The sequence below is a fragment of the Gordionus sp. m RMFG-2023 genome, chromosome 5 (assembly GCF_954871325.1).
Source record: "Gordionus sp. m RMFG-2023 chromosome 5, tfGorSpeb1-WG-v2, whole genome shotgun sequence".
Taxonomy (NCBI): Eukaryota; Metazoa; Nematomorpha; class Gordioida; order Chordodea; family Parachordodidae; genus Gordionus; species Gordionus sp. m RMFG-2023.
Genome location: NC_088779.1, coordinates 3914740 through 4016059, shown reverse-complemented (window position 1 = coordinate 4016059; position 101320 = coordinate 3914740). Strand labels below are relative to the sequence as shown.

At 27.2% G+C, this 101320-nt stretch overlaps 3 protein-coding genes and 1 long non-coding RNA gene across 8 annotated transcripts; 3 read left to right on the top strand and 1 right to left on the bottom strand.

The window, feature by feature from the left end:
- The first annotated feature begins 4785 nt into the window (after positions 1-4785).
- On the top strand, positions 4786-21411 carry LOC135930465 (protein lifeguard 1-like). Its single transcript, XM_065467265.1, has 11 exons — positions 4786-4943; positions 4995-5084; positions 13193-13278; positions 15259-15323; positions 17120-17173; positions 17284-17374; positions 17620-17657; positions 17768-17855; positions 18540-18629; positions 20327-20374; positions 21081-21411. Exons 1-11 carry the CDS (start codon positions 4880-4882, stop codon positions 21231-21233), a joined length of 867 nt encoding a protein of 288 aa, XP_065323337.1. The 5' UTR covers positions 4786-4879; the 3' UTR covers positions 21234-21411.
- Positions 21412-26935: 5524 nt separating this feature from the next.
- On the bottom strand, positions 26936-42817 carry LOC135929407 (uncharacterized). Of its 3 annotated transcripts, XM_065465968.1 has the most exons (10): positions 42606-42814; positions 41699-41773; positions 39399-39471; positions 38739-38987; positions 34293-34451; positions 33247-33330; positions 30972-31046; positions 30764-30838; positions 27887-28135; positions 26936-27113 (listed from the first exon to the last, which is right to left on the bottom strand). In XM_065465968.1, exons 2-10 carry the CDS (start codon positions 41721-41723, stop codon positions 27008-27010), a joined length of 1095 nt encoding a protein of 364 aa, XP_065322040.1. In that variant the 5' UTR covers positions 41724-41773; positions 42606-42814; the 3' UTR covers positions 26936-27007. The 3 variants fall into 3 exon arrangements, with proteins under 3 accessions (XP_065322040.1, XP_065322039.1, XP_065322041.1); XM_065465967.1 differs by lacking the exon at positions 39399-39471 and having other exon boundaries at positions 42606-42817; XM_065465969.1 differs by lacking the exons at positions 39399-39471; positions 41699-41773; positions 42606-42814 and adding an exon at positions 39076-39360.
- LOC135929991 (uncharacterized) lies at positions 35226-37603 on the top strand. 3 transcript variants are annotated; one of them, XR_010572697.1, is made up of 3 exons: positions 35226-35296; positions 37170-37262; positions 37490-37603. It is a non-coding gene; the product is annotated as an uncharacterized LOC135929991 (long non-coding RNA). The 3 variants fall into 3 exon arrangements; XR_010572695.1 differs by lacking the exon at positions 35226-35296 and adding an exon at positions 36938-37020; XR_010572696.1 differs by lacking the exon at positions 35226-35296 and adding an exon at positions 37027-37092.
- Positions 42818-90477: 47660 nt separating the features above from the next.
- LOC135929834 (uncharacterized) lies at positions 90478-90999 on the top strand. Its single transcript, XM_065466562.1, has one exon. It carries the CDS (start codon positions 90478-90480, stop codon positions 90997-90999), a length of 522 nt encoding a protein of 173 aa, XP_065322634.1.
- Positions 91000-101320: the final 10321 nt, after the last annotated feature.

The window sequence follows — 101320 nt, the reverse complement described above, 5'->3', positions numbered from 1 at the left end:
TTCTATCCTTAGAAAATATTTACAATCAAAATTAATTATTCAACTATTCATTATCTTAGGTGATATTCAATCGAATTGAAAGCAACAAAGGTTACACTCAATATTTTAAATATAATACATTAAGGAAAAAAATTTATTTTTGGATATATATCATTTTATCTCTCTTTTTATCCGTCACAAATTCAGGAAATTACGTAAATGACTATATTGAACTAAAAGAGGGACGGGAAATAAGGAAAATACCCTCGATCAGTCGAATAAGAAAATGAGATGATTCAAACTCACTCCTTTTATTACGACAAATAAGGAGATCAGATAATTTGAAAAATTATTATATATTGGATTTCATATTCACTGAAAAACGATTGCTAATGGTGCCTCTGCAGGTCACTGATATAATTCTCGATCATTCTAAAATTAAGATTTCATCAAAATTTTTTAAAAAACGATTTGTGACAGGGATATGAACTCTTTCAACAACAGGGCCCGTGTCTGGGTTCAAAGATAAAAATTTTAAAAAGGGAGTTCGGTTTCAGGTTTTGGAGTACATAAAGAAATATTTATTCAATATTAATAAAATAATACTAATTTTTTTTTTTTCAATTATTTAAATATTTTTTTTTTCTACGGCATATATATATAATTTACTGGTAAAAAAAAATTTTAAAAAATTAATTTATATTTTAATTTTAAATGTTTTATTCAATCGAGCCAATCATAACATCTTCCGAAATGTCTTCTTTGAAATTTCCACGCCGATCTGACAAGACAATATGTATTTCGAAGAAGAAAAGGCACGTTTTAATAATATCTAGAAAAATTTGATTTTGTTTTACTTTCTTTATTTAAGTTCTTCTTCCAATATTTTACTTTCCAAAGTTATAGGATAAGCAACATATTCCTATTATATTATATTAATAACGTATAAAATTATCATTCATGATAAAATTTTACCTACAAAATGGAAGCAAACTACTGCAAATTTAAAAAAAAAAAATACGAAGAGAATGAAAAATGTTTCAAAAAAAATATCTTTTTATTTATTTTTTCGTGAATATCTTGGAAATTTATAATATTTTTTTTTAGTATATAAACGCTCCATAGGAGCGGGTCCTAAAAAACATCTGGGTTCAGATGGTTAGAGTTCTGACTGTAAAGGAAGTGGATTCCACCAAAATAATTTAATGATACCTTCTGTATTTTTTTAAAAGCATTCATTCTGTGTTTTTGATATGATTTTCTTTTGAACTGATATTTCAGTATGATTCATTCTTTTGTTTATTTGATTTATCTTTTGGTATTGATATTTGATTGAAGAATATTGGAAATAGAAGCCATTTTTTTATTTTTGAGAATATTGGAAATAAAAACCATTTTTATATTACCTTTAACTAGAGTTGTTAAACAGCTCGTTTTTGAGCCGATTTTTAAAAACGGCTTACTCAATATTTTAGCCAGAAAAATATTGCCTATGCCTTGAGATCTCGCTAATAGATGTCCAAACCTTTGTTCCTTTTATAAACAAAATCTTCAGACTTACGTAATACTATTCTGGATGAAATATTGAGTTAGCCGTTTTAAAAATCGGCTCAAAACGAGCCGTTTAACAACACTACCTTTAACTCTATAAAAGCCGTTACTACTTGAAATTGCGAAGGCTTACACGATTTTTTATAATATTTTTTCCCCGTGTTGGACAAGGAGTTTCAGATATGATTCTGTTTATTATATTTTGTCTCATCTAAACATCTATTAACGAAATATTTTAATCATAAGAAATAAAATTATACCTATAAGCAATTTCAATTATAGAGAACAAGAATCACAAATTGCCAAGTTGAATGAGCAGCATTGGGCATATATATACCCATGAAATATTTCCCTTTAATAAGGGCTAGAGCTCATTTTATTGCCCACTTATAGCATGGGTTACACCATATCCTTGTCAAGGTAACCAGGATTCTAATTTTTTTCAATATTGAATCCTTTCTTTGAATAAATTTGAAACCTTAAATATCATTTTTTTTAAAAATAATTTACTTAAGCTTTGAAATGATTCGATGGGGAAGTTTTAAAATGGTAGCTAAATACAACGCCAAAGGGAATTATAAATCTATATTTATACATAGAATAAATTAGTAGCGTATTTTTTTCTGCTCTGTGAATATGCTAAATAAATGTAAATTAAAATATATATTAAAAAAAAAGTTAGTTGATTCTGAAATATATATTAATAATCATAAGACAGTAATAAAAAAATATTTTAGCACCCGGCATCTAAATTTTGACTTTAGGGGTGTGGGGATTTGTCGCCCCCTTGTATACATACCTGATTATGACTATATAACCTATTTTAATGATCAGACCTATTTTTAATATTTGGGTTTCTAAATTATTTAGGATATAAAATAAATCGATAAATATTATATTGCACTATAATTAATTTAGAAATTCAAAAGCATAGTTTAATTTTTTTTGAAATTTATAATTTTGGCGATTTTATATAGCAGCAAACTTTACGGAACTGGTTTTGTTTTTTGCTATTTAACTTAATTTTCAATGATTTTTCAGTCATAATATTATATTTGCAGTATATCTACAATTTATTTCTGAACGTGGGTATCATCTATCCATAATAAACAGGATCTGATAGTCATATTTTACAAGAATAATATTTACTACCCTCCTCTGGAAATTTGCCAGTTCTCTTAAATATCATTTTAATTAAATATATATTATATTCCACCTCTCCCCTTTTCTATTAATACAATGGTTCTGTGATAACGAAACCGCCCTTTTAGATATTATCAAGCTAGGCAAGGTCTACCTTTATAGCCGGACCATTTTCTATACCCATTAATACATAAAATAAGGTTAAAAAAAATTAATTTATAAACTATTTAAACTCAACTCCTCATCTGATAGTTTTCTATCAGGTTCTTGGAAAGAAACCCCGGTATGGAAGTATCAAAGCATAGCCATTATTTATCCATGGTGGGGGGGGGGGGGTTAAACAATTTTTGGGGGGCTTCTCCCTAAACTCCCTTTCTTCAGGGTTTCGACCGGGTACCTAAAAAATATTATATAATATTGATTTTGGTAGTTATCTTTATATCATCTTTGTTAAAGTTGGTTGAACAATTGTAATAATAATTCTAAAATTTGCCAATATTTTTTGCTTTAAGTAACCAGCAAAAATGAAAAAATTAATAAGCATATTCAGAAATTTATATCATTGTTTATTGATCAATTGTAAATTAATTCAATTCCATGTAGAAAGAAGAAAAAAATTTGCCCTCCACCCTCCAAACTTTCCACTTAATTAAATTTTTGCATAACAAAATTTTACACAAATTTCATGATAGATTTTATTTATTAATAAAATACTCTAGTAATAATAACATCCTTTATATGACTATGTATTTATTTTAATAATAATATAAAATAAAATAAATTTCAAAATGTATAAATTTTATTCATATAATTATGTTAAAAATTTATTGTAAATAGCTGTATTTTTAAAAAAAATATAAATATAATGAAATATAAGTAATTCTTGTTGCACATAAGGTTAAATACAAATTATTATATTATCATAATAAATTACTCTGATTGCAAATATACTTTTATTAAAAATAGTATAGTATAAAAAATATATAAATGTAATGACTTTAAATTTACTATAATTTAGTTTTGCATATAAAAATTTAATAACTAAGAAAATATTCATATTGCAATTTTTGAATTCATAAAGAGAGATCTACTTTTCTCTGAGATTTGGCTAATTATCTATAATAAAATTATTATCTAGAATTATATTATTATATCTATTTAATAGGGCTAATCTATTTAAACGGTTTTCACCAATGATACTTCTTAAATAGGTTTTTAACATTTCCAAAGTTGAAAAGGATCTTTCATAAGTGGAGGTACTAAACAGCAAGGTAGCTAAAATAAAAAAACAATGTTTTGATATTAGATTGGGAATCTAAAGTGTAATTACACATGAAAAAAGTCTGAAAAAGCATTTTTTTTTAGTATCAAAAAGTACTCTATTCTGTCAAAAATTCCAGATCACAAAGTAACTTTACGATTCTGATAAATCATCAGAGTAAAACTCTGAGATTTTCTTAATATTCTGTCTCATTTTAAGTGTAATAAACAATTCAGACTCAACCGGCACAAGAAAATAAAAGCTTGCTGTTTATTTTTACCAAATTAAACTATCTTTCTTTAAAAAAATTTTAAACTATCTAATTTGTTTAGCAATATAAATTATATTATTAAATTTATAAATGTTTTCAAAAATTATATTTCGGGATATGGAGATCATATATTTTATACATCCTCGGCTCTACTATTCCAGAAAATATTTTCAATATATCTTTATGCCCCACCCCCTTTATTTCAGTTTATATAATTTTTAATTTTAAACTATGTAATCATAAAATTAAAATTCTTATTTGTTTTTTAAATATATTTCATTGATATAATAAAAAAAATAAATTATTTATTTTACGAGGGTATTGGATTAAGCCCGACCCAACACAGACGTATATAAAAAAAAGCAAATATGGCCTAGCCCATTTACCAGGGCTGTTCTTAGGGCCGAGCCTGAAGATCTCTGATATTGTATATATGTTTAATGTATTGTGCATCCCCCCCTGCCTACGCCGCTGTTTTAAATAATCATTTAAAAAAAACCATAATCGCCATTCTTATATACCATAATTTAACATACATCTATCTTGTATGCATTATTTTTCGTCATAACATGACAACATGTCAATCGTCGAATTATAAGAAAAATCTATTATAAAACATTTTTTAATAACTCGATAATTATTTTAAATAAGAATAATATTAGTTTTTTTAATATATGGCAATACCGCCTACTCAGATTCCCCCAATGCCTCCCCCATTTCACCCGGGGATGGGAGCAGGTATTAATCTTTTATCACAATTTGTAAATCTAATATTCTAATTATTTTAAGGGACCTATCAACCAGGAGGACATGGATATGTGCCTGGATATGCACCAAATTATGGACCATCAATTCCAGTTGGCCAATTTGGAGGCTACAGTAATTTTATATTTGATATATAATTTTTTTTGTATCATAATATCTTATCATTATTTTATTTTCCACACATTTTATCAAGGTTAAGCTATGCCAAACCAAAAATCCTCCTTTTTATATTGATATTTGTATAAAAATTGAGTTTTACATAAATTGTATAATAATTTCATACTATAAGAATTATACAACTCTTTAAATTTTCTTTTTTTTAAAAAATATTGATTAAATTGATATATTATTTTTTTTAGAATCTTTATATTCTGGTGCCATTAGACTAATTTATATAAAATGTATTTAAAATACACGCAATTTGTTTTTATGAAGCTAATTAATAAAACTTTACATTCACCATTTAATTTGATACAACACTACTCAATGTTCATCTTTTATATCTATATAGGAATTGTGAGGGTATGGAGAGGTATGTAAAACATTTAAGAAAAATTAATTTCAATGAAGATAGACCAAATAGGAATAAAAGAAAAGAAAGTGTTTTTTAATCTAAAAACCAACCCATTATTTTTTGACTACAATAAAAAAAGTATGCTTAAATGGCACCAACTTAGTATTTAAAAAAGCAATAAAATTTGTAAAATATTATCCAACTCCTAATTAAATAAAAAGCTCAAAGAGAATTAGGAAGAACATTTCTTTGCCAAATTTATATATTGCTGGCAAAGATAATTATAGCTTTCTATATCCATTTATAAATTTTTATGAAGCATTTTTGAAAAATATTTATTGTATTTTAGATAAAAAATCACATTATTATAATGAAAATAGAGGATTATTATAATTATGTTTTAACATTTTTATTGGACAATATTTAATCTATATTAGCTATTAATTACAATATAGATGCAGGGCTGGTTGGGCCATAACATCATCAATAAAATATAGGCCTATCCTCTATAGCTCAAAAAATATTAATTTTATATTTTTTTTAGTCTTCATTTTTACCTTATTAAATATCACAACAATATTATTTAGTGTTTATCAATTTTTTTTGTTTTCCCATATTATTTAGTGTTTATCAATTTTTTTTGTTTTCCCATTAGTAAGCTTGTTACTATTAACATTGTGGGTAAAGTCTTGATGCATATAATCCCAGATGAGAGATTAACCAAAAGCCCATGGGATAGTTATAATTTATAAGGCCAAAAGGTTTTAGGCCATCACCTGATGAAAGGTTATGGGGTAGATATTGTGGATTGCACAATACATTAAACATATAAATATATTCAATATTTATCAGAGATCTTTAGGCCCGCCCTAAGCCAAGACCAGGTAAATTTTACCTAGGCCATATTTCCTTTTTTTATATACATCTGGGCTTGGCCGGGCTTAAATTAAAAAAAAAAATTACTCGGACCAGGCACTATATTTTAAAACCAAATATTTTAAATCTCCCATATTATATTATGTTAGCGTCAATGTGTTTTTTTCCAGCAATATGTTATTTTTTCAACATTAAATCATTTTTTGAGCACGTTTTTTAAAAAATTTAAAAATCCGATTTTATCGGAAATGTATTCCATCATGTTTGGAATACCTATCCTATGAATTTCAGACAATTTATTCGTAAACTTTTAAACTTAAAATAATTTATATTCGATTTTCCATATATTTTTTTATATAAACTATAAACGACTACTCAAAGGTTAACAGTAAAATTTTCTACAATTCATAAGATAGGCATCTCCAAACATGATAGTAAATATTTCTGGTAAAATCCGAATTTTAAATTTATTAAAACGAGCTCAAAAAATGTTTTAAAAGTTGTAAAAATAAGACATTACCGGAAAAATACAAATTGACGATAACATATATAAAAATTAAAAAAAACATTTAATATATTTTAAAGCCGAAAAAATCCGGGCAGGATCATGCTAAAATATAACTATGCAGGTCTATCATATTTATTCTTTTGCAAAATCGAGTGGGTTATATGTATGTAGTTGATGTATTTTGTTAAATTAATTTAATCTATTTTCAAAGCAGTATTTATGTTTCGTTTATTTTTACGATTCTTAGATTAGGTCGTTGAATCGACTTAACACTTTAAAGATTTTTAGCTTTTTTTTTCCAAATTCCTGATCTCTCATCTTATGATCGGTGTAAACCTAAATAAATCTTAGGAAATGTTTTATTCGCCAATCATATTCCATTTAAGTGCAGTATCCGGTCAGCAGATTAAGTTTATATATAAAAAGGTTTAATACTACAGCAAATCTGCCAACTTTTCTTAGATTCCTGATGTTTAGATTTATCAAAATTCCAAAACTTCTTAGTTCTTCATAGCCACATTGACTATTTTCCACATACTTTATTTATTTATCTTCGAATTCCTTTGCCTGCCAAAATTTTTTTTCTTTTTTAGAAGAAAAAGCAGTTTATTTTTTTTAAAAAATAAAAAGGTTATCGATTATTTTACCTGTGTTATGTGACGTTATAATTATGTCAATAAAAAATAATTGATTTTTTTAATTTTGTTTTTGTTTTTTTGAAAAAAACATTTTTGGCAAATTATTGCTTTTTTTTATATTATTTGCCAAGAGTAGGAAAAGATTCATTTTTAAAACTTTTATAATTAAAATTTCCCCAACCTTCATAATCTAACCCTAACCTCCATTAAGGCCCGGGCTCATTTATACATGAGCATTTTGGATAACCAATCAAAATGCATAATAAAATCTCATATTTTAGGCCCGTAATCATATAAAAAGTTAAAAAGTTGACCTAAAGTTCACGGCAAGGAGAATTTTGTATTCTACGCCTTGTTGGTTACTGGAATGGAATAAGCACATTACACATTAAAAAAAATTTTTAAATAAAAACGCTCCCAAATTTAAGCGATTCAAAGTTAGACGCCTTCAAAAAACGCTAACAATTTTTTTTTTAATATTTGCTTAAGTTACTGAAGAGTGAGTCATAACATTTTTACCTTTTTAAAAAAATATAATTTGTTTATTTTTTATATTGAGTCATACACAATCACTATCATTTTCATTAATTCTCGCTTTTTATCGCTCGGTTGCCTTGACACTAGGGGTTCATGTTTTTTTCTATGTCTTGCACCCCTGATTGGCACATTTAGAGGATCGATTTATAATTCGATTACTATTTACAGGACTTGAACCTGTGCTTTGCGCAATTCCTTTCTTCATTTTCAAGAGATCATCTCTCTCAGAATTGGATGCTTGATCTCAGTCCTCCCTATTCCTGATAATTAGGGGTGTACCGATACCACTTTTTGGAGGCCGATCCGATATTCCCAATATTAAATTGATATCCACCAATTACCGATCCGATATCATATCTAATTTTGTATTCGATACCAATGGTTTAAATTTTTATTATACTTTTTATTAGTATAACATCTATAATATAACTATACCATAACTTATGTCATTTAAATATATTATAATGATCAGTTATAGTTTATATTCAATTCAATAAAATATTTTTATTGTTAAATCAGTTTTATATAATAAGTAATACATTTAATCTATATACATAATAAGTAATAAACAAATATATATGAAATTTTAAAAAAATAATATTTAAATGTATCAAAGATTTCTTTTTAGAAATAACAAAATTTCCAATTTATCAGAGGTCAGCCTGCGGCGATGGTGACTGTCAATATCACCAGCTTCACTAAAAGCTGATTCTGATAAAGAGAATGCCCCAAAAAAAATAACAATATGGCAGAATGTTTATTAATTAATTAATATTAAAAAAATATTACATAAAAATGGATTTCGATTTTATTTATAAAAATAAATGATTTTATAACTTTTTTTAAAAAAAATTTATAACATTTTATTTTTGTTAAAGACGCCATTTTATAACTGATCGGATCGGAAAATTTTATAATATTGGCTGATAACCAATATTTAAAATGGGTGAAATATCGGCCCTATCCGATCCTATAAAAAAATATCGGTACTTCCCTACTGATAATATAAAAATGGAAGATCACATTCGGGAGGGGGGAGGCTTTCCTAGAGGAGATTCCTTCATGGTTGCTAGATTTTTCGTAGCTGAGGGTTGGCTGAAGTTTGTAGGACATGGATATAATTTGAAACGTAAGATAGTTTTTTGGGGGTCATTCGACCCAAAACTAAGAACCCTTTATCTAAGATAAAAAGATTCGAGTTCAGTGAAAAATCTCCGAACCGGGTTCAAGGTTCCGATTTCCGAATACAAAGGAATAAAATATATTTAAAATTACATAAACATCAGCTTTTTTTTTAAATAAAATTTTTTAAAATTTATTTTATTATATTCATTATTCACTTATAAAAATGATTTATCAACATACAATTATATAAATACGTCATTAAATTATTTACCTAAAGAAAAATAATTCAAATATATTTTTAAAGGATGGTTCCACTCGGAAAAATCTATATTGTAAACAAAAGACAAAATCTCGTAATGGAAAGATTTACTATAGAGATTAAAATGATTTTTTTTACAAGAACCAATATTTGTTACACAATAACAACATTCTTATAAAATCAATATTTCTTTGATGAAATAATACCTATTTTAATTACTTTTGATTAATCCCTCAATTCTTGTTATTATATTATATTTTATTATCTAATCTCTCAATCGAATAATTCTTATTCTTATTGATTGATCTAATCATGAGAGAAGGGGATGGGCGGGAGTTAAAAAAAAATAATCGATAAAAATTAATGCGATAGTGTGTTATTTGGGTTAAGGCAGTGAAATCGAATCAATACTTAAAAGAAAAAAAAAGAAGAATGTAAATAAAAAAAATAGTTATTTATAATTTATAATTTATAAACGCGAAAAATTTTGTGCGAATCAATAAAAAATTTTTTTTTTAGAAAATTCTATTTATAATTTAAATTTTGTATTGATCTTTGAAGAATTTTTTGTTCCCCCCATCACATTTGTAAGTGATAATCCATTTTGTCGTCGGGTATCTAATTGGTCGAGATGTTAAATACGGGAAGAATTTGGCGGCCGGATTGATTTATTTTAACTGTAAACTCGGTTAAATACCCGGATGATCGGGTTTTAACCACCCGCTAATCGTTTAATTTTTTTTTAACTCTGTCATGAAGAAAAAATATTCGCGTTATTTTATGCATTATGAATTTTTTTTTAATTAGTATAAGTCCGCCTCGCTCATTCCAGCCAAATGACATATAATAATACCTAGAATGACGATGGCATTCATTAAAAGTGTACATCAATGAAACAGCTGGGGGCGCCATTTTGTTTTGATTACCCATGTCATTATTAATAATTATAAATGAGAGGCCGGCCAATTCATTCCTATGTCTGACGCAAACTTTATTAAAGAATTGCCTGATCATCGAGATAATAAGGAAGCGAGTTATCAATTTAAATAATAGTTTTTAACATGATAATAATTACTATATGGGTTACCAAAATGGCGGGTCCAGCTGATTGGCATTCAACGACGCTTTCAAATGCATTATTATGAATTCGTCAGTCTACGTATTATTATTATTATATGTAATTGTTCCGGCCATTAATATTTTTTAAAATTCACCCTTCCCGCTCAATGTATAATTATTTTTTTTAACCCGCTTGTCTTATAATAACCGGGACAAAACTTGCCGTATTTCAAACGGTATCAGTTCTAATATCCGGGTATTTACTTGTTATATGCCCTAAATGTAGGATTCGTTGATTATTATATCTTTTACTGGGTATTGACAATTTTTACGATTATTAGAGGAATAAGCTATTATTTATTTATTTATTTTAACCAATAATTAGATGTATAAAATTTAAACAAATAATTTAATTTAAAAAAAATATATAAATTTAAATAAAATAGCGTTAAATTTTCTTAAACGCTTAAATGGCCTTTTAAAAATTAATATTATAAAAATGTTCCTTACAATTTTTTTTTAAAAAAAAATAATAATATAATATAATCTTGTAATTATACCGGATAGGCATTTAATAATACGAACTACGCATAAATTATTTAAATAAAATTATTATATATAACATAATTAGTTTTGTGATATATAAAATAACGGAAAAAGGAACGATAAGAGCGCTTGCTTAGGAGCGATTAAAATGTTTACAGCACTGATGCCAGTATATAGGTTTGACTAATTTTACTAAACAGCTGACTGTTTAGCCGGCTATTGAGCTTCGTCTCAAACCGCCTAAAAAGTGCAAATGCCACCAAACTCTTTAAAAAAACAAACCAAAAGTAGGGTGTCCTGTCCCTAGTTCAAAAGCTGTTTTATGCTCTACACTAAACAGCTTTAAATATCAAAATTGTGTCGTACCCTAGTGTTGTTAAAAAGTCCGATTCAAGTCGATTTTAAGATTCTGCGCATAGCTGGCAGAAATGCTTGGACATCTATTGGCCAAATCTCGATGCTTACATAATATTGGTTTTAGCTGAAATCTTAATCGGGGGCCGTTTCGAAAAAACGTCCCAAATCGGACTTTTTAACAACACTTATATCGTACCAGAATAGGGCCTAATAAATTGTTAGAATATTTAACAAAAACGTTAAAAGATTAGTAGAAAATCGCAAAGTTTCTACGGGACACGATTTGAACGCATTGTCACGTAATTTTTTTAAGGGGGTTATAACGCGGTAAAGGTTGGACAATAGCTGACTACAAATTAAGGTTCGCAAAAATCTTAATTTTTTTTTGATTTATTTGATTAAATCGCGATTTTTGATTTAAATCAAATTTTTTATAATTAATAATAATAAATAATTTAAAAAAAAAATATTCCCTTGATGAAATAACTCCCTAGACAATGTTTTTAATGGAATATACATACATTCATTTTGTATATATTACTTATACATCAATTTTATGGATAAACAAGCTCACTTGTTTAAATATTTAAATTTCTCTTGTTAAAAATGTTGCATTATTTTAATTAAATTAATTATCTATTAAACGGATCAGTTATAGCTGGAGTCGGGACCCGCTCATAATTACTTATACCCGGTCCAGTAGAATATATTACGCTGAAATTGTTCGGCTCGGCATGTAATATATATTTTTTTAATGAAAGAAAACTACATAAATTTGCATAGTTTTAGTTTAGCTACGTATTCTCTGGCTTAGCTTAATCCTCGAAACGCGGTCACCATTAATTTAAGCTGTACCAAAAATAATTATGATATTATTATTTATCATGAACCTAGCATTGTTTTTCTGAACCTAAAAACTCAGCTGATATTTGTTACGGTCCCGATCCCGGGTTTAGTTATACCCTAAAGTCCTAGGACCCATTTTGTTCGAAATCTTTGGGAGGGGGGGGGATTAAATTTTTTTAAAAATAAATTATTAAACAAAGTTCTTCATATCTTACGATCCTCTTTTCGGCTGATGAATGGGCCAGAACTAGTGTTGTTAAACGGCTCGTTTTGACCGATTTTTAAAAACGGGCTAACTCAATATTTAATCACAGAAAAATATTACGCCAGAAGCCTGAAGATTCCGGTCATGGATGCCACAGAGGTATGGATGGATATATTAGCGATATTGAGTTAGCCATTTTTAAGAATCGACTCGAATCGAGCCGTTTAACAACGCTACCCGGAACTGTACATTTGACGGGTCTAGGAAAACTTGGAAATGTACGCGGATATTTTAAATAACATAAATAATTTCCTAAGACACCCAATATGGCAAACAATTTACTTAGTAAAACAAACACAAAAAAAAATTTTCAGTAGTATAAAGTGATATCTCACCAGAGGTGTACTTTGAAAATCTTGCTGCCCTCTACAAAAAACAAAATTTTTTTAAAGAGCATTTCCCTTTAGTTTGGGTTATCTTGTAAACTTCGGGCTCCATAAATATTTGGTTTCCCAAACCCCGCGCAGTTTTTTCTTTCTTTCCTTCCTTCCTAAATCGTGCATCTCTGCTAAAATTCCAAGTTCGTTATTTATAGCCGAATTCTAGATTCGCTCATTTTGTAGATTTGTTTTTTTTATTAGGTGATCATTTTAAGTTGTAAAGTTCTACCTCTTGAAAGAATTTTTTTAGTTTAAAAAAATTGAATACTTTTTTTCAATTACTAATATTTATTGTTAAAAAAAAATTTTAAGATGCGGCGAGCCCAGGAGAATACGGGACAGAATGGGCAGGCACCTCCTTTTCCGATAAAGCTATAAGGAAGGCATTCATTCGTAAAGTAAAATTTTACCTATTATATATTTTTTTTTAGAGAAAATAAGGTTGGAAAATTATCCAATCATCGCGCTATTGAAGCGCATGCGCATTAGCAATTTATATAACAAAGAAAATAATTGTGAGTTAAGTTAGAGGTCTGCAATGGGGAGGGCGGGTTAACCCACAAACTCTCCCGCCCATCGTTTTAAAATAAATTTGTTTACTTAAATTTTTGGTGTTGGCGATAATGTGTTTTCCCAACATGCGCAGTTGGTTTTGCATTTTAAATTATTGATTGAGCGCGTTTTATTAAATTTAACGATCAGATTTTGCCGGAAATACATTCCAATATGTGAATACCCCACCTTACAAATTTTTGACAAACCTATGGAAGTAACTTTAATTTATTAATTTTTAATCATTTAAAATGCAAATAATCACGCAATACCCATTAAACTATCGCCTTATCGTTGAAATTTTTTTTTAACTCAAAAAAATTACGTTTGTAATTGGAATTTCTAGTAGAGGTCGCGGTGGATTGGCACCCTTCCCATAGAATTTGACGGCCCGTCCCGTAAAAATGATTTCGTACAATTAGCCTGACCGAGAATTACATTTCTCCACTCGCGGGCCGAGCTTCTGGACCCCACCCACTTCTAGTTTCTAGTGGACCATAATAGTGCGCACAAATTGAGCGTTTCAAACACTGCGTTGCAAGCGCAAATAATGCATTTCAAATGGCCTCATGTAAATTGATAAAATTACCTTTTGGCGTAAGCAATCATTTTAAAAAAAGCAAATAGTTTTGCTTTTTCATTACTTTTTTTTTACTATACACTTTGTAATATTGTATAAAAATGTAATTTAAATAACTTACTTATATCCTAAAAAAGGAATATTTAGAAATTAAAGAAAGAAGAAGGCAGACGATAATATAATTTTCAAAGACTATTCTTTTTTTTAGAACTTATTTAAAATTTTGAATCGACGATATTAATAAATAGGCAACCTCAATTTAGACAATGGATGCGTTAGTTTTTTTTATTAAAAAATTACGGCAAAACGTAAACACTCAATTTGTGTGCACTATAGAACCATATTTTCTTTTTAAGAAAAAAAGATTAAGTGAGTTATCCTAAAATAATATATAAAACACAGAGACAGCACGATATTAACTAACTTTTTTTTTAAAACAGAAACGTTAAAACAAATGTAAAAATTTATTTTATAATTACCAAAGAAAAATTCAAAAAATAATTCATTATTTTCAAAATATCTTGTTTTTAACTGCTAAAAAATGTTTATTTTGGAGTTTAAGAATAATTATTCTTTAATTTTAAAAATTATCCTGACATTTTAAAAAAAAAATTTTTTATGATAAATGAACGGAAAACTGATGGTCAGAATATGTAATTCTCAAAATGATCGAAATTATCTTCTTTTTTTTTCCGGATATTTTTTGAAAAAAAATATATTTAAATATTTTCTTTTTTTTTCTTTTATAATTTATTATTCATTTTGAGAATTTCGCATATCCTTGGTGGATATTTACGATATTTTCTATCACTTTGTAATATATATTATATATACTATATCAAAGATTTGCAGAGGTACCATTTGAATGGCCCGCCCGGCCCGGTTTTTTTTCCAATTTTTTACGGCCCAGCCCGGGTATTTAAAAAAATTAATATCCGGGCCGGCCTGGGTATATTTTAAAAAAATTAAAATCCGGACCGGGTTTAGAGCCAAGCCTGTAGATCTCTGATATATATATATAGTTAAACTAAAAATAAGACATTTTTCACTTTTTTTTAAAAATGCGGGTAAATAATTGGCTTTCCATTTTAAGTTCTCTCTCACTTCCACAATAAGTTTAAGTATTATCAAGAACTCCACGTTCTGTCTAACGATTTTTTTTATCAAAATATTCTTAGATATAAAATTTGCACAAAATATTTTTTTATTTCTTTATTTGTCCCATCTCCCCTTCCCCTTTGTGAAGGTATATCTTATCCTCCTCTGCCAACTGGCATTAACCGCTGGGATAATCGCCGTTTTCATATTCATGTAAATTTTATACATAATTTATATATTTTACTAAAAAATCGCCAAAATGGCTCATTTTATAGCTAAACTAATTGAGTAGGCACAAGGTGTACCTGTGATCCGCCTATATCCCTTTCACACCTAAAATGAACGCCATAAGATCAAATTTAATATTTCTAGAAACAATATTGTGCATCGCAATTTTAAATCATAACAAGCCTAACAATTAAAATACTTCATTTTATTCGAGGAAATGTTCGATCCCAATTAACGAGATTTACGATGGAAGTTATCAAATCTAAATACAGAGTAGAGTATGTATTTTAGGCGCGGAGAAAAGAATCTCCAAAAGGAATGAAATTCTTAAGCAAGGCTTGTTTTGAATGACACACGTCCCCGCGATTCTGTTACTGGTTTGTCATATTTAGGGCTGGGCCGATCCATACATTTTTCTCCGATCTGATATTTCGATTAATTTTTATTTTACCGTCTTTGGACAAATCCATAAAAAAATGAATATTATATATGCAAAATTAACCATAAATGGGAGGTGGAGGAAGAGGCACTTTAACCGACTCCTCATTAGTGGAATTATTTCTAACAATTCCTAAACCTTTCGTACATACATAAGATGCGAGACTTCAGGTGGCGTGACATCAATCCGAAAATCGAATTTCCCTACTAATCAATTATTTATCAAAGTACCGTTGGCTAAATTTCCTATCGTAAGATCCCGAAAATTCCTGATTTTCAAAATGGGTTTCAAAACCCATAAATTAAGGAACCAACTATATATATCCCCCCCCCCCTTTTTCCTAAATGGGCGTCATCACATATTTTAAAAATGATGGTAAGAGTTAAGAGTCAAAATCACGCAAATGACCTTATCATGGGGACCAAACTAATTTCAAAGAAATTCGAACAACCTTAATATAAAAAATTCGATACGGCTCACGACTTGCGAGAATAAGCTAGCCTCTCCCCCCTTTCTTTCGATGATCCCCACTTATCGCAGATGGGTTCATGGAAGTGGATATATTAAATTTTATGATAATTAATGTCATAATAAACTATCCGTGAGAGAAAAAAAATTCAATATACTTGAAAAAGGTGAATGACGCACTAAGCTATATTTTTTTTAAAAATTAGAATTATCGATGTGCCAGATAGTCCCGAATATATTGTAAAATTTATAACGTTTACCCTCTGACGCAATCGTGGGGTCCTGTGTCTTTTAAAACGAGCCTTACGGATCTCTCTGCCCCTCTAATATATAATTATACCCTGTTATACACTTTAAGAACTCCCTTTCCTTGGGTGCCGTTAACTAGTCGTTCTCCACATTTTACGTAAAAAATTAAGTTTTATCGAAAGCTTTGATTAAAAGACGATGTTAAAGCATTGTACCATATAATTCCCATAAATTTAATATTCTCCCGGCGATTTTTTTCGGCGAAACGACTTCACCCTCGTTACCGAATGAGAATTAGGAGTCGTTCCGCCTCCACACGGTCTTTCGGACTCAGGTTTTGGGAGACGGAACGGTTAAATTTTTTTTAATGATAGTTTTAAGTAGCGTGACTCCTTTCTTAAACATTTCATGTTAAGTTTTTTTGTGAAATTTTTTTACGTATATATAGCATTTTTAACTTCCTTATCGGTAACCTATTGAATTTTACATAGATTCTCTATCTGTTCCTTGACCACCTAGTTAATGATAATGACGGGTAATTACCCCCTGAATGTTCGCATTGTAAGAGATGCCAAATTGTATAATATTGCTAACATATTTTATATATTATTTAATTCATTTATAGCCCCGAGGTAAAGTTTTATGTCATGAGAAACATATGGACATATTACATGGCATTGTAAGTATTTTAAAACTATACCCTTAAATCTTTTACCAAAATATATTTTTTTAAAAAATTTCTTTCTCCATAATTCTTTTTTTTTTCGTTCTTCATTCATTTGATTAAAGTGCCATATTCTTTGGAGTGTATTTAGCCCTCGTGTGTTGCAATGATCTGAGACGCAAAGTTCCTGGAAATTTCATTTGCTTGACCATCTTTGTGAGTCTTTCTATCCTTATGAATAATTTATTTTTATTATGGCGAATAATTAAATAACCACTGTTGAAACAGATAATGCGTATAATTATTTTATCAAGTTTGGATGTAACCCTAAATGGCCAAAAAGTTGATTTTTTAAGGGAATTTCTTAAAATAATAAAAGATTATATATATATATATTCTTCCTCATATATCAATTTTTAATTATATAAAATAATAACCGATCTCAAAACGAAACGCGACAGACAATAGCTATGGCCTATATGATGGGTGTTGTCAGTTCGTAAGCGAATTATTATTTAAACCTATTTTATTTGTTTTTTTTGAATATATAATAAGTGGTAATTTTTTTTTTATATTGGAATTTAACGGAGAGATATTTTTTTTTTACAGATTTAAGAATACCAACATGGTTTTGATGGCTATGGGTATATGCTGTGTAGTATGCTTTGCCGTCATCTTATTTTCCATACAGACAAGGGTAAAAAAAATAATAATTTATTTTCATGATAAGAATTTTAAAAAAATTTTTTATCAGCAGCCAACTTATTTTTAATATTTTTTTTATAGAAAAACATATAGTTTAAAGTGTTTTTAATTTGTGCAATCTTGAGAAATTCGTTCACTGATATTTAAGAAACAAAGGCTTAAAAGGCATGGATTAACAAGAAACACCCCATTTAAAATACAAAAGGGGCAAACCTAACAGGAAAATAATTTTTTTTTAAAATTTGCTATAATTACATTTTCGGATGTTCCAGAGCTCTCGTAAAACCTTCCGAGAACGGTTTCGAATGTGGCGGCATCATAGTAACGCAAACCGACCATTTTTATTCCTTAAAAAATAGAATTGGAAAAATATTTGATAAGCAAATGATTTATTTTCAAAGAAACTTTAATAGCATATCAAAAAAAATTGCCCTTCTTCCCGATTATCTCCGCTGCTTATATTTAAACCATTTTAAAATAAATCGTCTCCAAAAAAATAGATTTTTCATTGACACGTATATAGTTGGTTTTAATTGACACGTGTATACAGTTGGATGTTAGTATCGAGTCGATAAGTTACTGGCCTGCCCCATTCGAGCTTCTCAATATTTTATAAAGTTTCTTCCTCTTCCTCGACGACTTCAAAAATAATAATTTTCATTTATATTTTTTTTAGTTTGATTTCACGAAGCTTGGTGGTATCTTGTTCGTATTCTGTATAATCCTTTTTGTTTTTGGGATCTTAACCATATTCACCCACAACAAGGTAAATATTCTTCACTTTATGATGACTCGCTTATTAGGCCCACCTCGAACTAAAGCGAGTTAAATCTGAATTCGCCTATCAACATAAAAGCCCTAAAACATCAGAGGCGTGACAGACCCGCGTGGCGCAAATTCAGGGATCAAACTAGGGGAAATGACCCTTAAGATCTTATATTCCTAGGTGTGTGTTCCAATATCTTTTTGCGTTACGCCTCTGCCAAATATTTCAATAACATCACGGCTATCGCGAAATACAATTCGCAAAAATGGTGTTCATTTCGCTTAGTTCGAGATAGGCCTGCCATTTATAATTTATAATATGATGCACATTTATTTATTTATTTTTAAAAAACCGAGTAATTGTATATGGTATAAGGTTTGATAAAGGTTTAAATTTAACTTTAGTATTTTTTTTATAAAGGTCCAAAGTGATCAATGGCATATAATAATACCTAGACTGACGAGCATTCATTAAAAGTGTATATCATATCAATGAAAACAGCTGGGGACGCTATTTTGATTACCCATATCATTATTAAAAATTCTAAGCGAGAGGCCAATTTATTCGTATGTCTGACACAAACTTTATTAAAGAATTGTCTGATTCGTCGAGATAATAAGGAAACAAGTTATCAAATTTAATAGTAGTTTTTAACGTGAGAATAATTACTATATGGGTTGCCAAAATGACGGATCCAGCTGATTTGCATTCAACGACGCTTTCAATAATTCTGAATGCATCATCAGTCTAGGTATTATTATATGTCATTGACAGAGATACAAAGACTTCTACTAGTGTTAAATAGCCTCATTTTTAAAAGCGGCATACCCAATATTTTACTCAAGAAAAAAAATTACACCAGCTTCGAGATTTTGTTAATAGATGTCTAAACCATTTTTGCCATCTATGAGCAAACTCTCCAGGCTTGAGTAATATTATTGGCGTGAGTCGTTTTTAAAAATCTAGCAGTTTAGCATCATTAACTTCTACCATTAAAGAGGGAGGGGCATGACGCATGATTAAAATTTTATGCTTGTAACCAGTTATGAAAATAGCATCATTTGAATAAAATTAAAAGGGGGGGGGGTATAAGGAAGGTAGTTTTGATTTTTTTTAGCTGATTTTGATAGGATCGCCCTAGAAGGTCCTTGCGACGGTAGCTCATATTAGAGATCTGCAAAGTGAGGCCCGGCCTGGCCGGCATTGGACCAGGCTCGGGCATAATTCTATTTAAAATAAATGGGTTCGGGTCGGATCGGGCTTAATATTTAAAAAAAAATTCGGACCGGGTCGGACCTTGAGATTTTTTTAAAATATATCTAAATTTATCAAGTTTATATTAAATTTTTTATGTAAAATAAAAATATTTGATTTTATTTATTGAAACTAAACGACATATAACATATGTCTTATATTTTGAGTAATTATAAAAATTAATTTTTATATTTAAATAAATTCGGGCCTGGCCGGGTCGGTAAATTTTTAAAAAAAAAATTTTTGGTTCAAGCCGGGCTGGCAAAACTTTTTTAAAAAATTTCGGGCCAGGCCGGTCTTGAAAAATTAGGCCCGATGCAGATCACTAGCTCATATAAATGATACAATTTTTACAAACCGGGTTTTGCCTAGCTTTAGATTTTTAATTCAATTATTATTTGAACATGATTATGATTATATAATATATTATTATTATATTTTAGATAATGAATACGGTTTATGCCGCTTTTATGGCCTTGCTCTTTATGGGGGTAAATATTGTAATACAATTAAATATATTTATTGTTTAAAATTCATTTGAATGGTATTAGCCTTTTATTTTAAATTAGGATTTTAATCAAAATGATATTGCGCATGCCTCGAGATTTCGCTAATAGATGTCTTCTATACATTTCTGCCATCTTTGAGCAAAACTCCAGGCGTACATAATATTATTTTTGGCCGAAAATATACAAGATTATACTTTTAAAGAAAAAAAAATATGGTTCTTACTTCTTTACCACGGATTTTTCAATCTATAACAATGTTTTTAATTTTTCGAGATTTTTTTTATAATTATTAGATTGTTACCCCATCAATCATTTTCTTTACTTCTAACTATTGTTGTTAAACGGCTCGATTTGAGCCAATTTTAAAATTCCAGTCATTTTTTTCACTACTAATCAATAACCCCTCTCCTTATATCTCTCAAGGAACACATGAGATAACGATATTGATAATAATTTAGTTTTCAAATTTATCAGGTCCATTTAAAAATACATACTATCAGAGACCTGCAGAAGTACCAATTCAACCGCCCAGGCCAGGCTGATGGAGAAAAAAGTTTCTTAGGCCCGTTCCGGGGTTATCTGGGATTTTTTATTAGGTCCAGCCCTTATACCCGAGCTTTGGTCTTACCCTCCATGTCTCTACATACCATTCATTTATATACATTTTTATCATATATTTTTATATCAGTATCTGGCCTACGATACGCAGACTCTGATGGGGAACAAAAAGTACGCTCTAAGTCCAGAAGAATACATATTTGGAGCACTTCAGTTGTACCTTGATATAGTATACATATTCATGGCTATTCTTAGTCTCAGTAGTTTGGGTAGTAGCAACTAATGAAAAGAAGCAAACAAGATTAATGGGGCAACCCTTTTGTATCATTTATCTACCAAATAAATTAGATTTTACATCTTGGCCATTATCTTATTTAAATATAAATACACCACCCATTATCGAATCAACTAGATTAGCTATTTCTAAAATATTTGAATGCGTTTTTTTTTTTGAAAAAAATATTTATAATATTTTAAAATATACTTTTTTTAAAAGTTTTTTTTAAATGAAAATTAGTAATTTTTTTTGTCTGTAAAATTTATTGTATTTAAAAAACTTAAAATATTGTTTCTTTTATTTATGTATTTATAGTTTATATATTTAATTTAAAGAAAGAAATGAATATCAAATTTTAAAATACACATTACGCATCCGTATTAAAGGGAAAACGCGAGCCTATTTATTCTATATTATTAAAGTATATAAAGGTTTATACATTTTAACATTATCTGTCCACTGGCCAGCTAAGGTTTAAAGTTTGGTAGTGTTGTTAAACGGCTCGATTTGAGCCAATTTTTAAAAACGGCTAACTCAACGTTTTATTCAGAAAATTATTAAGCAAGCCTAAAGATTTTGCTCATAGATATCCAGGACATCTATTAGCGAAATCTTTAGGCTTAGGCAATATTTTTCTGGCTAAAATTATTGAGTTAGCCGTTTTTTAAAAATCGGCTCAAAACAAGCCGTTTAACAACACTAGATATTAGTGTTTTTATTTGCCGCCCTTGTGTAAAAAAAAAAATTTGTATACGAATTTTTATTATTTTTTTAGTTTAAAAGCACTTACAATACTTTACGCGTTTTTTGACTTGGGCCTTGTTTATATTTAACCGCGATATCGCTTATGCGTTACGTAATTCATTGTTAAACGATAGTATAGCTGTATAATTTAACATTACTTTATTTCATAAAATTACGCATCGCTGAGCGACATCGCCGGTATTTCACGCTTATTAGCCTGCAAAATCTTATTAATTTCCCGTGTTTCCAGGATATAACAATTTTTTTCTAGCTTTTAAATTTTTTTGACGTTTCCGGTCCATGAGAGACGTTATAACTGTGAGTCGGTATATATATTTATTTTTTTTAAATTCAGATATTTAATCTATATTATTTTGTAATTCGTCATTAAAATTTTTTTTTTTTTAATTTTTATCATTCAAAAATGAAAGTTTTTTTTAAAAAAAAAGAGATAAAAATTATAATGTGTATATAATTATATTTATTATAGGTGTTTCATAAATACTTTTGTTGCGTGAATTGATATAATCGTAAATAATTATTAAGTGGCGTATGGTCAGTATCTACATAAATTAGGAAGGGGACCAAAATTCGTGTTAATCTATATTTTATGGTGTGCTATTCACGAAGATAGAGAATAAAATGGGCTGGTATAGAGTAAATATCGTCTTGTTGTCATCAATTCTTCTAACTTTATAGACCTTGCTTAATGTTGGTACCGAAAGCCATATTTTTTGCTATAAATAAGGGAAGAAAAATGGCACTGAAGAATCCTCCCAAAAAAGGGAACCATTCCTGATAATTGTTTATTCATTTTTTTAAAGAAAGTACTATCGAACCAAAGAATGGTTTAAAAATAAGTCGTTTTAAAAAAAGGCAAAATCATTGAAATTTTATGCAGATAAAATCTGTCAACATGGTCAGAATTCACTGCATATTTGTAGTTATAGTAATAAAATATAGGCCTGGCCCGAGACTCGAAAAATATAAATGTTATATATTTGTTATTTTTCTTGCTTGATTGCAGCGGACCCGGAGTGAACCTTAACGAACCGTTAAACCATTATAAATATCTGAACCGTAACCGAACCGATATAATTATTTTTTGAAGGAGTAAAAAGAACCTTTATAAAAAACGGTTAAACCGGTTCAGTTTTTATATTTTAGAAATGGAAATAATTTGAATATCCAGAATTATATAAACTTGCTCTTATAGTACTGGCGGTTCCCGAAACATAAGTTTCTGTAGAAAGGGCTTTTTCGGTGCTAAAATTTGTGTTATCATCACAACGAACGAAAAGGAATCCATTTATATTAAAAATGAGTTATTTTGAATCATATATTTTTTATATATAATTCATAGATGCTTATAATAAAAATAAATTAAAAGATGGTGTTGCTTCAATAAAAAATTTCTAACCGTAATGAACCTTTATAATTAGCTGAACCGAACCTTTATAAATTTCTTCTTAAGAACCGTAACCATTATAATTTTTTACATACTGAACCGCATCGGGTCCCTGCTTGATTGAATAGCAAAATTATAAAATGAAATCCAAAAAATTAACTAAATATTCATTTTCTTATCATAGTGATAATAAAATTAATAAACATTAAATTATTGAAGGCATTCATTGCTTCAATATAGACATTCTAATGCATAGCATTAAATTAGCATGAAATATATTTCCTGATTAAAAACCGTGTCGAAAAATATATTCTAAACAAGGTAATGTGTGAAGAGCGTCTATATTTTGATCCCAATTAAGGGCAATGCCTTCCATTAAATATTTGCCATCCTCAGACAATTTAGAATTGTTGGGAAACACAATAAAGGCACCTTTAGACTTACAACATGTTTTGTAGGAATCTACAAATCACGGCCTGGGCCCGGTGTCTATTTCTAAAAAAATAATTCAGGATTCGGTCGGACTTAACTTTTTAATTAGGATATCCATTATATTTTGTCAAATAAATAATATATATAGTAAAATTCTTGCAAGAAAAAAGGCGCTAATATTTATGGTCGGCTTTTTAGGACGAATAAAAAAAAATTAATCAAGACAGACAGGAGAGATTTTTTCAAAAAAATTTAGGGCCACTAATGTCATGTAACACTTTTGTAATTAAGTCTATATCTTATAGGTTTACTTTGAAATTAACTACTTAAATGACAACTATATTATCGGTAAAATATGGAAAATAAGAAAAAATTTATACTCACTAACCCACCAGCTGTAATTTAAATTCTTTGTATTAAATTACCAAATGACACATAATTTTCGATAAAACGAGTTTTCTTTTGCAACATATCTGCACGGTTTTTATAAAAAAAAATTGTATAAAAACAGTGCAGAGCAGCTGAGCAACATTAAAAGCCAAATATTTCTTTAGTGAAGATTGGGAATGGAAAGATAGAAAGAAAAACATGCTTAAAGTTGAAACTGATCAATGAGGCTATTTCTTAGTAACGAACATTAAACTTCTCTGGAAATTTATAATGATTGCCTTTTCAAAATTCTTAGACCCTTGTTCCAATTTAATCTTTTTTTTCTTCTCTAAATTTGCCTTAACCCGAACCTGAAAAAAACCCGATCTAAAATTTATTTGGTTTGGATAAAAATAACGATGAAGGGTACAGATTCGGTTCTTATAAAATAATACACCATCGCTTCGAACTTCTAAAAAAAAAACTGGGCCGTTTTTGTTTGCAAACTTACATTAGAATTATATATAGTGCAAAAAAAGCACATCAATTTAAAAAATTTCATTAATATTATAAATTAAATTATATAAAATGTAACAGAGCTCTCTTTTGTATTGCGAACAAATTGAGCACTGCAAGCGCCAATGCCTTTCAAATGGCCTCGTGAAAATTTGTAAAATTACCTTTATGTGTTAACCATTTAAAAAAAACGCAAACAGGTTTGCTTTTTCAATACTTTTATTTATTCTTCGTTTTGTATGTTATATAAAATGTAATAAAAAAATAACTTAATTATATCCTAAAAAGGAATATTTAAGAAATTTCAAAGAAAATAAGAACGCAGACGATAAATATAATTTTCAAAGACAAATCCTTTTTTTTTTACAACTCATTTAAAATTTTGAATAGACGGATATTAATAAAAAGACAACCTCAATTTAAACAAGGGACGCGTTACGTTTTTTTTATTTAAAATTACGGCAAAATGTAAACGCTATGCGTACTATAAAAATTGAATATTTAGAAATATTTCTTCTTCAAAAAGCAGACGATAAAATTCAATAATTAATGATCTTCCCATATATTTAATTAACCGATTGCTTTAAAAAAGATAAAATGATTTTATTGAGATAACACGTGAAAATACAATTTTTTTTAAAATTTTTTATTTTTTAAAAAATGTTAATTTGCCATATATCCTTTCAGCTGTTATATCGGTTATCGCTATCCGATGTCATCATCGATTATATTAGAGGCTGGTAATATTGATTGTGCATTACCATCATTTGCCGCCTTGGATTGAAATATGTCAAATCCGAGTTCTAAAAATATAGAGAGAACCGCATCTTTTTCCAAGAGTCAATAATTTTTCGAACAATCGTTCACTTACAATAGTTATCACGAAACTTCAACTTCGTGGAGTAAATATTCAAACCTGATATTTTTTTTAAATAAAGGGGTTAAAGTATACTTTATAATTTAAATACGAAATATTTCATCCATTTTTGAGATATATTTTCTTTCATTCTGATTGCATTATCTTTTTTTTGACTTGGTTTTAGAAGCTTTTAAATTAGATGTAATTTATGGCAATCAAAAAAATATGTATTTGACTGATGGTGGCCTTAACTTAAAAATTCAATTACGAATATTTTCGTATTAGACAAAAAATTAAAAAAATTTATAAATGATTCGAAATTGACGAATTAAAGAAAATTAACAAATAATTTAAACTTTTTTTTAATTGGATTAGAAATTATTCATATTCGCAACTTCGAAGCAATTTTCGATGAACCCAATTTAATCTTTTAAACTTAATTCATATTACTTAAATATATAATATGTATAAATCAAGACATATAAATCAATTATGTCTACACAATATTTGTTGAACGTTTAATAGATCGTTGTTTGTATAAATTTATTTATAGAGAGGATAATTGCTTTTTCTTGATCATTTTGAATATTTTGGAGTTGACAAAAACCTAAGCATCAGATTCCCTGAAGGAACTTCCAAGATCAACAGTGATAAATCATCTGTTGTCATCCATAATTATTATTATTATTTTTTTCACATATTGTATTTTTGTAATTATAAGTGTTCGATAGAAACTTATAATAAATGTGGAAATAATAAATTAATAATATCAAATGAAATTCGCTGCAATCGATGAGCTGTTAGTTCATCGCAAATAAGCTGCGCTCGATCAGATGTTAATCGGCCCAAATTCATCCTAACTGTGAATGCAGGGTTAGGCTGAATAACAGCGTATTAAATATAAATATGATTGTTAATCAGTATGGGGAACACAATAACCAAATATAGAAATGATAAAAAAGAATATTACTATGTGTTGCCTGAGGTTATTGGGACATACGATGTTGTCACCGAATTTGTAATACCGTCGAAAGTTAACACGGAGTTTGATATTCTAATTTGTTTAAGACATTAATTGCACATTTTATAAAGAATCAAAATTGGAAAAAAAAGAGTAGTATTTATTAAAGCCTTCCCATTTGATCAATAAGAATGGACATTTTCAAAATAAAATAGAAAACTGTAAGATGATTCATATAACCCCATCCAAAAAATGACTAAAAATTGTCTGAAAAAAATCCGGCTAAGATGCTCGGTCCTGAAATTAAAATCTGGGCCTAAGACAAAATATAGATTTCGGTCATTTTAAGATACAGGGTAAACAATGTTTGTATCTTCGGTATAAATAAATTTACGTGTCATTTTTATATGGTTTTTTTAAAAAAAATATATTTCCAACTTTAAATTGGAGGCGCAGGCGCGGACATTTTTAGTCTCAATCTTTGTAAAGTATTATTCTTGGAGGTTAAGGTTAGGACAGGTGCCTGATTTTTCTTGGACTGCGTGGGCATCCATTACGTTGGTGTATATTCCTTTCAACGATTCGTGGGATTTATTTCTAATTTAAAATTATTATTTTTTTATATTATAAAGACATTCATGGTTTACCCATGGTGCACCGTCGTTTCTTAGATACCAATAGTTGATGTTATAAATTTTTTTAAATTATGATTTATTTAGTGTTCCCCTTTCCCCCACTTTCTTTGTAGGGGATAAACACACTAAAAAGTGTATAATAGGTTTTTTAGCACAATTGACTTCTATATTTACTTTTAATTATTTTCAGGAATATGATTTTCATCTCTGGCAGTTATACCCGAAAGTTAGCTGGCATTGACAACTACCATAGTAATTAAAATATTTGGATAAACCTGAAAATCGCCATAAAACGAAGAAGTAGATTTAGTAAAATTTATTATTCACGCATCATAGATGGATGGTGAGATATCTCTGAGAGACAGAGAAAACCTAGTAAGGATTTGTGAGCAAAGATGGGAATAGAAATGGTTGGAGTGGCAATGCGAAGAAATAGACTAAGATGGTTTGAGTATGTGGAACGTAAAAATAAAAGATGACTGGGTAATAAGATGTACATTGATGGAAGTAAGAGGATCAAAACCTAGAGGAAGGCCCAAGATGACGTGAATAAAAGTGATAGCGGCGGATATGAGAGAAAATGAATCTTACTAATATTTATGCTCAGGACCGTGAAAAAATGGGAAAGAAAAATCAGAGAGGAAACTTGCCAACCTGAAAATCACAATTAAACGGAGAAGATATATAACAAATATGATCATTTATAAGTAAACAAAGTCTAAATATTATATTTACACTATGGCTTTCTTGGGATAATTGTGATTATGTATTTGATCAACATCTTGAATGTTAGGCTCGTGGAAATGAGATTTTGTAACCTTAAAAATGCCGCGTTTCAAATTCCCTCTCGCGTTGCAATCCTCGTTTTTGCATTTGAAATATTGAACGTCGCCATATTTATTGTTAAAGCGGTAGATAAAATTGTCCTTAACAATTAAATCCCTGTTTCTTAGAGATTTAGCGGTTCCATGAGATGTCGACACTCTTAAGATAGTTTAATTTTTTTTAAAATTTACTATTAAAAGTCATCTCCCTGCATTAGCAATGCCACTAGAACGGGGGAGGGGGTAGAATTCAGAGATCTTCATATTCTCGGCCTAATATCATATTTTCTAGCGGGTCTGGGCCGGGCTGGGTTTAAATTTTTTTTAATGGGCTTGGGTTGGACTTGGGTTGGACTTGGGCCTTTAAATTTAAATTATTAAAAACAGTTTCTAAAATGAAATATTGCCCTTTTTTCTAATAACAATAAATTTCATTATTGTAAACAAAATGATGCCTAAATATATTTAAATATTGTTTATCATTAAATAAAAAAAAATTAAATTTTTTTATATGGGCTTATTTTTGCGACACTTATTATGGGCTTGGGCCGGACTTGGGAATTTTTTTTAACATTAAATATGGGCCGGGCCGGGCTTGGTCAAAAAATTAAGGCCCATGATGTGCTCTGGTAGGATGCGACAAAGTAGGCAAAATCTTAAAGGGTTGGCATTTAATTAAAAATATTTGACGAAGTTGCATTATCGAGAGATGTCGGAAACATTCACTTTTTAAAAAGAGGCGTTTTACTTTTTATTTTGAAATCTAATTTTAAATACTTTCTTACTTCGAATAATTAATATTTTTTTAAATTTAATATTTTTATTTATATTAAAAAATAGCATAATAAATAAAACTATATTAAAATATTTTGAAAAAAAATATATAACTAATTTTACAAAAACATAGATTTTGGATTTCATATTAGAAACAATAATACCTAGGCAAAAGAAAATAGGGCCTAAAGGATCCTAATGTTGAATTACCTAATCAGAATAACAGGAATTTATATAATGAGAATAGTCAGAAAATCTTTGAAATAATTTAGAGAAGGCAGGCCTATTACAAATAAAAGCATTTTTTTAAAATCAACTTTGCACTGCACAAAACTGAATCAAGAGGAGAATTTCCAATATAAATCCGGGAGAGCAAAAGCTTAGCTACACTTTGACCCCTAACCCAAATTGATAATCGCAAGATAATCTATGCCTTTAATCTTACAACGGTTCATTATTAAATTGGCAGTTAATCTACGAAAAGAACGATTACCGCCCTTATACCATCATCAGACTTCGATAAAGAAATGAGACCCCCCCCCCCACCCCTCCCCAAGAGGATAGGAACTATAGCTGGAAGGGTTTCGTTAACAATTTTATCACGAAATAAGAAATAAATTGTTAATGAAGATACTAAAATTAGGATAATTAAGGGAAGCAATGTTAAAAAATATCAGGGTTGATAGCCATTGAGGCCCAGGCTGAACTCTTATTAAAGGATTTTATTGAATTAATGACTTCTTCACTGGTAAAAGGAAGAGGAGAAGATGACTATTAATGGAATTTGCTAAACATCGCTAAGTGGGAACCTGAGGATAGAACTCGACTAGGGGGAGCCCTGGGAAAGCTGCAAGGGTTTCGTCATTAGATATATACACGAATTTCTTCTTCGTAATTTTCCTTCAGGTGATATGCCTAAAAAATGTGAACTGAATAAAATATTCATGCATGATTAAACCCTTTAATAAATTAAGGCTGATATATAGCACCAGGGCATTGCCGTGACCGTAAAAATTAACAAAAGATATTTCTTTTTAAATTAAAAAATATATGAAATAAAAACTAGATAAAACATTTAAAAACTGAATAACAAAATGGAGGGCGAACACAAAAAAAAATTAAGGGAGGAAGGACTAAACTCTTCTGAGAATCTGAATGACTCCCTAAAATTCAAAGGTGATTTCCTGTAAATAGCTAAACTTTCAGGCCTATAGAACGTAGAAGACCCAGACCCTTAGGGCCAACGTGGCCAAGGGTGATGTCTATAACCGGGTTAAAAAAAATTATTATGTGGTAGATCGAAATATGAATTAATTTTAATTTTGAATGTAGGTAACCTGTATCTTAGGTCACGTTAGTGTTGGGATCTGATCTGACACGATTTAACAGTTGATCGATTTTAAAATCTGTTTATAAGATCAATTTTTCTATTTTAATACTAATCAGAGACCTGCAGGCTGGGTCTAAATTTTTTTTTAAAAAAAAATATACCCAGGTCAGGCCGGGCAGGGCCTAAAAAAAAATTTTAAACCCGGGCCGGGACGTATATTTTAAAACCGTTATTGGCTATAATAATTAAAAATAAATGTAACATATTTTAAAAAAATCCGAGACGGGCGTAAAAGTATAAAACCAGGGCCTGACTAGGCCGCGCAAACGGTACCTCTACAGTTCTCTGTTTATCTTTAATTCAATTCATTATAATAATCTAAGAAATATTGATTTTAATAAAGAAAAATTTGATCCCACAGACAGATTTAAAAAAAAAATCGATCAGCTAATCGTGCTGTATTGGACCCTACCACGAATTCAGTCCTATAGAATGCTTAGTGATAACCGAAGAGTGGGGATCAAAGGAAGGTAAAAAGTTTTAAAATAAAAAGGAAAATCTTTTGAGAGGGGTGAGAGGGAGTATATATATCGTATCAGTAACTAAGGCAAGGGAAATCAATTCTTTATCAGTATCGGGGATCTGTTATCAATATATGAAAATAAATGGATAAAAATACTATACTCTTCACTGACTAGGGTTATTGGAGTATCCATCGTTGATATCGGTATAACGTTAATAGTTAGTGGGTTTGTAATGCTAATTTGTTAAAAATATTATACGTTTATAGAGAATAAATATTAATTTTTTAAAAGAGCTATTTAAGGCCTTCTCCCCTTTTATCAGTATCGGGTAATTGTCAATATGAAAATAGAAGATGCAAATATATTACTCATTGCTTGAGGTAGTTGGAGCATCCAGTATTGATATCGGAATAACGTTAAAAGTTGATGATGGGTTTGTAATGCTAATTTGTTTAAAATATTAAATATTTATAGACAATAAGGATAAAAAGCAGAGTTGTCAAAGTAGCGCGCTATCTTTTTTGGTAGCTATAGCTAATAGCGGCTACTTTTTTAAAATTATTTAATTTTTTAGCGCGCTACTTTAAAAAAATATAATGAATGTATTAATGAGCACGAAAATTTAAATATAATACCATAATTAATTATAATTTTTATGATTTATTATTTAATTTTGAAATTGAAATATATTTTCAATTTGTATTATAAACCTAAATCACCTGTTAATAATTTGAAATGGCATCGCATATGATATCCAAATCGTTGAAAGTGATTCAGATCAGACAATGACATTAATGAAATGGAAGATACCAGGGAAGAAAATAATATTCATAGCAATACTTTCCCATTCCCTAGATTTCAAAAATTTTTCAAGATAAATATTAAAACAAAAACTGGCTTCAAATTTATATGTCTAAAATGTAAAAAAATATTTCCTCAAATCAATCCAGTAGCTATAACCTCATGAAACACCTAAAGGTAAATTATCATTTTTACATAAATTATAATATTTATTTTATGACTGTTCATGCTAATAGTTTTAAGAATATTGAACATTTAAATAAATTTGGCATAGGTGAATCTACATCCAAAAAGACTAATTCCATTCAGACAAAATTAATTAATAATACAAATGCTAATATTACTCAGAAATTAACTGATAAAGTTATTGTGAATTTTATAATTGATATTGTTCAGCCAATGTCCTTGGTTGATAATCTATCATTTACTCTGGTACAACTATTTTATGTCGCCAGACACTTGTGAATAAAATAGCAGATAAGTTTAAAGTGATGAAAGATGCTTTAATAATAGAATTATCAGAGATATCTCATATATGTACCACGGCAGATAGTTGGACACATAACAGAAGGTAAACACTTATTTATATTTATAAATTGATCTGATTAAATATTTTTAGAGCTTATTTGGGAATCACAAGCCATTGGCTAGACCCTAGGACTTTAAAAAGATCAGTAGCATTAGCCCTCAATAGGATAATAGGATGCCAGACATACAATGTACTTGCAAATATAATTATTGACGTTAGGATTCATAATAAAGTTTGCAAGATGGTGACCGATAATGGGTCCAATTAGCTGACGACCTTCAGTATTATAAATTAATTTTTAAAATATTTAGAGTAATAAATTAAATCAAGTAATAGTTAAGTTATTAATTAAATTTTTCAGTATTTATTTAAAAGTTATTTAATATTTCACATTATATATAGAATTTTTATTAACTAAATACATACATATTTTAGTAATATTATATCAAATTATTAAAAAATTAGTGAATTTAACTAATAAAATTTACAACAGAGATGGATTATTTCTTTAGTTTTTATTGCACAGTGTCATTGAGCTTAACAATTAATATGATATGGTTATTGAATATTTCATGGATGATTAGATTTTTACTATATTTATTTCTTATTGATTAATATCCATCAATTTATATACAGTACAGGGAATTCAATGTATTCATTTGATAAAATATTTTTACTTAGTTACATCATAATTTTTGAGGTTTAAAATTTAGAATAGCAACCTAATGATTTTACCACTCCATTTTTAATAAATATCACTACACATTTCTATTAAAAACGGGATGAATAATTTATTCTATTTAATATGAATATAGAATATTTGGTGAGGATAATGCTGAAGGTTAGACACAGAGAGATTATTTAGTAAGGCAAAACTGATACTTTCTGATCGTCGATCTAGACTTGGGGATGATAATATTGAAATGATTTTATTATTAAAATTCAACAAATTACGATAAATATTTAAAATTTATTACATAAATTATTTTATAATCAAAATTAACTATATTTTAGTATTTATAAATGTTGATTTTTATATATTATTTACTATACAATTACATTATATGCAAAATAAAAAAAAAATTGTTTTAAATTTTTTTTTATAAAAAGTAGCCTAAAAGTAGCTAAAGCTACTCTAATAGAGAGCAACTTTTTTTTAACAATTAGCGTAGCGGTAGCGCGCTACTTTTAAATGTAGCGATTAACAACTCTGAAAAAATAATATTTTAAGGCCCTTTTTTTTAAATGTTTATCGGTTATGGGGAACACAAATAACCAAATATAGAAATATAAGATAAAAAATAAAAAATTACTCTGTGTTGCCTGAGTTTATTGGAATATACGATGTTGTCACCGAATTTGTAATAACGTCGAAAGTTAACATGGGGTATGATATGCTAATTTGTTTAGGACATTAATTTATACAATTATAGAGAATCAAAAATAGGAAAAAAAAAAGAAATATTTATTAATACCTACCCATTCGATCAGTAACAGTAGACATTATCAAAATTAAAAGTAATGCATGATATAGCCCCATCCAAGAATAAAATTAAAAATACGCGGAGCTCAGACTAAAAAAATATCAAAAAATTCAGGTTGAGCTAAAATAAATAATGCAAAATTTTCGGATCCGAGCTAAAGTAGGGATAAAAAATTTAATTTATGGCTAAATATGGATTAATTTCTTATTTTTTTGAAAATGTCAGATGTCATATTCCAATTTAAAAAAAAATATATGAAGTAACATAAAATTCGCAAAATCTATCAATTTCAAAAATCATTTCACGATAGCGATTTTTATTTTTAGGAAAATCTGATTTCTATAAGATTGACCATGAACCTTTGAATTTGAACTAAAAAATAATTCTTCCATTTGATTTGCGGAATATTTAATCCAAAAAAAATTTATCAAAAAAATATTTTCTAAAAATGATAAATGTATTATTTAAATTTTTAAAAAGTTGATTTATAGATTGTGGCGAAAAGGGTTTAAAAAAATTACGAAGCTCCGAGAGGAAAGTGTTAGATACTTAAGAAAAATTATGAATATTTATGAAATTTCGAATAATGAATTAAAAAAATTATTCGAAAGATAATATATTTTCCTTATTCTCACTCGATTCGAATATTCGTAATACGAATCAAACAAGACAATAACTATTTTGTTGGAATATTGAACAGGTTATATGAGCATATTTTATGTTAAGAATATTTGTATAAGTGGTAGAGAAGTTTAGATAGAAGCAATTAAGATTGATAAGTAATGGCACAATATGTTAGAAGATTAGAGTCGAATGTAATCGTATAGTAAGTTCAAATGAATTGTATGATAAGTTTAAAAATAAAGTTACGAAACTTCGAAATTGGAGGCGCAGGCGCGGACATTTTTCGTCTCAATCTTTGTAAAGTTTCTTTCTTGGAGTTGAAGGTAGGACAGGTGCCTGGCTTTTCTTGGACTGCGTGCGTATCCATTACGTTTATGTAGACTCTTTTCAACGAATCGTGGGGTTTATTTCTAATTTAAAATTATATTTTTTTTATATTATAAAAGTATTTATGGTTTATACATGGTGCACCGAAAAGAATGATAGGCTTTGGATGGAAAAATTCTATGAGGAATGAAAGATTTAGGATGGAAAATCCTATGTAGTTGGGAAACGTGCACCGTGGTTTCTTTGATATCAACAATAGTTGATATTATAAAAATTTCTTTAAATCTTAATTTACGTGTTCCCCCTTTCCATCTCTTTCTTTGCAAGGTATAGCACACGCAAAAAGCTTATTGTCGGAGAAATGGGGGATTAATATTGGAAATAAATATGTTGGTTTATACGTTAATTGCTTCTCTTTATATTTTTTTTCTTCTCAGTTAATTTATTATAAAAGGAAAAAGTTTGTTATTTTTATTTATCGGAATATTTATTTTCATTTAATTTATTATAAAGGAAAAATAGTTTGTTATTTTGTTTATCGGAATATTTATTTTAATTTATTATTTATTATGGAAATGATATCGCGTAATTTTAATATAAAAATATAATTTTTATTGTAAATTATAGTTTTTTTGTTTTTTTTTTCTTTTTCAAATTTTTTGGAAATTATTCTTGGCTGAAATCAATAGAATAAAAAAAAGAAAAAAAGAAAGTTTTTTTTTTCTTTTTCAAATTTTTTGGAAATTATTCTTGGCTGAAATCAATAGAATAAAAAAAAGAAAAAAAGAAAGTTTTTTTTTTCTTTTTCAAATTTTTTGGAAATTATTCTTGGCTGAAATCAATAGAATAAAAGAAAGTAAAAATAATATAGAAATTTGTTTCAGTAGTAACAATAGGGTTCAGTGATAATAATAAGCCATTTATTAAAGTGCCCGTAAATTCACCTCCTACTTTCAACGCCACTTCCAACTCCCGCAACGCCTCCATGTCCCTAACTTGTTGCTGATTCCCGCTAATTATTGCCTCCTCACTCGGATCTCTGTTGCCCTCATCCTCAGGTAACGGTGGTCCCTCCGGCGACGCTCGTATTTCACTTAACCAAGGTATTCCCGGGGACGAAGGCACTTCTGGTACCGTTGGTATCTCACGCAACGTGGGCATCCCCGGCGACGATGACCTCCCTGGTAACGTTGGCGCTCTATCTATCTCCCCCTTCCTGCTACCCACTATCTCCGCTACTAGCTGCTCCGGCCGATCCGTTCCCCCTATCCTACGAATTACCCCCACCTGTGCGCCTTCCCGGTCTGGTACCTCCCGATTTCGCGGACATTGATATCGTAGATGCCCCACCTCCATACACCGATAGCACCGCCTTCCCTCCATCCTCGACCGTCCGGGAATTCTTCTGGCGATTTCCGATCTTCCCCGGGGACTCCGGTGCCGCATGATTACCTCTCTTTCCAATTCTCCCATACACCAAACGCGGTTCCATTCCATTTGTGGCACCTTCTAATGCATAATATACCACATTGCCATTAGACCTCTTTCAAATATTCTACCTTATCTTATCTTCGAATATTCTTATTCCCCAACCTACGGGTGTATGGGAGAATTGGAAATAGAGGTGATCATGCGGCACCGGAGGCCCCGGGGAAGATGGGAAATCGCCAGAAGAATTCCCGGACGGTCGAGGATGGAGGGAAGGCGGTGCTATCGGTGTATGGAGGTGGGGCATCTACGATATCAATGTCCGCGAAATAGGGAGGTACCAGACCGGGAAGGCGCACAGGTGGGGGTAATACGTAGGATAGGGGGAACGGATCGGCCGGAGCGGCTAGTAGCGGAGATAGTGGGTAGCAGGAAGGGGGAGATAGATAGAGCGCCAACGTTACCAGGGAGGTCATCGTCGCCGGGGATGCCCACGTTGCGTGAGATACCAACGGTACCAGAAGTGCCTTCGTCCCCGGGAATACCTTGGTTAAGTGAAATACGAGAGTCGCCGGAGGGACCACCGTTACCTGAGGATGAGGGCAACAGAGATCCGAGTGAGGAGGCAATAATTAGCGGGAATCAGCAACAAATTAGGGACATGGAGGCGTTGCGGGAGTTGGAAGTGGCGTTGAGAGTAGGTGAATTTACGGGCGAATTAGAGGTGTGGCTGGATATTATGATCAGTGAAACGGAGGTGGGAAGGTGGGGAGGAGAGCCGGAAGAAGATGCTGGAGAGCGGTGTCCGGACGAGGAAGATCCGAGGGGAAACTAACAGCGTCATTCCGTTTGGGATTTGAGCAGTTGGGGCGTGTCGGAGAAATGGGGGATTAATATTGGAAATAAATCGGTTGGTTTATACGTAAATTGCTTTCTCTTTATATTTTTTTTCTTCTCAGTTAATTTATTATAAAAGAAAAAAGTTTGTTATTTTATTTATCGGAATATTTATTTTCATTTAATTTATTATAAAGGAAAAATTATTTTGTTTATCGGAATATTTATTTTAATTTATTATTTATTATGGAAATGATATCGCGTAATTTTAATATAAAAATATAATTCTTATTGTAAATTATAGTTTTTTTGTTTTTTTTCTTTTTAAAATTTTTTGGAAATTATTCTTGGCTTAAATCAATAAAATAAAAGAAAGAAAAAAAGAAAGTAAAAATAATATAGAAATTTGTTTCAGTAGTAACAATAGGGTTCAGTGATAATAAAAAGCCATTTATTAAAGTGAGCCATTTGTTAAACTTATAATATTTTTTTATTAGCACAATTGACTTATATATTTACTTTTATTTATTTGCAAGGAATACGATTCTCATCTCTGGCGGTTATACCCGGAGTTACCTGACATTGGCAACCACCATATTAATTAAGAACAAATATTTAGTAAAAATGAGGTAATTTATCCTTCGCGCAACCTTTTTGGCAGATAAAATTGAAAAAATGGTCATTTTTTCGTTAAAAACATATTATATATCTGTTTAATGAAAAATAGTTTTTATTTCAAAATATAAATTATACTTTAATAAATCTGTCAATTCTAAAATAATTCAGTAAAATTTTATAAATTGAAAAAGGGATAAATTATCAATTCCTGTAAAATTTAATCAAATTCTATCAATAGGTCCAAAAGTTATGCACATTCAAAGCTAAACAAACGAAAACACAATTCGAATTATCCAACATATGAAGTTTTAGATCATACATATTGCAAGTGCCAAAAATCGCTTCAACAAACCAGTAATTAATAATTTAATTTATATGGAGCAATTAAAGACTAGAAAATTTGACGAAAATCACTATGAATCACTTTTCTATAGATACGAATTTGAAATGAATCATGTTAATTCTTCATAATGATAAGTTTTTGGAATACTCAAAATTGGTTAAAAAAAAATAAATATAGATTAAATCTCTTTGGAGAAGGTCGCATACTCATATCAAGAGAACAAAGGAAGAAAGAAAACAATTCCCGTAACTACTCGTTATGCAGAATGAATTGCTTTTCAAGACTGCCACGTCTTAAATTTTATTTTACGTTTTACGATGAGACAGCTGCCATGAATAGTCGCCATCTTAAATTTTAATAAAAGTTAAGGAGCAAATAAAAACTTGATTTTAATTTGAGAATACATTATATCATTCATAAAAATTATATTAAAAACTATACAAAGCCTCTTTGCTATTTTTTTTCTTCTTTAAACAATTAATTAAAATTTAATTAATTTTTTATTCTTCAAATTTTGAACATATCTTTTTAAAAAAAATTTCAGCCCCCCCCCCCCCCCCCCCCAATAGAGAGGCCGTGCCCTAAAAATGATTTATTTTAAATCTGGGCCAGCTTTGAATTTTATTTCCAAAAAAAACCCCAGAAACTTGAAAAAGCGCATTTTTTTTAAAAAAAATATGGAGGCCTATTATTTATAAAATGACAAACATTTCCCGTAAATTATAAACTGGTATACTATTCATTTTAATAAATGAAATAAAAGAAAGAAAGAAAGAAAGAAAGAAAGAGAAGAGGATAAGGTGACCATTTTAAGAAGCGTTATAATATATATGTAAGCGTCAATATGTTTTTTTCTTTAATGTGTTTTTTCAACTTTAAAATCATTTTTTTTAAAGCGCGTTTTTTAAAAATTTAAAAAATCTGATTATAACCGGAAATGCATGCCGCCATGTTTTGGAATATCTACCCTATGAATTTGGGACAATTTTTCCGTGAACTTTTAAACTTTTTTTCTCACAAATTATTTTTTAAATATAAATTAAAAATGAAGTCTAAGGGTTAACAATTAAAATTGTCTTATTCCAAACATGACACCATAATTTATAAATAAAATGTTAAAATAAATTTCTAAATATTAATTTACATCACGGCTTCCTTGAGATAATTGTGAGTAAGTATTTCGTCGACATTCTGAGAGTTGGGTTCGTGGACGTGAGATTTCGTGACCTTAAAAATGCCGCGTTTCAAGTTCCCTCTCGCGTTACAATCCTCGTTTTTGCATTTGAAATATCGAACATCGCCAACTTTATTGTTAAATCGGTAGATAAAGTTGTCCTTGACAATTAAATCCCCGTTTCTTATAGATTTGGCGGTTTCGTGCGATGTCGGCACTCTTAAGATTAATTTTATTTTTTTAAAAAAATTTACTTATTTAAAGCCATCTCCCTAATCATAAGCAATGTCTAGTGTTGTTAAATTACCTAATTTTGACCATCTCTACTGTGGCTTAGTGTTTTAGCCTAAAAAATTAAATTAAGCTTCTAAGGTGAGTCTCAGCTTGATTGATTCTAATATTTTTGGTTAAAAATATGGTCACGCTGTTTTATAGTTGACTAAAGTTAGGTAGTTTAACGACACTACCAATGTCATACCTAGAACGGGGGAGGGGGTAAAGATGCATAAACGTAAATAAAATCTTTGAGGGGTTCGCGGTTATTTTAATTACAAATATTTGACGCAATTGAGATTCATCATAGGAATGTGAGAATAATTTAATTTTTGAAATCTAATGTTAAATAAATACTTCTTCTTTTTTTTTGTTACGAGTAACTTACAAACGAAACATCTTTCTTCGTTGTATTTCCTGAGCGATATGCCTAAAAAAATGTAAACTGAAGAAAGTTTATGCACATGATAAACCCATTAATAAATTAAAGCTGATAAATAGATAAAAAAAACAATTCCATCAATTCAAGCTTCGATTTTGAAGAAATAAAATAATAAATACCAGGTCCCTGACATAACCGTGAAAACCAGGGTTGTTAAAGCATTTAGATACCTAGATACTATATACAGATACAAAAATGTGGTATCCGTATTTAGATACGCTGTTATAAAAAGTATCTTATCTAGATACTATTTTAGAGGTATCTGTGTCTATTTTATATATACATTTTGATATAATTTAATTCTACGTTTTTTAATATTAAAAATGATATAATATTTGATTTAAATTCATTAAATATTATGTCAGAGTTTATTTCATTACAAAAAAGCAAAATATACATTTTATATTTTAAGCAAAACGATATAACAAGGTAAATTTTATATTTCAATTATGAAAATTAATTTAAAAAACATATATCATAATTTTTAGATTAATATTTCTATACAATATCTGAAAGGAAATAAAATAATTTAATATCAGATTTTTTGGGGCACCCCTGAGATGATATAAGGACACTCATCAAATATTGAATAATTTTAAAAAATGTTTGTCAGGATTATAATATAATATATTTAATGGATATCCCAATATATTTTAAATGTAACATAACTCAGCAGTTAAATGGCCTGGAAGACTTTTTAGTGTGTCAAAAAATGTCTTTACAGATAAATGGGAGTGCCTTAAATGATAAAAATTTTGAGAATGTTTTTTTATTATTAAATCGAATAAATATTACTTATAATAATCATATAATTATATATTTTGCATAATTATAAAATATAACAATTACTATTTATCATTTATACATAGATGTGATATCGGCTTGATAATTTTTTTTTAGCCCACTTCAAAATTTGTTTAACTGGGAATTCTAAATTAAACATTATGCAATATTGGTATATAGGTACGTTTTTAGGTGATATATATGTATCTTGATCCATTTTAAAACTATCCTTTAACAACTTTGGTAAAAACTAATAAAATATATTCCTTGTTTTTTTTAATTAAAAAATTCTCTGTTATCTAGAGTAAAATTTTACAAATATGGAATAAAAATTAGATAAAACATTTAAAAAGAAATAAAAATGGAGGAGGAACGATTAAACTCCTCTGAGAATTGGAACACCTGACCTGGTTTTAGGTCAAAAAATTCAAGGTGATTTCCTGTAAAGAGCTAAATTTTAAGGCTTATAGAATGAAGAAATAGACTCTTAGGGCCAATGTAACCAAGGGTGCTGTCTATAACTGGGTTAAAAAATTATTATGTGGTAAATATGTATTAATATTAATAAAATGTAGGTAATCTATATCTTAGACATTTATAATGGGATCTGATTTAACAGCTGACCTATATTAATTTTATCTTTAATTCTATTTGTGATAATATAAAAAATATATATCAATCTATAATAATAAACAGATAATAATTGATCAAATGTTCCATGAATGTGGCTTTACAGAATTTGTTTAGCATTTATAGAAGAATGGGAAATTAAAGGAAGGTAAAAAGTTATAAAAAAAGAAAGGAAAATCTTTTGAGAGGAGTGGGAGGGGTATATTTCGCATCAGTACCTAAGCCAGGGTAAATAACTTTATATCATTATAGGATGGAAATAATATATAAAAGGCCTAATTCTATTTAAAATAATCGAGTTTGGGTCGAGCTGGGCCTAATATTTAAAAGAAAAATTTGGGCCAAGATCGGATAGGACTTTGGAAATTTTTTTCAATAAATTAAATCAAAAATTTTTATTTTACATAAAAAATTCAATATAAAATTGATAAATTTAGATATATTTAATAAAATTTCCAAGGTCCAATCCAATCTGGACCAAAAATTTTTTAAAAATATTAGGCCTGGCTTGGCCCAAACCCGATTATTTTAAATATAATTAGGCCCGAGCCCAGCCCGAACTGGCTTTGGGCCTAGCCAGACTTGGGCCAGGTACTGGCTGGGCCTAACTTTGCAAATCTCTAATGTTAATATACGGAATAATGTTAATAGTTGATGGTGAGTTTGTAATGCTAATTTGTTTAAAAATACGTTTATTGAGAATAAATATTTTTTTTCTAAAAAAGAGGTATTAATGGCCTTTTTCCATTTTATTAGTATTGGGTAATTGTCAATATGAAAATAAAAGATACAAATATATTACTCATTGCTCGAGGCAATTGGAGCATCCAGTGTTGATATCGGAATAATGTTAATAGTGGATTGTGGGTTTGTAATGCTAATTTAAAAAAAAATAATATATGCATATAGAGAATAAATAATAATCTTTTTGTTCTATAAAAAAAGTGCAATATTTAATACTTCCCCTTTTATCGATATTGGGAATCAATTTTCAGTATAAAAATTAAAGATACAAATATTACCCAAATAATTATAATATATAACATTCGGGCTAATGTATACTTTTCTCTTTATAACCTTGAAGTCAGGGTTGCAATTTAAAAACAAATTAAGTATTAGTGGGCATGACTATCATTATCCTCAGTATAGACCAAAAGAGTGGCATCAATGTAGTTAAATTTTTAGTTTCTCTTTGATACAATTTACAAAATACAAGTAAAAATTATTAAAATTTTTTTGTGCTAGTCCATAAAAATGCTAAAAATTTGAGCTTGGTTTTAGAAAAGAAACAAGGGCTACAAGCATAATTACTTTTTGGTGAAAAAATATATATAAAGTCAATAAAAAAAGATAATCTTGAAATACTTGTCACATAAACATTCTAAAATTTTCTTAAAATCAATGTCATAAATTATTTTATCAATTCAAAATGATAAATTCTCTCAGCATGCTGACTGGTCAATTTTAAAAAGGTGTTTATTTTGACTAACATTGTCAATAAAAATCCCAAATTTGATTTTATTCAAGGTTTTAAATTTTTTTAGCTTATTTGCACGAATTGGTCAAAATGTCTCAAAATGTTTTTAGGCACAATTAACTAACCATGTTTAGACTGTGCAATTACAAGGACAGACCACTTCTGGTGATGATTCCATTTTTATTTTATCTTACAACATTTTTCTAAATAGTTAAATATTAATATTAAATACCTTATGGCTTCCTTCGAATTGTGAATATTTATTTCATTGACATCCTGAATATAGACCTTATGGTAATGGGGTTTTGTACAATTCTTGTTCCCACATTCAAAATATTGGAATTCACCAACTTTATTTATTAAATTATTGTTTCTTTTCAATTTAGTGGTTTTGGGCATTGTCAACATTATTCATAATATATATAAATAGATAGTGAATCACAATAAATGTCTGCTACTTTCTACATATATTTATATCAGGAATCTCTCAATATAAAAATTGTTATATCACACAAGAATCTTTAAAAAATTTACTTAAAATACTAGCATAACATTTTTAAGAAAATATATTCTTTTTACATGAGCTTATAAGTATCATTATTAAAATCTGATCTTTAATAAAACAATAGTTTTTTTTTCATTGTCATAAAATTTCAATATAAAAGGATAGAAATTAAAAAAATTTTGAGCTTTCTTTATTTTATGATTTAAATGTTAGATACAAGTACCAAGAATTATCTATCATTAGTTAATTGCAAAGTACTTAATTAAATAGTAATTATAGTGGTAAAATTAGAAGTTAAGTTATTCTAATTTAGGGAAGGGTACAAATTTTCAAATAGCAGAATTTTTTTTTATTGTACTAAGTCCTTGGCTGGGTAACTGAAGTCTTATTTAATATTGTTAAAAATTGTTTTGTGTAGAAGATGAGGTTTTGAAAGAGTTAGATTTTTTTTCACTGAGCCTAGTTATAATTATACAAAACTAAATGACATTATGTATTGACAAAACTATAATTGCAAATAATATTTCCAAAATGATAAATTTAAATATCGTGGGAATAGAGCAATAAATATAAAATAGGATGATATTATGACATTTTGACACACTAGTTAAATGACACATCTCAGTTATATCTTGTTTCGTAGTCATTTTACCTATGTTCAAATTTTATAATGTAAATATTATGATAATAGAAGTGTAATAAATAAAGCTTCAAAAAAAAATATTAAAAAAAAAATAATCACCTAAAAGTACAAAAAAGTGTCAAAAAGTAATAAAAGACTCAATTTAATAGCAAATAAAGTTTAGAATAGAAAATGAGCAAGAGTAATAGCAACTGAGCAAATACCTGTTTCGAATAAATTAAAAAGTGCAAAAAGAAAAATTAAGTAACAAATAAAATAGGCAGATTTAATGTTAAAAAAATAAACATAATAATAAATTAGAAGATTTAATAATAGATAGACCTGTGCCCCAACAGCATTATCGTCGGCGGCGTTTCTTTTTTTAAAACAATTGGCTGGTGGGAGCGAATCGATTTAGACCCTGTTACAAAAATCAGTGGCGCCGCGGCGTCAAATATTTATCTAACTTAAAATTTTAAATTAAAGTTATAAAGTCATTGGAAACACTTTTAAAATAAAATTTTTGCTTTATAATGTTCATACCTATAATTTAACGATTTTATATAAATATCAAGTATAAATATTATTTTATTTAGATTTATAGGACATAATGATGATCTTTTAGAGTTTAAAGTGAGCCCAGCCATGGAAAATACATTCTCGCATGGTGTGCTCGTAGTGGAACGCATAGAACCTTTCTAGCTAATATTGAAAGTTTAGGAAGGTGCAATGCTGTAATCTTCTAAAAATCTAAGTAGTGCCTGACTGATTAGAACAGCGTCTACATGACAGTATATTCATTGGATGCAAACCCCCCTCAAAAATATATATCTACCCCCCTAAAAATACCAAAATGTTATCCATAGATAATTTAAAAATGTAATGGAAAATTTTCTAGATTATTATAGCCTACCCCCCAAAATGCCTACCCCCTACCACCTACCCCCTACCCCTTTATAGATATTAGGATGCAAACTGTTCCTACCCCCCCCCCCCCGCTCATGTAGACACTGGATTAGAAGCTATTAATCAAAGATTAAAGATATTTGGAATATGATCTTGCTAATTGAAGCCTTGTGCCTTTAAGTATGCGGGATGATAGCAAGAAATGACTCATTCGCATGGGATTATAGGCCCCCTTCAGAAATTTATCACTTTTTGTCAATATCATTTTAAGCTAATAAAAAATATCCCCCTTAGTCCTACCCCCACTCTATGACCCCCATAAATGTATGCATCTATCTTAAATATTTTGAAAGAAAAAAATGTAAGAGTTAATATTTTTTAAACTAAAACTATTCATCATGATTTATACATTTTTGGAAAAAAGCATTTATATATAAAAAAGTGAACCAAAAATGTTTTTTAAGAAATGGAATATAAATCAAAAATAAATCTTAACACAAAAGTATTATGTATTATAATTATTAATAATAGATCCATAAAATTACTAAATAATATAATATATCAAATATAATTTTTCATAAAGTGAATATTTTAATTTATTTATCTTAATAAAAGTAAAATATATTATTAAAACTATTGATAAAATTAAATCAAAAATTAAATAAATATTTAAAACACAATACAAATAGTGTAATATTATATGTCGTAGATTTACAGTATCTAATTTTATCAATTATTATTTGACAATCAAATAATTTTTACCATATAGCGAATTTTATATTTTACAGAAAACTTTAATATTATTAAAGACATCAGAAAATATCTTTCAAAGACATTGTGGGATGAATAATATAAAGATTAATTTTTATTATCATTTTTTATTTAAAATAAATAGATGGCGTTAAATAATTAAACGCAAATTGTTGCTAAATTTATTATCAAGAGCATTGATTAGTAAAATTTGTTAAAATATTAACTGTAATATATTCTCTAACTGTTATATATTCTGTAAAAGTGGAATTTTACCTAGTATTTTGTAACCAATTTTATATAATAGAGGAATATTAACTATATTTCTACTTACCTTTTTATAAATAAATTTCTTATACTTGTTTGGAATAAATTATTACCATTTTATATTAATAGTAATTTATTATATAAACTAATAAGAATATATTTCATATTTGTCCAGGCTTATTTTTTTTAATTAAAATAAACTTCCTATTTTGTAAAAAAAATTTATGACTATATATAGAATAAGGTAATCCGGCCGAAGGCCGGGTAAAAGCGGACCGAAGACCCGCCCAAAATGGGGTCTGGGGGTTTTTTTAATTCCCCCCCCCCTCCTTAGGAAAAACTTGTCTACGCCTATGCATGGTATTCAGGATCTGTCACATTTTTAGAGGTATCATACTGAAACAGGAATTAAGGTCGTTGATGAAGGCTACATAATATTGGCCGGATTGAGAATGGTTATAGGGGCTATCAGTTAATTATTAATTAGGTATGGATAAAATAGATAAGAGCTGTCTGGATTGGGGTAATTTAATTCTTCCATTGCTATAGGATAATATGAGGCCAGCTTTCGATATTAGAATTTTGTTCAACAATTGGCAAATATGTCAGGTAACATTAATATGTGATCAATTGAATAAATTGTTTTTTTTTTAATTTTAACTTTTATAAGGTTTTCCATCCCACAATTGAAAATTATGTCAGTGTGTGTATATTCTTAATAACTTAAGTATTTATTTGTAAAACTTTTTGGTGATAAGATTTTTCAGAATGACCTCCATTATCATAATGTATAAGATACACATTATACAAAGCCTTTATTTTTAGAAACATTTTTCTTTATATAATAATTTTTCATTTCTAAATGCTGAAAAGGGCATTACATTTATTATAGAAATAAGGATAGCAATCATTCAATCAGAGTTTGAAGTAAATCTAAGGTTTTTTAAAAGATTTTATTTGCCCATGTTTTAACAAAAAATCTTTGAAATTATAAATAAATAATTGTTTTTATGTAAAAAAATTTTGGGACTAAATCCCATTCGATTTTTTGATCTAATTTTTGTGGTATTTTGAAAATTTTCTTCATTAAAATCCTATGAAATTATATGCATTTGATTTCTTGATCATAATATATATGTTGAAGATTCTTTGTTTAAAAAATCTTCTGTGATTAGATCCCTAAGAAAATAAGGTCAAATAAAATGAATAATAAAAATATAAATTTGTTTAACATTTTTTGGAAATAAGAATTACGCAAACAACCTCTTAAAAGTAAAATAATTTTAAGTTGTCCTGTTCGTTAAAATATTTTAATTTGAATATAACGAAAATAAAAAAGAAAATTTAAATATAAAGAAAAATGTAAGTTAAAAGATATGCTTTCAAATCTAAAAATTTAATAGTAGGAATATATATATAACAAGAATTATATTATATTATATTAAAAGTAAGACCAAAGAAAATGACGAAATCAAAAATGGTAAAATACTTTTAAATATAAGCTACAATGTCCTGCCAGTGAAATTAAATAAATTATGCTTTAAAAAAAAATTTCTCTATCAAATCATTACTAATTTTATAAAGTTGGAAGAACCTATTTTAACTGCTTGTAGATAAATGGCAGAATTTTATTCGAAGATAAACAAATTTTTCTTTCCACTGGACTGTTTAAATAAATTATTTTATTATATTAGTATTTTAATGGAATTCCCTTTTAAAAAAAAATATATTGGTTTAATTTGACATCAAGAAGAGGCCGAAAGTATTTCATTAGAGCTTAAAGAATATATGCCCAAGTGTTGATTGGGGAAATTCTATAAATTTTGTGATTGTTGCAGACGCGTACGATAAAATTCACTGTGGGAAGGGGATAATTAGATTTTTCCAAGAATATTATTCTAGGTGTCATTTTAGAATATCTCGAATTTCATAAAATTTATTAAGATTAGTAACTAGTGTTGTGGAACTGCTCGATTTGAGCCGATTCAAACGAGGAACTCCATATTTTATCCAGAAAACAAAATATTAGAGGTAACTGCCATGACAATTGTCACTCATCAATTCGCCCGAAATTTTAATTTTACCCCTCAAGATCTAGACGCGCCGCCCATTAATAAGAATAGTGGAGTCAGTCTCAAAATTAAAAGATGTATCTATTATATTATCTTTTCCGCCCATAATATTAATATCTATATTTATATATTTATTGATGTCGATCCTAGTTGGCTCTTGGAAGAAAAAATTAACCTAGACCTTGGGTCAGTTAAAAAAAGCGACCCAAACTTTAGGTCGTGTTAAAAAAAATGACACATATTTGGGTCGGGTAAACGAACCGAACCGAACTTTAAGTCTGAGTCAAAAAAAACAACAGAAATTCTGGAAATAAGCCGTTTTTTTCGGCAGTCTACTCAGATCATAATTTATTCAAAATTTGGGTCAGGTTGTTCGCTGACTCATTAAAATGGTTTTGCCAGTCATCATACACTTCTAAAAAATTAAAATTTCATGAAATTCTAAAAACGACAAAATCAAGTTTTTACCCGAATACTATATCCTAAGCCTCATTTATAATTTTATAACTTCACTTTTTGCAAATAAATTTATTTCGAATTTTATAAAATTTACAGATTATTCAAGTTATAGTCACTTATACTATTAATTTTACTAAATTTACGAAGAAAGAAAGAAAGAAAGAAAGAAAGAAAGAAAGAAAGAAAGAAAGAAAGAAAGAAAGAAAGAAAGAAAGAAAGAAAGAAAGAAAGAAAGAAAGAAAGAAATACATTTCAAGATTAAAATTTTATATTTATTTATAAATATTTTTTAAAAAAACAATAGCCCCTCCTCCCTGCTCCTTAAACAAAACAAAATAGAAGTCAAATACTGTGGCTACAGGCTTAGTTTGAGGAGATGGGTCGTGGTCTTAGACATTCTTTTAGAATATTTTCGGATTCAAAGATTTCAACCCTTAAAATATTTTCTTTACAGATTTATGCATATTAACTCTCCTAAATAATGAATTTTTGGATGATATCATAATAATTCGCTTTATAAAATTTTGAAAATACAAGGTAATATTTTTTTTTTTTAATTTAAAATATTTTGTAATTATTATAATTATTATAATTTTATAATTATAATTGTATAAATTATTTTATCAATTCAAAAACACAGACGTTTATTTCTGCAATTTTAAACAAATTTTTTTTTTCATACTCCCAAACCCCTTAACTCGGATGCTTTTTGAGAGAGGAAAGGGTTAGCCCTAAATAATTACAATTTTTTTTTGAATAAAAAAAAAAGAAAAATTTTGTATCCCCGGTATAAAATAACCCAATTTTGATTGATAACATATGAGTAAAAAGATAAATATAAATATTTAAGGAGCAGTTATGAAGACGTAATTACGACTATAATCATTTATTCCCTTATAGAAGTGTTGAGTTAACGATATTTTGTATTCTAGCTTTGGTTTCACATCATGAAAAGTCCAATTAGTCTCTCTTCTCTATATACATATTAAATATATTAAAATAGTTAATATGATTGTAAGAAATTGGTGTTCATTAAGAATTTTCAGATTTAGGATTTAGGATAAAATTTTGACCACTGGCGAACTCAATGTTAAAAAGAGACCTTTCTTGATTTTGTGGGATAATATAAATAAATATTCTCCTTATTATACCTCTTGGTCTATCTAGTTTCAAATCCTCAGTATATATTTTATAAAATACACAATCTTGTCATATACCCATAAAAATACTTCTTGTGTTAAAATTTAGTCCTGGACAGGTGGATACCATTAAAATTTGGTAGCAGATAAAATTTTCCGCATCCATTCTGTCAGTATTCCAAGATACGAGTGTAGCCAATTTGCCTTCCGATTTAACCATTTGCACTTTATATTTCTCAACAGGGAAGCTATCTTTAAGGAGGGTGCAAATGTTATCAAAAATATTTATTTAAAATAAATTTTTTCTATATAAAAACATTATGTTTAGTATTATTTATATTAGAGGTCAGCGCGGCCTGAGGCCGAAGATAAAAATGGTTTCTTAGAGGCAGAACAAATTTATGCACAATATTAATTATTACGGGTAGGGCAGGTTAACTCATACATAGTTTTTTTTACCAGCAGGACCGAAACCCTCTCAAAAATTTTACAGGTGACCCTTTTGGGCCAGTAATCCGCGCGGAACTTATAATTTATATTTGCGGAAAAGCGATTATTGATAGCCAGTTTGAAAAATAAAAAATGTGATTTAAATCAGATTAATATAAATATATTTTATGATTTTATTGAATGCGTCGTACCAATTTTGAGAGATCTCGTTGATTCTTCATCTATAATTGTTTTTTTAAAAACAAAATTATAAAGAAATTAAATTTCCATAATATGGCGAATAAATTAATGCATTCTTTCTTTCTTTCTTTCTTTCTTTCTTTCTTTCTTTCTTTCTTTCTTTCTTTCTTTCTTTCTTTCTTTCTTTCTTTCTTTCTTTCTTTCTTTCTTTCTTTCTTTCTTTCTTTCTTTCTTTCTTTCTTTCTTTCTTTCTTTCTTTCTTTCTTTCTTTCTTTCTTTCTTTCTTTCTTTCTTTCTTTCTTTCTTTCTTTCTTTTGGACATGTTTTTATTTTTACATTAAAGAAAAAAACTTAATTTTTTCGCCTATTTTTTTAATACAAGAGGCTTATATTTATCAAAAAAATATATAACTGACCTTATCATCGAATATATTTATTTCTTTATTTCTGAAAATTTCTCCTTTATAAAGTTATTGTTGTGATATGCAATAAGAAATGAATAAAAAAGGAATTATTCAGATTAGGTAAAGTTCAAGATTATTTAAATTTGAGGTTTAAACACTATGTAAATGCTTTATGAAAAAGGAAGAAAATATGGGTTTTATATAAATTTTTGAATAATGATGTAAAGTTGATTATAATCCGACGAAATTTATTATGTTATAATAATGTTAATTTTATATAAAAGGCACAATTTTGATAATTTAAATAGATTTTGAAACTTTTAATTTTTTTTTACTTTCACTTAATTTTTCGCATATAATTTTTAGTATTTTTTTATTTTTTATTTTTTTTGGTTATGTTTTACCTTTATATTAATTTATATAATTTATAATTAATTTTTGGTATTAGTGTTTAATAAAGGATTCAAACTATAATTTTAGTATATAATTTTATTTCTATTTTATATTTAGGTTCCTAATCTCCCAATCCATGGAGTAAAGATCTAGGTGGTTTCATTTAATTTAATATTAGATGCCAATATTTATCACCAAAATTATTTAAATAGAGAATAAGTCATAGAGTTATAATAACTATATAGAAACTTTTTTTTGATGATTAAAATAGAATAACTAACTAATATATACCTTAAGAAATCATTTTTTTTTCTCACTTAAAAATCTAATATATAAACAAATGAATGTACAATAATAATATTTACATTTGAATGTGTGGATAGAAGAAAATTGATTAGTTGTACCATTTCTGAGTTGGAAGAACATTTTGAGGTAATATTTCGAGCTTTGATTCAGATTTTCAATTGTAAATCGGTAACTTTTCTATTTTATTTGAAAGAGAAGGAAAAAAAAGTAAAAAAAAATAATTATCGTTTTATATAATAAAAGTGATTTCCTAGATATAAGATTCTATATTTAAATTTATATTAAAAAAAAAGAAAAGATGAAGAATAAACCTGCACGGATTTTCATTCGACAGATCTATTTAGAATAACTTGGCTGAGATTCATACCGGCATCCACGTATTGTAATGTATAAATGAAATGTTTTATAGAATATTTACGGATTAACCGTTTAGGAACCGCGAAATTTGCTTTTACATTATACTTGTCGATACTAATATTTTCTACTAGATCAAATCTAACCTTTCTTGGACCATAAATTGATTCGTTTCTCGCATTTTACAACAGCTATTAGGTTTGAATACTATGTTGTTTTTTTTTTATTTAGAAGTAGATTATGCGTAAAGATTTTTTAAATTCAAAATATGTAATATTTGGTAGTGTTCAATGGCTCGTTTTGAGCCGTGTTTTTATAAAACGGCTAACTCAATACGTAGATGGCACATCGGTTTAGGCATATCCATTCGCAAAATCTCTAGGCATGACCGTTTAACAACACTAATAAGGCATTTATATTATAACGTTATATTAAATAAAATATACAATCTCATTTGCGTTATTTTTCAAGATAAATTAGACCGATAAAATAAAATGTCACCTTTATTTATTAATAAAATTTCCTATATTATTTCAAGTAAATAATAGCATAATATGATATTAATCCTTACTTATTAATTCTCCATTGTTTAGATCCATCACAACAAAGCAAATCAAGCTTAGGAATAAGGTGGAAAAGCAATTTTTGATAGCATAGTCTCGAAAAATCAAATTTAAATTTAAATTGTAATAAAAATGAAAAATTTTAATAAAATTTTTTTTCTTATATATAATCACAAAAAAATAAGCATTTTCTAGGTATTATTTTAGCATAATTATTTCTTAGAAGTGAGTCAGATACATGCGTAATAACAGAGGATATAAATAATTTCAAAAATATTTACTTAGGATGTGCGTAATAAAATGTTTAGTCTACAGATAATTTCAAAATATTTACTTCCGGATATATGTAAAAAGAAATATATTAATCAAGAAAAAAACAATTTTTTTCAAAAAATATTTATTTCTTCGGGCCTGCCGAGATAGCCTATATTACATGACCCCACCCGAATTTGATTAAATATCCTTTCACACTAAGCCCGGCATTTTTTCATGGCCCTAACCGGATATACTATTGATCATCTTACAACTTAGGCCCGAAATTTTCAAATTTTGTTATATTGAATCATTTTGTCCATATATTTTTCAATCAATTGGATCTAACTGATTAATGGATATTATACATTTCGTTTTTGAAATGTTGGCCTGGCCGCGCTTAGGCACAACCCCTTAATGGCAGCAGCAGAAATGGGCAGTTAACGAAATACAATTTGTGTAGATGAAATTTTGATAATTACAAATACATTTTAGGAGGTAAGTTACTGTAACCAAATTTATTACGGCACATAACCTTATTATCCTATAGTCATTTTTAATCGATCTATCCCCCCCCCCCCCCAAGAAAAAAATTACTAAGCTCACGTGAAGCATCATATCCCGGTTCGTCCGAAACTATTATATCATGAATAAATAGGACGTTGAATATTTTATACTTAAATTGTTATACCATTAATATCCTTATCAGATCTTGATAGGGGGGGGGCAGTCTATCTGTATTTACACTTTATGTAATGGGTGAATATTGAGTATAAGGCGTAGATTGGGTTGCGATACTATGAGGGAGTGATGATTTGGAAAAGCTAAAACTTGGAGGTACTAGGTACTTGGTAGTGTTGAAGGGAATGGTAAGGTAACTGATTAGAACGGTAAGAAGAAGGCGTTGTTTGTCAAGTTAATTGATGAGTTATTTGGTTAAGATGAAATTTCTTTCTAACAATAAAAAATTGGTATAGTGAGATATCCAAATTTTTATCTGCTCCTTAGGTTCCTGTAATCATTTTTTTATCATGACTGAGTTTAAAATATTTATCCTTCTTGAAGAAGGTAAAAATATTTCTATAGTTTGAAGACTTTTTTATGTGTCATTTGTATTGAAAAAGTTACTTATTTCCGTGGCCCGATTCTCGAGATATTTCCTCTTATCTCTTCGAATTTCGTTGACTAATATCATCTAGAAAGTACTTTGCTCTATTCATCTTGTAGGGGCCTGTCTCCACGAGGCAAACTTCTGAAAAAAAATTGATTGTAAAAAAAATATTCCCCTAAAAAAGTATAAAAAAGTGTCAAAAAGCTCAAAATGAGTGATAAATTAGGTAGGAGAATAGAAAATGGACATGAGTAAAAGAAAATTAACTAATACCCGTTTTTGCAAAAAAGCGTCAAAAAGTGCAAAAAGAAAAAATTTAATAACAAATAGGCAATTTAATATTAAATTTGCAAATATAATTAAAATATTTAATAATAGATAAGTAAATGTAATAGTAGATTAATAATAACTGAGCAAAAGTAATATCAAAATAACCTTTTCACTTAAAAGTGTCAAAGCATCAATTTATATTGCAAATGGTCACAATCAATCATGGCATGATTATTGGCTGTTGCAAATACATTTTTTTGGTATTTTAGCATGTATATTATATTTTCTGCTTCTACCTCAACGATGGCAAAATTTTAAGAATCATATCAACAGTTTTACATTATCTGAAACTCAATAAAAGTTTAAAACGAGCTTTGGAAGCGCAACTCTTAAATTTATAACAATAATTAGAGAGTAGAGTATTCTTAGTAAGTAGTGTGATAATTATTAATGGCACTCAAAATTTAATTAGCTTACATTTGGTACTCTTTTAGGAATACTATTTAGAATAAAAATAAAGCATGAGTATAAGGTCATTCTCCCTGTATTGTAGGATGGACACACAATTAGAGGGCATTTTAGGTAGTTATTTATGACTAGCAGTAAATTATGACTTAAACAAAAATGTATATTTGGGTCGGGCCTAGAAAATTTTTTTTAAAAAAACCCCGGCCGTCCGTATATTTTAGATAACTATTATTATCTTTAAAAATTAAAAAAAAATAAATTATTTTTTAAAACTGAAAATTTAAAAATGGGGACCGGACCAGAAATTTTTTTTTAAAAAAAATCAGCTTCAGGATTACTTTTTTTTAATCCAGGCTGGGCTGTGAAAACGGTAGAAAAAAGAAAGAAAGAAAGAAAGAAAGAAAGAAAGAAAGAAAGAAAGAAAGAAAGAAAGAAAGAAAGAAAGAAAGAAAGAAAGAAAGAAAGAAAGAAAGAAAGAAAGAAAGAAAGAAAGAAAGAAAGAAAGAAAGAAAGAAAGAAAGAAAGAAAGAAAGAAAGAAAGAAAGAAAGAAAGAAAGAAAGAAAGAAAGAAAGAAAGAAAGAAAGAAAGAAAGAAAGAAAGAAGGAAATTGATTAAAAAAAAAATATTTTCTTAAATTAATGTAATTTCAGTTACGGTATATCATGATTAGGTGAAAATTATTCATTATTTCACCCCTTCCCCTCCATAATTAATAATTTATATTTAATCGGTCACTGGCCTATTCCCTATCATCTTACTCACCGTGGGTGTTTTAGGTAAGTTTATTGCCTCGTGCCACAGGTAACTGCAGCCTGCCTAAAAAATGTGAATGAGCTTCTTTCATATATTATCCCCATGTTCTTATCTCAATTAGTTAGGAATGAGAGAGTCCAAGCGTAGCTCTGTTGGTTCACTATGACATATGGCGTACAATTAAATAATATATAATGATATTTATCTTAGACATATTTATTGCGTGATTTATTGGACCTGAAGTATGAAGTGATGTAGCGGACAGTTAAAATTATTTAATTTATCTTTAATTTTAAAAATATCATTTTTAAGTCATAATTTTTAACAACTAATCGACATATATATATATGTATATTATGGTCTGCATAGAGCCTTAATTTTTCAATCCCGGCCCGAAATTTTTTAAATATATAGAAATTAATTTTTATAATTACTCAAAATAAAAAGATACACGTTATGTGGCGTCTAGTTTCTATAAATAAAATCAAAATATTTTTATTTTACATTAAAAATTCAGTATAAAATTGATAAATTTAAGATATATTTAAAAAAAATTTCCAAGGCCCGACCCGACCCAGCCCGGACCCGATTTTATTTTAAAAAAATAGGCCCAACCGGGCCTACATTTGCAGATCTCTAATATTATATACACAAAATTTATTAACCATATGATGGGTCCAAATGAAAATATAAATTTGTTAACATTTTTTTGAAAATAAAATAAATGTGAACAATATTAAGGTAATAATTTGAAATTGTCTATTTCGTTAAAATATTTTATTTTAAATAATGAAATTTAAAGAAAATTTTAATATAAAGAAATTTAAGAAATACATACAAATCTAAAAATTGAATAGTAGGGATATATATATATAACAAGAATTATATTATATTATATTAAAAGTATGACCAAAGAAAAGAATGAAATCAAAATGCTAAAATACTTTTAAATGTAAGTGGTAGGTGTCAATTAAATTACTTAAGTTATGTTTTTTAAAAAAAATTCACTATCAAATAATTAATTGTACAGTAAGGGAGTCTATTATAAGTGCTTGTAGATAAATGTCAGAATTATATTCGAAGAGAACCTAATTTTTCTTTCCACCCAATCGACTGTTTAAACAAATTATTTAATTATACTAGTATATATTTAATGCAATCTCTTTCAAAATAAATTATATTGGTTTATTTGAGATCAATAAGATGCCGAAAGTATTTCATTAGAGATTAAAGAATATATGCCAAGTGTTTGATTGGGAATTCAATAAATTTTGTGATTGTTGCAGACGCGTAATATGGAACTCGCTGTGGGAGGGGGGATAACTAGATTTTTTTAAAATAAATATTATTTCTAGGAATTATTTATGAATATCTCGAGTTTCATAAATTTATTAAGATTAGTTACAAGTGTTGCTGAACTGCTCGATTTGCCGAAACTCCATATTTTATGCAGAAAATTATGACACCAGTTTGAAAATTTTGCTCGTAAATGGCACACAAAGGTTTGAACACCTATTAACAAAATTTTGAGGCTTGGGCAATATTTTTCTTGTTTTAAAAAAAATAGGCCCAAATCGAGCCATTTAAGAACACTAATTCTCAGGTATATGTATCTATTCTTGGTAAAGAGAAAATATTCTTTCATTGGTAGAAAAATATATAATAAATTTTATACATTAAGAAAAGGGTCTAATATATGTAATTATGCGAAGTAACTATAACATTCTTTGAAACATTATCAGCCATATTTAACTTTTTATGCCATAATTTGCATTCAGCTAGTAATTATCATGCAAAAATCTGGGAATTTTTGTTTGGTATGTTGCCCGATGGTTTCTTATGTCAATTACTATTTGTCAGGAGTCTTTTACTCCTAGGGGTTTTTTTATCCAGGGGTATTATAAAGTTTATGAGATTTGTTTATTTTTCTATGTTTAACATATTTACAAAATACATTTTTACCATTTTATTCAAAAAAAATGTTAAAAAATAATGATTGTGGACAATAGTCACTCTTCTATGGTTCATCATAACATAAATATTGACTTATCATGTTTGCAATTTTTATATTCACACATTTACTTCAAGAAAATCGAAAAAAGTTTTAAAAAAATAACAACTATGACATTTATCTACTTCTATGGTTTTCATCTTGGCTTAAATTTTAATTTAAAATTGGTTAAAAAAAATAACTATCATGACAATTGCCACTCATCAATTTGCCGAAATTTTAAATTTTATTAAGATTAGTGGAGTCAGCCTTGAAATCAAAAGATACATTAACTTCACCCAACCCATTATATTAATATCTAAAAGTTATTTATTATTATATTTATATATTCAATGGAGTGGACCCTAGTTGACTCGGCCTAGACCTCGGGTCAAGGTGAAAAAAAGCGATACAAACCTTTAAGTTAGTGTTAAAAAAATAGACCCAAATTTTGGGAACGACCCGAACTTGAGACGGATTCATAAAATCACCACCCTGAGAACAATTTATCCTAAAGTTTCGGTCTAGCTGTTTGCCGACTCGTAAAAATGTGACCACAAAAAAATTCGCCCCCCTCCCGGTCTCCAAAGATTTGATCGTCATTGTATTATAAAATAGAGGTTTTTTTGTTATTTTATAAACAAGGTTTTTTTTTATTTGTTTTTCTATAATCCAAGCAAAACCCTTTAAATTCGAGAATATTTTGAAATTATAAAAATATTTATATCCCAGCGTAAAGCGAATAAAAAAAATACATTATAAAATAACCCAATTTTAATTTTTAACATAAGAGTTATACATTATAATCCCAATTTATTAATAAAGAAAATATGAGTATAGAGATTAAATTTTATAAAAAGAATCAGTTATGGAGGCATAATCACTGAAACTAGGTGTTATAAGTTATTGTTACTTATAGGTTTTTTGCATTATCGATATTTTGTTTTCTAGATTCGTTTTCACATTAGAGAAAATATAACTAGCTGTTGTTGGATATTTTCTTGGCTATATATATATTAAATATATTAAAAAAGTTAATATAATGTAAGAAATTGTTGTTCATTAAGAATTTTTTTTTTAAAAAAGAAAATGTTTTATAAAAATTTAAGGATTTTGGATAGAATTACGACCACCGTTAGAGTAATGTTAAAAGAGACCTTTCATGATTTTGGAGATTAATATAAAAATATTATTATGCTTATTATAGCTCTCGATCTATCTAGTTTCAAATCTCTGTATATATTTTATAAATATAAAATTTTGTTATTTACATCTAATAATAACTCTTTTTTTAGAATTATTTCGTGGACCCGTAGATTTCATTGAAATATTGTAGATACCAAATACTCTTCAATACCCATGTTGTTAAACAAAAATACGCGTATAGTTCAAATTTGTCTTCCAATTTAACCATTTGAACATTATATATCTGAAAAGGCAAATCGTCTATAAAGAAGTTGCATATGTTTTTAATTTTATTTATAAAACAAACTTAATGCAAAAAAATTATAATTAGTATTATTTATATTAAGAGGTCAGCACGGCTCAATGCCGGAGAAATGCAAATTATTTTTGCTTACTGATCGGGCCGAATAACTCACGCATATTTAGGTTAACAGCTGGGAAAATTCTTTCAAAATTTTTACAAGGGACCAATTTTGGGCCAGTCCGCCTAAAAACTTCTCTTTTCTATAATAAAAGCCATGTCACAGGAAGATTCTCACATTTTGTGAAAAAGTGCAACAAGTCCACGAGGTGGAATCGAACTCGCAACTAAATACAATATTCAATATTTGTCACAGTCTGGCTTACCGCTTTGCTCATCACGGGCTCCTATGAGTTATATATTTTTTTATTCTATATATTTGACTATTATTAATATAATTTTTAAAAATTTTAGATTATACCATAGGAGAATATAATCGCCAATATTATTTCTATTTTGAAATTTAAGATGGATCTAAATATTGGAAATAATCGGGCATATCGTTAGTAACAAGGTATATCTTATATTCATTTTAATTTTTTATAATTATAATATTTAGTTACTAGGAAAATCAAGAGCAGTGTTTTATTGCTTCAACAATCCTTAAGCAAATATCTTATAGTAATTTTAATTTTTAATCCTAATATTAATAATCGAACAAGGTAGCCTCAGAAGCAATTCTAATTCTTATATTCTTTTAAATTTTTATCAACAGTAAACCTTATAATACTCTTTTCGATTTTATAAAATGATAATTTATTTTATTATTTTTTGATTAGTAAATTAATATTAATCAAACTGGGAATCAAACTGGGTAGCCTCAATAGTAAATCTTATATTCTTATTAATTTTTACATTCTATTTCATCCGTTTCAATAATTTTTTACCCTTGTCAAAATTTTAGAGACATATTCTTGGATCAAAGATGATAGCAAAATCATCATCCCGATCAAATATAAGGCAAGACATCTTACATTATCAATTACAGTAAATTCTATTTCATGCTTTCAATTTCTTTTCGCCCGTATTAAAATTTTAGATGTGACATATTTGGGGCGAAGAAATGACAATATCATCATCATCAAATAAAGAGTAACATCTTTATCATCCGTAACAGTAAATTCTATTTTATACTTTCAATTTTCACACTATTTCAGATAATTTATTAAAAAAGACAATATCTTTATCATTAAATAAATGGCAAAATGGTAATTTATGACAATGTTTGGGCGTAAGGTAAAAACTATCATATCATAACATTTACTATATTATCTTCTCTTTTTATATGGCTACAAATGCATGTTAAGACCTCGTATAATCTTAAAGTATGAACAATACTTATATTTTCTTATATATTATATCTTTGGCTCTTATTTCTCTTCTAATTATTCCTTCTTTTATTCATTTCTTTTTCTTCTCTTTGCTACCCTAAAATTCATTTTCCAACTTCACAATGAGGGCAACAATAAGCAATGTTGACAAACGGGAACTTTAATGTTAATGATGGGAGAATCATTTTTTTTTCCTTACTCCTTTATTTGATGGTGGATAAATCAGAAATTTCCCTCTTTATTCTTTGATTTATCCATCCAACAAATGAAGGGGATATTAGGATACAACTATCTTCGAATTAAGAATAAAATTCCTGATTCCCCCATCATTCTGGACGGGATTTCTGATCGTAATTTAAATTTATGGGCAAGCTAATGAATATATCATAGATATTCATGGATTACGATTAATTCTATTGTGCTTTTAGCAATTTGGAATAAATTGAATGTGATTTATTTAGCATAAAATAAATATATTATTTGTATTTATTAAAATTGCATACCAATTTCGAGACATCTTGGTGATTTCTGATCTAAAATTATTTTTCAAAAAAAAAATTATAATAGAATAAAAATAAAATTTGCGTGATAATTAATTTTTCATATGAATTTTATAATTTGAAATTCAATAAAAATTGCCCAAAAATGTATTTCTGAAATTTTCAAAACTTTTTCATTTAGGTTTATCTTTTAAAGTTTTAAACTTTTGAAACAGATTAGACCGACGACCTTACTAAAAAAAATATTATTATTATTTTTTATTAGCATTATAATTAAAATGATAGCAACACATATTTTAGGTCTTCATTTACATTTCTAAGCTCAACAAACGCAAAAAGTACAGAAGATAGAAATAAAAAAGTATTACTTATCGAATTCAAAAATGTTTATAAAATAGGATTCTATTAAAACATGAATTTCTAAGTTTAGTATCATTAAAATTTATAAATCAAAAATCTTTAATTCAAATTCTCATTTTTTTTAAAGACAATTAAACCATGTTATATTAAAATAAAATATATAATCCACCCCCCCCCCCCTTCCCAATTCTTTTGGTATCTTCTCACTAGTTCATATTTTTTCTTAATGAAAAATTTCTGAAATTTCCCTTCTAAAATAAATATGAAGATATATGCAAAAATATAAATATATTATTATCATCAAATTACAATCTTTTCCTCTATTTTTGAAATTTCTCCTTTATATAAAAAAAAGCTATATTTGGATGTAAATGCTCGGATGCCATTTTAATTTAATATTAGATGGCAATATTTATCAACTACAAAATTAAAAATTGAGAATGCGCCATAGAGTTATATTAATTATTATAAGGAATTTGTTTATGATTATAAAATAAAATACGAACTAACAAACCCTAAGAACAATTTTGTTTTCACTTAAAACCTATATCTATCTGGACAAGTGAATTTATAATAATATTACATTTGAATGTGTAGGTAGAAGAAAAGCTTATCAATAAATTGTAACATTTCCTTGTTGGAAGAAGATTTTGATGTAATATTTCGAGCTTTGATTCAAATTTATCAATTGTAAATCGGTGATGCTTCTATTATATATGTATGAAAAAGAAAAAAATGTAAAAAGTAAAAATAATTATCGTTTTATATGCAATTCCTGGGATATAAATTCTATATTATTTTTTATATTATAACCAACAAAGAATAAGAAAAAACCTTTCCGGATTTGTATTCCTACAGATATCCGTTAGAATGACTTGGCTAAGATCCCTATATCATTTACTATTGTTTGCAAGGTATAGTTGAAATACACGAAGGGATATTCAGGGATCATCGATTTGAGAGCTAAGAATCCTCACTATCACATTAAACTTGTCCAATGCTATTGCTTTGTACTAGATGAAATGTAATATTTCTTACACCATAAATCGATTCGTTTTTCATTTTACAGTACGTGCTATTATTAGGTTCGAATACTACATTTTCATCTAGAAGTAGATTATAAGTATACGCAAAATATTTTTAAAATCAAAAAATATAATATTAGGTAGTATTGAATTGAAATTTTAGATTTGACATATTTTGGGCAAAAGTTAAAATTTCAGATGATTTATGTGTTTGGGCGAAGAAAAGACAACATCTTCATCATTAAATAAAAGGCAACGTGGTGATATAACTTTAAAAAATATTTCAAACAGGTTAAAATTTTCGATATTAATTAAATTTTATTATTTTCTCTGTTTAGTTTTTAAAAATCAGCTCAAATCGAGTCATCTTAACAGTACTAATAAGGCATTTATATTTTATCGTTATATTAAATATAAGATTCAATTTCATTCACCTTAATTTACAACATAAATTAGACTGATAAAGTAAAATGTCACCATTTATATATATAAATAAAATAAATTCTTACATTCCTATATAATTTCAAGTAAATAATTGAATTATATATTCAAATAATATGATATTAATCCTTACTTATTAATTCTCCATTGTTTAGATCCATCACAACAAAGCAAATCAAGCTTAGGAATAAGGTGGAAAAGCAATTTTTTGATAGCATAGTCTCGAAAAATCAAATTTAAATTTATATTGTAATAAATGAAAAATTATAATAAAATTTTTTTTCTAATATATAATCACAAAAAAATAAGCATTTTCTAGGTATTATTTTAGCATAATTATTTCTTAGAAGTGAGTCAGATACATGCGTAATAACAAAGGATAATAAACAATTTCAAAAATATTTACTTAGGATGTGCATAATAAAATGTTTAGTCTACAGATAATTTCAAAATATTTACTTCCGGATATATGTAAAAAAAACATATCAACTTTTTAAAATATATTTCGTGCCTGCCGAGATAGCCTATATTACATGGCCAGACCCGATTTCGATAAAATATTCGTTCTAACCCGGCCCGGCATTTTTTTCATGGCCCTACCCGGATATACTATTGATCATTTTACGACTAGGCCCGAAATTTTCAAATTTTGTTATATTTGAATTATTATGCCCAATATATTTTTCAATCGTTTTTTTTTTAAAAAAAAAAGAAAATTGGAAATACTCCATTATTTGATCGAAGTGATTAATGGATATTATAAATTTTGTTTTCGAAATATTGGCCTGGCCCCGCTAGGTAGTGGTCTGGATCGAGCCTAATTATTCAAGCCCGGCCCGAGTTTTTTTTAAAAAAGTTTCGACGGTCAAGTCCGAACCCGAAATTTTTTTAAGAAAATTTACCGGCCAGAACTTATTTAAATATAGATTTTAATTTTTTTATTTTTTTAAAATTACTCAAAATAAAAGACATATGTTATATGGCGACTAGTTCTACAAAATAATATCAAATATTTTTTATTAATTTTAAGGCTCGACCCGACCCGGCCCGAATTTTATTTAAAAATATCACGCCCGACCCGGTCTGAATCCGATTTTTTAAAAATAAATTAGGCCCGAGACCGGCCCGAAGCACGTTGGGGCCAGGCCAACTCTTTGCCGATCTCTCCCGCGCTGCACAACCTGTAAATGGCAGCAGCGGAACTTATTATCTTATAGCCATTTTATAAATCATTTCATAGTTTTATGCTTAATCGATCTTCCCTAATAACCAAGTTCTCATGAAGCAATCATATCCCCACTCGTTCGATACTATTATATCATGAATAGATCGGATGTTGAATATTTTTTGCTTAAATTGATTTACCATATATATATCATAAACCCTACAAAGGTACCATTTGCATATCCCGGCCATTTTTTTAAAAATATATTACGTATTTTTTTTTTATATAAACAAAAATTTAAAAAAAATAAAAAAGTAATTTTTTGTAGCTTCAATTTAATAAAATGCTCCTATCTATTTATACGATTAATGATGGAAAATAAACTAAAAGTGAATCAAAAGAGTTTTCATTAGTGAAGAACCCCATGGAGCATGAAAAAGCTATAAGAGACCAAGGAGGCGGAGTTAAACTATATTATTTTTAAGTTAATTTAATTTTAAAGCTAAGTTTTCTATCAATATAATATCCATTGGATTATCAGATCGTCGCGGTATTCTCTGCCAGCCCTCAAAAATGATAAGACTTTAATAATCATTTACTAATCTCCTAAAAAATGTATAAAAATAATGCTAATAAAAAAAAAATCTTTTAAATTTAATTTAGGTTAGCATTAATGGATGAATTTATATTAAAATTCAAAATATAAATTTGGTTTTTTTATTTTGCGTAATTTTTGTTTGCCTGCTATTCAATTGCTTATTTTATTTAAAAATTTTTCATCATTTCCCTTTCTACCATTTTGTAACGATCAGTTCTCTAGATGTCAGATCAACGACTTACATTTTCTTGAATGCATCGACGAAGAAGAAGAACATAAATATTAGTCGGTTTGTGCTGATGATGATATGAAGAAAAACGATTTAGATAATAAAATAAAAGAAATAAATGATAGATTTTATGTTTATAATGACATTTATCAAAAAAAAATTTAATTAATTTTAAGATTAATAAATGGGTCATATTGGTTGCAGCAAATTTTCTGGACATTCTTCCAAAAAGTGTAAATAAATAAATGCAAAAGAATTCCCATAATGTTATTTGTTAAATTCAAAAAGAGAAAAAAAATCAGTTTTTATTAGAACTGTTTAGGTAATGTTCAAATCATTTGAAATAAATTAAGCTATTGTCCCGAAAACAGATATGGTAAATAGTCACATGCATATTATTATTTTTATTATGTAGCTAACCCTATTCTATACGTATATAGTATGTGTTTTATAGGAATCAAATGAATAATATGTGTATTATTTTAAAATAAATTTGAAAAAAATTGCGAAAATTTAAGTACTATACTTTTAAAAGCAAAACCTATGCCCAATATCAGCCCTTCTCTTTATATTTAATATATATTAATATACCAACCTAACCCTCCTACATCGGGCATAGGATTTTATATAGGTTCCTTTTTATTTTAAACCTACTTTATATAACATCATTTTTACATTTGTGACTATTTCCTTTTTGTGACAAAATGTAAAATTTGAATATAAAACAAAAAAAACATTATATTTTCTGTTTCATATTTTTGTCTTACTCTTTAAATCCACTACAACGATTAAAATAAATATGGCGCCCTCAAATTTCATTATTAAAATCATAGAAAGATGAAAAAAAATGAGAAAGATCTCAAGGGAACCCCAAGTGAAGGATTTTTCCTTCGTCAGCTGATTTCCCTGGAAATCTTCCGTTCTAATTTTTTAAAGCATTCACTCTTCTCTAGGGGTGATATGTATACCCTTTTTGTTAATATTTTTTTCTTTCTTACTTCTCTTTTATGTTTTTCTTCATTATTTACAAATATATATATTTTATTAATATTTAGTTTTTTTTGATATATCCTTATTTGCTTCTTTATTTTTAAAAATGTATTTTTAATTCAATAGTGTCTATATAAATGTTTATATTAAAGAAAATTTACTTACCTTCAAACAAAAATATATAGATATACAATGTAAAAAAAAAAAAATTGTTTGTAAAAACTTGTAGTATTTGAGCAAGATTTAAAATTATATAATTGAGCATCTTTAAATAATTAATTTAATAAAATATATATGTCTCTATATATATTCAGAAATCACCATTAAATTATACAGTTTATGTGTATATTTTTTTAAGGAAAATGGTAAATAAATAATTAAATCTTTATTTAATTTTTAAGAAAACTTAAAAGTTTGTATATATTCGGAACTACCATTAAATTTCCAGTTTAATGATGCCTATATATTTTTACTTTCAGAAAAAAGTTAATTAATATTTAATTTTTAAGGAAAACTTATAAATTTATTTTTACTCTTATTCACCATTAAATTTTTAGGTTAATATCCTTTTTTCTATATGCATCTCTACTTTTTTTCTTCAAACAAATAATCAGTTAGAAAAATATTTTTACTTTATATAAATCAGGCATTTCGAGCAATCAAGTAAACACAACTCGATTTCAGATTCGATAAAAAGTTTTATGGGTAGCAAACGGAAATTTTGTTATTTATATCTTTTGATATAATTTAAATTTCCGATACGATAAATTGTATCGCTATAATTGAAACTTTTTAGACAATTACTCTACCGATAAGTGTGTCCTAAATCTTAAAAAATATAAATAAATAAATTTGTTAAATTTTGAAGGAAAAAAAATAATATAAGCTATTTTTAAGGTAAAAATAAAATAGTGTTCTAAATCAATTTTTCGTCATTTACAAAAATTTATATTTTTTTTAAAAAGATATATTTATTTGAGCAATTTTTATGAAAAAAAAACTGGTAAGTAATATTTTTGTTTTTTTCGTTGTTTTTTTTGTAAAGAATAATAATTGGAAGATTTCGGACATGCGAAAATTAATAAATTTTGAGATTTTTTATTTGGAAACATTAATGACCCAGTCTAAGAAAGAACTAATATTTTTCGATAAAGATTTTATTTTCTAATTTATATTAAAAATCATTCAATATATAATTATTTTATAAAAGAAATTATTATTATTTTTATGAAATATATTTCACTGAGAGACAATTTGGTTAAATTAATCGAATTTATGGATATGTTATCCTGTTACATTATAAAAGGATTTTTTTTTTAAAAAATTAATAAAATATTATATTGCTAAAATCTATTTGCGCGATATTCATATTTATTTTTAAAATTTAGATAAATTAAAGCATTTATCTAAGCCAGAAACCTTAAAAAGTAACTGCCCGACCTGGCCCGGATTTTTTTTCAAAAATTTTTTACGGCCCTACCCGGGTTTTATATTTTAAGGCCCGGCCCGGATTTTTTTAAAAATATATTCTATTTATTTTTGATTTTATAGCCAATAAAGATGATTTCAAATATTTGGTTTTACAATATACGGCCCGGCCCGGCCATTTTTTAAAAATGTGGTGCGGCCTGTCCCTAAATCTGGGCCGGACCTGCAAGTCTCTGAACTAAGCTATATATTCTGAGATTCAATATTTAAGTAAAAATATAAGAATCGATTCTAATAATGTAATTCCAATTCTCATATTTATTTAATAACCTTTAATTTTTATTGAGGCACATATACAAAATACATCAATAAATTAAGACAATGATTGATAATTTTTATATTATAAAATTGATCATTATGTCTCAGTTCATATAAAATATATATGATAATAGTTTATAATAAAATTTAGCATAGATAAATGTTTAAATTATAATTTTAAATACTAATATTTTGTATAGAATTTTTAAAGAAAAATCTACTCATCTTAACTGGAAAACCCCTTATCTTTATTTATAGTAATAGAATCCTTTAGTTTAAAGTTATCACCTTTTAAAGAGATTTTGATTTTTTCTAATTGCAGGATGAATAATAAAATGTTTACTTTTTAAATTTATGTATAACTTAATAGATGGCGTTAAATACTTGAATGCTTGTTACTATATTTATTAGAGACCTGCAGGCCCGGCCCTAAACCCGGCCCTATTTTAAATTTTTTAAATATACCCGGGCCGGGCGGGCCGTACCTAAAAAATTTTTTTTTAACATATCCGGGCCAGGCCGGGCCGGGCCTAAGATTGTTAAACCCGGGCCTGGACGGGCCTTAATATTTTTTATAAAAATTTTTACATTATGAGTTAATGGTTATAAAATTATATTATATTATAGTTATGATTAATATAATATTGGGTGATGGTTAACACTACCTAACACCCGCAGATTGATCTAATTATTAATTTTCTGCAAATTTATTCAAAGTATTAATATATTTTTTTATAATTCATATCTAAATTTTTACAACATATTTTACCAAAACAATCAAATAAAGGAATATTTTAAATACGCCCCAATATTCAAGTATTATTAATATATTTTTTTATAATTCATATCTAAATTTTTAGAATATATTTTACCAAAACAATCTAATAAAGGAATATCACTTCTTGAAGTTTGTAATAGCTTTCATAGCGAAAAAGGAGAAATAAAATTGATTTTACTTAATATCAAGCATTTTTTAATTGAAAAATTTTTTATTTCTCTTTTTTTCTGTCCCAAATTCGATCGCAAGATGACGGAAAACTATATAAAAGATTATATTAAATTACAAGAGGCTCAGGAAGTAAATAAAATACCATCGACCAATCAAATTACGACTGTTGTTAAACAAACTGAATCGTTTTATGACAAATGGGGCGATGGTAATTCTGGTAATATGTCAATACCCGATGATGAATATTATAATTACATAAATAAAAAAATAGATGAAACATTTAAGGTGGATAATTTGTTAGAGTGGTGGGCGGCTCATAGAAGCGAATTTCCAATTTGAGCAAAATTGGCAAAACGGGTATTGGCAATTCCTGCTTCAAGTGCAAGCTGTGAGCGGAATTTTTCCACTACATAATTTTAAAAAATTCCGAGCCGGGCCTAAAATTTTTTTTTAAAAAAATATCCGGGCCGGGCTTTATATTTTTAAATCCGGGCCGGGCCGATAAAAAATTTTTTTTTAAAATATCCGGGCCGGGCCTAAAAATATTTAAAACCGGGCCGGGCCGTGCAAATGGTACCTCTGGCAGGCCTCTGATATTTATTATCAAAACCATTTATTAGTAAAATTTATTATAATATTAACTGTAATATATTATATAACTGTCAAATACGTCTATAAAAAGTGGCATTTTATCTAATATTTTATAAACAACTTTATATAATAGAGGATTATAAGTTATATGTCTACTTACTTTTTATAAAGAAATCTCTTATACTTATTTGAGCCTTGAAAATATTTTTAGGAATAGGTATGATAATAAAATTTAAAAATAAATTCTGTGTTAAAAATGGAATATCAATCATTATGTCTAAATTAGAGGTCTGCAAAGGCGAGTTTTTAGCCTACAAGCCCGCCCATAGTTTTTAAGAAAATATATTCGCCCTCTAAAACTCTTTACCAACATCTCCACCCGCCCATTAATCTAAAAAATTTTTACCCGTCTGTCCATTATATAAAAAAATTTAATAACCCATTCCGCCCATGAAATTTTAAAAGCTTGAATTCCTTCAATTTTCTTTTAAAATCTAATTTAAATATAAATTATTTAGTTTCAGCGCTAATTTTTTTTTTATAATTTAAGGAAATTGTTATATTAAGCAAAAAAATAATAATATTCAATTTAAATTACGGGATAAGGAATTGATTTGATTTAAGAAAATATTTATGTAAAAAATATAAATACTAATTATAATGCAAAAATAATAATGAATCCACATTTTCTGGATCCCCGCACCTTCCTTTTTGTTCTATAAACTTTCCGGCAGTGTTAATTCCTCGCTCACAAGAAGCACTGGTTAATCTTGATAGCTTAGATAAAAAATTTTCTTGTGGTTTCTACCAAAGAAGGATATCCGTTTGCTCTACTTAAGCTTAATAATAAATATTAAAAGAGTAATTTAAATTAATTGTTTGCAAATTGCAAACTTAAACTAAACTTAGTAACTCTTGCTAAATTATGCAAAAACTCGCTACTTTAAGATTTAAATATTTTGTTATGGGTAAGGTGCTCTCCTCTCTAAAAGCCACATCTTCCTCTCTGTTGCTGTTTAATTTTTGACGTGGATTCTATCTATTTCAAACATCGCATTTATAATTTAATAACCTTTAATTAATATTCTCTTTGCTTTTGAAGAAACTGGTAAAATGAGATTTTCATCCACGTTGATATTATATTCTTCCCCGCAAATAGATTTTTTTCAATATCAACACATCCTGAGATATCGATTGGTATTAAAAATGTTGAAATTTCTTAGAGCTATTTATAAATAGTATTTACATAAAAGATTTTAAGTAATAAATTAAAGTTTTAAATTTTTTAACCTCAATAGTTTAAATATTTTTCTTAACCCACCCAACCGCCAGCCCGTTTTTCATATAATTTAATCCGTCGCCCGCCAGCCCATCTAGTTTAAATATCAATATAGGATTAAGAATTGAAGTTTAATAGATTTTTTAATATTTAAATTATTTTATAACCCTAATTAAATAAATAAAATCATTTATTAATTGAAAATTTAACATATTTAATATTGTAATTAGCCCAGTTCTCATCCATTTTTTAATTTAATTACCATGCCTCTTCCTAAAAATATTTCCATGGTCTAAACTGTATATTTGAATATCTATATATTTTAAAGGTTACCTTATATATTTTAAAAGGTTACGTTATTTGTAAAATATATTATTATAACTTTCCTACATTTAATTATATCTTATGGAGGTCAATGCAATTGCATATTATTAGAAGTTAAATGACATAATTATAAAATACTATATATATAGGAAACAATTTAAAATAAAGAAACGGATTGTTTTGACTATAAAATAAACAAGTATAAGAAATATATTTATAAATAATAAGTAGACATATATTTGATAATCCTCTATTATATTGAAATGGTTAGAAAATATTAAGTAAAATGCCACTTTTACAGATATATTTAACTGTTATAGAATATATTGAGGTTAATATTTTAATAAATACTAATAAATGCTTTTGATAATAATTATAAGTAACAATTTGCATTCAATTCGTTAACGCCATCTATTTATATTTAATAAAAATTTATTACTAAAAAATTAAACATCTATTCATCCCACAATGAATGTAATCCTTATTAGATATTTTTTTTCCATCTTTTTTTATGTGTTTTCTAGGAAAGCTATTTTTTTTTCTTCATTGAAAAACAGTTTTGAGTTAAATTTTAATACGTTAATATTTTGATATTATTACCTCCATCCACCCAACATACAATTTACTACAATTTACTATAATAATTATTATTTTTTTTTATTATACAGTTTTTTATATAAATTTTAATTTACAAATAGTTTACATGATATTTTTAATATATATTTTTAAATTACTTATATATGTTTTACTTTAACCTTCAATGTATTATTTTAAAATTGTGATATAGTTTCATATAAATCTATAATATCATCTTATAAATAGTAGTAATTTACAACTAGAGGTGTTACCACAATAATATAGAAAATCTTAATTAATTTCATCCTATTATTCCGGTTCTTATTTTCTAGTTATTAAATGATTCATCTCTAATATGACATCCTTACCTAACTCAAGGCTTCAATATATTTGAATAATTATTTCTTCTAAAGATTTTTAGTGTTTTTGTTTTATCAATTTATCTAACATAATAAATTCAGATATAAGTTTACATCGTGAGCTTCATGGCTATGACTGCAAAACCAAAATCTATTATTTGTGTGGCTATTATAATTTAAGATTGTTACTCCTGCTACTGAGAGAATTTTTGCATAATTTATGGTCAACTGTCTAATCGTTTATATATCATTAAAAATGGAAGAAAATCTTTTAGAAATGTAATATCTCATTTTCTCGATTATCAAGCCTCCATAACATCAGAGGACGCTCTAACCACCATATAGTTTGATGATTTGGATTAGTCGTTTACATTCTCTTCTACAAGAATTATTAATTTGGTTAGGCCTACAAATTTTTCTTTATTAGTCCATTCTATAAAACATTTTATAAATGGTAACACAACATTATATTAATTATATGCTAAGAATTATATTGCCATCTTTAGAAATGTTTTTTTATTTGATTTCATTATTTGTATGCATAATAAATGACAAAATATGAAATTCAGAATAATTGCTCAGAGTTTACAATTCAATTTAAAAAAGTAATGTTAATATAAAACCCGACCGTAGGCCGGGTAAAAGCGGGGGCTATGGGGGCGTGTAAATTCTAATGAGCCTCTGCATAACATTTTATCTAATCAATAAGTGAGTTATTTACTTGATTGTTGTAAATTTATATAGTAAAATTATCATATTAAAAATTTGACGGAAATTGTAAATCTATTAATTTCTATGTTTTATTATAAAAAAATTTTATTTTATTATTATTATTTCTGAAAGTGTATTTAAAGTTAAACCTTAAACTGTAAATTTATATATATTTATTAATTAATTAAAGATGCTCAATTATGTGATTTTAATTCTTGTTCAAATAGGCTATAATTTTTTTATAATAAACAAAATTATTATTTATCGTTATATTTTTTGTCAGTTCAAGAGCAAAATAAGAACAGAAAATCCTTTATGTATGGCTAAGAGTCCATTATTCATTCACATAATATAGAAAAAGGTATTTTAAAAATTTCAAGATAATTTTAAAAAATTTATAAATACTTCAAAAAATAAAAAATAAATATAATATTTATATATAAAAAAAAATAAAATATAAATTAACCAATAATAATAACTACCAATCCCTTATTATATAAAATGGGAACGATAGTTAAATTTAAAAAAATATTTAGACTACTCAATTTGATTAGAATCAAAGTTTCCTAGCATCAAATGCCAGTATTTTAATTTTGTGAGCTAAAAAAACCCCCCGAATATCATAAGAGTAAACTGCCCGTTGGTAGAAGTTGCAACTGACGAGAATATAAGTTAAGTTTTTTATATTTGTTAATCTTTTTAAAAATATTCTTTAATAGGGGTTTGGTTAAGGGAAGTAACAATTTGTAACATTATTATTTGTATAAATTAATTTCAAAAATAAATTGGTTCTTGCAAATTTTACCTTATTTTTTATATACTCCAAACCGGAAACTCTAAACTTTTTGAGAGCGAAGGAATAATCCCAATTTTTTTTTGAAATAATAATAAACAAAAATAAATACCTTTTTAATATCCCAGAGTAAAAATACGATTTAATAATAAAATTAGATTATAAAATTAGCCCATGTTTAAATTTATAAAGATAAGAAAAAAATACATTTTTAATCACATATAATATACTAAAATAATATGAAGTATATAAAAATTTAATATTTAAGGAAGAACAGTTATATAGACTTGATGGGTTGTGTAATATTTATAATTATTTGGGTCTAATGAGCATACCGTTACCGATATTCTATATTCGTTCCTTGGTGTCACATTCGTAAAAATGTGAGATGTCACTTCCTAAATAATATATTTAAAAAAAATTGTTTTTCTATTTAGAATTGCCCCAAAAAATAGGTTTTTATAGAAATTTGGACATAATTTTGACAACTGGAAGAGGAATGTTAAAAAGAGAAATTTTATGCTGATTATTATTCCTCTTGAACAACTATCTAGTCTCAAATCTCAGAATTTTATTTTTAAAAAAAATACTATGCTATTTACTATACTAGCTTTTCTTGAAAAATTTGCCGGATAGGTGGATTCCATTGAAACGCAAAATAAAATATTTTCCGTGCCAACAGCAGAATTCCAAAATACTTGTATAGCTAATCCGTCATTTAATTTAATCATCAGTACTTTATATATCGTTGCATCGAGGGAGAAATCACCTTCAAAATGATGCACATGTTATTAATTATTTATGAACAAATTCTATATAAAAAGGAACTGCACCACTAGTATTATTTAATATTAAAGGTATGCGTGCTAAATTATCTGGGTCGGGTCAAAAACCTATTTCAAAATTTTTCACGGGCCGCTCCGGTCCGCACACATCTTTAATTTTTAATATGTGATAAAGCAGATGAATTGATTATCGATGTTCATAGATTGGATAATTATATATTTAATAGCAATTTGTAAAATAAATGTGATTTAGACATATAGTAAATTTTTTTTTTATTAATGCGTACCAATTTTGATATCTCCATATAATTTTACATCTATAATTTAAAAAATAAATTATAATAAAATACCATAATAATTGAAGGAAGAATAATTCTGAAATTTTCAGGACTTTATCAATAGGTTTCCTTAAAGTTTCAAAATATTTGAAACAAGTTTTTTTTTTTATTTTACTAAAAATTTTATTTTATTTTGTTCATAATTACAAAATCTACAAAACAATAAACATCTTCTAGGACTTGTTTATATGAATAAATATCCCATTTATTTTTATTTCTTAAATTCAAAAAAAGGTAAATATTAATGATTCAGAGACCTGCAGATCCGGCCCTAAGCCCGGGTACACGGGTTCGGCCTAAATTATTTTAATTATACCTTAGCCGGACCTGAGATAAAATTTCCAAAAAATTTTTTGGCTCATAATTTTTGGGAAAAAAAAATCCTCTATAGATTGCCCCTATTAGCGTTCAACTTGCTATTTTTTTCTAGAGTAATAGCGTAGCCCCCCCCCCCGCCCCAAATGTTAGGAGTACACCATTGAGTTCAAGATATTTAATAATAAATTTTGAAACGATGTTCAATTTTGCTCTATTAGATATTTTGTCACAATTTTTAATTTCTTGATTTCTCAGGGTCTAGAAAGACAATTCAACACCTAGATAATCTTTTTAAATAGTAAATTAAAATTCTATTAACTGTAGATAGCAAACAGGAAATCGTAGGACAAGTTTTTTAAAAATATTTAATAATAGATCAGAAAAATAATAATATTATTCTTAAGCCCGATTCTGAGACTTTTCTAGGTCCTGCTTGGATATATTTTGGGATACTGTAAAAAAATTTATTTTATTAATACTTACCAAATTCGATACGTCCTTTTGATTCATCTTCAGCTAATATAAAAAATTAAATTGTTTAAAAAAATCATAATAAATTATTTTTTTTAAAAATTTTAATCGAGAAATTCATTAAAATTTGTGAACATCAATAAAAAAAAAATAAGGAAAATTTAACTAATAACATAGTTTTCATTAATCTGTGTATAAGACATCAAAAATATTTAATTCTTTCACTATTTTATTCGAAAAACACAAAATAGATACTTTTTTTACATAGAAAAATAAATAATTATAAGGCCAAAACATATTTCTAAAATCTTCGAACATTTATAGTAAGTATTTGTTTTAAGGTTTTAAATATCAACAAAATTTAGTTTATTCCAGTATTAATAAAGACTAAAAACAATTAGGCCTTATTTGCATAGATAAAGTTATTGTTTCGAGCATAATTAATAGCGTCGGTCTAGAATTGGAGTGCTCCACTCGCTATTTTTAAAATTTCTGAGTTAGAAATGGATAATAACTTGTTCATTCCATATATATATATAAACTAGATTTAAAAAATATAATTTTTGCCCAAAGTTATAGCACTGTCAATTATGCACTATTTGCGTATAAAGGATGTAATTTTAGCTTCATATGCATGGCGCCTATCCTATTATCTTATTTTATCACGTGTTGTATTTCCCTCCTTTTTTAATCTTTTGCTTTTCCATCATATCTATCCTAAATTATTGTAATGTCATGCTTTTCCATCATATCTATCCTAAATTATTGTAATGTCATGGTAAATTTATAATTCATTATTTTGATATTTATTCTTCAATATAATACACAATTTACACTAATACATTCAAACATAAAAAAAATATAGGACATCATAAAGCAATATGCTCCAAACAATTAATAATTTCATATAAGAAATTACTCCTTGTAGTGGATATTTTTGTTTGTTATATTATGTGAATTAATTGATATTATGTTAGAAGTGTGTAAGACCTTTTTAAATTTGCATCATTCTTTGTCATTCAATACACCATATCTAACCTACCTTTAGTCGTATTATACAATGTTAACATTTCAGGCTTACTTGAATCATTTATATCAACATTTCTATTATAGAAGTTGATAGCATTATGACATCCTTTTTTTTCTTTGATATGATAATAAATGATAAAAATAATTTGAAAAATGAGATAATTATAAATAAAATATACCACACTGTATTAATGGGTTAAACATTACTTGCTCATTAAATATAAGGTTTTATTTTTATTTTATCTAACCCTCCACTTTCTAGAGGCAAAGCAAATGACAGAAAAAGATTTAGGGAATATGGTGAAGCTTATATCAATATTAAAGGTGATTTGAAATAGCAAGGATGGTTCAGAATGATCATTCTAATAAATGTACATTTCAATGTCATAAAAAATTTAATGCATATCAGATTAAAATTATTCATGAGGCTTTTTGGAGATGAGTTGATGAAGATAAAGAATCTATCTATAGAAAATTTATTGTTAGTACTCTATGTAAGAGAAGGGTAAAAGATTCTTTAAATTATAAAAACTGTTCATACTTATATTTTTAGAAGTGGAGAATTTTAAAGTTAGATGCATATAATTTTTCTTACAAACACTTGACATAAAGAAAAAACATTTATTTTCTTAAAAATTTATACCAAAATATTGGAACTGATTTATCTGGTAAAAATACTAAAAATGTGATTTCTGATGGAGATAAGGATTTCATTATTGATCATATAAACACCATTCCAAGAGTCTATTCACATTACAGGCATCTTCAAAGAGGGAAGTCTCAATTATAAAATATCTTATGATTTATATTACTAAAAAAAATGTTATGAATTATGACGAATTCCTGTTAAAAATCTTTATTACATAAATAAATTAGAAAAAATTAAGATACAATGTTAATTTAGATGATTTGAAGTTATTATTTTGAATATATTTATAAAATTGTAATAAAAAAATAATGTAAATGGATCATTTTGAACATCAAAAATAAATCATAAAGTGTTATATATGCTTCATTTGCATTTTGATTTTATATTAAAAATTTCTAAGCAAATATTTTTTTAGGCAATAATTAATTAACAATATGATAAATTATCTCTGGAATTTTTAATTAATTGATCAATAAGTTTTTCCAATTAAATGTTGGTTTTTCTCATTTTAAACATTTGCGAAAGTGGAGCACTCCAATTCTAGACCGAAGATATATAACACAATGTGGTTGTGACATTTAATTTTAACCATTTCTTTTGAGTCACATTATAGTTATTATCTTCTGGAATCGTCAATTTAAAAATATCAGGGTATAAATTAGTGCTATTAAGATTTAGCATATCCGATGTTCGGTATATTGTTGTGTGGCATTTTCTCTTTGACGACATTATAAAATTACAAGATTAATGAGACCAATTAGAATAAAAATAATTTTTAAAAGATCCAGGAGCCGGCTTATGCCGCCGTTATGAGCATCGGCGAAGAGCTGGCGTGATTCTTAAACGGCGACGTGTTCGGTGCGATTTAAAATATCTGTAGACAATTCATGCACTGGTTTTAGATACACTAAAGGATATATTGTTCCGAAACAAATTTATTTTAAAATATTATTTTTAGCTGAAGTCTACCAAGATTATTTAATACATGGACCAGATTGGTAAATAAATATTATTCTTAAGCCCTATCTGAAACTTTCCTTGGCTCGATTTATTTTGTGATGAAGTAAAATATAAAAAAGATTTCATTATTATTTACCATCTTGAACTGTAATTTATATTTTAAAAAATTGTTTTAAAATCATTATAAAATATAATTTCCAAAAATAAATTATTTTTAATGAATTTTATCATTGAAATTCATTAAAATTTGTGAACATCAATAAAAAAAAGATAAAGAAAATTTAATTCATCAAACAGTTTTCATTAATTTGTGTGTAAGAATCAAAAATATTTAATTCGAAAACTTTTCGCTTATTTTATCGAAAAACACGAAATAAAATTTTTTTACTTAGAAAAATAAAACAAATATAAGGCCAAAAAATATATTTCTGAATTCTTCCAACATTTATAGTTAGGTTATTTCAAGGTTCTAAAATTTCTGAAAATAGTTTGCACGCAAAGTTATATCATCATATGTAGTTTATTCTAGTATTAATAAAGAATCAAAAAAAATTATTCCTTGTTTACATAAATATTAGTGCTTCTATCGGTAATTATTATTTTTATTAATGTTATGTTTTTTAGGTGTATTTATTTTGTGAAAATATATAAATACTGTTTCTATATATTTCGAAAGAAAAAAAATTTATAATTCTTCTATTAGATATGTAAATTGAAGGTGTGAGATAATGCTATACAAATTTATTTAAAACATTATTAATTAGAATTCTATTAGAGCTCTAGATATGTTTTCGAGTATAATTAATATATTATATCATCTGGTTGGGACATTTAATTCATTGTTATTCTCATCAGGTATTATAACCAATTTGAAAATGGGTAATCAGGATATTGGATCAGTTCTATCAAGATCTTATCCGATGTTCGATATATTGTTTGACGATATTATACAATTACAACAGTAATAGAATAAAAATTATAAATTATTTTTTAAAAGATTTAAGCGCCGGGTGATGCTACCGTTATGAATATCAGCGGGGAGTCAACGTGATTTTAGTCACAAAAAGCCACGTTTTCGGTATGAACCTAAGATTTAGGTAGTCAGCTGACCCGCATGCCTAGATATACTTGGAGGATATATTAGTCCTTAACAAATTAATTTTAAAAATATTATTTTAGCAGAGAGCTGCAAGATTATTTAATACATAGACCAGATTGGAAAAAAAATAAATATTATTCTTAAGCCCGTGAGACTTTCCTCGGTTCTGCCATGATTTATTTAAGGATGAGGTAAAAATGGGAAAAAAAATTTTTTTTATTAATACCAGTTTTGACATCTGCAACTGTTTCTTGAACTGTAATTTATATTTAAAAAAAAAATTGTTTGAAAAATCATAATAAAAATATAATTTCCATAATAAATTATTTAAAATAAATTTTAATCATGAAATCCATTAAAATTTGTGTATTTTTTTCTCGCTGAAAATTTCTTCCTTCCAAATTATTTATAAGATATATTTCAATTTTTTTTTAAATAAAATTTTTATATAGCAAAAAATATAAAAGATTTGCTTCTTATTCTTATCATAAAAAAATACATTTGTAATTATCTCAATTTCCCCTATATAAGATAAGGCTATATCTGGGGTAAAGGCATGGGTTTAATTAAGGGTTAATTAAAATATTAAATATCAGTATTTATCACCATAATAAAAAAAATAGCTTCTCTTCTCAGTCAAAAAGAGTTAATTATAATTATATAATAGGGTTATATATTTATGATTAATGAAAATTACGAACTTGTGTACTCTAAGAATTAGTGCTGTTAAACAAGCAGATTTTTAAAAACGGCTAACTCAAATATTGTCTAAGCCTCGAGATTTTTGTTAATAGTGATATTCAAACCTTTGTGCCACATACTACCAAAATCTTAAGGCTTTCGTTAATAATATTCCTAAAAATTATTGAGTTACCCTTTTTTTAAAAAATCGGCTCAAAATGAGTCGTTTATCAACACTACTATGAATCATTCCATTATCTAAGCAAATGAAAGCATAAGTAAATATTTACATTTGAATGTGCGACTTGAGGAAATGTGATTTATTGTATCATTTTTGTATTTGGTGTAAATATTTATGTGATATATAGAATCGCGTTCCAAATTTTCAAATTCAAATTCGTATTCATCTTGTTTCTATTTTTATATGAATTATATATAAGTGCATTACTAATTATCGTTTGTAATTAACAATTATTGTTTGTATAATAAGAGATATGTATAATTTAATTTCTATATTTAAAAAAAATAAATAAATAAAAAATAATTGTTACGGAATTGTATTTTATAATTTGGGTTTGGGCAATATTTTCGCCAATTCTCTTAAAGTTACACTTGAAAAATTCTATGGTATGTTCCGAGTTAGGAGGTAAGAATCTTACCATCACATCGTAAGTTTCTATGACGCCATATTTACTTAATAATTTGATTGCTAAATGTCTTGGACCATGAGTTGAATCACTTTGGAATACTATATTTTTTATTTAAAAAGTAGATCGTGCCTAAATATTTCTTAAAATCAAAAATGATGTTATATCACGCACATTTCGTTGTTATCTAGTCTCCGATCAAAGAAATCAATATATATAAAACAAATTCATATAAAATCTCATTTTACTTATAAATTCAAATAAATACTCATATTATTTCTAATAAACTATTTGTATTAATATAAGACTCCTTTTTTTTTACTCATTAAACTTTCACGTCCATTTTCCAGATCCTTCCCATCAGAGCCTATGAAATCTGAGAATAGATTGTAGATTCAATATTGATAGCATGAAATCAAATCGTAAATAAATTGAAAATAAAAACGAAAAATTAAATGAGTGATATATAATCTCAAAAAACATTTTTCTAGTGAATTATTTAGACGCTATAGAAATGTTAGCGAATGGGAAATTAAAAAATTTGATTAATGCAAATACATTTAAAAAAATATTTAATTTTTTCGGGATATGTGTTAAAAAAATCAAAAATATTTATTTTTTAATTTATAACAGAGCTTCAGTATATTGTTATTATAATGGCTCGGCCCAGTTTAAATTTTGATAATTTTTAAGACCCGGCAGTAGAATTTCAAAAAAAATTTCATAATTTTTTGAATCATTTTGGCTGTTGTAATAATGCAAGTTTTTTTCATAAGAAATTAAAAAAATGAGCGGGGTCAATGGATATTAAAATGTTCCATTATTTGATTCAATAATTTTTCCACAGGCCGTTTCGATCAAGTTTGGGCATACTTCGAATTTATATTTGCGGAAAAGAGAACGAATAAATAATAGATATTCATAGATTGCTTAAATTATATTAACAAATGTGAAGGTAAAAAAAATATGATTTCGATATATAATATATATATATATAATTGACTTCATTAAATACATACTTTTTTCGATACATTTAGATGATTTCTGATCTGTAATAAATTACAAAAAAAATATATAATTTTCCCATAATTTTTTTTTGAAATTTAATATAAAATTCGTGAATAACAAATTAAATAATAGGAAAAATTTTAAATCATCAAATAGTTTGCATTAGGATCTGTCCAGAGAGAACAAAAAAATTTAATACTAAAAAGTTTCAAAAACTTTATCATAAAAACACGAAAAAATTTTATAATCTTCCATCTTTAAAGCTAAATCATGGATAAGGCCTGGTAAAGTTAATGTTATATTAGATATCAGAATTTATCATCAAAATACAAATATATAAACAATTTTAAAAGGTTTGTTTTAATGATATAGAAAATTTATTTATGTTTAGAATAAAATAAGTGAACTGGCATAAACCAAGAATATACATTCTATTTTACAACGACTAAAACAAATGAATATATAAAAAAAAACATATTATCAATTTTACGTTTGAATTTTTGCATAACAGAAAACGTTGTAACATTTTCGTGCTGGAAGAAAACTTTTATGGAATACGTTGAATTTTGTTGTAATTTTTCTATTGTAAATTCATATTGTTTCTATTTTATTTTTAAAGAAGAAAAAAAAAATTATAAATATAAATTTATGTATAAATATTATAGATAATCATCATTTTATAAGTTAGATAATTCTATTAAAAAAGGAAGAAGAAAAAATAACCGTTTCGGTCATGTATTTGATAGAATTATTTCTAATAACCGAGCTACGATTTCCACCCGCATATTTATACAATGTATAAAAATATTTGATTGAATCGTCAAGGACCAACGATTCATGTAAGAATTTTCCGCTTAAATTATACTTGCCGTTACTTCCCGCTAACTTGAGCGCAAAATTTTTTATGCCATAAATTGTATCCTTTCCCATTTTACAGTTCATATCATTAGGTGGTAATACTTTATTTTATTTTAGATAGATTTTGCTTATAAATAATTTTAAAATAAAAATCTATAATATTGCCCCATTTATAATTGTTAACTAGTTCCAAAATCAAAGATATCAATTATACAAAATTAAATAAATTCTTATACAATCTCATTTTACGTTATTTATCATATGAATGATTAAAAATATCTTTATTTATATATCAAATAAATTTTATATATTTACTTCAATGTATTAAATTTTGAAATAATTTTATTATTAATATAAGACTTACTAATTAAACTTCCATAGTCATCCGGATCCATCATAGGAAAGCATATCAAGCCTAAGATATAAGATTGTAGAAGTTATTTTTTTGATAAAATAAGTAGAAAATTTATATCGTAATATAAATTGAAAATTTTTTGAAAAAATTTTAAAAAAATATTTTTTCTAGTAATTATTTCAGCATAACTTTTCCTAGATAGAGGAGTTAAAAAATATTTATAGATACGCTCAGGGGTAATTACGTGGGGTCTGCGCCCACCCAAACAATTTTTTTTTGGCCCACAAAAAAACAAGATAAATAATTTTGTATGTGTTTATTTTCAACATGTCATTTCCTTTATAATTGCCAATCATTGATATTCAATATCTATATATGAACCTTTCCTTTCCACTTAATAATTTTAATATTATATTTAGTGTCAAAAAAGTCCTTTAATATTTCAAGTTCAATTAAAATTCCAAGGTGACCTTGGCTAGAATTAATATAAACAATAGTAGCTGATGCTGTTTTTTGTTTTGATCTATAAAATTCATTTTTGACTCAAGTGATGAATTTGAACATAATTGAATTGGAAAAATGCGTTGGCTGCTAAAAATGAACTGCTAAAACATGAAAGCTCAAAAGCTCATTTAAATTCACAATATGGCATTGCTGATAACAATTATTGTATGCCCAAATTAATGGTAATCGTTATTACCTTAAATAAATTATTTGATTTGATGCTATTTCCTAGCATTCATTATCTACCTTTAGGATGCTGCAAAAGAAGAAAATAGAATTTATGCTACTGGACTCGTACACCATCCATAAAGATCCCGAATGAAATAAAATTATCAAATTAATACCCAATATTGCACAAAATACAATACCCCAAATTCAAAACAAGGTCATATCTTCAGATATGGTGCAGAATATATCTCAAAAAAACATAACAAAAGGGAGATGTTTTTTTTTGTCTTAAGGCTGATGAGACACAAAGGGTGCATCAGATTGTGAAAACCATTAGGGTAAAAATTTTAAGATTATTAGTCGATACCAATATCAAATTGCAATGATATTATCAAGATGTTTATAATCTTCTATCATGTTTTAATACACTGTAACTCCTAGAGCCTGACTATTTTATATCAGATAAAATAACTCCTTCGAATCATTATTAATATAAATATGTAAATGTCAGGCCATGAAATGAGCAAATTATTAGCTTGCGAAGGTTAAAGATATACATAATTTTAAAAATATCACAAATATTACGTATAAAAAAATAAATAAAATCTTGCATTTAAAAAATCGTATAAATGCTACTCGGCAGTCATTACCATTGGGGTATCAACTGCCTCTTATGAGTTTTATAGAGCACTAGAGAATAGATGGAAGATCGATGTAAACAAGATTTTTTATTAAATAGATTTTTTTTAAAAATAGCAGAAGCCTCTAGAGGTGGCTTATTACAGAACCCGAAAAGGGTTGGGGAATTAAATTATATTCTCAGACTCGTTGATGTATTATTTTCTCCGCCCTATATGGATTTATTTTCATTATTTATCCGGCATGCCCAAAAATTTTTTATCCTTCTTATTTGGGAACCATTTTAACTCTATTTCTTAAAGTTATTTTAGGAAGGTTAAAAATATGAGAAGTAATTGAACGCTTCATCATTTGATTCAACTGATTTATTGTTATTCCAATTTTGTTTTATTTCTAATATGAGCCTGGTCTAGTGTTGTTGAAAAGCCCTATTTGGGTCGAGTTTTATTAACGGCCCATGTAATATTTCGATGAAAACGAAGTCTTATTCAAATCAGAAGAATTATTACGATATTATTTAATATTATCGACTATATAAATGAGAAATTAAAGATTTATGATTGAAATTTGTGAATATATTATAATAAATACTTTTCAATTTTTTGAAAAGAATCCTTTTTTTAATTTTTATTTTTCGCTTTTAACCCTTTCCCTCTTATTTTTTAGGTCTTATTATAACATAATTATGTGGAATCATGTAATAAAATGATAGTAAAATTATTTATTCCTATTTTAAATATATATTGTGATATTATTACTTTCCAGTTTCTTATGATTTCGCCGAGATTTTGCAAATAGAAATCCAAATATTTTTGCCATATATATGGTAAAATCTCCAGGCTTACTACATAATATTATTTTGACTAAAATTCTGATTGGGCCCTTTTTAAAAATCGACTCGGTGCTTTTTAAAGCCTGGCCCCGAATTTTAGATAAAACCAGGGTAACCGGGTATATACATAACGCATTTGCTCGAACAGTTGTCATTCTAACACAGTTTATATTATAATCTAGTCAGCTGCTACTCAAAATGTTGTTTCTTTTATTTTCTAAGATCAAAATCATGAGCATGCACCGCTACCTTTACCATCTTATTGACAAAATTAAATACAACCAAATTATATTTCAATGAAATAATGTAACACGAAAAGCTTTATTGTCTATTATTTGTTGTTGTTATTTATTAATATTTATTTAAGTGCCCAAGCAAATGAAATATAAATTAAAATTAGCAAAAAAGGAAAGCTCAAATTATACCAAAAATATTAATTAAAAAGGATAAAAAATATCATTTAGATATATAATAAAAAAAATATTTCATTTCATTAATACATACCCTTTTCCATACATATTGGTTCCTTTTCATCTAGATTGTATAACAAATTATAATAAAATATAATTTCGCAAAATTTTTATTTTGAATTAATTTTATCATTTGATAATTCATTAAAATTCGTGAAAAACAAATTAATAAAAAAAATATATAGGAAATTTAAATTAATTAAATAGGTTTTCTGTCCAACCTTTAAACAAAAAAAAATTTAGTTCGATAAACTTTCAAAACTTTATTATAAAAAAAAATGAATAGATTTTATCTCAAATAAAATCCTCTAAAAAGTATTTTCTTTGATAAGACCTGGTAAAGTTAATATAATATTAAATATTAGTATTTATCACCAAAATACAAATATAAAGTTAAAATGTTATTATAGTATTATATGTTAGAATAAAATATGAACTGGCTTATCCAATAATACATTCTAATTTTACACAGCTAAAAAAATGAATAAATAACTATATATATATTAATTACATTTGAATGTTTGCGTGGTAGAAAACTGATTAATTGCAAAATTTTCGTATTGGATTAGAACTTTTAGGGAATATGTTGAAGCTTTATGCAAATTATGAATTCCAAATCGGTGCTGTTTTTATTTTATTTTAAAGGAAAATAATATACATATATATAGATATAGATAATAACATTTTATAAATTTCCTACTAAATTAGAAATAACCTGTTTATTTTTAATAGACATATTTATAAGAACTGAGGTACGCTTTAAATCCACATATTTATACAATGTATAATTGAGATATTTGATCGGGATCGCAGTAGGAAATAATCTTCCTGTTAAATTATACTTGTTGACGTTATCATTTTTCACGAGATCTAGTGTAATATATCTTATGCCATATGAATCCTTTCCCATTTTACAGTGCATGTCATTAGGTGGTAGTACTATATTTTATTTAGAAGTAGATTAATTGCGCATAAAACAAGAATATATAATATTAACCCCCTCTTCCATAGTAATTAATTATATAAGAGCCCCTTAAAATAAAATTTAAAATCATAAATATAGAATCACATCGACGTTATATTTTTTTTCAGCATATAAATTATAATTGATAAAATAAAGATGTCACTGTTTATTTTTTTATGAATTTTATAATATTTTTAAATTAAAATATTGTATTAAAATTTCTAATAACATTATATAAATACAAGACTATTTTTTTTTCTTACTCATTAAACTTCCATTGTTCAGATCCATCATAGAAAAGCATATCGAGCTTAGGAATAGTATATTGTAGAAGTAAATTTTTGATAACATAGTTCGTAAAATTCAAATCGTAATATAAATCGAAAAAAATATTTAATATATAATCTAAAAAAAAAATATTTTGTAAGTTATTATTTAACCCTAATTTTTCTTTAGAAAGTTAGTTCAAAAAAGATATTTATAGATATGTTTAAAACAAAGATAAAAAAATTTTTAAAAATATGTAATTTTGATGTACTTGATAAAGTGTTGAGCTTGAGTATGCTAAAAAATTATTTATTTCTTCTATTTATAGGCAGAAACCTAAGGAGGTTATACATTACATGACCCGAACCGGTTTGTAAGAAAAATTGGGTCGGGATTTATTTTTGATCATTTTCACGGCCCGGCCCGGAATTTTTAGAACCTTGGTTATTTTGAATCATTTTGACTGTCTTTTTTGTAAGTTATTTCAAAAGGGGGGAGGGGAGGGGTAAATTTATTAGAAGTAAATGAATTATTTAAATGCCCCACCATTATTTGACCCGACTGAATTATTGATATAATTCTAATTCCTCTTTTTTATCGCCCTGGCATGACGAGCCGATTTAAAAAAACGGGCCTTATTGACCCAACCCGGCCTTTTTTCAACACTAGCCTGGCCTTCTCACGGATTTTAGTCACAACCCGGATTACCGGTCCGAGGTTTAACACATTTCTTCTTCAAGTAGCAGCTGACTAAAGAGTCGTGATATAAACTGTGAAAGTATAAGAAGGATAAATGTTAAAGCATAAAAATGTTGTTATTTTACTTCTAAGATCAACATCACGAGCATGCACCGATACCTTACCATCTAATTGACAAAATTAAACAAAACCAAATTATTCAATGTAATAATATACACGAAAGTGTTATTTATTGTATTATTATATTGTTATATAGTTATTTATTGTATTTTAAAATATAAATTTAAATAAAGAATTTTCTAATAAATATCAAAATGTACTAATTATAATATTTTTTTTAAAAAAAATGAACCATGCAACGTTTGCTTTTTTAGTTGAATTTTTTTACCCCCACATATTTCTTCGTTTATACAAATTATTATCTGTGTGAAACGATATTTGCAAATATGCCTAAATTTTATATGTGGAAGCCTAATTCACTTCTTGTAATACGAAAATATGAATCATTTCATATTCTATATATGATTAATATTATATATGTACAGTTTCAATAAAAAATTTTTTATTGCAAATAGCTGTGCTTAAACCTTAGGCAGCCCCCGGGGCTAAATGAACCAGGCGTCGAATCCCTTTATATAAAACAATTTATTTAAATCCCCAAAGCAAATAAAATATTAATTAAAAAAGAAAATTACAAATCATAAAGACTTGATGGGGTGATGCGAGCAAAGGCATTTGTATTTTTAATATCAATTAAAATCTAATTGGGAAATTTTTTTTTTAAAACTTTATCGAAAAAACATATTTCTGATTTCGATTATCACTGGTTGTTTTAAAAATCCAATATTTCGTCTCTCTCTTTTTCTAGACACTCCAAATTAAGATATCTTTTATCTTTCGATAATATTTTTTTAACATCATCCAAATGCTGTTTATTATCGCTAATCATTTCTTTTGATCTAATTAACATAATTAAAAGAATATATTAAAAAATAAATATTAATAAAGTTAAAATTTCAAATGTATAAATAAATACTTGTAGGTTATAAATTTTGTCTCCTTTAATAATTCTTTGAATTCTGATTGAGCGCTTGATGTCCTATACTCATCAAACTCTTTTTCCCTTTTCTACAGGCATATAATTTCAATAAAATTTCTTATAAAAAACCTTATCGCTATTGGAAAATTTAATGTATCAAGTTCTTTAATCAATTTCTTTGCGGATTTCCATGGTGTCACAAGAGTGATCTTTATATTTAAAAAAGATTATAGAACATTTTAAAGCAATAAAGCAATGAATATTAATAATATTACATCTTTCGTCTCGACTAATAGTTGTCTAAATTTTTCACGTTTTTTCTTTGTCAATATGTCGATATGTTTTTCAAAAAATCTTTCTCTTTCATCCCTATCTAAAACCTTACAGAGTTCCCATCTTTGATCTTTTTCAAAATCTTTTTAGCATCCTTCCAATCGTCAAAAGCTTTTTTAACTTAGACAATCATTTATAAGAATAATTTAAATTCTAAATCATTATTATTTTTCTATAACTATTACATCTACTATAATTTTCTACAATTAAATATTCGACCAGGCTATAACAATTATATTTGTAGTATATATTATGCATCATACCTAAATTTTCAGGTTTGACTTAATATGAGATAAAATTTTAAAAAAATTTTCCGAATGATATAATCTTTTTTAAAGATCCGAAACTTAAATTATCTTAAATATAGGTCCGAGTTCAATTCTAATTTTTTTATCACGAAAAGTAAAATATTTCAACAAACGTGAGAATATTCTAAGTATTAAAGAAAAATAAAAAAAATTAAAAGACATCCCACTTATAAATAAAAAGTAATTTTACAGCAACCAACTACTTTGCCAAAAAAAATAGTGGGCTATAGCCATAGTCATAACGTTTTTTAAAGCGATTTCTGAAGGCATGTTTCCAATGATTTTTTTTTTATTTCCAAACAAAAAATAATAAAATGTCTAATTAATTTTTTTTTTTATAATATAATGTTTATAAAAAAAACTTGATAATTCAAATCAAACTCAGGTGTTGATGATTCTCTCAAGTGGAGCCTGATCTAAATCAGGCCTACTTTCCCAAGTAGCCCGGTCCTGAACGAATTTTTCTTTTATTTGTCCCAAATAAAAGTATTTGTTGGCACGGCCCAAATTTATTTAAATATATAAAAATGTATAATCTTTTTATTGTAAAAAAATATCCTACAAATAAAAAATTTTAGCGCCTTGTTTCTTGCAAGAATTATTAAGTATATCAATTTATTTGACAATAATGTAATGATATCAAATTTAAAAAGCCCAACCAGGCCTAAATTTTTTTAAAAAATAAGGGCCAACCCAGCCCGATATTATATTTTTATAAAGTAGCATATTTTAGCTATAGCTACTATCGCCGGGGTGGCCTAATGGATTATGATGTATGCTTGGAAACAGAAGATCCTAGGTTCAAACCTGGAAAGGAACATAAAAATTTTCAGGTTTTTCTTCAATGGCTGATGTGTAAAGATATATGGTAAGATAAATTTCGGAGCTTTGAAATGACACCCAAGTCACCGACAGGCCTGGACAGCCGGGTGCTAAGGATACTTGTCCAATAAACAAAAATGAAGGATACAAACAAAAATGAATATGAAAGCTAAGGCGTTCCCTCCAAGCGACGTGCAGTGTGTAAACCTCCATCCTGTGAAACGTAAAATAAGGGTCTAAGCAAAGATGACAAGATTAGCAAGTTTGAATATTGGGACACTTAAAAAGACGAGAGAATTAGCATCAATGTTGAACAAGAGAAAATTTGATAGCGTGCATACAAGAGATAAAATGGAAAGGTCAGAAGACTTTAATGATTGAAGATGGGTATTGTACTATAAGGGAATTGCAAGTAATAGGATAATCCTCAGTCAAGATCTAATCTCCTCAGTGGTAGAAGTTAATAGGATCTCTGATAAAATATGAAAATAAAACTCTGCATTGGTCTATCAATACTACACATCCTTTCAGTATATGCTCCTCAAACGGGTTGAGAAGGAGAGAAAGATGACTTTAGAGCTATCCTTGATGAAGTTGTAATGGAAATCCCTAAGGATGACCTAGTCATAATAGGTGGTAACTTAAATGTGCATGTGGAAAAAGCAAGAGATAGCTACAAAATCATTGTGGTTTTGGATATGGAGAAAGAAATGATGAAGAAGAGCATGTAATGAAATTTGCGCAAGCCTGACCTTGCCTAAACCTACCTACTATAGGATAAAAGACAGTCATTTAATAACATATAAAAGTGGGACAAGGAAAACACAGATAGATTACATGATCACTCGCAGAAAATTAAAAGATGTATGCAAAGTCATTCCAGGAGAAGATATCGCCTCGCAACACAAGCTACTAGTCATGGATTACACATCCCAAATAAATCCACTCAAAATAAAATAAAACTTGAACCATGCATCCAATGGGGTAAATTAAAAACAATGATAGATGCCTTTGCAATCAATGCAAACATTGAAACAATAGATTCCTCACAGGTCAGTGAAAAAAATGTGGACAGACCTTTCATCCAGATTAATAGACACTGCCAAATCGATATTAGGCTTGACAAGTGGAGGCAACAAATCATAGAAAAAACTATGGTGGTGAAATGAAGAGGTACAAACCACTATACAGGAGAAAAAAGCCCTATATAAAATATGGTACAAATCTAAAAACCCATAACAAGACAAATTACAAAAAATCCAAGAGAATAGCTACAAAGGCGGTGGCTAGGGCCAAAGCTATGGCATACGATGACATGTATGATGAACTACATACCAAAGAAGGGCAAAATAAAATATACAGATTAGCCAAACAGCGAGAAAAGAATTATAGGGATACAAACGGAGCTCCGAGTAGTGTTGTTAAACGGCTCTTTTTGAGCCGATTTTTAAAAACGGCTAACTCACTATTTCACCCAGAATAATTTAACTCAAGCCTGAAGATTTTGTTTGTAGAAGGAACAAAGGTTTGGACATCTATTAGCGAAATCTCAAGGCTTAGGCTATATTTTTCAGGCTAAAATATTGAGTTAGCCGTTTTTAAAAATCGGCTCAAAATGAACCGTTTAACAACCCTATCCGAAAGTAATTAAAAATAAATATGGGAAATTGATAATAAAGGAAAAAGAAATAATGAATAGATGGAAAGACTATTTTCAAGAGCTTCTCAACTTTAATCCCCACATACTACACTAGATGAATACTCCCCATGTCAAAACCATATGCAGCCATAACAGAACAAGAAACAATCACATACCTCAAGCATATGAAAAACAACAAATCTATGGATCCAGATGATATTCCAATAGAAAGCCTTAAGGCACTAGGAGATTATGGAATACATTTCCTCATAAATCTATACAATAAAATACTGGAAAATGAAGATATTCCTCAAAAATGGAGACAGAGCTATCTAGTTCCTATCTTCAAAAATAAAGGAGATCCACACAATGATCAAAATTACAGGGGCATAAAACTAATGTCACCTTGTCTTAAACTCTACGAAAAAATAATAGAAAAAAGATTAAGAGACAGAGACTCAGTTTGTCTTTATGCCTGGAAGATCAACGACTGATGCAATCCAGGCAATCAGGCAAATGAGCGAAAAATACAGGGAAAAGAACAAAAAGCACACATGGTATTTTTCAATCTAGAAAAAGCCTTCGCTAGAATCCCAAGAAAACTTACCTGGTGGGAGCTACGCTACAAAAAGGTTCCCGTAAAATATATAAAAATAATACAGGATATGTATATGGGCCATACAAAAATGGTCGGTAGCACAACAGGTACTAGCAGGCTTCACAATAGCCAAGGGATTTATCAAGGGTCGGCTCTCAGCCCACTTCTCTTCATTACCATAATAGATGTACAAACAGTGCTTGGAATATATTTGCAGATGATTTTGTGGAAGGATGAAATGAAAGAAAGATTAGTGAGTTGGATAAATATCCTAAAAAAGCAGGGACTAAAAGTAAATAGATCAAAGACGGAGTATATGGTGATAGGAGGAGATGAAACAGAGAACATTGATACAAATGAATGGCAGATATTGGCAATTGAAAACTGCAAATATTTGGGTTCCTTTATACAAACAAAAGAGATAAAGAGTAAAATTAATCAAGGGTGGTTAAAGTGGAGATCTTTATCTGCTCTTTGACAAAAGATTCCCACACAAATTAAAGGGAAAAATTTACAGTTCCATAGTACAACCAACTATTCTATATAGTTCGGAAACATGGCCAACCAAAGAATCAGACGAGAGAAGTCTTCAAACAATGGAAATAAGAATGCTGAGGATGATTGCTGGGGTAACAAGAAAGGATAAAGTGCGCAGTACAAGAATACTAAGTAGTTTAAAGGTAGTGCCCATTAAGACTAAGTCAATGGTAAACAGACTTAGGTGGTATGGGCACACAATGAGAAGGCCTATGAACTACATAGGAAATAAAGTTGTTGGAAGTGATGGACAAACGTAAAAGAGGAGGGCCAAAACTTCAATGGGACCATAAAGTTAGAGCCAATATAAAGAAGTATAAATTAGATAAAAGAGATTGTATGAATAACATAAACTGGAGAGTAATGTTGAAGGAGCTTACCACCAGAAAAGGTGAAAGCTAAAGAGAAAAAAAAACTCTATAAATAAAATTCTTGTAAAAAGGACCTAAATTAAAACCATTATATATAATAAATAATGTTGTCGATCGACTAAAACTCAATCCAGTTAAATGCTTTTATATGCGAGTTGAATTTATATTATATAATAAATAATTGCTGATGATCGGCTAAAAATTGATCCAGGTAATTGCTTTTATACGCGAATTGGGTATATATTATATAATAAATAATGTTGACGATCAGTTAAAACCCAAATCGTTGCCCTTAATTGCAAGCTGGTCACTAGCCTTTACAATATCAGGTGGCTAAAAATAAAAATTTTTTAAAATTATTTTCGATAAGCTAATTTTTGGTAGTAAAAAAAATTCAAAACTTTGAAGGGGACTCTTTAAATTTTTCGGCGGGCTCAAGACTCTGTAGCCCCCTCTAGTAACGCTAATGAGCTAGATTTTATTCGTTTATCAGCCGTGCCCTGAAACGCAAGTCGATTTTTTATATGAAGAATAAAATTTTTGACTTAAGGTTAGATTTAGCAAAACACAGCCCAACACCGATTCGGGGAGTTTTCAAAGAACATAAAGCAACATATTCTTAATTCGTAATCAAATGGAAAACTAAGTGTTACTTAAATTATTTAATATAAAGGTATTGTTTAAAGAGAGAATTCGTGGTGATTTGAGTGGATAAATTGAATGTAAGTAACGTTTTCTATGAATTCAAAAGTATCAAAATCATATTTTAAATATATATATCTGAATTCACATATGTCATTATATCACCGGATCATAAAATAAATATGAAAAGGATTAACGTAAATATGAGCCTAATTTTAAAGTTTTTAATTTACTCGATCATACTCCACATGACCTCAGGCTTATTTAATGGCCTCAATCGCTTGCCCGTAAAATCGCTTGCTCGTATAATTGAGCTGACTTTTCGCAATGCAATGGACTGTACAAAACGTTATCCCCGATCGAAACATCTAGATACTCTTCAGCATTTCGACCAACTCTCTAAATTTGATTATACTGATACGAGTCTTTTTAATGTTTGGTCATAAACATCGAAATGGATGAATAATCTTTTAACTGTGGTACATCTCTGGCCTGAAGTTCCAACGCCTGCAAACAAAATGAAGGGAACAGCCAGTTCAAGATCCGCATCTTCAAATACTCTTTATTTCAAATAGTTTATATCGTGAGATATGAAATTTATTTAAAATTATTTATATTTGTTAGAATCATGCCACTGGGATACAACGTCGATAAATAGCCCCATTTCAAAATTATTCATGGCAACATTTATAGCCCACTTTTCTTAAATATAAATCTTAGCCCTAACAACATGTGTTTTTGATGAAAACAAACAATTATATAAAAAAAATTTATTTAAAAACAAATGAGATATAAAATTTAGCATTATTTTAAAGCAAAACCTGAAAAACTATTCACTTAGTTTTGAAAGTATTTAATATCTAGTCCAGACTTCTCTTCTACTTGAACCTTGTTAGCCAGATTCTGTGTACTCTCGGTCGATTCGGAAATAAGGTATAAATCATGAGCGAAGGCCAATTATTAGTAGCCCAAATGAATATATCTCTTTCTTCCCCTATCTCGATTTATTAAGAAAAATGGCGATACACACTATGCTTTAAACCAAACTCTAGTTTTGTTAATGGGTCATATAAATGTATGCCACCTTTAGAATTTGATTTAAATGTAATAATGAATATTTTTATAATCAAATATCAAATAAGAACATTTTACCTTAAAAAAAATATTAACATTCATTATATCAAATCATTCACAAAAAATGTATATTAAATATTATTTAGCCACTTATATCATAAAGAACTTTAAGTAAAATATAAAAAAAATGAGATTTTCACAAAATTAAAATTATAAGTTTTTTGCTATTTTTTTTTACAAATATTTAGCATTTATTTAAGTTTTTTTCAAGTTTAAGTTTTTAAAAAAAAAATCAGTCCCCATAGACATTTTTATAAATCATCGCCTGTTTAGTTGTTAATTAGATCCAAGATTTCAAAAATTAAAATTTTGTCAAAAAGTTGCATATCGTCGGAATTTATTATTAAAAATCTTAAATGATTTGACAAGACTAGCAAATTTATTATTATACTTATTTATACAATTTACATTTTGTAATATTTTAAAAATACTATTTAAAAGTATTATTATATATAAAAAAAAAATTTACTTAGCATATGTATTTTAATTTTTAATTTTCTTCTATTTTATCTTTAGGCACTGTTAGATATATTTTAAATGTTAAAATTATTCGTACCACCTTTCGTACTTTTTCTTTCTTTTTCTTTGTATGACCTTTATAAACTTATCGTACTTTTTATATGTAAATACATGTTAAAATAACTTTTCTTAAAGTAACCTTAAAACAAATTGCACATATGTAAATATTATTAAAATAATAATATATATATAGTTGTAAAAAGATATAATGTTTTTTTAGATAAAGAAAAATTAAATAAAAAGATTTAAAATAGATTTTATCCTTTTTGATACATTGCCTTCCGTGAAAATAAAAAATAACATGGTTGCAGAATTCAACTACCTTATAATAATTACGTTGCCTTCTGATTTTACTATTCGACAACTACATGATGAGATAAAAAAACGATTTAAAATACGCATTCCATGAAAGTAAGACAATTATTCTTTAAGTTATCATAGACGAGAAGACATGCAAAACACTTATAGACTATTCCACGGCAAACAATACATAGATGGTAATGGGAGTTATTCACATTAAAAGCGAAGCGTTATCAACGATATTAAAGAGACGAACAATATTAGATAGTTGTATTGTATTTTGATATATAAATTATAAATTATATTATAAAACACTGATATAATAAAATATATGATATAATAATATAATAATGAAACCGTTAGTAAATGTTAAAAAAAAATTCATTGAGTGTCCAAAATTATACTAATAATATTGAAGTTTTTTTAAAAAAATTTTACATTATTTTTAGAGACCCTCAATTCTCAGACGCGGAGAAGGCGAATGCGTTTACTCAAAATCTTTCCGAGGAAGAATATCTAAAACTAGAGTATGTACTCCAACAGAGTTTAACAATCCGTCCATTTTTCTCGAAAGATTCAGACTATTAATGTGCACCGAGAAATAAAAGAGTCGATAAAAAGGGAGTTTGTTAGTAAAATTGAAAAATGGTAAAGTACATTTTTTTTTAAAGTTAAAGAGTCGATAAAAAGGGAGTTTGTTAGTAAAATTGAAAAATGGTAAAGTACATTTTTTTTTAAAGTTCAAGAGTCGATAAAAAGGGAGTTTGTTAGTAAAATTGAAAAATGGTAAAGTACATTTTTCCAAAAAAAAAATTCGCGAGTCGATTAAAAAGGGGGTAGGTTTGTGAAAAATTGAAATGGTAAAATATATTAATTATTTTAAATTAATAATAAAAATAAATGGAAATTGAAAGATAGATTATTTTGTTTCAAGGAAAAATATAATCGTTGATTATGAGTGAGGAAAATTCTATTTACAATGATTTCAAGAATATTACACCAATGATTCAGAATAAAAGATAATAAGACCAACTATCAAACTATCCACAATGACGCGATCAACTTTCAAGTTCGGATGCAGCCAATCATTTAACTACCAACTTAACTTTAGATGATGCAAAGCAAATGATCCATTATGCAATGATCTACTAACGAAATTGCTAAAGACCGATAACTCGATGATGAACAATACGACACGATCAATTAATGGTGTCAACAACAATATGAAAATTGATATATTACAAAGAATAATAGTTTTTTTTTAAAAAAAATTTTGAATTAGTGTCCTGAGAATGCCTCTTAAAAATAAGGGAGGCGTTCTAGGTATATGTTTATTATTATTATTGTTATTAATTTAAAGAAAATAATATTGATTTTTTTTTAATGTATTAATATATTTTATTATTATTAAAAATTGTTAGATTTTAGTTTTTGAAATATAAAAGATTTTTAAGTATAATCTCAAAAGATTTTTAAGTATAATCGCAAAAGTGTATTGAAAAATTCAATAAATAAGATATACAATTTAAATAATAGGTAGACTGAAAAAGAAATTTTGATAATAAGATATCCGCTAGATGGGGTAATATATCTTAAATTTATTTTTGATTTTATTTAATAACAATTAATTAATTTAGTTGAAAAATGTATCCATAATTTTTAAAAAAAAACTACATTTATTTTTAGAAAAATTCTTAGATTAAATAATCAATTTTAGCTTTTCTTTCTTTCTTTCTTTCTTTCTTTCTTTCTTTCTTTCTTTCTTTCTTTCTTTCTTTCTTTCTTTCTTTCTTTCTTTCTTTCTTTCTTAACTTAAATAAATGTAAAATGCAAAAGTTTGGTTGTTTAACATTATTTTAGAAATCACCCCAAATATAAATGTCAATTCTCAGTTTAGTCTTTCTTTAAAATAGACTTTTGAAATTATGGAAGTATTTTTGATTTATTTTGTTCTTTGAAAAATTTAATATAAATTACTATTTTTGCTTTTGGAAATAGAACAAATAGACAAAAAATTACAAATAAATATAATTATGGTTCCTTTTTGGGAGCTAGATTGTCAAATTCATATGGATGTGTCCTAGTTCTCTAATTTTGATAAGTTATTGTTGTTTAGCTAAGCTAAACAGCGGGTTGAACAATGACACTCTATTTTGATTTATTTTAAGTGATTGGTGGCATTGTAATCTTTCGTATTTATTTTCTCGTTTTTTTAAAAACATTTTAGGCTTTTTAGTCAAAGCTAAAATACCTGGCTAAACAACCGACTGTTTAGTAATAAGTTCAACAAGAAAACGGCCTTTAAGGCCTTCATATTTTATTTTAATACAATTTTTGTAACATGTCATTTTTTCTTTAAAATTAATAAAAAATTTTTTCTTCGCCTTATGGTAAAATCGTGATTCAAATATTTATATTTTCGCATTTTTTAAAGTATAAATTTCAATCAATGCCATTCCTGCCTTTCCAGTTTTCACATATAAATTCAAAATAGTTCTAATATTATAATGTAAAATTATGCTGTCAAAAAAAAAACTTGATTTATCAAATTAATTTCGTTGTTTAATCTATTTTTATGATTATGACATAATTGTATTCAAAACACCCAACATATAAATCCAAAAATAGATATAATCTAGAAACCATTTGAATTATATGATAAAGCTGTTGGTTATATTTAATATTGTGATCAGAAAATTTGCAACTATTAAAACATATAAGATGCATGATAGATACCAGAATATCCTCTTTTGAGATATCTAAACATATGTTTTTTTTACATATTATTTTAGGAAAGGTATTTTTTTTTCTAAATTAACATCAAAAAAATATTAAAGACCGATTCTAAACCGGTTATCATTTTCCAGATATTAACCGTATAAATATTGGCGCCAAGATTAAAATCCTTAAAAAAGGTTAAATTTTTTTTCTAAAATAGCTATCTGTTACAAGATTGTAAATTTTGTAAAATAATATATTATTTATATTATAATGTTTAAGGCGTTATTTTATAGTGTATTGCCACTTGATAAATGGATAAAAGTTAATTGTTTGAAAAAGAAAGTTAAATTCGTATATATATATATATTATAGTTTCTACATAAATAAGATACACATTTTTTTCTTAAAAAAATCTACACAAAATAATAATACAATTTTCTTAAATTAAACGACATTAAATAATAAAAAATCGTCTCACTATCAAATCGTTCTCATATTATTATCGACTCAAACCGCAACGTAAGTGCAATCCCCCCCCCCATCCTTTGTATCACCATCGATAGAGAATCTTTTCTCTTTCCTACTGGTGTCTCAAAATTATTTTTTATCTTTTTTTTTTTTTACTATTTTATAAAATCAAACGTTAAATTTTGAATATAGCCCGAAGTAGGTTAATGATGCTTACTAACAAAGGCAATACCGAGCAAATCGTGATTTTACAATTTAGATTTGATACATACTGCCAAAATACCAAAATTTATTAAAATGTAATAAGACCCTTATTATTTAACGTATTTTTAATTTTTGGAAGGCAATTATGAGTTCGGCCTCCTATATATCATCCCCCCAAGGACGGAACCACCAAGTTAGATTGAGAAAAAAAAATATGATCATTGCTGGGATTCGCACCCATAACCATGGGATTGGTAAACAACTCACGCTTTCCAAAGATCACGATTTTTCAAATATATCTTATAAATATATTTGGTAATGCCTTTTCAAATAAAAAATAAACAAAACACAAATTAGATAGGTAATATCTTAAGGTAGTAAGCATCATTAACCCCTTTAAAAAGGGAATCAATTTGTACTGTTTTAAAGTCGATTTATACCATTATAGTTTTTGAGATATTCGTATTTGAAGCCTTGGGGCCAATAAATATTTTTAAAAAAACTTAACGAAGATTAAAATCATCATAAATCAGAGTCTAGGTTCTGCAATAAAAAAGTTAAATGGCAGTTTACAAATACATACGATTTGGATGATTAAAACACGATAACAAAAAAAAATGGTTTATATAACTTCATTCGATTAGTTTATATTTTTTTAAATGCGATAAAACCTATCTTCAATATTTATTAACAGCTTAAATTAGGCGATTACTTTCGATCCCATATAACACAACCCCCTATTTGCCTTCGGAAAAAAAACTAAATCATTTTTCTGGAATTTAACGATCTAGGTGATGTGATATACATATTCACTGACTAAGCCCTTAAATACTTTTTTGGAACTGGTGATTTTTTAAAAAATATATAATATTTATATATACTTAAAAGTGATTATATATATGCCAAAACAAAATTTTATTCATTAAAAGCATGTTCAATTTTACCCTGATGCTTAACCATTTTTATGGGTATGGAGTAAATCAAAGAAAATGTTACTTCACGTAATATATAGCGCTTAAAGTATACTTTTATTTTATTATGTAGATTAGAGGGATTTGGCTATATATAAATCTATATTTTGTACTGTTTTTTTTTTGTTTCTTTATGGTAAAAATTCAAAAGCCATCGTTTTACCCTGGTTTCCCTTACCGGTTTAAAGAAATTTGGTCATGGACAACAAATTAATGTCTTCTATTTTTGATAGAAAACAACTGGACAAAATTAGGGTTAACATTAGAAGGATCGCCAGATACGGAGAAATTTAATATGATTTTTTTTTAAATTTCATTTTGAAAGCATTTTTAAGGGTGAAAATTACAAAACAAACTCGGGAATTTAACCATAATTAAAAAAAATTTTCTTCTTTATAACAAATAATATTAAATTCTTTCCCGGTTATTATTTCTTTATTTAAACGTATATCTTAAGTGTTGTTAAATGGTTTGTTTTGAGCCGATTTTTAAATATGGCTAACTCAATATTTCATCCAGAATAATATTACGGCAAGCCTGAAGATTTTGTTTGTAGGAGGAACTTTGGACAACTATTAGCGAAATCTTGAAGACTTGGGATATTTTATTTCTGCTAAAATATTGAGTTAGCCGTTTTTAAAAATAGCCTCAAAACTAACCGTTTAACAATACTAGTATATCTAATACACAACAGTAAAAAGTAAAGGTTAATATTATTTTTTAAATATAAAATTAATAGATATTATTTAAATAATAATTAATTACGTATTTCTTTATTTTTTGTTACATTAAAATCTTTACAAGTATAAATTAAAATTATGCTTGATCATCAAATTCCACTTCCAAAGCTGATAGAAATAAACCAATTACGATCCTTCCACCAGAAAATTTTTCATTAAACTAAATATGCTCTCTGAATCAGCGTTAGAGTGTGGTATAACGAGAATATAATATTGCATATTGTTTTACATTGTTGATAACATTTCAATTTAAATTTATTTATTTATTATTGTCTTATACCTTATATAATTATACTGTTTTAAGGCAATAATGTAAATCGTGATATTTTTAAATTGGATATTTAGTTATATTAAATGTTATTTAATTTTGATATATATATTATTTCAGAAAAAAAGAAGATTATTATAAAAATTTTATATTATCGTATAGATAAATAGTTATTAATAAAGGTTTTTTCTTTTTTCTTAAAGATAAAAACTTTGCATAAACAAAGAATTTATTTTAGTTTTCCCAAATAAAGACTTTATTCACATTCTTATTTCGACCAAATCTCAGTGCAAGACCCACCCCACTTACATCACATATTTTTTCAAAATTTGGCGCAATTGTTATTTGAAAAAAAGTACCCATTAGTTTTTATGAGACAAGTTCGATACTTTTTGACGCTTTTGTTCTACACTTTATGTATGTCTTTGGTTACTTTTGAATCAAGAATGGGGTATAGGAAATAAGTTTGTAGATAAATAACTAAGCGAATGTTTTGTTATGTGATAATAGATGAATGTCGTTTCGGTTATCTCAGTGTTACCAACACATAAATTATTCTTTTTGAAGTGTAGTTAGATATTAATTGATTCCTTATTTTCTTTTTAATAGGAAATATGTTTTTAACCTTGTTAAATGTTTTTTTTAGATCATGGAATGCTCCATGGTTGATATAAAATTTTATTTTGCATATTATACAAATTGCATTTAAGGCACAGTTATCTTCTAAGAATTAGAATTCCAGTTATTTTGATATGATTAACATTTTTTTTTGGATGTTAAACTTAAACTGTAATTTATATATAATTTTTAAATTAATGGAATAAAATTGGAAATGAAATATTATGTAAAAACTTTATTTAATTATTCAAAAATTATTATTAGATTATAAAAACATGTTAAAATTTTTAATAATTACTAACTTCCAAAATATCATCTCATATATTGATTTCTAAAAATTATATAAAAATGCTTACTTGACATAAGAATCATTCTTAGGAGGAAGTAATTATTATATCATAGAAATTTAAAGATGTTAAATTTGAAAGTTTTGGAGATCAAATAATATTTTTCAGAATTGTTTTTTCCTTTCTCAAAATATGGATAAAAAATAAACAAGATGTCTTTTTAAAATGATAAAAAAATCATAACAAAAGTTTCTGGTTACAATATTTTTAAAAATCAGGAGAAACATTAAATCAATAGAAAGTATGTTTTGGCATAAACTAAAGTAAAAAAATTGGGAAATTACTCCAAAAGTGGGAGATCTAGCTTAGCTACCTTGGTAAATACAAAGAGCCCCCATCACTTCTTTAATTAATGGATCTGAGGAAATTTTGGAAGTTATATAATCTAACAATCTTCAGCTAAAACTAATCAATGAGCTTTACCTACTTATATATTTAAATAATAATTCATTTACAGATAAAGAATAAATTATAATATATATTGCATAACTTATAATATATCTTTATGGAAAATAAATTATGTCAATTTGCAAATATATTACTTATCCACTCCCTCTCTTGATTGAATTTACTTTTTAGTAATTAATGCATTTTTATAACTTTATTCTAATATTGATTCAATGGGGATTTAAAATCCCTAAATTTTATATTATTTATTGAGAGTAATTTAAATTTGGACAATCTTATTTGACCAGAAATGACTTCCAGCACACAAAATACTTTTCAGATAGTTCTTGCTGAAATATTTTGTGTATTAACCATTTAAATGTGAAAAATTTATATAAAAATGAATATAAGTTAAGAGTGAATCAAAAGTTTAAGATATAATTGTATAAAATTAAGTGTGGGTAATCCAAATGTGCTGGTATACATTGGTCAAACTTATTTTCCTAATTTAAAATCTGAATCATCATGGATTCCATATCCAAATATAATATAGGCAATAATAATTATAAAAT

What these genes read in the sequence shown, in the direction of transcription:
- LOC135930465 (XM_065467265.1), top strand. Translation starts at nt 4,880, where the DNA reads ATGGCAATACCGCCTACTCAGATTCCCCCAATGCCTCCCCCATTTCAC. An exon ending in TGGCCAATTTGGAGGCTACA is followed by an intron (nt 5,085 to 13,192) that starts GTAATTTTATAT and finishes AAAAATTTTAAG; the next exon opens with ATGCGGCGAGCCCAGGAGAA. An exon ending in TGGACATATTACATGGCATT is followed by an intron (nt 17,174 to 17,283) that starts GTAAGTATTTTA and finishes ATTTGATTAAAG; the next exon opens with TGCCATATTCTTTGGAGTGT.
- LOC135929834 (XM_065466562.1), top strand. Translation starts at nt 90,478, where the DNA reads ATGGTATTTTTCAATCTAGAAAAAGCCTTCGCTAGAATCCCAAGAAAA.
- LOC135929407 (XM_065465967.1), bottom strand. Translation starts at nt 42,781, where the DNA reads ATGTTGACAATGCCCAAAACCACTAAATTGAAAAGAAACAATAATTTA. An exon ending in CCAATTGCCTCGAGCAATGA is followed by an intron (nt 38,988 to 41,698) that starts GTAATATATTTG and finishes ATTAATCTTAAG; the next exon opens with AGTGCCGACATCGCACGAAA. An exon ending in ATAACCCTAGTCAGTGAAGA is followed by an intron (nt 28,136 to 30,763) that starts GTATAGTATTTT and finishes AACTATCTTAAG; the next exon opens with AGTGTCGACATCTCATGGAA.